This window comes from Bombina bombina, chromosome 8, assembly GCF_027579735.1.
Source record: "Bombina bombina isolate aBomBom1 chromosome 8, aBomBom1.pri, whole genome shotgun sequence".
Lineage (NCBI taxonomy): Eukaryota > Metazoa > Chordata > Amphibia > Anura > Bombinatoridae > Bombina > Bombina bombina.
Genome location: NC_069506.1, coordinates 265,559,382 through 265,703,560, shown reverse-complemented (window position 1 = coordinate 265,703,560; position 144,179 = coordinate 265,559,382). Strand labels below are relative to the sequence as shown.

The following is a 144,179-nucleotide window of genomic DNA, read 5'->3' as shown; positions in this document are numbered from 1 at the left end:
GTGTTATGGCGCGGTCGGGCCGAGCTGTGACTATACAGCTGGCCCGATGCGCTGTGTGAATAAAACAGACCCGCTCAGAAGAGCACAGAGAGTGGGTCTGTAAAACAGCCGGGTTTTTTTAAAATTCAACGGGAATATTACGTTTTATACAGATAAGGCTAATATAATGTTATATAATTCTGCACTATGTGCAGAATTATATAACATTATTTTTAAGGTTTACTGACACTTTAAACTATAATGTAAAACAGTGTTCATAGGGTTCTATCCTTAGGCCAGTTTAGGCTGCTGCAATTTTGCTGGTAGCTTAACTACAAGATTTCTATGTTATATGTCCACTTGTGATGCAGTCCCCATAGAGATATAGAATAATGCCCAAACAGCGAGCAGAATTCCAGGTTTATCGTCTAGATAAGAACTATTTGAGAGAGAGGCTTTAGTCTCTCACATGGGCCATACATTTAACCCATGCCGGCTTTCACCTTTCCTAGGGCAGATATCCAAGTCGCTATGAATCGCTGGTGAGGTGTGTTGTAATGCTGTCGCTTGTAGGAATGAAAGTGCCGGCTAAAGTACCCCCTCTTCCATTTCAATTGTTTGATTTTCTGCCGGTCGCCTCATGCTAGGATCGGGCTTACGTGTCTGGGGTGTTAGCAACTCATCATCACAATCCTTAGCTAATGAGCGGCTCTCCGCTGCCTTCAATGATCGTCTGTTCATTTCACGAAACTGGAGCCGTTTATCTGCCATTCCTGCTAGCGGTAAGTAAGGGGCCTCTGACGAATGTGGCTGAGTGTCAGGTTTTTTTCCCCTGTTTTGTTTGCCATGTGCTGCTGGCAGCCATTTTACTCACCTCTCTTGCTAACTCTGGTGCATACTGTGTGATGCTGCTCATTTCCTGCACTTCCTTTTATGGCCAGACTGGTGTACATCATCCGTGTGAGAGAGGATGCAGTCTCAGAATTGTGATGTTATCACTTATTATTTAAAAGGCCTCTGTTTAGCATGCTTTGCCCTTGCGTTGTCTCAGACCTGTTTGTGAGAGCTCTTGTGTATTACCTGGCTGTCTGACGTCCCTCCTGGTTCCTGATCCCTGGCTTGTTTCTGACTCTGCTGTTCTCCTTGTTCCTGATTCCGGCTTGTCTGACTACTCGCTTTGGCTCCTGACTCGGCTCGTCTGACTACCAGCTCTGGTTTTGATTCCTGGCTTGTTATTTGACTTGTGGACTTTTTATTATTTTTGCTATTAATAAAGGTGTGATTATTTTTGCACTTCTCGTCTCAGTCTGTTTCCTGGCACCCTGACATTACGCAAGGGTCATGAATCCTGATGGTGCTAATAATCCACCTTTACCTGCCATAATTTCCAGGATGGATGAACAGGATAACCTTTTGGATCAATTTGCACTAGCCCTGCAAAACCTGCTGACTCGCACTGCACATTTGGACCAAAGTGTCCCGCAAGTAATGGCTGCTACTGTTTCTGCTGCTGCACCTAGTCCTACCAGGAGCATGTCCGGTTCTGCACCTCTACCTCAGCGTTATGTAGGTGATCCTAATCAGTGCAGAGGGTTTTTGAACCAGGTGGGCATTTACTGAGATGTTACCTCAGGCGTTTTCCTCTGACAGAGAAAGGTGGGATTTCTCATCTCGTTACTCTCTGACACAGCTCTTGCCTGGGCTAATCCCTTGTGGGAGACTAATAAACCTGTGATTTCAAATTACCCTGAATTTGTGGCCTCCTTTCGAAGGGTATTTGATTTTCCTGCTTGCTCCTCCTCTGCTGCTAAAAGACTCATATCCATTCAGCAAGGTACAAGATCTGTTGCTCAGTATGCCAGAGTTTGCTCGTAATAGTGCTATTAATGCTTCCTCCAAGTTATCCCTGTTCATGGCAAATTAAGGGTTTCAACCATCCTTGTTGCCCGATCCATTCATGTCTCAGGGTATTCCGGCTTTGGAGGAGCATCTCCAGCAACTCCATTCCACGTGGGTGCAGATTCAGTATTGACTTCATCGTTCTATGCAGCGCCAAAAGTTCCAGGCTGATCGTAGGCGTCTGCTGGCACCTTCCTACCAGGTTGGTGAGAGAGTTTGACTGTCCTCCCGCAACTTGAATCTTCGTGTGCCTTCCAATAAACTGGCTCCCCGTTATGTTGGTCGTTTTTGAATACTCCGACGGGTCAATCCTGTGGCCTACGCTCTTGACCTTCCTCCTGCAATGTGCATCTCCAATGTTTTTCATGTCTCCCTCTTAAAACCATTGGTTTGTAATCGGTTTACCACTGTGTTGCCTCATCCCGTCCTATCTTTGTTGACAACCATGAGGAGTATGAGATGAGGAGTATGAGGTCAGCAGCATTATTGACTCTCATATGTCCAGGGGCCGAGTACAGTATTTGGTTCACTGGAGGGGCTACGGTCTGGAGGAGCGTTCATGAGTTCCCTCCTCTGATGTTCATGCTCCCGCCCTCCTCCGTGGCTTCCTTGCCCGTTTCCCCAATAAGCCTTTTGTCCTCCCGTGGGGGAGGGGTCGTTGAGGGGAGGGTACTGTCAGGGTTTTTTCCCTGTTTTGTTTGCCATGTGCTGCTGGCAGCCATTTTACTCCCCTCTCTTGCTGACTCTGGTGCATACTGTGTGATGTTGCTCATTTCCTGCACTTCCTTTTATGGCCAGACTGGTGTACATCATCCGTGTGAGGCAGGATGCAGTCTCAGAATTGTGATGTTATCAAGGGCCTCTGTTCAGTATGCTTTGCCCTTGCGTTGTCTCAGACCTGTTTGTGAGAGCTCTTGTGTATTACCTGGCTTTCTGACGTCCCTCCTGGTTCCTGATCCCTGGCTTGTTTCTGACTCTGCTGTTCTCCTTGTTCCTGATTCTGGCTCGTCTTACTACTCACTTTGGCTCCTGACTCAGATCGTCTGACTACCAGCTCTAATTTTTTATTTTTTTTTCCATATTATTATTTTATTGAGGTTCAATGCAGGTATACAATTTGCATACATCAGAAAACATACAAAATACATTTGTCTATAATCAGGGTGGAGGAACAAAACAAATAAGAGGAATATTACATAATCATATGCTAAATGTCAATATTATTACAATATATAGCTCCTACTGTCAAAACTTTATACCATCCAGATATCTTCTGAGGTCACTCTTGGACCACCTAACACTATTAGTAAATGTATGTAATGGGAGGTAGTTATGTACCGTAGGAGACCACTTATGGGACTCAATTAGGGAACCTCAGTGTATTTTTCTTGTGCATAACTCTATCTCCTAGAGACTGGAAGCGCTAGAAAATGTAGCTATGATATAAGAACATATAGGGTGGGAGGGGAATATTGTTAATATGTAGGTCTACTCTTGAAACAGATATATATATGGACTCAATATAGGCTAGGTTAATACTAAACCAGTACCATCAGGAGTAATAAAATAGTTATATACTTTGATTGAACTGATGCAAATAGCAGAGAGCATAGAACATTGTAACTACACAGTAGAGGGGAATTGTGTCTTAAATCCTAGTATATTATTTTAGAGTCTGACCATCTGTGTAGATTCTATTACAGGTTTACATTTTGAGTCAACTCCTAGAATACACTTGGGTTTTCTATACCGCAGTGATTATTCAATGTTACAAGACTCATGTACGACAATAGAACCTATAAAGCAAAATGGACATTTGATGTTCCTAAAAATAGATTGAGCTAGAGTGCATAAACTTATACTGAGGGGTTAGGGTAACCCATGTAAAATAATCCATGATGTAAAACGTTTAAAACTGTAAGCACTAACAAGTAGAGTACATAACTAACAGCTAGACAAGGGTGGTCCCCAAAAAACATTTTCAAAGTAAAACAGGAACAGTTCTAGTGAGATCTGAAACTTTGGGCGATCATGTTATTAATCAGGGGCACAGTATATGAAGTCCTTCAGAACAAATTTACATGATCTCTAAACATCAGGCTCGATAATCTCGGTAAGGGACCGTATACTAAAGGATAGTAGGGAACAGATACACATATAACAAACAGATCACTGTCAACTTAACGCTAACTGAACATTTCTAAGGAAAAGAAGACAAAGAAAAAACAGTTCTTATAGCTAATTAACTGTAGCCAATCGAATAGGTATTGCTTACACCAGGCTACTGTATAAGCGTAGAATGCATGTTTTGTCGCTCTTAGTAATATACTGTCCACCTAAAAAACAACGAATATTACACAGAGCTGGAAACAGGCAATCCCCCTCCAATCCGTCTCCTCCATTAAGCAGATCAGCCGATTCCGACTTTGAAAGCTCTTAGGCATGCTGCGATAGGGAGAAGGCCACTCCGTACATCCAAAGCAAGCAGTATGTCACTACATTGAGACCCGATGCAGCTTAAAGACTGAATACATGGTCCCACTACTTGTCGGCCATTCTGTGACCGTAGCATAACAGGCCGCAAATTCTGGGTTATGTCTGTTTCCTCCCGGCTTATTACAAAGCCAGCCATCTTACCCAGCAAGTTAAAGCGCAGTCTGTGGAGCCTGTCACCATTATTCAGCGAAGCTTCAGTATCAGGTCGGTCATCCTCGGTCACAAACTGTGTATCGCCTCTTGCATCGGTCTCACATACTATGTGTTCAGTTAGATCTGTGGACACTCCATGGCGCCTCTGCGTCAATGATGTGGTAAGTTGGGGAGCCTGGGATATCTCTAGCCCGGTACTCCCGGTCCAGCTGTCATCCAGTTTTGCCGATCCTCCCCTGCCATGTCCACAGAACTGCTACCTGCCGTCACTGACTGTAAATCCCCTCTCACATCTGCTTTATGTGCTAAGCGTAGCCTGTCACTCTGGGTGTCAGAATGCTGTGTAGGAGCCATTTCTTGACATGCTGCGATCAGTCGTTGTTCCAGTCTAAGGAACTGTGCTTCTAAGAGCTCAATGATTACCTTTTCACTTAGGGGTAACGCCATCTTAATCCCTAGAAAAGAAGGTTGATTCAATACTAAGATTGAAAAGTGTACACGTATTAGCACTCACATCTGAGAAAATGTGGCTATGAATTTAGAACATGTAGTTTCCGGGGGGGATGGTCTATGCCGTAAGAGTTAAAATATAACTTTTATTAGGATTGTTTAAAAAGGACTACCACAAGACAAACATTAACATATATAAATAAAAACACAAAATGTTGAAAAGGATACTGTATGTACAGTATATGTGCTAAGCCTGGCTGCATGCACTGAGAAGTATCTTTCGACCTTGTCTCTAGATTAAAATATCTCAAGATTACAGTGTTCTTGGTCACAAAGATATTTCCTTATTATAGCTGTTTGAGTATGTAATTTAATGCTTGTAAATACAATTATATATGCTTTTTCCTCACTGGGATACTACTATAGTTCGTGGTCATAGGAGCATACTTAAAGTAAGTTTATTCTGTGATGTAGTACCTAAAATATGAATATATGTGCTTCTTAGGCATGCACGTTATAGTTCATAATATTAGTGCTATTAATAAAATGATAGCTGTATTTCAAAGGCTGATGCTATCCTAGTTCTAATAATCCAGTTTTATAATCATTGGATTTCTCCTTTAGTCAATATAGCAGAGTTATAATTCAGATTGAGGGTGTACAATAATGGCCATTATTGACTTAGATCACACTCTATTATAGAGTACACACTCACTTTTTTATATTTTTTAAGTGAATTTATGCCATATAGTACTTATTTCAAGTTAGATGGTATAGGTATGTTATCATTAAATACCTGGTACTTGTTATTAGTAATATTTGTAAGTTATTGGTTTCTTGACACACAAAGATTATCCTGAGCTTGTGGTTACCTTCAGTTTTAACGATAAATTTAACTGTGTTCTACACAAAATAAGGTAATAAATTCAATTGCATAACAGAATGGTGTGCCCCAATGTTGTTGGATGTAAGAACTCCTATGTATTAACATATACGTATTGCTATTACAGGGCTATATGCAATGTTCGAGATTTAATACAAATGTTACCATTTAGACGTAACAGTTGTGTGAGTTCACTTGGTGTGGATTTATACACCGGTTATTGGATTATGTTTTGCTGAGGATATTTTGCACGAATCCCCAGGTACTTTGTGCCAATGGTATAGAGTAAATAAATAAATACTATTAATATATTGCGCTGTTGTTATCCAATGCGCTGTTAAATAACTTGTAATTCTAGGTAGCTAGCCTTTGATCTTATAATACAATCATTCACATTCCATTCATGCTCGAATGTCCAAGAGCTGCACTAAGACAGCATCAATTCATTAATTCCTTACTAGTATAGCTTACTATTGTTGTGCTGCAGACTGCAGTTAGCTTTTAGTTTGTATAGCTAGTTCTGTAACTTCAGTAGTGCGGTAGTATACCTTTCATTCATACGCTTGGCTCTTAGGCCGTTCTATATTGTATAGGTATTTTTTAGTCACTCCCGTAATTTTCTGATGAACTTTGCTATACAGATTTTCTATAGGTTATAATACACATTACTACCACCATTCATTCATTATAGCTTGGTTATTCACCATTCACAATTGTAACTTTATGGTTTCTAATAATGTGGATAGATTCTATATCCGAATTTCAACATTAGCAGTTTAAAAGTTTGGCTTAAAGCCTAACAACGGATCAATGCCCTGACATGTTTCGCCACTAGCGTGGCTTTCTCAAAGGGTACGGCGCGGCGTTTGGCGTGGTCTCTTATAGACTCTGGTCCAACCCTCATTGGTGACAAAACGTCCTATCAGATTCTTTGTTCTTTATGGACCAATTAGGATAATTTTAACATTGTGACCGAACTGAAACTTTTTACTGATTGGGTCACTGTCGATGTTATCTTATTATAAGGGGTTTCAAAATATTATTTTGACTTATATACAAGTTCTGTTCATTCGTCTCAAATTTAAAGACTACTTTGATATTAGAGAGAGTGTATCACGTTTATTAATTCAATTGTTTGTCTGATCTTGCTTAAGATGTTTATTTTAACCGCAAGTCGTGTCCTGTATATATGTGTTACTAGTGATTCAGTATATAATGAATAGTATCCATGTTCTTCCATCCTCACTATATAAATGTCATGCTTCTAAGCTCTAATTTAAAGCCGTGTAGTGGATGGATGAGGAATACTATGCAGGTTATTTTAACATTTGATTCCTAATAAACAATGGTTTTATTCACAAAGTAATGAAAAAATAAATGAGGAAAATAATATATTACAATTTCATCAAAATTTGACTCACGAATGATTTCGAGTTCTTGTTAATAAACATTTTGTTGCTGTAATTGTTATTTATATATAACATGCTGTTGATTTCACTTTATTGTCCATTTTGTAGAGATGCCCTGTTGAAAATGGTGAGAGTGTGAATGGGGTTTTACATTGTGAAAGTGAAGACGCATAAAACTAAAAAAGTGAACTAGTGAAAAAATAAATGACACTTAAGTTTAAGGTGCTTGTGTGTGTGCTCCAGATATAACACTGGGTTGACAAGTGAAGAGGTTGATAATGTGTTAATGCATCTACTTCATACTTGAGATGCTGAATATATTTAAATTATTGTACTTAAAATCTACCCAGAGGGGAATAAACGAAAAGGATTGTGAGACGCCATACCTTGGAGAGAATCGACTTCCTGTAGGTGGAGCTAGACGGAGCACGCGAATCTGGCGTGCTGCCCGAAGGAGCTCGTGAAAGAACAAGCCGCCGTCACGGTCCGTTGCTGGAGTACCTTGTATACTCCCTAGGACACTACCCCACTGCTGCAAGGGGTAAGACGGGGAAGTCGAGCAAAGCTGTTTGAGGCTCCCTAGCCAGAGCCACTACCGTAGTGTCTGTCAAACCACTACGCTCAAAGCAATTGTGAAGGGACTCGCTGCTTTCGGAAGCAGGTCGCTGGAGACTTGCTATCCTTTACTTGCAAGGTTGTCTCAAGACCGCCTTCCCAGACGATCACATCAGGAGCTCACCTTCAGCTGCTGAATCTGGACCGCGGCGCCGCCTCCTGGTTGAGGCATAAATCCCCGGTGTACGGGATCTTGTGGAACCGGTCCGGCTGATGACGAAGAGGTGAGAGCGCTACTCCAGGAGCTAAAATTCAACTGAGGGCAGCAAAGCTGCTCGGAGTCTAAAGCTGAACCAGCGCACAACATAGCCTATTGTCGGAACTCCTGGGCTCCTAGGACATAGGTGTTGGAATACCCCCAGCTGTTATCAGGAGACGCCAAGACGAGTCGGCGGGACTATCTTTTCTAACTCAAGTCACACCGATTTCCAGATAAATGCAGCTGATCCTTGTAATATCCAGCTGAGTGGAAGTTCCCCATCGCATACAGAGAGGCGGGAGCCGGTTTTTTTTTTCCTCTCAGCGGAGAAAGTGAAGTATTTCACTGCCCTTTGTTTGAAATCTGCTGCTATCACTGAGGGAACAAACACAAACATCCCCGGACTAGAGGGAGACTGACCGGAGCTGTAAGCTGACTAGATCTACATCGCCCTCAGTCTGTCTGAAAGCCTGTGTTCCACTAACGCATGCTGTTGGAGGCTTTTACCTGTGCAAATCTTAACCTAATACCCAAGTTGAATAATCCGCCTCTCTGTCAAGAGTCGTGTATAAAACACAGGTCTGCGACAGCTGGAGGTAAAGTAAGGCGGCCAGAGGAGCGGATCCAAAATCTCCCTGTTGTGAAAGATACGCTGACCTCTCAGAAAAGTCCAAAAAGCGCAAGTACTTTTAATATTTATTATGTCGCTATATATATCACTCCTTAGAGGCTGCGGTACCAATTTATAGTCTTTCTTTTGATGAATAAGACTTAACCGTACTGCAAGAGCCAAAAAGTATACGGGCTGAATCTGGGATATCAATCAAATTTGAAACATTGAGTGCATTTGCTCGAACTGTTATCCTCAAAGTGACATATTGAAACAATTTTGCAAGTTAATTTATTTTATCTTTTTCTTAGCTCCTGCTTAGATATTGCTTACCCTACTTACAACATGCAATATACAGTGATTTTGATTTATTGTGTGTTATGGGGCTTTATGAACAACTTGCAATAACCTGTTTATACACTAAGCAGTACTAGTATATATAGATAATAACAATTAAGAGTAAGCGGTAACTGATATCTTAATCTGAAATACTGTTGATATAAACTATAACTGTGGAAGGCCAAGAATTTGATTATTAGCATTCGTCAGTTTGAATAATATATATTATATATACTATTAGGTCGCTTCTGAATTCTAAGCAGTCAGGTTAATGGTTCCCGGACTCCCTCCTGATTTTTTTCAGGAATAAGGAGTATAGTTAAAGTTAGACTGCTACAATTTATTTCTGGTTATCTCTTATAAACCTAGTAGTGAAACTTTTTATTGCTGACTAGGAACAGTTTGGATGTCTATTTAGCCCTGTAATTTAAGCAGCAAAGTTTTTATTTCTTTTTTCCTTCTATGAATATCGGCAACGGTGAAGATAGTGAGTGTGTAATGTTAAGAGACTAAGAGGTCCGTACTTTGATACATTGTAACGCTGTACTGTAAGATCTGAATAGATTTTGACTATAGGGATATACAATAAGCTGCCAAAAGTATTGGTCTAAATATTATATAAGAATCCAAAGATTGGAGCTGTATTGTATATCTGTATAGCTTAAAATGTCTCTGTGTGAAAAGTGAATTTAAGTCGCCTAATGTTCATATTTTGAGGCTATGAAACTGTGCCTCTCTGAAAGATTGGAGCTGTATTGTATATAGTTTTTGGTAATAGTAATCCCGGTCAGTCTTGTGTCCTACTGTCTATGAATGTGTGAAAGGCTAAAGTGACACTCTAACCTAGATCCTGTTTCTTTCCTTTATAAAATTAATTTCGTCTGAGCAACTATAATATTAAAGAAATTGCTCGGATAAAAAGGCTAGGTTGCAGACCAGAGAGGGTCGATCATTAAACTCCAAAAGGGGTATAGTAGTATTGCACAGTAGCTACTCTTTTCCATTACAATCTGAGCATCATTGTACCAGCATATTCTCCCCATACACTTATCTAGTGGTTAAACAGGGAATTTGGCATTTACATAATAAATGGAGAAATACATCACAAATCCCAAAAATAAATCCCCAGCTATGCCTCCGAGGAGGGATAAAAAACAAAAACCCCTACAGGAAAATTTACAAGAAGTTTCTTTTAGAAGTCCAGATCCGAATTTGGAAAAACAACTTACTACGAATCAATTGGCAGATTTAATTCTGCCTCAATTTGAAATAATCAAGGGTGAGATCTCAGAGATCTCAAGTGAAATAAAGCAATTTTCAAGTAGGCTGTTAGAGGTAGAAAATCGAATTTCCAGTATTGAGGACAGACATTTTAATCAGGAATCTGCTATTGACACGCACTCAGACGAGATAAAAGCACTAAAAGCTAAGATTGAGGATTTAGAAGATAGGTCTAGGAGGAGTAACGTGCGTGTCATAGGACTACCAGAGTCCAGAGAGTTTGAAGATCTCCTACTATTCAGCTCCCAAACTTTACCCAATCTACTAGGCATACAAGTCGCAGAGGGAGGAATACAGGTAGAGAGAGCACATAGGGTAGGCATGATAAGACAGCCAAAAGATGGCAGCACGCGACCAAGAATGGTCATGATAAAATATTTAAACTTCCAAGACAAAGTTAAAATCATGCAGAAATACAGGCAGATCCAGACACTCACTATAGACACCAAACAGATTTTGTTATTTCAGGATTACTCAATAGAAACTTCGACAAAAAGACGTGCAATGGCGCCATTCTGCTCTGGCCTAATAAAGGCAAGGCTGAAGGCAACTATGAAGTACCCAGCAAAAATTACAGTACTGGGCATGGATGGCGTCATTGCATTAAACACAATTGAAGAGGCTAAGGAGTTCTGCAGAGACAATAACATAGACGTTTAAGCAGTTTTCAAAGAGCAGGGTAAGCGATGGCCCTGGAGATTAAACTGGTGATTTGGATAGGATTAAAGGGTAAGGGGGGGGAGGGATGGGCTTTTTATTCTTTTCTTTTTTCTTTCATTTTTTTTTTTTTTTTTCCCTTTGTTATTTAATTGCTTCACACAAATTGTTTAGAGTTATAATAAATGAGTAATTCATTAAATATAATTTCCTGGAATGTAGGGGGAATAACATCTCCAAGTAAACGCAAGAATGTTCTCAAGTTAGCAAAAAAACAACATCCAGACATTATTCTACTCCAGGAATTACATCTCAAGAAGGTAGAGATAGGAAAGTTAAAAACAAATTGGATAGCTGAAATAATCGCCACACCTTGCGAAAAACGCAAAAAAGGCGTAGCAATTATGTTGGGCAGGGAGTTAGCATACACGATAATCAAGCAGGAACTGGATCCAGGGGGGAGATATATAGTATTGCAACTGAAGATAGATCAAAGGATTTGGACACTGTGCAATATATATGCCCCGAATAGCTGGGACTTCCAGTTCTGGGAGAAATTGACAAAGGTTATATCCCCATATATTGGGCAGAACTTGATAGTAGCAGGAGACTTTAACAGCACTATGTGCCCTGAGCTAGACAGGCATAGAATCAGGAGTAGAACATCCAATAATAGGGAAGCCAAATATCTGCAGAGGTTTGCACGTATGCTAAAACTTCACGATCCCTGGCGAATCCAACATCCAGACACTCGGGAATTCACATGTGAATCAGGTGCTCACAAAAATTTCTCCCGAATCGATATGTTTCTGGTAGATGATTATATTATGAGAAACAACATTGAGTCACACATCTCAGAGATTATTTTGTCGGATCATGCGATAATTGGCTTAAGAATTGTGTGGAGTACCCTTTCCAAAAAAACTTCGAATACATTTCGTTTTCCTCAATATATGTACAGAAACATAAAATTTGTAAACTGGTTGCAGCAAAGATGGGGAGAATACTCCACACAAAACAGGGACTACATAAACAAAGTTGAGGTGTTCTGGGAAGCAGGGAAAGCGGTCATGCGGGGGGGAAATAAGAGCCTATATGATTAAAAGAAATAAAGAAAAGAAAGCAAGAGAGCTATAATTATCAAACCAGCTTAAAAATAAATATGCGAAATACCTCAGAACACCCAATAAAGAGAATTGGGACTCTTACAAAGCAGCAAGAACGGAAAGAGAACAATATCTAATTAAGGTCGGGGCGTATGAAGAGCTGAGGAATAGGGCGTCATTTCAGGGCAGTCAGGGTATATCGGCTAAACATCTGGCCAGGTTGGTTAAATTTAGGAAAAAATCAAATCAAATTTTCTCAATCAGGTCTGAGGGGAAACTCTTTAGTAACAAAGAGGAAATCAGCAAGATATTTTTTGAGTATTATAGTAAATTATATGCAAGGGAAGAGGTGAATGAGAAGCAAAAAGAGCAATTCTGGCTGGGTTTAGATGTCCCCCAAATATCGCAAGAAGCGTTACAGATAATTAATGCACCTATTACTGAAACAGAAATACTAGAAACCATAAAAAACTCTAAACTCGGCAAAGCTGCAGTGCCGGACGGTCTTACTGCAGAGTTTTATAAAATTACGGCGTCAGAAATAGCGGGCACCTTAAATAGACTTTTTAACCAGTATTACTTGCAGAAAGACATGAAATCAATCTATTTCTCTGACTCTGTAGTTACTTTGATTCACAAGAAAGCGAAGGACCCAACCAACGTTGCGTCATATCGTCCGATTTCGCTTCTCAACCAGGACTACAAAATATTAATGTCCCTTATTGCAGAAAGGTTAAAAAAAATTATTACAGATATTATCCATCCCGACCAGGCAGGATTTATTGCAGGAAGAAATGCAGTCAGAAACATGCGCAGAGTTCTTACCACAGTGGACTATCTCCATCGGATTGACCAGGACGCCGGAAAGAGAACTCAGGGGGAAGACATAGCCTTACTCACTGTGGACGCCGAGAAGGCTTTTGATTAAATTATCTGGGACCACCTAATAAATTCGTTGAAGAAGTTCGGTTTCTCCGGCGCTCTGGTCGATTTGATCGGGTTAGTGTATAAAAAACCCAGGTCTCAACTTCTCATCAACGGTGAATTATCACAAAGCATTACTCTAGGCAAAGGAACACGTCAGGGTTGTCCACTTTCGCCAATTCTATTCGACATTGCATTGGAACCCCTCGCTATATATCTTAGGAAAACTCTCCCACCAATCTTGGTGGGTAATCAGAAGGTGTCTGTGACACTCTATGCAGATGATCTATTAATATTCCTACAACACGCAAAGCAATCTATACCATGCTTTATGAAAATACTAAATATTTTCAGTTCCTTCTCTGGATATAAAATAAACATTAATAAATCAGAAATTCTCTGGATCAGGAAAAATAGATTTAGCTACTCTGATAATTTTAAAGAAGTACAGAGCATTAATTACCTAGGCATCAAGATCAGTAAGAACCCAGCATCCTGGTATCAGCTTAATTTCAAAGATCCTTTTCAGAATCTGCAACACGATCTCGCAAGATGGAATTTATACTATCTATCCATTTCAGCCCGTATCAATGTCATTAAGACTATTATCTTTCCAAAATTCCTATTCTTGCTACAAAATTTACCCCTTTTATTACACAAAAAAGACATTGATAATTATAACAAGGCCTGTGCTTTTTTTATTTGGGGGAAAAAGACCTTGCGTATCGCTCTCAATAAACTGACCCAGGATAAGCGGTTTGGAGGCTTTTCATGTCCAAATATAAAATACTACAATATGGTCTCCTTGGCTAAATTCGGGGTAGACTGGCTTAGCAAATCAGACCATGTTAATTATTTTGAATATGAAACAGAATTAATTAAAACCTTCAACCTACAGGCAGTATTGCACTGCCCATATAGAAAGCTACCAAGCAATATAACTAGATTAGTAACATTTGCAAACGTAGTGATCGCCTGGCAGAAATACTGTAAAATATTGGGGATAGAATTTCAGACTTCTAGACTACTGCCGATTACTGGTAACCCAGTTTTTCCACCAGGACACTGCAATAGTATATTTCAAATATGGGAAACCAAAGCCCTGACATATGTATCACAGCTGAAAGATCCACTCACTGGGCACATCAGGACATTTGAGCATCTTGCACGGGAATACAGTTTACCATCCCAGCACTTCTATGCATATTTACAGATCCGCCACTTCATAAACGACTATGATACAAGGTTTAGTAAACATTGGGCGCAATTAATGATCGAGGCAGGGATATCTCTGTACAAAGCAGGTGTTAGAGCCTTATCGTACTGGTATCAACAGATAATGAGTAAAGAAGGAGAACTGCACATCAACCAATGTAAACAGAGATATGTACTTTTCTTTCCCGAACTCCTAGATAAGGATATAATGGATAGCATCGTCAGAGCAAAAGAAGCCACAGGTAGAATCAATTTGAGAGAATCACAGGCTAAGGTAATAAATAACTTTTATTTAACCCCAGCCAGAATTGCTAAGTGGTCCCAATCACAGGTTATGTGCCCTAAATGCCATAAAGTAAACGCGGATTTGCTGCACTATTTCTGGTCTTGCCCGAAAATTTCGCAATACTGGAGCAAAATCCAATATTGGATTAACAGAAAAGTTAGAGACAAGCTAGAACTAGAGGCAGAACATATATTCTTTTTGTATCCATCACAAAATATAGGAGACAGACTTCTCATAAACTTAGTAATCTTGATTGCAAGGAACCAGTTATGTAAAGGGTGGAAGCATAGAGAGGCTCCCTCAATTACCGAACTCACAAACGCCTTGAGAAGCCAGATTTTGATAGAGATAATAGGATTAGACAAAGGAGCAGCTAAACAGGTCTTTCTATTTTTTAAGAAATGGAAAAAGTATATTCAGGGAGAATCGACAATAGTCCAACAGTATATTCTCTCGCCATTCCAAGATTCTATACCTTTCCTAGAATTAATCCTAGACGGCTCATTACCGTCAAGCTGGGCACATAGTCGCTAAGGCAGGATTAACACACATATATAAGCAAAATGGAATTCACCGGCAGTTCTCTAGTGAGGGTATCTCCTCGGTGGGCTTTTTTTTTTTTTTTTTTTTATTTTCCTCTCTCTCTCTGTCTTTCTTCCCCCCCCCCCTTTTTCCCTGAGTCGTAATAATATTTTATTGTCAGAACTGTTGTGAGAAATCTTGAGTACAGGTCAGAGTAGATAGGGAAGGATCTGCATAATAAGAATATAAGGTTAAGACGGACTCAAGAAACAGATAAGGTAGAGCAACACAAGATTTAGATTAAGGGACAGTTTAAAATGGGTCAAGGACTAGAGATCATATTCAACTGTTCCGGCAAAACAAAGATGTGATCAGACAATTAAGATAGGAGGTAACAGATAAGTAATCCTGATAAAAAGGAATTCTAATATTTCAGTTGACACAGAAAGTCCAAGCTGCTGAGAAATGTATCTTTTCAGTAAGGTTTGACTGGTTAAGCGTTTGATGTGTCAAATTTTATATGGCTAATGTGTATTGTACTGTTGAATTCTTGTTCAGAATTTTCCTCCTAAGAAAAATATATGTTAAAAAACTAGAGGTTAAGATAACGGGACCCATAAGTGGTCTCCTACATTTGATGCAACCTTCAGTTACTGCTATGTTTTACATTCTGATCTGTGGCCCAAGTGTGGTCTTGCAAAAAGACATGAAGGTTTTAATTTGCTCATTGGCATGCTGATGTACTGTTTCTTTTTTTTCTTTTCTTTTCTTTTTGCAGCAATTGTATGGATCATCCGTCTTCTCCCAAGTAGATTGCTATTAGTGTTAGCACAAAAATAACTACAATATGTAACCCATACGATGTATCTTTTTTTTTTGAGAATATTCAAAAGTTATGTTGTTTATTGTTGCAATCCCTTGTTTGTATGCCAAATCTTTACCTCAATAAAAAAAAAAAAAAATTTAAAAAAAAGAAAAAAAAGAAAAGGATTGTGAGACATGCACTCTCAATGCATATCATAAGTGATAGGTTAGTGATGTTATGTATGTTTAAGGTGCAGCTTTAGAATTCTCTACATTTTTAGATGTCATTTTAATACTTTGCGTTGTTATTCAATACAACTAAAGTTTATTCTTAGGTTTTCCATTAAGACTCTCTTGTTTGGATACTCTCATATTTTAATTTGCTTTTGGCTATGTTCTCAGTTGGAGTAATTTTCTGCTTCCTGGTCTCAATTAAACATCTTTATAAATATGAGACATAGTTGTTATGCTCGTTTAACCCATTGGGTGTGATTGAATTTAATAAGTAGATCCATCTACTTTCATACTGTAATAACGATTTTTCTTTATCTCCTCCACGTATGCCCAGGTTTATTTTCTGCACTCCATAACACTGTAGGCAATTTGTTTTGCCTTGATGGTATTTATAGAAGTGCTGGGCCACTGATGTAATGGTTTTTCTTTTTTGTAAATCTTTCGCTGCATTCCTTATATTCCGTACGTGTTCCTGTAATCGCGTATGTAGTTTGCGTGTAGTCATGCCAACGTAGTTTTTTGGACAGTTGCAGCTTAGGACATATACTACTCCAGTAGTATTGCAATGATGAAGGATCTAATATTGTGTACTTTATTGAACCTATCCTTTACTGTGGTGGTCTTTTTCAGGAACTTGCAGCTTGTACATGATCCACATGAATATGAACCATTAGGTATGTTGCCTCTTTTGGTTCTTTGATTTTGTGTGAAATGGCTCGGACTAATCAAGTCTTTTAAGTTCTTTGGTCTCCTGTAACTGACCTCAATTTTGGGTCCTATTATCGGTTCCAGTACCTTGTCAGCTTGTAAGATATGCCAGTGTTTTTTAATTATTTTAATTACTTCCTGGCTCTGTGCATTGTAAGTTAATACAAGCCTAGTCTTTCCGTCATTCTGTTTGGATTTTGGTTTTAGCAGATCTTGTCGGTTAGTTCTTTTGGCTCTATATTTGGCTTTCTTTATGGATGAACGGCTGTACCCCCTCTGGCTGAGACGTGTGGCTACTTCTGATGCTCTTTTTTGATGGTTCATATTCATGTGGATCATGTACAAGCTGCAAGTTCCTGAAAAAGACCACCACAGTAAAGGATAGGTTCAATAAAGTACACAATATTAGATCCTTCATCAATTGCAATACTACTGGAGTAGTATATGTCCTAAGCTGCAACTGTCCAAAAAACTACGTTGGCATGACTACACGCAAACTACATACGCGATTACAGGAACACGTACGGAATATAAGGAATGCAGCGAAAGATTTACAAAAAAGAAAAACCATTACATCAGTGGCCCAGCACTTCTATAAATACCATCAAGGCAAAACAAATTGCCTACAGTGTTATGGAGTGCAGAAAATAAACCTGGGCATACATGGAGGAGATAAAGAAAAATCGTTATTACAGTATGAAAGTAGATGGATCTACTTATTAAATTCAATCACACCCAATGGGTTAAACGAGCATAACAACTATGTCTCATATTTATAAAGATGTTTAATTGAGACCAGGAAGCAGAAAATTACTCCAACTGAGAACATAGCCAAAAGCAAATTAAAATATGAGAGTATCCAAACAATAGAGTCTTAATGGAAAACCTAAGAATAAACTTTAGTTGTATTGAATAACAACGCAAAGTATTAAAATGACATCTAAAAATGTAGAGAATTCTAAAGCTGCACCTTAAACATACATAACATCACTAACCTATCACTTATGATATGCATTGAGAGTGCATGTCTCACAATCCTTTTCGTTTATTCCCCTCTGGGTAGATTTTAAGTACAATAATTTAAATATATTCAGCATCTCAAGTATGAAGTAGATGCATTAACACATTATCAACCTCTTCACTTGTCAACCCAGTGTTATATCTGGAGCACACACACAAGCACCTTAAACTTAAATGTCATTTATTTTTTCACTAGTTCACTTTTTTAGTTTTATGCGTCTTCACTTTCACAATGTAAAACCCCATTCACACTCTCACCATTTTCAACAGGGCATCTCTACAAAATGGACAATAAAGTGAAATCAACAGCATGTTATATATAAATAACAATTACAGCAACAAAATGTTTATTAACAAGAACTCGAAATCATTCGTGAGTCAAATTTTGATGAAATTGTAATATATTATTTTCCTCATTTATTTTTTCATTACTTTGTGAATAAAACCATTGTTTATTAGGAATCAAATGTTAAAATAACCTGCATAGTATTCCTCATCCATCCACTACAACGGCTTTAAATTAGAGCTTAGAAGCATGACATTTATATAGTGAGGATGGAAGAACATGGATACTATTCATTATATACTGAATCACTAGTAACACATATATACAGGACACGACTTGTGGTTAAAATAAACATCTTAAGCAAGATCAGACAAACAATTGAATTAATAAACGTGATACACTCTCTCTAATATCAAAGTAGTCTTTAAATTTGAGACGAATGAACAGAACTTGTATATAAGTCAAAATAATATTTTGAAACCCCTTATAATAAGATAACATCGACAGTGACCCAATCAGTAAAAAGTTTCAGTTCGGTCACAATGTTAAAATTATCCTAATTGGTCCATAAAGAACAAAGAATCTGATAGGACGTTTTGTCACCAATGAGGGTTGGACCAGAGTCTATAAGAGACCACGCCAAACGCCCGCGCCGTACCCTTTGAGAAAGCCACGCTAGTGGCGAAACATGTCAGGGCATTGATCCGTTGTTAGGCTTTAAGCCAAACTTTTAAACTGCTAATGTTGAAATTCGGATATAGAATCTATCCACATTATTAGAAACCATAAAGTTACAATTGTGAATGGTGAATAACCAAGCTATAATGAATGAATGGTGGTAGTAATGTGTATTATAACCTATAGAAAATCTGTATAGCAAAGTTCATCAGAAAATTACGGGAGTGACTAAAAAATACCTATACAATATAGAACGGCCTAAGAGCCAAGCGTATGAATGAAAGGTATACTACCGCACTACTGAAGTTACAGAACTAGCTATACAAACTAAAAGCTAACTGCAGTCTGCAGCACAACAATAGTAAGCTGTACTAGTAAGGAATTAATGAATTGATGCTGTCTTAGTGCAGCTCTTGGACATTCGAGCATGAATGGAATGTGAATGATTGTATTATAAGATCAAAGGCTAGCTACCTAGAATTACAAGTTATTTAACAGCGCATTGGATAACAACAGCGCAATATATTAATAGTATTTATTTATTTACTCTATACCGTTGGCACAAAGTACCTGGGGATTCGTGCAAAATATCCTCAGCAAAACATAATCCAATAACCGGTGTATAAATCCACACCAAGTGAACTCACATAACTGTTACGTTTAAATGGTAACATTTGTATTAAATCTCGAACATTGCATATAGCCCTGTAATAGCAATACGTATATGTTAATACATAGGAGTTCTTACATCCAACAACATTGGGGCACACCATTCTGTTATGCAATTGAATTTATTACCTTATTTTGTGTAGAACACAGTTAAATTTATCGTTAAAACTGAAGGTAACCACAAACTCAGGATAATCTTTGTGTGTCAAGAAACCAATAACTTACAAATATTACTAATAACAAGTACCAGGTATTTAATGATAACATACCTATACCATCTAACTTGAAATAAGTACTATATGGCATAAATTCACTTAAAAAATATAAAAAAGTGAGTGTGTACTCTATAATAGAGTGTGATCTAAGTCAATAATGGCCATTATTGTACACCCTCAATCTGAATTATAACTCTGCTATATTGACTAAAGGAGAAATCCAATGATTATAAAACTGGATTATTAGAACTAGGATAGCATCAGCCTTTGAAATACAGCTATCATTTTATTAATAGCACTAATATTATGAACTATAACGTGCATGCCTAAGAAGCACATATATTCATATTTTAGGTACTACATCACAGAATAAACTTACTTTAAGTATACTCCTATGACCACAAACTATAGTAGTATCCCAGTGAGGAAAAAGCATATATAATTGTATTTACAAGCATTAAATTACATACTCCAACAGCTATAATAAGGAAATATCTTTGTGACCAAGAACACTGTAATCTTGAGATATTTTAATCTAGAGACAAGGTCGAAAGATACTTCTCAGTGCATGCAGCCAGGCTTAGCACATATACTGTACATACAGTATCCTTTTCAACATTTTGTGTTTTTATTTATATATGTTAATGTTTGTCTTGTGGTAGTCCTTTTTAAACAATCCTAATAAAAGTTATATTTTAACTCTTACGGCATAGACCATCCCCCCCGGAAACTACATGTTCTAAATTCATAGCCACATTTTCTCAGATGTGAGTGCTAATACGTGTACACTTTTCAATCTTAGTATTGAATCAACCTTCTTTTCTAGAAACAAACAGTACACAGCACCTAACTCGAATATTACAGTCAGGTAAATCACCTGCCCCACTATTATAGAGCATCTTAAGAATACCGGATAGTAGTGCCATTAGTCCCTCTCTGCCATCTTAATCCCGTGGGAGAGAACTTTATTTTCAAGAGTTAAATGCAATTGTATGTTATACTGTTGAGTTGTACAACCAATGGTGCTAGATATCACAATAAGGGAGTTCATGGGTCAGCACATTTGGCTGATTAAACTGACTAGTCAGAAAATTGGGGGGGTAGAGAGAGGCACAGGCCGCTACTAGGCCTCTGCTGCGCACCTTCTCATTTCCGGTCTGCTTATGTCTATTAATGTGTTAAAGTCACACGAATCTGTGCCGTAGGGAATGCTAGTCACAGTTCTTCTGAAGGGAACAGGATACGGAAGGTATGGGAGAGATAATCAGCAGAATATTCAGCTCCTATATTCAGACATATCTTAAACAGCAGCCATCTTGGTCGGTGGTTAGACACGCCCCCCCCCCCCCCCCCCACACCAGCTCTAATTTTGATTCCTGGCTTGTTATTTGACTTGTGGACTTTTTCATTATTTTTTGCTATTAATAAAGGTGTGATTATTTTTGCACTTCTAGTCTGTCTGTTTCCTGGCACCCTGACACTGAGTTGCTGCAAGTCTTGTACCTACAGCCCAGAATATGTGCACCTCAGCCTCGTGGGCAGCCGGCCACAGAGTTGATGAGGAGAGAAAGACTGGGGTCAAAGTTATTTGCAATATAACTGTATGTATTGGTAAGTCTTCCATAGGATTGCGTTCCTTATATTCAATTGTAGTATGATCCACAATGAAAGTGGTCCCCTGCCTCTCCATGCAACCAGCTCTTCCCAAAACCACTAGTAATCTTCACTCTAGTCTAGAGAAGTGGTTGCAGAGCATATAATCTAGACTGTCTAGTAACGTTAAACGGGATTGTTCCATTTTTAGGGTTTTAGGAAGAGGATAGGAGGGAGTGCATTTGTATCGGGAAACATTGGTAGAATAGATGACGGTCTCGGCTGATCTTAGGCCTCCATTGTGTTCCTTCCTTTACTCGGTCCGTTAAGCTGGGTTTCCATATAAAAAACAAAACCAAGCTGCTCTCCAATTGTCATTCACCATCTAGCTCCCTAGGCAAACATGTAATATAGGGTTCAGAAATGGTAAATATTACAACTGAAAGGCTACCATCTTAGTTGCTGGTCAGACACGCTCTCCCCCCCCCCCCCCCCATTTCTCCTTTTTATTTTTAAAACTGTTTGCTTGTGTATAATTCTATTTGTTAACATATTTTTATTAATAATGCACTGTGCACAATGTTTTGCATAATAAATCACAAATTGGTGGGTAGAGGTGCAGATATTTTTTTATTAGATTTTAGTGCTTTGTGGATTTGCTAGTGTGAAAATCCCAGTACTAAAATAAATTGTGACTCTCACAATTTCCAAAGGCTAAAACTCAGTGCATTATATAGTTACAAATTGCAAACCGTCCCCTTCCCTGTTCTCTGTTATTCTTTTCTATTTTATTTTTTACTATAAAGACATACCAGCAGCCGACCAAGGAAATGCTGGCACTGTTATGCCAGGAGAGACATATTCCATCCCATGGGAAAACCAAAGAGGGATTGATACAAGCTCTTATGGACTATGGCAGCAGCCAGGCCGCACAAGCTGTAGCCTTAGGAGAGGTGTCTGCAGCTGTGGGCAGTGATTCATCCAACTCTGGAGATCTTTAGGACTGTTGTTTGCAAACTGTTCTAAAGCATGTAGGCTCAGCAGAAACAAGTATGCGCATGGAGCTGATCCTAAAATTCCAAGAACAGCAAGCTGCTGCAGCTGAGACGCAGGCTGCTGAATTCCGGGCTGAGAGAGATGCTGCAGATAGACATGCTGAGAGAGAGAGGCTCTGGTTCCAGAGAGACCAGCTGCTGAATGACAGGCTGAGAGAGAGAGAGAAAGGCTGCTGAACGACAGGCTAAGAGAGTATCAGTTACAGCTTGCACGGTTGGAGAGAGCAACTGACTCCCATGTTGTTAGTGAACCTAGAGACTCCTCTGTACCCAGACTGCATGCAGAGAATTTCCCTACCCTGGAAAAAGAAGTAAATTTGCATGTATTACTGCGCAGCTTTGAAAAAGTTTGCAGAAAGTTTCAGCTGCCAAGGGAGCAGTGGGCCAAGTATGTTACCCCTGGTCTGAAAGGTCCTGCACTGGAGGTTTTTGAAGAACTTCCTCCAGAGTTTGATCAGGACAATGATGCAATTAAGGCTGCACTGCAGAGGAGGTATAATCTCACTCCTGAGGTGTACAGAAAAAAATCCTTACTCTGCAGAGGGGTATATCAGAGAGCTTTATTGCAGTTGTGGGAAGCCTGACAATAGCATTCAAGCAGTGAATCAGAGGGCTAAAGATTGCCACAATGGAGGACCTGGAAGATCTGAGGGTTAAGGAACAATTCATTCAGCTTTGCCCAGCAGAAGTGCAGGAGTGGGTGCTGGATCGCAAGCCCAAAACAGCATTGGAGGTGGGTGAGCTGGCAGATTTTTACACAGCCAACAGGTCACCAGTGAATGGGAGAAAAGTCTTTGTTAAGAGGGCATCCACCTGGAAAGGAGCTGCTTCACGACCCCCCTTTACATAGTCTGTTGTGCATTTTTTTTAATGTGTCTGTTCCATCTGGGAAAGGAGGGGCGAGTGTTGCACCTGGGCAGGGGGATACCCGCAGGTGTTTTGCTTGCAACAAAGTGGGTCACATCAGCTCCACTTGCCCAGAGAAGATGAAATTGGATAAATCAGCTGGAGGGAGTCATCCCTCAGAAGTACCAGCATCTGTGTTATTTGTTACACGGCCAGAGGAAAGTAACATTGAGAACCTGTGATTGTTGGAGATAATAAAACATTGGGGCTTATTATTCCTGGCAGGACTGTAGCAGTTAAAGGGATTGGGGGAGTGCAACTTGCAGTGCCTTTGGCACATGTATACCTTGATTGGGGAGCAGGGAGAGGTTTAAGAATGTGGGGGTATGTGACAATATTCCTAATGATGTATCACTGGGTACTGATCTGGGTAGATTGTTATCTCTGTATGTGCCTGACAATGATACATGTGACTTAGTGACATTAGCTATGGACCCTGATGTGCAAAGGGCTGTGTGTAAATAAACTCAGAGACATGCTGACCAGGAGGGAGGACAGAGTGCATATGTGCAAAGTGCTATGCCTGAACTGGGGGTGTCTGTGCTGAGATGTGAAAGTGGGAGAGAACTGTATGACAGGGAGGTAAGGCAGATGGAGGGTTTGTGTCTTTCTGTGCTTGAACCCGTGGGTTCAGCTGAACAGAATGAAAATGTAAGAGGAGACTCTGACTGGGGAGAAAGCCAAATAGATGGTGTGGGTTTGTCTGTGCTTGAACCAGTAGTATCTGGGGAACAGAGTTTAACTGTACAGGGAGAAACTGACTGTGAGAAGAGGCAGATGGATGGTGTGTGTATGTCTGCATTTGAAACAGTGGAGTCTATAGAAAAGAGTGCAAATATAAGGGAAGAGAATGACTGGATGATTGGGCAGCTGGATGATGTGTGCCAGAACAAATGCAGTCTCCTGTGGAAAGAAACAGACATGATAAATGGCAGAAGACGTTTGTCTGTACCAGAGTTAGAAGGATCCCAAACTCTGCATGAGGGTGTGAAGTGGCAGACTGACTGTTAGAGAGGGCAGAGGGAAATTGTAGACTAATCTGTGCCAGAAGCAGCAGTGCCTTAGATTCCAGAGTGTGTGGGGGAAGAGGGTACAGGATACTCCTTGATAGACCCCCAGAGTGAGTGTGAAAGATTGTTGGAGACAGAGACCCCAGTAACCTCAGCTGTGACCTATAAGCAGACTGCACAGACTAGGGTACAAAGACTGACACAGACTGCACAGACTAGGGTACAAAGACTGACACAGACTGCACAGACTAGGGTACAAAGACTGACACAGACTGCACAGACTAGGGTACAAAGACTGACACAGACTGCACAGACTAGGGTACAAAGACTGACACAGACTGCACAGACTAGGGTACAAAGGCTGACACAGACTGCACAGACTAGGGTACAAAGACTGACACAGACTGCAGACACAAGGGGGAGGAATACAGAGAAGTGTATTTGCACAGCACCTCAGTTTAATTAATTACATACACTGACAGGGATGCAGAGTCAGAGTTCCCAGCAGGCTCAGCAGATAGGCCCCACAGTGGAGAAAATGTGGGATGCAGTTAGGCAACCTCCTACCAATGATAACAAAGTGGAGTACAGGGATTCTACTCCAGTGGAAGGGAAATATCATTTGGTAGTTAATCAACAGCTGACAGCAATATGTTCAGAGGGTGTAGCAAGAAACTAGGCTTCACTGACACCCCTGTAACAGGGTATGATGTACATTTCAGGGACAAGATTCAAGCCTTATTGGGTGAGGTACCTGCAAAACACAGAGCTGCCAATGCCATAGTCATACAAGAACAGCTGCATGATTCTACTGCCAGAGACGGTGTGTATGAGATGGGGCAGAATGTTCTGGTACTAACACCCATGAGGTAGAACAAGCTACAGGCTGCCTGGGAGAGTCCCTTCAATATATTAAATCAGCTGGGTAGAGCAAATTGTGTGTCATTTTTAAATGGAGGGCTTCATGATGGCAAAACTGCTATGTGCAATTAGTCTGGGAATGGCATTATCACATCAAGGGGAAGCTCCCTTTGATACACAGCTGGAGTGGCTTGTGTGCCACCTCCCTTTGCGTCTCTTATTTGGGAGAGGTATCATGAATACCTCATGATTTAGATGCTAATGGGTTAATTTGCTTTAACTTGTGTGCTAAAAACATTTGTTTTTTCAGAAGAAATTTGTTGCTGTGTTTCCCTTACATAAGCCAGAGCCCTAAGAAATAGTTTGTAAGAGAGAACTTTATGGTTTAATTGGTCAGTTTTTTGGCCCCAGCCTTTCAGCACAGGGAATGATGGAACAATGTGCCTCTATCGAGGATTAAGCCTGAGTTCATTAACTGGACAACCAGCCTTGCAAATAACTATCATTTTTTGCCTCAGAAACATAAAGAACGCAAAATATATGAGGTTTGGTATCAAAATACTGACATCAAAAATGGATTGCCTATCTGTGTGTATGGGTTAGGTACATAACAGAAGTTATAAGGTGTTCCATAATTTCAGCCAAAGACTCTGAACTTTATGACATGTCGTAAAAAGATGGGAGTGGATATTTCTGGCAAAAGAGGGGAGTGGATATTTCTGGCCCCTCTGTAAGAAGGTTGGGTCAAGCAATTTGATATCAGAGAAACAGGTATCAAATTTTGTGTCTAACAATACAAGTTGTTCAATCTACATGGGAGGCTGTTACAGCGTGAGTGACCATCTTTTCTGGTCAATCTCCCTGGCACAGACACCTAAGCTAGGAAAGTTTAGGTCTGTTATTTCTTCTTTTTATTTTTAAAAATGTTTGTGTATAATTCTATTTGTTAACATCTTATTTTTAAATGTTTTTATCGAGGTACTTAAATCAGGCATACAAACATTATAAACATAAAGACGGAATTGCCATTATACAGTACAAAAGAAGAAATGTACATTTCAGCTGAGCTCTATAATGGTATTTTAGACTTGCAGCACAGCAACCAACAAAATAATGAACAGTTATAGATGACAAAATGATACATTCTGCCTTTTCGTAAGGAAACCTTCCAAGGCAAGCCCCAGAGGTCACTCTTGGACTTTAAATAATAAAACATGTCTGAAATTAAGGGAAGGTATAATGAAAAGAAGAGACCACTCTTGGGTCTCACTATGATAAATTCTGATTTCATAACGGATAGGGTCGCTCCTGGACCCTTAAAGCTATAATTGCAAATTAATTATATACTTTACATATAGGAACCTTGTGGGTCTGAACTATCATGGAGCACAAAAACAAATATTTGGCAGCTGAGGATCTCTTCAATAGCTGTACATCCTGATTATGCGACAGGGCTAAGCTGAAACAATGAAGTATGTCACAGGAGTTAGGTAATTTTATTTTAGGGATTCAGACTGGGAACAAATTGTGACATTATTAGGGGGGGGACAAAATACTTGTTAGCTTGTTATGGAACAAGTGCCATACCTAAAAAGAAAAGTCTCATCAGCCCTGTAGCCATAAACCTACTAGGCTACATTGTCTGCTATGTAAAGATATCAGCTACGGACAGCTCAGTAGAGGCAGTAAAATACATTAGGATACGGATTACAGATTATGGATAAGTGATTATGGATGCTGATGTCATAATAAGACTTATATGCAAAGAGTTTTCGACTAGCATCTGATGTTTTCCAGTAGTTATCGATAACACAGTGAGGTTGGATATATAAATGCATTGCCTGCCTTACAATTAACCTCTATAATAAACAATGGCAGGAATGAGTTAAGCATCAAGTGTCTATGCTAGCATGTTACACTGAATATAGGTCATATCGAACACACTAATTGCAGACATCTGATATAAAAAGTTATATATACATTTCCCCAATTAGGTTATAGTAAATACTGTAGCATCCCAAGAAATAATGACCCCCAAACTTCAGGCTTTAGTACCGCTATTAGGATTAATGCATTCTAGGATTGGGCAAATAAATCAAGCAGAGCAGCAAGGTGCAAAGTCCCCATAGCAAAGATACTTGTAAGAAGAAAACAGTCCCCTTGTTTATCCATAAATGATTTAAGAGGTATTAAGGTACCACTCTTTCGCTATCTCCTATGTCACTGAAGCTTGTGTGGGTTGTAGCAGCCATCCTATACATCTTGTGCCTAAACATTAACGTCTAGATTTAGAGTTTTGTGTTAGAAGGGATGCGTTAGCTACGCGTGGTTTTTTCCCCCCGCACCTTTAAAACACCGCTGGTATTTAGAGTTCTCAGAATGGCTGCGTTAGGCTCCAAAAAGGGAGCATAGAGCATAATTTAGCGCCACTGCAACTCTCGATACCAGAGTTCCTTACGGACGCGGCCAGCTTCAAAAACGTGCTCATGCACGATTCCCCCATAGGAAACAATGTGGCAGTTTGGCCTGAAAAAAAACCTAACACCTGCAAAAAAGCAGCGTTCAGCTCCTAACGCAGCCCCATTGTTTCCTATGGGGAAACACTTCCTAAGTCTGCACCTAACACCCTAACATGTACCCCGAGTCTAAACACCCCTAACCTTACACTTATTAACCCCTAATCTGCCGCCCCCGCTATCGCTGACCCCTGCATATTATTTTTAACCCCTAATCTGCCGCTCCGTACACCGCCGCAACCTACGTTATCCCTATTTACCCCTAATCTGCTGCCCCTAACACCGCTGACCCCTATATTTTATTTATTACCCCCTAATCTGCCCCCCCACAACGTCGCCGCTACCTACACGTCGCCGCTACCTACCTACACTTATTAACCCCTAATCTGCCGACTGGACCTCGCCACTACTATAATAAATGTATTAACCCCTAATCCGCCTCACTCCCAACTCAAAAACCCTATAATAAATAGTATTAACCCCTAATCTGCCCTCCCTAACATCGCCGACACCTAACTTCAAGTATTAACCCCTAATCTGCCGACCGGACCTCGCCGCTACTCTAATAAATGTATTAACCCCTAAAGCTAAGTCTAACCCTAACACCCCCCTAAGTTAAATATAATTTAAATCTAACGAAATAAAATAAATCTTATTAAATAAATTAATCCTATTTAAAGCTAAATACTTACCTGTAAAATAAACCCTAATATAGCTACAATATAAATAATAATTATATTGTAGCTATTTTAGGATTAATATTTATTTTACAGACAACTTTGTATTTATTTTAACTAGGTACAATAGCTATTAAATAGTTAATTACTATTTAATAGCTACCTAGTTAAAATAATTACAAAATTACCTGTCAAATAAATCCTAACCTAAGTTACAATTAAACCTAACACTACACTATCAATAAATTAATTAAATAAACTACCTACAATTACCTACAATTAAATCAACTAAAAAAAAAAAAACACTAAATTACAAAAAAAAAAAAAGATTACAAGAATTTTAAACTAATTACACCTACTCTAAGCCCCCTAAAAATAACAAAGCCACCGAAAATAAAAAAATGCCCTACCCTATTCTAAAATAAAAATTAAACAGCTCTTTTACCTTACCAGCCCTTAAAAGGGCCTTTTGCGGGGCATGCCCCAAAGAAAACAGATCTTTTGCCTGTAAAAAAACATACAATACCCCCCCCCACATTACAACCCACCACCCACATACCCCTAATCTAACCCAAACCCCCCTTAAAAAACCTAACACTAAGCCCCTGAAGATCAGCCTACCTAATCTTCACCACTCCGGGTATCACCGATCCGTCCAGAAGAGGGTCCGAAGTCATCCTATCCGGCAAGAAGAGGAGATCCGGACCGGCAAACATCTTCATCCAAGCGGCATCTTCTATCTTCATCCATCCGACGAGGAGCGGCTCCATCTTCAAGACCTCCGGCGCAGAACATCCTCTTGTCCCAACGAGAGTCAGAATTGGGCCAGACTATTGAGAAGCCACATACAGCAGGTACCCCTAGGTCATCGTTAACGATCCTCGACTCATCAACTGTGGAGGTTCCTTTGTCCAGTTGTGTATTTAGCACTAAGTCTAGGACTAGATATGTGCATGATCGAAAAATTTGTTTCGGTTCGGATCGATTCAGAGTTTTTCAAATTTCGTTTCGGATCGATTCGAATTCGGAAAACTTCGAATTAATTCGTTTTGGATTTGTTTTGGATTCATTCAGATTCGAAAAAATTCGGCTGGATTCGGTTCGATTCAGTTCGGTTCGGGTTCGGAAATTCGGAATTTCGGTATGTGTGCTGTGTATTAGACTAGTATTATGTACTGTATATTAGGTGTAACCCATAGCAGAGTGATATAACCTAATATATTGTACAATACTAGTGTAATCCATGGCCATCCAAATTTACCGAATAAATCTGAACTAATTCGGATTTATTCGGTAAATTCGGCAGTATTTTAATTCGGAAATTCGGATCGATCCGAATTTTTTGAATTTTCCGAATTTCCGAATCGATCCGAACCGAATTGCACATGTCTATCTAGGACAGACTAGAGAGTGTTGTTAACTCTTGCACCCACTGAACTAAGTCGCAGGCTTGCCTGGAGCAGCTAGACTGTGACAGATTGGTTGAAGTGGAAAGGGTCTGTTAACCCTTTCTGTGCCAAACAAGTGACTGGTGCAGGGTTGGTTAACCTTGGTCGTCACACAAGCCTTCTAATTTTATCCAAAATATGCTAACTCTGACAAAAGTATCCCCCTAACATTGTAACCCTCCAGTTAACATCCAGTTTCATACCTCTTCTTAAAGGGACACTAAACACCTTGAGATGTTTTTATAAAAAAATGTGTTATGCATAATGAAACAACTTTATATGTTATGTAATTCATGTAATTTAGCTCTGAGTGCTGAAGGCTAACTTTGCTACATTTTTTTTTTTGCTTTATCAGATAACTTCTAAAAAATTTACTTTATACTAAATTTATGACAGAGGCTAGCCTTGTTTTCTGTTGACTAAAGCCAAGATTGGCTCCTCTAAGTAAAGCAAAAAGTAGGTGGAGTTTGACTGTTGATAAATAAATGCAGTAAAAAGGATGTTAATTTGTTTTAAAAACAACTTGGCTGATAAATTACATTCTATAGCAAAACATAGGCCTAGATTTAGAGTTTGGCGTTAGCCGTGAAAACCAGCGTTAGAGGCTCCTAACGCTGGTTTTAGGCTACCACCGGTATTTGGAGTCACTCAAAATAGGGTCTAACGCTCACTTTTCAGCCGCGACTTTTCCATACCGCAGATCCCCTTACGTCAATTGCGTATCCTATCTTTTCAATGGGATTTTTATAACTCCGGTATTTAGAGTCGTTTCTGAAGTGAGCGTTAGACATCTAACGACAAAACTCCAGCCGCAGGAAAAAAGTCAGTAGTTAAGAGCTTTCTGGCTAACGCCGGTTTATAAAGCTCTTAACTACTGTGCTCTAAAGTACACTAACACCCATAAACTACCTATGTACCCCTAAACCGAGGTCCCCCCACATCGCCGACACTCGAATAATTTTTTTTAACCCCTAATCTGCCGACCGCCACCTACGTTATCCTTATGTACCCCTAATCTGCTGCCCCTAACACCGCCGACCCCTGTATTATATTTATTAACCCCTAACCTGCCCCCCACAACGTCGCCTCCACCTACCTACACTTATTAACCCCTAATCTGCCGACCGCAAAGCGCCGCCACCTACGTTATCCTTATGTACCCCTAATCTGCTGCCCCTAACACCGCCGACCCCTGTATTATATTTATTAACCCCTAATCTGCCCCCCTCAACTTTCGCCTCCACCTGCCTACACTTATTAACCCCTAATCTGCCGACCGGACCTGAGCGCTACTATAATAAAGTTATTAACCCCTAATCCGCCTCACTAACCCTATAATAAATAGTATTAACCCCTAATCTGCCCTCCCTAACATCGCCGACACCTAACTTCAATTATTATCCCCTAATCTGCCGACCGGAGCTCACCGCTATTCTAATAAATGTATTAACCCCTAAAGCTAAGTCTAACCCTAACACTAACACCCCCCTAAATTAAATATAATTTTAATCTAACGAAATTAATTAACTCTTATTAAATAAATTATTCCTAATTAAAGCTAAATACTTACCTGTAAAATAAATCCTAATATAGCTACAATATAAATTATAATTATATTATAGCTATTTTAGGATTAATATTTATTTTACAGGTAACTTTGTATTTATTTTAACCAGGTACAATAGCTAAATTAGTTAAAATAATTACAAAGTTACCTGTAAAAGAAATCCTAACCTAAGTTACAATTAACCTAACACTACACTATCAATAAATTAATTAAATACAATTCCTACAAATAAATACAATTAAATAAACTTGCTAAAGTACAAAAAAAAAAAAAGAACTAAGTTACAAAAAATAAAAAAATATTTACAAACATAAGAAAAATATTACAACAATTTTAAACTAATTACACCTACTCTAAGCCCCCTAATAAAATAACAAAGCCCCCCAAAATAAAAAAATGACCTACCCTATTCTAAATAACTAAAGTTCAAAGCTCTTTTACCTTACCAGCCCTGAACAGGGCCCTTTGCGGGGCATGCCCCAAGAAATACAGCTCTTTTGCCTGTAAAAAAAACATACAATATCCCCCCCAACATTACAACTCACCACCCACATACCCCTAATCTAACCCAAACCCCCCTTAAATAAACCTAACACTAAGCCCCTGAAGATCTTCCTACCTTATCTTCACCATACCAGGTTCACCGATCCGTCCTGAAGAGCTCCTCCGATGTCCTGATCCAAGCCCAAGCGGGGGGCTGAAGAGGTCCATGATCCGGATGAAGTCTTCATCCAAGCGGGAGCTGAAGAGGTCCATGATCCGGATGAAGTCTTCTATCAACGGCATCTTCAATCTTCTTTCTTCCGGATCCATCTTGCAGACCTCCGACGCGGAACATCCTGCTGGCCCGACGGACTAACGACGAATGACGGTTCCTTTAAGGGAAGTCATCCAAGATGGCGTCCCTCGAATTCCGATTGGCTGATAGGATTCTATCAGCCAATCGGAATTAAGGTAGGAATATTCTGATTGGCTGATGGAATCAGCCAATCAGAATCAAGTTCAATCCGATTGGCTGATCCAATCAGCCAATCAGATTGAGCTCGCATTCTATTGGCTGATCGGAACAGCCAATAGATTGCGAGCTCAATCTGATTGGCTGATTGAATCAGCCAATCGGATTGAACTTGAATCTGATTGGCTGATTCCATCAGCCAATCAGAATATTCCTACCTTAATTCCGATTGGCTGATAGAATCCTATCAGCCAATCGGAATTCGAGGGACGCCATCTTGGATGATGTCCCTTAAAGGAACCGTCATTCGTCGTTAGTCCGTCGGGCCAGCAGGATGTTCCGCGTCGGAGGTCTGCAAGATGGATCCGGAAGAAAGAAGATTGAAGATGCCGTTGATAGAAGACTTCATCCGGATCATGGACCTCTTCAGCTCCCGCTTGGATGAAGACTTCATCCGGATCATGGACCTCTTCAGCCCCCCGCTTGGGCTTGGATCAGGACATCGGAGGAGCTCTTCAGGACGGATCGGTGAACCTGGTATGGTGAAGATAAGGTAGGAAGATCTTCAGGGGCTTAGTGTTAGGTTTATTTAAGGGGGGTTTGGGTTAGATTAGCGGTATGTGGGTGGTGGGTTGTAATGTTGGGGGGGGTATTGTATGTTTTTTTTACAGGCAAAAGAGCTGTATTTCTTGGGGCATGCCCCGCAAAGGGCCCTGTTCAGGGCTGGTAAGGTAAAAGAGCTTTGAACTTTAGTTATTTAGAATAGGGTAGGGCATTTTTTTATTTTGGGGGGCTTTGTTATTTTATTAGGGGGCTTAGAGTAGGTGTAATTAGTTTAAAATTGTTGTAATATTTTTCTTATGTTTGTAAATATTTTTTTATTTTTTGTAACTTAGTTCTTTTTTATTTTTTGTACTTTAGCAAGTTTATTTAATTGTATTTATTTGTAGGAATTGTATTTAATTAATTTATTGATAGTGTAGTGTTAGGTTAATTGTAGGTAGTTTATTTAATTAATTTATTGATAGTATAGTGTTAGGTTTAATTGTAACTTAGGTTAGGATTTCTTTTACAGGTAAATTTGTAATTATTTTAACTAATTTAGCTATTGTACCTGGTTAAAATAAATACAAAGTTACCTGTAAAATAAATATTAATCCTAAAATAACTATAATATAATTATAATTTATATTGTAGCTATATTAGGATTTATTTTACAGGTAAGTATTTAGCTTTAATTAGGAATAATTTATTTAATAAGAGTTAATTAATTTCGTTAGATTAAAATTATATTTAACTTAGGGGGGTGTTAGTGTTAGGGTTAGACTTAGCTTTAGGGGTTAATACATTTATTAGAATAGCGGTGAGCTCCGGTCGGAAGATTAGGGGTTAATAATTGAAGTTAGGTGTCGGCGATGTTAGGGAGGGCAGATTAGGGGTTAATACTATTTATTATAGGGTTAGTGATGCGGATTAGGGGTTAATAACTTTATTATAGTAGCGCTCAGGTCCGGTCGGCAGATTAGGGGTTAATAAGTGTAGGCAGGTGGAGGCGACGTTGTGGGGGGCAGATTAGGGGTTAATAAATATAATATAGGGGTCGGCGATGTTAGGGCAGCAGATTAGGGGTACATAGGGATAATGTAAGTAGCGGCGGTTTACGGAGCGGCAGATTAGGGGTTAATAATAATATGCAGGGGTCGGCGATAGCGGGGGCGGCAGATTAGGGGTTAATAAGTGTAAGGTTAGGGGTGTTTAGACTCGGGGTACATGTTAGGGTGTTAGGTGCAGACGTAGGAAGTGTTACCGCATAGCAAACAATGGGGCTGCGTTAGGAGCTGAACGCGGCTTTTTTGCAGGTGTTAGGTTTTTTTTCAGCTCAAACAGCCCCATTGTTTCCTATGGGAGAATCGTGCACGAGCACGTTTTTGAGGCTGGCCGCGTCCGTAAGCAACTCTGGTATCGAGAGTTAAAGCTGCGTTAAAAATGCTCTACGCTCCTTTTTTGGAGCTTAACGCAGCCTTTATGTGGACTCTCAATACCAGAGTTATTTTTATGGTGCGGCCAGAAAAAAGCCGGCGTTAGTTTTTCGGGTCGTTACCGACAAAACTCCAAATCTAGCCGATAGTGTTGCCAACTATCCGGGAATAACCTGGACAGTTCAGGTTTTCACTTTTGTGTACGGGTTTGAAAAGGAGTCCGGCCCGGACATGCAAATCTCTGGGTTTGGTGGGAAACAGCCAAAAAGATGACATTGTGTATTTGAAACATACTGCACATGCCTACAGTTATTTCTCTCTTGCATTTGTGTGTCTGTGGCCCTGTTATTCAAAGGTTTTTCAGCTTGGAGAGAAATTGCAGTTCAGACTTCACAAAGGTTGAATTCACTGAAAAAGGGGATAACTCTCCAGCACTGCAAGATCTCTCTCATTTATAAATATGAAGCAGATACAAGCCCAGTAAAATATAGCACTGCATTATATGAGAGTTTTGTTACACTTACTTGGGTCCTTTCGGTATTTTAGCATTTAAGCTTTGCACTTTCTCATTTATGTTTTAATACATTTAGATTTAGCTCTAACAGTGATTTTATATATTCCTATTGTGTTTTGAAAGTTTCTGTGCTATAAATTAGTATTATACTTTGTATATTTCTGTTTATATATACAAATTACATTGCACATTGAATTTGCTGCATTGCAAACTAAAACTGACAGCTACAAAAAGTGGAAGGGACAGGTAGTTCCCTGGGCTGAACAGGGGAGTTCCCAGGGTATGTCTGAGGCTCTCTCACAAATCTTTGGAAATTTTCTAAGCATTTTAAACAAGCTGGTCTCACAAGATTTATCTTGCCAGCTGTATGCAGGTGACGTTTGCTCAAAATTCACAATACACCGACCTATTATAACTAACAGAAAAGATATATATACTAAAATATAGACACGTTGATTGGAGTAGCCATGTTAGTCCAGAGATTTAGATATCAAAATAACAAGAGTATTGCATTGAGCAATGATACTTTTTTTATTGGACTAACTATACATTTATAAGTTGACAAGCTTTCGGAAGAGTTCCTTCCTTTATCAAGTCTAAAGCAATACTGACCAATTGGTCAGTATTGCTTTAGACTTGATAAAGGAAGGAACTCTTCCGAAAGCTTGTCAACTTATAAATGTATAGTTAATCCAATAAAAAAAGTATCATTGCTCAATGCAATACTCTTGTTATTTTGATATCTAAAATATAGACAAAAGCAAGTTAAATTGATGTTAAAACATTTCAGTTTAATTTGGAATTGATGCAAACAGAGCCCTTATATCAGCCCCAGAGGTTCTCTAGTTACCCTCTCCAATGTGGAATTTTGTATCCCATAGAGCTTCATTACTTTCTATGGAAGGCATCTCTCATCTCGCTGGGATTTCCAGGTTCTCAGGGCATCTTATTTAGTGTAGGATTTTTTTACGATGGGTCTTTTTTTTTACTTAGGCTTTTTTTTAGAATTGTTTTTTTATGGGCAAAATAGCTATATTCTCTTTAGGGCACTGTCCTACCAAATGCCCTGCTAAGTGCAATGCCCAGCAAAATGCCCTTTTCAGCGCAAACTTTTTTTTAGGATAGGGTTGTTGTTTTTTAATTTAGGATTTTTTCAGAATAGAGCTATAATCACTTTAAGGCACTGCCCTTCCAAATTTCCTGCTAAGGGCAATGCCCAACCAAATGCCCTTTCCATGGCAACCTTTTTTTAAGATAGCTTTTTTTTTTAGGATAGGATTTTTCAAGAATATGGATTTTTTTTGTTATGGCCAAAAAAGCTATAAGGACTTTAGGGCAATGTCCTAACAAATGCCCTTATCATTTAAGGTAGGATTTTTATTTGAGGGGAGATTGTTGTTTTTTTGCCAAGTAAAAGAGCTAAATCACTTTAGGGCAAAGCCCTACAAAATGAACTTTTCAGGGCAATTGTTAGAGTAGGATTTAGTGTTAGTATAGGGTTTTTTATTTTGGGGTGGGCTATTTTTAAAGGACAGTAAACCTACAAACTAATGTTATATAATTTTGCACATAGTGCAGAATTATATAACACTAGCTTAGCACCAAGTTGATAAAACAAAAGATTGCAGAGATATTATATTTCAAAATGCAATTTTACTGATTCGCTGCGCCTGACTCTACTGAACGGGTCTTAATTTGCATAAGCGCATCGTGGGCACGATGTCTGGTCACAGCCAGGTCGATCGCGCCATTAAACTGAATGTAGCTTGCGCCGGCTACCAGACCAGAGCGGGAGCAAGCTACATTCAGTTTAATGGCGCAATCGGGCTGGCTGTGATTAGACAGCGTGCCTGCGATGCGCTTATGCAAATTCAGACCCGCTCAGTAAAGTCAGGAGCGGCGGTCAGTAAAATTTAAATTTAAAATATATCTTTTGTTTTATAAACTTGGCGCTAAGCTAATGTAATATAATGCTGCACTATGTGCAGCATTATATAACATTAATTCATAGGTTCACTGTCCCTTTAAGGGGACTTTAGTTTTAGGATCGGCATAATGTTGTTGTTTTTTTGTTTTTTGGTAGCGCTTTGTTTTTTTGTTAATGTGTTTTTTTATTTTTTGTATAAACTACATGTTTGTTATTTTGTGTAACTTAGGGGGTATTAGGTTACGGGTCTTGGGGGGGTTAGCTGTTAGGTAGTTAAGTAATGTAGGGCTAGTTTGCATTGGGGTGTTATGGCGCTTTAGGGATTATGGGTTTTATGATGGGGTATTGGTAGTTTAGGGGTTAAAAGGTTAGGGGGTGGCTAGCTCAATAGTTTATGGAAGATTAGGGGTTAATAGTGTAGCAGAGTTAGGTTGCACTGGGGGTGAGGGAATGTAAGGGGTTAATAGTTTAAATTTAGTATTATATAAATGTTAAACAACTTTTTTTTAACACAGAAAAAAACATGTTTCAAATCTATACAATAATTGAATTATTATGCATTATAAAGAAAAATGCATATAATTTAAACATTGTATATACAAGTATCGACATAGCTCCTATAGTTATAATAGGAAGGTATTTTTTGTCTTTATTAGATAGGTATAGCAAAGATATGACGTAGATGTAAGCGTTCCAGAGGAGTAACCTGCCTGCTGAAAGTGCCGACAAGGGTGATGTCAGCAGAGTTTTGCTAAAGCCGCAATCCCTATTATTTCCTATGAGAGACACATCACCACTTGTCGGCACATTGCGGGTATTTGAATATATTGACAGACTGCGAGCCTGTGTGAGAATGTGAAAATCTATGTGCGAGTTTGTGTTTATGTGCTATATTATACATAGTGTGCACTGTTCACGTTTTGCCTGAACTAAAGGTGGCAACCCTAGCAAAACAACAGAAATGTTATGTAATTACAAGGTGTTTACTGTCCCTTTAACAAAAGTAGAATTAAACTTCTATGGTTAGAGGACTATTATCCCCTACATATTGTTGCTCAGGGGCAGAGGACAGACAGGCAGGGCTCTACTTACATATTGTACATGTTTTTTGGACTGAATGAGCTCTGCAGATTTACAAAATGGAGTTCCATAAACATTTTTAACCCTTTCATGCCATTAGGATGTTCCATGCCGTCCTAACAGTGCTGAGCTTCAACACCGAAGGATGACATGGAACATCCTACCCTATGTGTCCTGCAGCCGTCCCCCTTGACGCAAGAAAGAATTGGACTGGGGGCCTGCCTAGCAGCCCAGGCTGTCCCCCTATGATCCGATCAGGCCTTGAAATCACAAGCTTGCATCGACGATCGTGTGATTTTATTTTTACAGCAAGTGTTTACATTGGAACATTGTTCTGATCTAAGCACTAGTAACTCGGCATGAAGGGGTTAAACAACTATATATTAGTATAATGCAGAGCACACACTAGCAAGGCGCCAGCACAACCAACATATACACGCTAATGCAGGGCTTCCGTTAATTAACAAATGCTCACGTGTACAGCTTTTAATTAACACACAATAAAATTAAAAAAAATAAACATACAGGATTAAATGCTCAGCCGGATTAACATTCCATGATTTACCAACCAAACTTTATTACCTCATGCCCAACTTAATAATAAAACACAGGCAAAGAAATTATGGAAGAAAGAGCATCATTGGTCAAATTTATTAAGGTCATAAAAAAAAAACAATTTGTATAAAACCCATTAAACTTCCTCTCTTATAACTTTGCTGCAATTGAGTCCCTAAAATTTAGAGATCAAGACCCAAATTTCAGGAACTGCAACAGACCCTTCAGCACTAAGCAGTGAACAGGGAAATTAAAGGGACAGTCTACCATAGAATTGTTATTGTTTTAAAAGATAGATAATCCCTTTATTACCTATTCCCCAGTTTTGCACAACCAACACTGGTTTATAAATACACTTTTTACCTCTTTGATTACCTTGTATCTAAGAACCTTCTTCCAGCCCCCTGATCACATGACTGTGACTGTTTATTGTCTATTGTCTTGCAGTTAGCATTGTGTTGGGCTAAATCTTAAATAACTCCCTGTGCCTGTACACAGTGTTATCTATATGGCCCACGTGTACTTTTAGTCTTTTTGTGTTGAAAAGGCATTTTAAAAACCTGTGATAAGAAGCAACCCTCAAGGGTTGAGAAATTAGCATATGAGTCTGCCTAGGTTTAGTTTCAATTAAGAATACTAAAAGAAAAAAGCAAATTTGATGATAAAAGTAAATTGGAAAGTTGATTAAAATTACATGTCCTATCTGAATAATGAAAGTTTAATTTTGACTAGACTGTCCCTTTAAGGAACTCTCCTGGCCTGCCTACACGTAGAGAGGAGAACCCTAGGCCCGCACCTAGGGTGTGTCGCTCCTCCCTTCAGCCTTACCACCACTACACCCAAAGGTTTTAACTATACAGGACTAGGGTTGCCACCTTTTGCCCAGAAAATTCCTGGATACTTTCTAAATGGGGGTGGAGGGAGCGTGGCTTGAGCGTGTTTGGGGTGTGGCTTCTCACGACCTCAAATTCAATATGAAATGAAATTTATATATATATATATATATATATATATATATATATGTTATATATATATATATATATATATATATATATATAATATTTATATTATATATATTATGTATATATACGCAAATCCCTAAATGGGTGACCATTTGCCACCAATAGATATGTATATATATGCAAATCCCTAAATGGGTGACCATTTGACACCAATGGACTGCCAAAGCTACAATATATAAAAAGTGTATCGATACCCAAAAATGGGACCAAAAAAATACTACTAAACCCCAAGGGGGATATAAAGCACTCCCGGAGAGAAGGTAATAGGTAATACGTGTAAAATGTGCAACACTAACAAAGAATATGATCAAAATAAAAATTAAAGATTAAAAACAGCACAATGAGGACAGACAGAGAACAAGTCTGAATCTAATGTATAATATATGTGCAGATCAACAATTCAATGTTAAATTTTGAATATAAAGAAAAGAATAGCCAGATACTACATATAGCATATAGAGCCCCCATACAAAACAAGGGGAATCCCCTGTGTCAATAACAAGTAACAATAACAATGTCTGAATGGATATGTGGACCCTCACAAAGAAAGAGAGCAGTCGACTTTTTATATATTATATTGTAGGGATGTAGTGACGTCCTTACTTCAATAGTCGATTGTTGTCTATGAGTCGCTGGGCAACGCATGCTATATACTCTATTGGTGAATTAGGCGACCAATCAACTAATGGGGGCGTACTGTTACAGCTGTTTACACACAAAAGTTATGGATGACAGTTGTATATTCAGGGACATAGATGAATGTCTAAAGTCTTTCTTGGTGTTATGAGTATTAGTTGAGCGCTGTATTTTTGTGTTACTATATTTGCATTATATATATAGATCTCGGGAGTGAGTTGATGTGAGCATCTGGGGCGCGATCCGATATCGATCGCAGTTTGCGGCGCAAGCGAGGGAACCGGCGTCGCCCGCAGTTTCAGCTCGCAACTCGAGCCATCCCATATAGGTCGCCGTCAGATGCTAACGTGCCGTAAGTCTCACAAACCATCGATGTCCAGAAATCTGCGTAAGTACAAATTTCTGGCGTCGCCAGTGACTTGCGCCACGTTAGAAACTGCCGGCGCCTATAAAACCTGACTAAAGTTTAAAACACCCGCACTGTCTAACACGCCTCCCTAACATAGCCCGCACTGTCTAACACGCCTCCCTAACATAGCCCGCACTGTCTAACACGCCTCCCTAACATAGCCCGCACTGTCTAACCCTCTATCCGCTATCCCCCCTCACTAGCCTAACAATAAAAAAGCTATTAACCCCTAAACCGCTGCTCCTTTACCCCGCCGCAACCTAATAAAGTTATTAACCCCTAAACCGCCGCTCCCGTACCCCGCCGCCAGCTATATTATATCTATAACCCCCTAAAGTGAGCCCCTAACACCGCCGCCATCTATATTAAAATTATTAACCCCTAATGTAAGCCCCTTACACCGCCGCCATCTCTATTAAAATGATTAACCCCTAATTTAATCTACCTACCCCGCCGCCAGCTATATTATCTATATTAACCCTAAGTATATTATAGTTAATATAGGTATTACATTATATATATTAACTATATTAACCCTAATTATATTAGGGTTAATATAGTTAATATAGTTACTATAGTATTTATATTAACTATATTAACTCTATCTAACCCTAACTAAATTTATATTAAATTAATCTAATTCATTTATAAACTAAAATATTCCTATTTAAATCTAAATACTTACCTATAAAATAAACCCTAAGATAGCTACAATATAATTAATAATTACATTGTAGCTATGTTAGGGTTAATATTTATTTTACAGGTAAATTGTTAATTATTTTAACTAGGTATAATAGATATTAAATAGTTATTAACTATTTAATATCTACCTAGTTAAAATAATTACCCAATTACCTGTAAAATAAATCCTAACCTAAGTTACAAATACACCTACACTATCAATAAATTTAATAAACTACAAACATCTATCTAAAAATACAATTAAATTAACTAAACTAAATTACAAAAAAAAACAAACACTAAATTACAAAAAATAAAAAAAAGATTACAAGATATTTAAGCTAATTACACCTATTCTAAGCCCCCTAATAAAATAATAAACCCCCAAAATAAAAAAAATTCCCTGCCCTATTCTAAATTCAACAAATTTCAAAGCTCTTTACCTTACCAGCCCTTAAAAGGGCCTTTTGTGGGGGCATGCCCCAAAGAATTCAGCTCTTTTGCATACAACAAATACAATACCCCCCCCCCCATTACAACCCACCACCCACATACCCCTATTCTAAACCCACCCAAACCCCCCTTAAAAAAGCCTAACACTACCCCCCTGAAGATCTCCCTACCTTATCTTCACCACACCGGGCCGAACTCCTGATCCGATCCGGGCGATGTCTTCCTCCAAGCGGCAAAGAAGAATTCTTCCTCCGGCGACGTCTTCCTCCAAGCGGCAGCAAAGTCTTCATTCTTCCGGCGGCATCTTCAATCTTCTTTCTTCGCTCCGCCGCCGCGGAGCATCCATCCCGGCCGACTGCTGAACTTGGAATGAGGTACCTTTAAATGACGTCATCCAAGATGGCGTCCGCCGAATTCCGATTGGCTGATAGGATTCTATCAGCCAATCGGAATTAAGTTAAAAAAATCTGATTGGCTGATTGAATCAGCCAATCAGATTCAAGTTCAATCCGATTGGCTGATCCAATCAAGGTAGGGAGATCTTCAGGGGGGTAGTGTTAGGCTTTTTTAAGGGGGGTTTGGGTGGGTTTAGAATAGGGGTATGTGGGTGGTGGGTTGTAATGGGGGGGGGGTATTGTATTTGTTGTATGCAAAAGAGCTGAATTCTTTGGGGCATGCCCCCACAAAAGGCCCTTTTAAGGGCTGGTAAGGTAAAGAGCTTTGAAATTTGTTGAATTTAGAATAGGGCAGGGAATTTTTTTTATTTTGGGGGTTTATTATTTTATTAGGGGGCTTAGAATAGGTGTAATTAGCTTAAATATCTTGTAATCTTTTTTTTATTTTTTGTTATTTAGTGTTTGTTTTTTTTTGTAATTTAGTTTAGTTAATTTAATTGTATTTTTAGATAGATGTTTGTAGTTTATTAAATTTATTGATAGTGTAGGTGTATTTGTAACTTAGGTTAGGATTTATTTTACAGGTAATTGGGTAATTATTTTAACTAGGTAGATATTAAATAGTTAATAACTATTTAATATCTATTATACCTAGTTAAAATAATTAACAATTTACCTGTAAAATAAATATTAACCCTAACATAGCTACAATGTAATTATTAATTATATTGTAGCTATCTTAGGGTTTATTTTATAGGTAAGTATTTAGATTTAAATAGGAATATTTTAGTTTATAAATGAATTAGATTAATTTAATATAAATTTAGTTAGGGTTAGATAGAGTTAATATAGTTAATATAAATACTATAGTAACTATATTAACTATATTAACCCTAATATAATTAGGGTTAATATAGTTAATATATATAATGTAATACCTATATTAACTATAATATACTTAGGGTTAATATAGATAATATAGCTGGCGGCGGGGTAGGTAGATTAAATTAGGGGTTAATCATTTTAATAGAGATGGCGGCGGTGTAAGGGGCTTACATTAGGGGTTAATAATATTAATATAGCTGGTGGCGGTATAGGGGGATTAGATTAGGGGTTAATAATTTTTATATAGGTGGCGGCGGTGTAAGGGGTCAGATTAGGGGATAGATAAGGTAGATGGCGGCGGTTTTAGAGGCTCACAGTAGGGGGTTAGTTTATGTAGATGGCGGCGGGGTCCGGGAGCGGCGGTTTAGGGGGTAATAACTTTATTAGGGATTTCGGGGGGGGGGGGGGGGGATCGCGGTTGACAGGGAGATAGACATTGCGCATGCGTTAGGTGTTAGGTTTATTTTAGCAGATCGCGGTTGACAGGGAGATAGACATTGCGCATGCGTTAGGTGTTAGGTTTATTTTCTAGTTAGTTTAGGGAGTTACGGGGCTCCAATAGTCAGCGTAAGGCTTCTTACGGCTGCTTTTTGTGGCGAGGTGAAAATGGAGTAAGTTTTCTCCATTTTCGCCACGTAAGTCCTTACGCTGCATATTGGATACCAAACTGCGCGGGTTTGGTATACCTGCCTATGGCCCAAAAAACTGCGGGCGACGGCAGAAATATACGGGCGTAACTTCTAGGTTACGCCGCATATGTGATACCAAACCCGCGCAAATATTGGCGTCGCCGGCTTTTGCGGGCGACGATTTATATCGGATCGACCCCCTGATTTCTCACGATCAGGGCGTCCTTAGCAATAGTGCTTGGTTACTATTTGGTTGCCAGGTATGACGCTCTATTAACATATATAAACTTGATGATGATTGGCTGAGAGGTTTTTGTTATTTTTTTTTTTTTTAAGGCTTTATTGAAGTAAACAAATACAATAGTGACAAAGCTGTTACAATGTACAACAAGTAAATGTAAAACTTATACATCACGGCATCAGTTGTACTTAACATAAGAAAAAAGATCATAAGAAAAACAGTAAGCTCTGCACTATACATTCACTTCATCTGTGATTCTGCCCAACCTTAGGGTGAGCCGCCCGGAAGGGAAACTACAAATCTGAACATTTTTAGTTAGTTTTTTAGTACTACGCCCAACCTGTTGGGCAAGATTCCACACTGCATAGTACCAGAAATAAGAAAGAAGGGGGAGGGGAAAAGATTAGAAAAGGGGAGTAAGGGGGAAAGAGAGAGAGGGGAGAAAAAAAAAAAAAAAAACCTGTTTTTCCCTCCCCCTCCCAAGGCAATCCGCATATCAAGGCCAAAGATGTTAAATAGTGCCTCGCCATATTGCCAGCACCATCTCGTATAATGTAAGGTTGTGAATTTTCAGATAATGGTATCTCTCTAATAACAGGATCTCCTCGACTTGGACAAGCCAATCAGCCAGCGAGGGAGGATCCTGAGACTTCCATCTTTTTGGAATTACTTTTTTTGCGCAGGTAATCATAATTAGGAGCAAGGCCAAATGTGCAGAGCTCTGCGTTTTTGGTAGATTCAGAAAAAGTAAAATCTCAGGTGTATCTGGTATGGTAATCTTTAAAACCTCCCCCATCTTTTTCAGAACTCCCCTCCAATAGAGCGACAGAAGCGGACAGTGCCACCATATGTGTAAGATTGATCCACTTTCTCCGCAGCCCCTCCAGCACAGCTGGCCTACCGACGGAAAAATTTTATGCAATTTTACAGGGGTTAAATACCATCTACTCAAATATTTAATGTGCATTTCTTGGATTGTGGAAGAGACCGAAGATTTTTTAAGTAGTCTAAAAGCCCTGCACCAGGATTCCAAATCTAAGTCTATTCCAAGGTCTTCAGTCCAGCGTGACGTGTAAGTCGGTAAAGAATCAGTCCCCTGTAATATAATCATTTTGTATAGGAGAGAAATCATGTGTCTATGGGCAGTGTCTGATGCACATAATTTCTCATATGCCGTAAGCGTTCTACCTAAGTCCTGTCTGTGTTTGTGTCTTGTAATAAAGTGTAGAAGTTGGTGATATTGAAGCCAAGAGGAAAAAATCGTGGGTTGAGAATTTTCTAATTCAGCCTGGGGGGCCAGCTTCCCATCTACCACTACCCCGAGGACGGAGCCCTCTTTAATTTTGTATGGAGCAAGTTTATATATGCTCCTGTTATAGTAGGGAATCTCAGGATTTTCAAGGATGGGCGTCAAAGGGGAGTGCCTGGATGAAATATGTGTGGAGGTAGCTATAATAGCGTCCCATATATTAAGTGTTTCTTCTATCAGGTGGTACCTAGATACAGAAACAGGGCGTTTCGAGGGTGGAAGCCATGCTAGAGAACCCATATTATTAATTTTAAAGATCTGTCTGTCCAAATCAATCCAGGCTTTGGTGGGTGAGTTCTGCGCCCACTCTTTTGTTATGTTTTATATCTTTTTTGGTGTGATGAGAGCAGGATGTGATGTCACTAGTTGGTGGGCGGGGCTTAGGTCCGGTGTCTGTGTCACAGTTAGTTTAGTACAATCAACCTGTCTAGATGTGTATTGCTATGCTCTGTAATAAAATAGAGTTGTACCATCATTGCTGTGTCCTGCATATGTCCTGCATCTCATGACATGGTGTCAGAAGTTCTGGACTGCGCTTCTGTTCCTGATCGATTGCAATGTCAAAGTTTACCCCACCTGAGCCTTTTGACTTTTCTCAGCCTGCAGCTTGGCCCACATGGCGTCAGCGGTTTCAGCGCTTCAGGATTGCATCCAAACTGAACAAGGAGAGTGGTGAAGTACAAGTTAATTCTCTTTTATACTCTATGGGGAAAGATGTGGAGCCAGTGTTCAATGCTTTTACTTTCCAAGAAGGGGAAGAAGTTAACTTTGATATAGTTATGGATAAACTCAGTGCCCACTTTGTGCCCAAAAGAAATGTGATTCATGAGAGAGCTTGTTTTCACAAACGTAATCAGCGTGTGGGAGAATCTGTGGAGTCATTTGTACGCAGCCTGTATGAACTAGCTGAATTCTGTGAGTTTGGTGTTGCTAAAGAAGAGCAAATCAGAGACAGAATAGTTATTGGAATTGCAGATGCTGAAGTCTCCCTGAACCTGCAGTTAGAGCCTGATTTAACGTTAGATGGGGCTATTAGGATGGCCCGCCAGAGTGAACTGGGGAAAAAGCAAAGTGCTGATCTGAGGTCTGAGAGTATTGTGGATGAAGTGCAACAGTCTAGGAAAACTACTAGTGAAAGGCACAGTGTGAGCAACTGGAAAGGCCTAGAAGTGGATGGGCGCAACATGGCCGATGCACACGGTGCTACCGGGCTCATGATCAGAGTGCTATATGCCCGGCCAGAGATAAAAGATGCAGAAAATGTAACAGAATAGGCCATTTTGAAGTGGTGTGTAAAACTGAATACATTAAGGAGATGCAGGTGGACAGTGACCAGGAGGGTCAGGAAGTGTCTTTTGTGGGGTCTGTTGTGGAACGGACAAGCTCAGAGGAAGATTGGAAAGTTACTTTTACTGTAATGGGAGCCAAAGTTGATTTTAAGATTGACACAGGAGAAGATATCACTGTAATGTCTTTTGCCGAATTTATGAAACTGCCTCGACAGCCCCAGCTGGCGAAGGTTACTACAAATGTCCATAGTCCTGGTGGCCGCATTGATTGTGTGGGGAAATTTCTTGCCAGTTGTGAGTACAAGCAGAGGAAGTTCACCATGTGGGTGCATGTGATCCGAGGCCAGTGTGTTAACAGTTTATTGAGCAGAAAAGCAGCCTGTGACTTGGGCCTCGTGGCCAGAGTGAATGAGATTTCCGAAGATATGTTTGGCGAGTTGGGCCTACTGAACTGCAAACCTGTCCGTATAGCACTTAAATGTGACGCAGTCCCATACAGTATTTCTACCCCTCGTAGAATTCCGTTCCCGCTCATGCCTCAAGTGGAGAATGAGCTTATGCACATGAAGTCTATGGGGGTTATTGAAGAGGTTGTTGAAGCGACTGATTGGTGTGCCCCCATTGTTCCAGTTGCGAAGAAAAACGGAAAGGTGCGCATCTGTGTGGACCTGAAAAGGTTGAATGAAGCAGTGAAGAGAGAGAGATTTGTGCTGCCGACATTGGAAGATATAGCTCCAAAGTTGGCTGGGGCGAAGTTCTTTTCCACATTAGACGCTTCTAGCGGCTTTTGGCAGATCCCCCTGGATCCAAAGTGCCGCAAACTGACTACCTTTATCACACCGGTAGGTCGGTTCTGCCTCTGCAGACTCCCCTTTGGGATATCCTCCGCTCCTGAAATTTTTCAAAGGGAAATGAGTTCTCTCCTGAGTGACCACGTGGGCACAGCGGTCGTCATGGACGACATTCTAGTGTATGGGTCTACAGCGGAGGAGCATGATGGCATCAAGTCAGACCCCGAGAAAATTTGTGCTATTGAACAGATGAAGAGCCCTTCTGATGTACATGAGCTGAGACAGATATTGGGCCTTGTAAATTATGTGGGCAAGTTTCTTCCAGATTTATCAACAGTTTTACACCCTGTCACAGAGTTGCTTAAGAAAGACGTTGCCTGGGTCTGGGGACCTTCACAAGAAAAAGCTTTTCTGCATGCCAAGTCCCTGCTGGGGTCTGCCCCAGTGCTGGGGTTCTACGACCCTTCAAAAAAAGACTGTGGTTAGTGCTGATGCAAGCAGTTATGGGTTGGGGCTGCACTCCTGCAGCTGAATGACAACAAACTACAGCCCGTCGCCTACTGTTCCCGCACACTGACGGCTGCGGAGTCAAAATACGCTCAAATTGAGAAAGAGTGCCTGGCTGCAGTTTGGGCTTGTGAGCGCTTTCAGCGTTATCTAGTGGGTTTGGAGAAATTTAGTCTGGAAACTGACCACAAACCGCTAGTCCCTCTAATCAATTCTTATGATATTGACAAAACACCCTTGAGATGCCAGAGACTTTTGATGAGACTGCTCAGGTTCAATGTTCAGGCAGTGCATGTGCCGGGGAAACAGCTGGTTGTGGCAGATACACTATCCAGGCTCCCGCTGGCTGCTGCTGAAGAATCCTCCACAGAATCGGATGTGAAAGTGTATGTTGATTCAGTTCTGGCCTCTAAGTCCATTTCTTCAAGGAAACTGGAAGAGATAAAGAAAGAGACATATTTGGACACAGATCTGCAAGAAGTTATAAAGTACATAAAAGAAGACTGGCCCGAGAGCCGGGCAGCCTGGATGTCTTTAAGTGCTTACCAGCCAGAGAGGTCGCAGCTCACAGAGCTGGAGGGGTTGGTGCTGTTCCAGGACCGCATTGTAATTCCTGTCAACATGAGGAAGGAGATGTTAAACAGGATTCACGATGGCCACTTAGGCATTACAATGTGCAGAGAAAGGGCAGCTACAGCTGTGTGGTGGCCTGGGATCAGCTCCGACATTGCAAATCATGTGTCTAATTGTGCCTTTTGCCGGGAACGCCAGCCTTCTCAGAGAAGGGAGCCCTTGATGTCTACTCCGCTGCCTGCGGGGCCGTGGCAGAAAATAGCTGCTGATTTGTGCGAACTGCACGGGAAAAAGTTTCTTGTTGTGATCGACTACTATTCCAGGTATTTGGAAATTGCACCCCTGAATGATATCACAAGTCAGGCCGTTATCATTCGCCTGAAGAGCTTGTTCGCCCGCTGGGGCATTCCAATGGAGCCGGTGAGTGATAATGGTATGCAGTTCGCTTCTACAGAGTTCAGTGCTTTCAGCAGGGAATATGATTTTGTACATTCCACGTCAAGTCCACATTATCCGCAGGCCAACGGAATGGCTAAAAGGGCAGTTCAAACAACAAAATTCATTCTAAAACAATCTGAGCCGTACCTAGCCCTCTTGTCATACAGGGCGACGCCCATTCAAGCCACCGGGTTTAGCCCGGCACAGCTGATGCTAGGACGCCAGATTCGCACCACTTTACCCTCAGTGGGTGTCTTCAAGCCGCCTGGCCCTGTTCCTTGGGACGAAGTCCTTAGGAGGGATGAAGAGGCCAAAAAGGGTTATCGTTTCTTCTACGACAGGAGACATTCTGTCAGGCCCTTACAGGAACTGAAAGTGGGCCAAAGTGTCAGAATTAAACTGGACGATGAGAAGAAATGGAAGATGCCTGCTACGGTAGTTGGCCGCTCTCCAGAACCAAGGTCTTATACAGTCCTTACGGAGGGAGGGACGGTTACACGCCGTAACCGAAGATATCTTCAGTCTGTACCTGAGAGTCTGGAACTGAATTCCTCAGTACCACCGCCGGTGGGATCCCCTGTTCTAAGAGAGGGGCCTTCCCCTCAGCAAGATCACAGCGGGGATATATCTTTGCCTCCAGCAGACTCTAATTCACCATCTTCTGTATCAGAGGACAGTTCTTGCAAAGTTAAATCAAGCGGAAGAGTGGTGAAACTTCCGGCCCGATATAGGGACTGACTTTAGCTAGAAAAGTGACTGTAAGTATGGGCAGAATAATCCCATGGTCACTGTGGACTAGGGTAGTCTACCCCGATGTCCAAGTCAGGATGTAATTTATTTGTACATGTTTTCTAACCTATTTGTTTTTATAATGTTCAAAAACATAAATGTTGTTGTATACTCTGTTGGTGTACCTTGTTATCCGTTATATGCAAATGTATGCTTCGCCTTTGAAAAAGGGGAAGATGTGATGAGAGCAGGATGTGATGTCACTAGTTGGTGGGCGGGGCTTAGGTCCGGTGTCTGTGTCGCAGTTAGTTTAGTACAATCAACCTGTCTAGATGTGTATTGCTATGCTCTGCAATAAAATAGAGTTGTACCATCATTGCTGTGTCCTGCATATGTCCTGCATCTCATGACATTTGGTATTGGGACTTTCGGTATTATTTTTTATTGACCCCAAGTGTGTGGGTGTAATCACTCCCTGGAGGGTTTGGTTTTTGGGCTTATTACTATTTTTTAACAATTATATTCATGCATTTGTTTTAATTTTGAGAATCTGTCACGTAATTCTATTGGTCACTGAAGGGGTGTGTTATGTGTACAGTCTTCATTGGCTGCTTCTGAGGGGAGTGTTGTTTGGGGCCTATTTAAAGGCTGATTTTGTACACTTTTACTTGTTAGAGGAAGGGACTTGTATTGTCTCGAAACGTCACATACATTAAAGTTTTTTTGCCACAGATGCTGTTGGACCAGTGAGGGCTTTATTCATGAACTTATATATATATATATATATATATATATATATATATATATATATATTTTAATTATATACATATATATACACATATATATATATTATAATATATTATAAATAGATATTATATATATACATATACACTGTGTGCAGAATTATTAGGCAAATGAGTATTTTGACCACATCATCCTCTTTATGCATGTTGTCTTACTCCAAGCTGTATAGGCTCGAAAGCCTGCTACCAATTAAGCATATTAGGTGATGTGCATCTCTGTAATGAGAAGGGGTGTGGTCTAATGACATCAACACCCTATATCAGGTGTGCATAATTATTAGGCAACTTCCTTTCCTTTGGCAAAATGGGTCAAAAGAAGGACTTGACAGGCTCAGAAAAGTCAAAAATAGTGAGATATCTTGCAGAGGGATGCAGCACTCTTAAAATTGCAAAGCTTCTGAAGCGTGATCATCGAACAATCAAGCGTTTCATTCAAAATAGTCAACAGGGTCGCAAGAAGCGTGTGGAAAAACCAAGGCGCAAAATAACTGCCCATGAACTGAGAAAAGTCAAGCGTGTAGCTGCCAAGATGCCACTTGCCACCAGTTTGGCCATATTTCAGAGCTGCAACATCACTGGAGTGCCCAAAAGCACAAGGTGTGCAATACTCACAGACATGGCCAAGGTAAGAAAGGCTGAAAGACGACCACCACTGAACAAGACACACAAGCTGAAACGTCAAGACTGGGCCAAGAAATATCTCAAGACTGATTTTTCTAAGGTTTTATGGACTGATGAAATGAGAGTGAGTCTTGATGGGCCAGATGGATGGGCCCGTGGCTGGATTGGTAAGGGCAGAGAGCTCCAGTCCGACTCAGACGCCAGCAAGGTGGAGGTGGAGTACTGGTTTGGGCTGGTATCATCAAAGATGAGCTTGTGGGGCCTTTTCGGGTTGAGGATAGAGTCAAGCTCAACTCCCAGTCCTACTGCCAGTTTCTGGAAGACACCTTCTTCAAGCAGTGGTACAGGAAGTCTGCATCCTTCAAGAAAAACATGATTTTCATGCAGGACAATGCTCCATCACACGCGTCCAAGTACTCCACAGCGTGGCTGGCAAGAAAGGGTATAAAAGAAGAAAATCTAATGACATGGCCTCCTTGTTCACCTGATCTGAACCCCATTGAGAACCTGTGGTCCATCATCAAATGTGAGATTTACAAGGAGGGAAAACAGTACACCTCTCTGAACAGTGTCTGGGAGGCTGTGGTTGCTGCTGCACGCAATGTTGATGGTGAACAGATCAAAACACTGACAGAATCCATGGATGGCAGGCTTTTGAGTGTCCTTGCAAAGAAAGGTGGCTATATTGTCACTGATTTGTTTTTGTTTTGTTTTTGAATGTCAGAAATGTATATTTGTGAATGTTGAGATGTTATATTGGTTTCACTGGTAAAAATAAATAATTGAAATGGGTATATATTTGTTTTTTGTTAAGTTGCCTAATAATTATGCACAGTAATAGTCACTTGCACACACAGATATCCCCCTAAAATAGCTATAACTAAAAACAAACTAAAAACTACTTCCAAAACTATTCAGCTTTGATATTAATGAGTTTTTTGGGTTCATTGAGAACATGGTTGCTGTTCAATAATAAAATTAATCCTCAAAAATACAACTTGCCTAATAATTCTGCACTCCCTGTATATATATATATATATATATATATATATATATATATATATACTGTACATATATATATATATTATATATATATATATATATATACATACATATATATACATATATATTATATATATATATGTATATATTATATATATATATATAATATATATATATTATATACATATACAGTATATATATATATACACACTATATATACATAATATATATATATTTTGCGTATATATACACATCTATATTGATGGTATGTTTGTGTGAGCACTACATCATATGATGGTTTTAGGTTGATTCTTCATTATTTGGTGTTATAAGTATACATTTTGGTTTATTAATTTTGGTCACTATATGCAATAGTTGCATCATATATATTATATATATATTTTTTATTTTTCAATTCTTAGAGTTGCTTGTTTTTTGAGGTGTTTCATTGTTCATCCAGTTTGATTTGTTTGAGCTAGATATCTATACAGACATTGATCTTTCATCAATACTAGTAAGGTGTGAGCTTCTGAGCACTAAATATACGTTGGTTTGATGATCTCTATGGTGATGGAGTGTTCATATTATGGTTTACAAGTAGTCGTTTTTTTAGAAATTGGAACATTAGGACTTGACGATGGCATAGACGTCTTTGTTCCTTCCAAGAGATTGCATTTGAGCACATAATAATGGCAGGCTTTAATAGTTATCAGTTGTCTATACGTCATTTGTTTATGTGTAACCGGGCAACGCATATAATACACATCTACCTGCTGACTATGTGACCAATCAGACATGGGGGCGTGCTGACATCGCTATGTGTATTCGAGAGTTGCGAATAATAACCTTATTAATATTTGTGGTTAACAAGCAGTCGACTTTTTTTTATATATTATATTGTAGGAATGTAGTGACATCCTTACTTCAATAGTCGATTGTTGTCTATGAGTCGCTGGGCAACGCATGCAATATACTCTATTGGTGAATTAGGCGACCAATCAACTAATGGGGGCGTACTGTTACAGCTGTTTACACACGAATGTTATGGATGACAGTTGTATATTCAGGGACATAGATGAATGTCTAAAGTCTTTCTTGGTGTTATGAGTATTAGTTGAGCGCTGTATTTTTGTGTTACTATATTTGCATTATATATATAGATCTCGGGAGTGAGTTGATGTCGGCATCTGATTTCTCACGATCAGGGCGTCCTTAGCAATAGTGCTTGGTTACCATTTGGTTGCCAGGTATGACACTCTATTACCATATATAAACTTGATGATGATTGGCTGAGAGGTTTTTGTTATGTTTTATATCTTTTTTGGTATTGGGACTTTCGGTATTATTTTTTATTGACCCCAAGTATGTGGGTGTAATCACTCCCTGGAGGGTTTGGTTTTTGGGCTTATTACTATTTTTTAACAATTATATTCATGCATTTGTTTTAATTTTGAGAATCTGTCACGTAATTCTATTGGTCACTGAAGGGGTGTGTTATTTGTACAGTCTTGATTGGCTGCTTCTGAGGGGAGTGTTGTTTGGGGCCTATTTAAAGGCCTATTTAAAGGCTGATTTTGTACACTTTTACTTGTCAGAGGAAGGGACTTGTATTGTCTCGAAACGTCACATACATTAAAGTTTTTTTGCCACAGATGCTGTTTTATTCATTAACTTTTATTAATACCCCTGGCAGCTGTTTAAAGTCGGTGGGAGTGCATACACACCTATTGCTGTGTATATATATATATATATATATAAAATATGTATATATTATATAATATAAATGTATAATATATATATAAAATATATATATATATATATATATATATAAGCCACAGTAGGAAGCTAGTCTCCAGGAAACGTGTTTGTATTAGTAGTACACCTCTAGACTTAGACGGCAATCAAACATGGTCAATTATCACAGAGGTCCTCTGTGCTGTTAGTTATGGGACCGGTCACCGGCTGCATGCACCTCTGAACCTCTGCTGTTTGACTGTCTCCTCTGCAGCTGTTGCTACCGGTTCCGAGCACTTCACAGTGCTAATGGCACTGATCTAAGCATCACAGCTGCGCAGCGCAGGCTCAGTGCATGCTCAGCACAGCAACGGATGGACGTGCACGTGACCCTACTCTTGCTCCCTCCCACATACTCCAGGCAGCAGGCAGGCTCCGTCTCTCCTCCCGCCGGGCTAAGAGCTCCCCTGGACAGCTAATTTTTTTTTTCATCTGCGCTCACTGCTGTGCCAGCCCCAGGGGAGCTCTTAGCCCGGGGCATTTGACGGTAGATCCGGGACACGGGACATACAGTCCCAGACCGGGACTGTCCCGGTGAAACCGGCGCAGGTGGCAACTCTATACAGGGCCGAGACCACCCACCACTAGAGAGTAGAAAGGTAATTCAACTCATAAGGGGCCTCAACACTGTTGGCCGCACATACAAACTGGCATCAAGGGGAAACCATAAACTTAAAATGCACAGTATAACCCTACCCCAGCTGTGACTTCTGCAGCAACCCGAAGGAAGCTGTCTTATTCAAGCCACCAGGAAACAAATAAAGATGGGAGGGTGGACAAACACAGGAAGCGAAAAGAGGTCCTTTTAACACAACAAGTAGGACACTCCCCTTCACCAGCAACAATGTTACCAGACCCTTCAACACACCACATCTCTATTCCCATTCCTGCCGAGCATTAACCCTTAAGAGCGCTACAAGCTCATAAAAGACTCTTCACTAACAGAGCAACACTTCGGAAGGTTGCCAGTTGAAAAGTACTGTTCTTTTGTGCATATGTTAGAGTGGACTGTTTTATAGAGGGTGTGTTTTTCAGTTTTTATTCACTTGTTTTGTAATGGTATTAAAATAATTTTGTGCTGCTGGTATCCTAGACAATGGTAGTGGTTCTATGCAGCAATAATTGATATCAGTTGAGCTGATTTCGCCACTTGCTGCTCTGTCAAGGGCCAGGTAACTTAACAAACACACATGCCCAATGCACCCATAATTCCCCTTTTTAAATTCTAGAGAGAGACAGACACACATATCTCTATGGTTTTGGAGAACAACAGGTTAATTGCACACATGTCATCTATTAGCATCACTACACACTATTAGAAGGGATCAATTAACTTACAGGCCCTTGAACTGGTTGATGTAATCGATAAATCCCCCCGCACCAATATCATCATTTTGTTTGTCTTTAATCACTTCCATTTTAATTGAAATCATTTTTATTGGTTTTCATTATCAACATTTCAAATCATGAAAAGATATACAATAAAGGCAAACATAAAAATTTTTGACAAGAGGGAACCACAAAGTATATGGACATGTCGATGAGACAAATATTAATAAATCTCTGTATCTCTATCAACCATGTAACCTCTTTCTAAAATAGGCATATTAAATCGCCAACTTCCTGTTCACGTATAACATATCCAGGTTGAGAATCTCCCTCCCCCTCCCTTGCTAATACTACAACTCAGGAGATTGAACGATGTTAAGTAGTAGAGTGAAGTTTTCTCCATGACTCTCTTAACCTAGATACAGATTTCAGTTCCCTCCTTCATGCTTCTTATCTTATATATAAACTATTAGTTAAACATCAGTAACTATGAACCATAAACCCCCCTCCCCCACCCGGTGTTTCCATAAGTGTTATCTAGCAACAGGTGTATTTAACGGCTTCTCATTCTGCAAGTTACTATTTAGGATATCTGTGCCTAGGTTCATAAATATTGAGTGTTTAATGGACCCCATCCCTCCTCCTCAGCTATCCTGTCTAAATAACCTATTCAACTTCCTCTCCAGCAAATCCTATTCATCTATCCTCTCTCAATATCCAGTGGAACCACACAATCACATCCATTTTAAAGGGACTCGAAACCTAACATTTTTCTTTTATGATTCAGATAGAGAATACAATTTTAAACAACATTCCAATTTACTTCTATTATCTAATTTGCTTCAGTCTTTAGATATCCTTTGTTGAAGAAATAGCAGTGCACATGGGTGACACAATCACACAAGGCCTTTATGTACAGCCACCAATCAACAGCTACAGGGTATATTTACATATGCTTTTCAACAAAGGATATCAAGAGAATGTAGCAAATTAGATAATAGAAGTAAATTGGAATGTTGTTTAAAATTGCATGCTCTTTCTAAATCATAAAAGAAAAAAATGGGGTTTTATGTCCCTTTAAATTAAGATACTGTAAGAATATCAAGGCAAAAAATAATTCTCTGTTGTTATCCAGCGATAACAATTTCATGCTTGAGGGATAATATTTGCAGAAGCTTTTAGAAACTGTGATTGCTGGAAAATCACCTGATGTTCAGAAATCGCTATCTGACGAAAAACCCAAGATACCAAGGGACACTAATGCAAAACTGCCATGTTTTTTAATTGTTTAAAAAGATATTGTTTTTTACTATCCATTCCCCAGCTTTGTATAACCAACATTGTTATATTATATATATTTTAAAACCTCTAAGTTTGCATGTTTCTATGTCCCTGCAAGCCACCTCTTATCTAAGTGCTTTTATTTTCATTTTACACAGCCAGACAGTGCCAGTTCATGTGTGCCATATAGAAAACATTGTGCTCACTTCCGGGGAGAATGTTAATGGTTATATAAGAAACCAGCACAAATTGGCTAAAATGCAAGATTGTAAAAAGCACTGAGATAAGGGGCAGTCTGCAGCATCTTAGAAATAGGTAACCATCAAGGTTAAAAGTAGATTGCTATAACAGGGTGGGTTATGCAAAACTGGGGAACGGGTAATAAAGGGATCATCTATATTTTTAAACAGTACACATTCTGGAGTAGATTTTTCAATAGACTGTCTCTTTAAACTTGTGCCCACTATTAGAACAGTTTGGTCTTGGGAGGGAGGAACTGACTGACGTGTCCCATCTTTGGAATTCCGGTCTCTGGGAATTCTGCAGCTGCCTCTGTTACTTGAAGCACGTTGAGATTCCTGAGACTGCAGATAACAAGGACACAAGAAGTGAATGAGAAGAGACTGAAGGGATACAGAGAAGGAAAAGTAAGTAAAACAAAGTGCAGGACAGACAGACAGCATGACAACTGGACCAAAAAAAGCACAATATAATAAAGGAATTATGAGGAAAGCATTCAGGAAAGGCAATTACTGGGGAAGATTATGGTGAGATAGGAGATAGAGAGAAAGTAAAGAGAGAATTCAATACATACAAAAAGTTAAAATAGAGAGTGTGATAATGAGAAAGACAGAGCAGGCAGACAGTTTTCTGCAGTTCAAGAGAGAGAGAGAACTGACTGACGGGTAAGGAAAATGCTAAGGGAGAGAGTTGTGTGTAGGGAGTGAGAGACATAGGGCATGTGTGAGAGAGAACAGAGAGTGTGTGTGAGAGAACAGAAAGTGTGTGTGAGAGAACGGAGAGTGTGTGTAAGAGAACAGAGTGTGTGTGTGAGAGAACAGAGTGTGTGTGTGAGAGAACAGAGAGTGTGTGTGAGAGAACAGAGAGTGTGTGTGAGAGAACAGAGTGTGTGTGAGAGAACAGAGAGTGTGTGTGTCAGAGAACAGAGTGTGTGTGAGAGAACGGAGAGTGTGTGTAAGAGAACAGAGTGTGTGTGTGAGAGAACAGAGTGTGTGTGTGAGAGAACAGAGAGTGTGTGTGAGAGAACAGAGTGTGTGTGTGAGAGAACAGAGTGTGTGTGTGAGAGAACAGAGAGTGTGTGTGTCAGAGAACAGAGTGTGTGTGAGAGAACAGAGAGTGTGTGTGAGAGAACAGAGAGTGTGTGTGAGAGAACAGAGTGTGTGTGTGTGAGAGAACAGAGAGTGTGTGTGAGAGAACAGAGTGTGTGTGTGTGAGAGAACAGAGAGTGTGTGTGTGAGAGAACAGAGAGTGTGTGTGAGAAAACAGTGTGTGTGAGAGAACAGAGTGTGTGTGTGAGAGAACAGAGTGTGTGTGTGAGAGAACAGAGTGTGTGTGTGAGAGAACAGAGAGTGTGTGTGAGAGAACAAGAGAGTGTGTGTGAGAGAACAGAGAGTGTGTGTGAGAGAACAGAGAGTGTGTGTGAGAGAACAGAGAGTGTGTGTGAGAGAACAGAGAGTGTGTGAGAGAACAGAGATTGTGTGTGAGAGAACAGAGATTGATGAAATTAGACTAGATAGCATATGAGTGACTGAAGAGACAACGTGAGAGAATGGAAAAAGTGAGAGAATAAAAAGTGCTTAGCAAAGTATGAGTCAGAGTGAGAATATTTAAAAATATTTGAGAAAGAAATGAGAGAGGAGAGTTGAGAAAGTTTGAAGTGAGTGAGAAGTGCCAGTCTCTAATCTCTGTAGTTTCACTGCACAACTGACTCTGTGCACAGGATGCTGATCAGAGCAACAATACACAGAGGTAACAAATTAGTGCACCAGCGCCCACGGATCTGCCCCAACCTCACTACACAGCCTACACATATTACTCACCTAACCCCACACATACTGCACAGACTGCTCCGCAAGCACACTGACTGCTTATCTAACCCCAAATATTCACACACTGCACAGCCTGCTCCGCAAGCAGTGACTGCTCACCTTACCCCCACATTCACATACACACTGCACAGCCTTCTCCGCAAGCACATTGACTGCTTATCTAACCCAAACATTCACACACTGCACAGCCTGCTCCGCAAGCACACTGACTGCTTATCTAACCCTAACATTCACACACTGCACAGCCTGCTCCGCAAGCACACTGACTGCTTATCTAACCCAAACATTCACACACTGCACAGCCTGCTCCGCAAGCACACTGACTGCTTATCTAACCCCACACATTCACACACACTGCACAGCCTGCTCCGCAAGCACACTGACTGCTTATCTAACCCCACACATTCACACACACTGCACAGCCTGCTCCGCAAGCACACTGACTGCTTATCTAACCCCACACATTCACACACACTGCACAGCCTGCTCCGCAAGCACACTGACTGCTTATCTAACCCCACACATTCACACACACTGCACAGCCTGCTCCGCAAGCACACTGACTGCTTATCTAACCCAAACATTCACACACTGCACAGCCTGCTCCGCAAGCACACTGAATGCTTATCTAACCCCACACATTCACACACACTGCACAGCCTGCTCCGCAAGCACACTGACTGCTTATCTAACCCCTACACATTCACACACACTGCACAGCCTGCTCCGCAAGCACACTGACTGCCACACTGACTGCTTATCTAACCCCACACATTCACACACACTGAACAGCCTGCTCCGCAAGCACACTGACTGCTCACCTAACCCCACACATTCACACACACTGCACAGCCTGCTCCGCAAGCACACTGACTGCTCACCGAACCCCACATTCACATACACACTGTGCAGCCTGCTCCACAAGCACACTGACTACTTATCGAACCCCTACACATTCACACACACTGCACAGCCCGCTCCGCAAGCAGACTGACTGCTTACCTTATACACACACTGCACAGCCTCCTTTGCGAGTACACTGACTGCTTACCTAACCGCATACACACTACACAGTCTGCTCCGTGAGTACAATAACTGCTTACCTAACCACACACACACACTTCACAGCATGCTCTGCGAGTACACTGACTGCTTACCTAACCACACGCACACTGCACAGCGTGCTCTGCGAGTACACTGACTGCTTACCTAACCATACACACACTGCACAGTCTGCTCTGTGAGTACAATAACTGCTTACCTAGCCACACTCACACTCTGCACAGCATGCTCTGCAAGTACATTGACTGCTTACCTAACCACACACACAATGCACAGCATGCTCTGTGAGTACACTGACTGCTTACCTAACCACACACACACTACACAGCATGCTCTGCGAGTACACTGACTGCTTACCTAACCACACACACACTGCACAGCATGCTCTGTGAGTACACTGACTGCTTACCTAACCACACACACACTGCACAGCTTGCTCTGCGAGTACACTGCTTACCTTATCCACACATACACAGACTGCAGAGCATGCTCTGCGAGTACACTGACTGGAGTGACTGCTTACCTAACCACACTGCACAGCCTGCTCCGTGAGTACATTGACTGCTTACCTAACCACACACTGCACAGCTTGCTCCATGAGTACACTGACTGCTTACCTAACCACACACACACTACACAGCCTGCTCCGTAAGTACACGGACTGCTTACATTACCACACACACACACACACACTACACAGCCTGCTCCGTGAGTACACTAACTGCTTAACTAGCCACACACACACTGCACAGACTGCTACGCAAGTACACTAACTGCTTAACTAACCACACACACTCCACAGCCTGCTCCGCAAGTACACTGACTGCTTACCTAACCACACACACACTGCACAGCCTGCTATGCAAGTACACTAACTGCTTAACTAACCACACACACTCCACAACCTGCTCCGCAAGTACACTGACTGCTTACCTAACCACACACACACTGCACAGTCCTCTCCGCAAGTACTACTGACTGCTTACCTAACCACACACACACTGCACAGTCTTCTCCACAAGTACATTGACTGCTTACCTAACCACACACACACTGCACACTGTTCTCTGCAAGTACACTGACTGCTTACCTAACGACACATACACTGCACAATCTTCTCCGCAAGTACACTGACTGCTTACCTAACCACACACACACTGCACAGCCTGCTCCGCAAGTACACTGCTTACCTTATCCACACATATTTCACAACCTGCTCCGCAAGTACACTGACTGCTTACCTAACCACACACACACTGCACAGATTGCTCCACAAGTACACTGACTTCTTACCTAACCACACACACACTTCACAGCCTGCTCCGCAAGTACACTGACTGCTTACCTAACCACACACACACTGCACAGCCTGCTCCACAAGTACACTGACTTCTTATCTAACCACACACACACTGCACAGTCTTCTCCGCAAGTACATTGACTGCTTACCTAACCACAGACACACTGCACAGTCTTCTCCGCAAGTACACTGACTTCTTACCTAACCACACACACTGCAGTCTTCTCCACAAGTACACTAACTGCTTACCTAACCACACACAAACTGCATAGTCTTCTCTGCAAGTACACTGACTGCTTACCTAACCACACACACACTGCACAGCCTGCTCCGCAAGTACACTGACTGCTTACCTAATCACACACACACTGCATAGTCTTCTCCACAAGTACACTGACTGCTTACCTAACCACACACACACTGCACAGTCTGCTCTGTGAGTACACTGACTGCTTACCTAACCACACACACACTGCACAGTCTTCTCCGCAAGTACACTGACTGCTTACCTAACCACACACACACACTGCACAGTCTTCTCCGCAAGTACACTGACTGCTTACCTAACCACACACACACTGAACAGTCTGCTCCGTGAGTACACTGTCTGCTACCCAACACATAATTTCATACTTTCTTTACAGCTTTGCATTCCCATACAAACTCACATTAATTTTTCTTACATCCTAAACAATGTTTATCTCTCCCTCTTCAGGAGTAATTACTCTTGCACCCTCCCATGTGCTCTCTCAGCCTCTCCCCCTTGTGTCTGTCCCTCTATTTATAGACAGCAGTAGAAAATTTGAGCTGACTTTTCCATGACAGACTGACATTGCTGGAAATGTCCAGAGACAATGCAATTCAGTCACTGTAAGCTGTTGATATCTGAGCAACAGTGAGCAAGACCTGTTGGGAACCTCAGAAGAACTGCTCTATATCCCTGTCTAAAATCAGTGTCTGTAAAGGTTGGGTGTTGGGCTGTGCATCTGGGTGATGCTATTTTATATTGTGAGTATTTGTTTATAGCTATTGCGGCTCATACATACCATGTATAACATGACCAGTAGGACCTTAAAGGAATATGAAACCCAACATTTTTTATTTCATGATTCAGATAGGGGCGAAACTACAGGGGGTGCAGAGGTCGCAGATGTGACTGGGCCCCTGAGGGTGGGGGCCCAGCTTAAAAAAAAAAAAAAATTATATATATATTTTTTTTTAATAAAAAACGTTAACCTACCACTGCCTGCACTGATATCATGTGAGTGTGACATGACTACAGGGGTTAGTGTTTCTGTTTTACCCATTCGTGTTTATGTGTGTGTGTATGGTGTGTGTATATATGTGACTGTGTGTGTATTTATGCATGTATGTGCATGTGTATGTATGTGACTGTGTGTATTTATGCATGTATGTGTGTTTGTGTATGTTTGTGGAACCAGCAAATTACAGACCTTGTTACTACAGCATGGGGGAGGGCAGGGGGTAAACAGTGTCACTATACACTACCACTATATACAGTATGGGGGGGTGGACCATGTCACTGACTACTTTGGTCACTTTATAAAGTACTGGGCGGGTAGGGTCAGGCCAGCCATCTCACCGGCAGATTACAGACTGTGTCACTAACTTCTCACAGACTGTGGGCACAGGGTACTTCCTTTTGCAGACATGTAATCTGATTCACATTTTGTTCTGTGTTAAATGTAAAAAAAAAATGTATTAAATTCCCCTTTTTTGGAGGGGGGAGGGGTGGTGGGGGGGCCTTCTTAGATTCTTGCATCTGGGCCCTGTGGTTTCTAGTTACGCCTCTGCCCTTAATGACAACAATACTTTTCCATTTTCTGTCCGTTTGTGACAAAGGCTATTTTTACATTGTTGCGATGTTTGTGTTTAGCTGTAATTTTCCTCTTACTCATTTACTGTACCCACATATATTATATACCGTTTTTCTCGCCATTAAATGGACTGTCTAAAGATAGCATTATTTTCATCATATATTATAATTTACTATAAAAAAATTATAAAATATGAGGAAAAAATGAAAAAAAAAACACTTTTAGCCCCAAAATCTGTTACACATCTGCAACCACCAAAAAACACCCATGCTAAATAGTTTCTAAATTTTGTCCTGAGTTTAGAAATACCCAATGTTTACATGTTCTTTGTTTTTTTTGCATTTATAGGGCCATAAATATAAGTAGCACTTTGCTATTTCCAAACCACTTCAAAATTAGCGCTAGTTACATTGGGACACTGATATCTTTCAGGAATCTCTGAATATCCCTTGACATGTATATATTTTTTTTTTTAGAAGACATCCCAAAGTATTGATCTAGGCCCATTTCACTGCCAAATGCGATCAAATACAAAAAATCGTTTTTCACAAATTTTTTCACAAACTTTCGGTTTCTCACTGAAATTGTTTACAAACAGCTTGTGCAATTATGGCATAAATGGTTGTAAATGCTTCTCTGGCATCCCCTTTGTTCAGAAATAGCAGACATATATGGCTTTGACGTTGCTTTTTGGTAATTAGAAGGCCGCTAAATGCCACTGCGCACATACGTGTATTATGCCCAGCAGTGAAGGGGTTAATTAGGGAGCATGTAGGGAGCTTTTTGGGGTAATTTTAGCTTTAGTGTAGTGTAGTAAACAACCCAAAGTATTGATCTAGGCACATTTTGGTATATTTCATGCCACCATTTCACCGCCAAATATGTTCAAATAAAAAAAAACATTTTTCACAATTTTTGGTTTCTTACTGAAATTATTTACAAACAGCTTGTGCAATTATGGCACAAATGTTTGTAAGTGCTTCTCTGAGATCACCTTTGTTCAGAAATTGCAGACATATATGGCTTTGGCGTTGCTTTTTGGTAATTAGAAGGCCGCTAAATTCCGCTGCGCATCACACGTGTATTATGGCTAGCAGTAAAGGGGTTAATTAGGTAGCTTGTAGGGAGCTTGCAGGGTTAATTTTAGCTTTAGTGTAGAGATCAGCCTCCCACCTGAAACATCAGACCCCCTGATCCCTCCCAAACAGCTCTCTTCCCTCCCCCACCCAACAATTGTTCCCGCTATCTTAAGTACTGGCAGAAAGTCTGCCAGTACTAAAATAAAAGGTATATTTGGTTTTTTTTTGTTTTTTTATAACATATTTACATATGCTGCTGTATAGAATCCCCCCTTAGCCCCCAACCTCACGGATCCCCCATCAAACAGTTCTCTAACCCTCCCCCTCTAGCTTAATGGGCGCCATCTTGGGTACTGGCAGCTGTCTGCCACTGCCAGTACCCAGTTTAGTAAAAAAAAATATGCTTTTATTATTTTTTTGCCATTTTCTGTAGTGTAGCTTCCCCCCCCCCCTCCCAGAACCCTTCAATTGTTTTTGAAATTAAAATCCCCCCTTTTCTCCCAATTTTCTATTAAATTTTTCTGTAGTGTAGCAGTTCCCACTCGCTCCCGCCCCGCGCGCATGTGCGCACGTCCGTGCGCACCCCCGGACACTGCCACCTCCGATCCCGCGATCCCGCCCCCCTCCACATCACAGGCCCTTGGCAGGCCGCCCACCCACCTCCCTGCCTTGCTCCCACCCACCAACGACGCTCCGGTGCAGAGAGGGCACAGAGTGGCTCTCTCTGCATCGGAGGCTTGTAAAGGGGTATTGCAGGATGCCTCCATATCGAGGCATCACTGCAATACCCTCAGAGCTGCTGGAAGCGATTGCGATCGCTTCCAGCACTCTGTTAGACAACTGACGTACCAGGTACGTCTATTGTCATTAACTGCTTGTTAATGCATGACGTACCTGGTACGTCAGTTGTCATTAAGGGGTTAAACAACTTTCTTATTTATTTCTATTATTAATTATCTTTGTTCCTTTGGTATCTTTTGTTGAAAAGCAGGGACATAAACTTAGGAGCCTGTCCATTTCTGGAGCACTATATGGCAGCAGTTTTGCAAGAAAGTTACCCATTTGCAAGTGCACTAGATGGTAGCACTGTTTTCTGCCATGTAGTGCCTACCTAGGTATCTCTTTAACACAGAATATAATGGGAACTAAAATATTTTCATATCCCTTTAAAACATGCAGAAAGGCAGATACGAGTATAAGTTGTATTATTTATCTGTTAATGGGACATTGAGTGCCACAAATAAAGAGAAGACTTGTTTTACTTTTGCAAAGTTGTCCATATCAGCCAGTGAGTCACTGATACTTGGGAATAAGTTATTATTATTTTTATTATTATTAATAGGGTAGTAGTATTTACTGGTAACTTCAATCTCAATTTAAAGGGGCATAAAAGTCAAAATTAAGCGTTCATGAATCAGATATAACATGTAATTTTAAGACACTTTAAAATAAACTTCTATGAACAATTTTACTTTGTTCTTTTGGTATCTTCAGCTGAAAAGCATATGTACACCTTAAATAACAGCAATGCACACTTATGCCTCTTCTCAAAATTCATAGTGCTATGTCATTGTCGTTGTATTATATATTAGCTTATTTCTCTCATTGAAAAGATTTTAATGCACTCTCTGCTCATTTCCCACCTTGACTATTGCAGCTCTATCCTCTGTGGTCTCCCTAGCTGCTATCTATCTCTATAATGAATGCCTCTGTGAGGCTGATCTTCCTTGCAAGTCGCTCTTTATCTGCTGCACCTCTCTGCCAGTCCCTTCACTGGCTTCCTCTAATCTCCAGCATCAAACAAAAAATCCTGGCTCTGACATTTAAGGTCCTCAATAACACTGCGTCCCCCCCTATATCTCAGACCTCATCTCCAGATACGCTCTCTCCTGTCCCTTTCACTCTGTTTATAACCTACTTCTGTCCTCCTCTCCTGTTACCTCCTCACATTCCCATCTATAGGACTCTAGAATGGCCCCTATGTGGAACTCTCTGCCTTACCCCACAAGACTCTCCCCTAGTTTTGAAAGTTGCAAGTGCCCCTTAAAGACTCTACTGTCAGGGATGCATACAGCATACACTAACATTTTCTTACCTCAGTTCCTTCCTCTCGTGCTTTGGTCACCCTCTTGAAACCCCTTAACATGTAAACCACCTACGAGCTCTGCTGTTTTGTAGTTCACCTTCTTGAGAGCTGATTTGCAACAGTGCAACTTTTGGCAGGGCCCTGTATGCATCTGTCTTCTATAACTTCTACCATGTTTATCATACTTATGTTTATAGTACTGCAGAATCTGTTGGTGCTCTACAAATAACTGATAATAATAATATTAATAACACCAGACAATGTTCTCAAGAATGACCATTCAAATGGGCTAAATTTAATAGTACGCAGCCGACATAACAAGTTATCTCTCTATTTCCAAGGCCTTTGTGTTTCTAGAAGACAATATAACAGATAAAGTAAAGTACGTGTTCTAAAACTGGTATAAAAAAAAAAACTACAGTAACAGTTATGATGAATTATTGTCTGTGCTTCAACTGGTTTCCCATATCCTTAGTTTTATGCAGACTATCCTGTTGTACTGTTTGGGAATAGAAATCTAGTTTTGCGTCCATAAACTGACACTAATATTTCTTCCAAATTGCTGGGGCTGGTGACAAAACACAAACAAACAAATCCCTTGTGCATATTTACAATTATTAAATGGAACAATTCCTTTCATGAAGCTCTAATTGCAAACATGTTTGTTTAAGACGTGTTTTAGTGAATGTCTTTCTGTCTAGCAACTAAGCAAATAATTGTTAAAAATGGCAAAATCAAAGCCACATAAATGCACTTACATTAACAGATTAGGCACAGTCTTTTTATACAAACACTTTATGAGGCACCAGCTCCTACTGAACATCTGCTAGAGTTCACAGTGTATACGTATATGAGTCTGTGATTGGTTGATGTCTGTCACATGATACAGGGGGCTGGCAAATTGAAGTAAATTTTGTATTTGTCAGAAAATATCTTCTAATCATGTAAAATTCAGTAAGTGCTAGTATGTACTTGTTGATTATGCAATTGCATTTTAGTTAATGGTCCTTAAATGTGCCGTAACACTGTTGCCTATATAATAAGTGTTATAGCAGTTTTCATCAGAAACTCATATAGACTAGGCACTGGAACCAATATTATTTAATGAGTTGCATATAGTATTCTGTCACTAGCTATGTGGACATCAGGTTGTTAAGATGAAGTCACTATGAGAAATCTGGTGTTGCTAAACTCATAGCCGTGCCATTCTAGTGGGTTGTGTAGGATCCAGCTCTATATATTTATCCCTTATCTCATCTAGAGGCAAGTTTCCGTCGGTTCTAGGAATAGGAATGGGCTAGATCTAGGACTGAGGTAGTGTTTAATCTAGTGAAGAATCATGGTTTGTTGTAGAGTATGTGGGTCCAAATAATGATTATTGAAGGGTTTTCGGGAACATTATTCCATATGGCACCACAATTAGCTGATCTTTTTCATAAATCACTGTTGACACCTGTTCTAGATGTGTATAAAATTACTAATACTGCACCTCTTTGAAAAAAAATGGAGGTTAATATTTAGAGGCTTAATGAGCCTTCTTGTTCTTATTTTATGAAAGAATAATATGTTCATAGGAGGTTGTGTCTAGAAGTATTGTATTTGGATTATGTATAATATTGGTTAGAATTAAGTTCAACCTTATTTAGATAATGATAGGTCTGAGCTACAGTTAACTTTTTTTTTTTTACCTCAAGGTGGGATGGGGGGGGCCTGAACTACTGATGAGAATTATTTTTATCTACAGTTGAGGTTGAGTTTGTTCAAGAAGTGCAGTTGATTCTCACCTATGGCCTGATTATTAAAAGTTCTCCTCTCTGGTTAGATTATCTAAGAAGTCTTGTCAGCACTGCAAGGTCCCTCAAACCATTTTATAAAGGCAAATTTTAGCTTGATATCTGTTTATCTCACTATTCAGGGTTCACGATGTGAAGGAAAGACACCTACTTTACAATAATGTTCAAAAAAGCCCCCACAAGTTTTTTTTAATTATTATTTATCTCCATGCTTGCAAGTTTTTTTATCATCAGGCCTCTAGAAAAGAGAGTGAGTGGAATTTGTCTCAATGTGGTGAGGTTGGGTCTTAGGTTGGGTAGCAGCAGGAAGGATCTGGGCGTGGGCTTTATCATGGGATAATCTTGAGTATGCTTATATGTGATGTAACTCTTTTCTATGCGGTTGCTGTGCTTAAGTATTATGCAGAACAGAGATTGGAACTGATTTAGGAATGAGGCAGGTTAGGTCTAATGTTGCATTTAGGTCTAACAAGGTGGGCATTGTTTTGATCAAAAGATGGGATGTGGTCTGAGTTTGGGTCAAATTTTTGAGTTTGGATCCAATTAACATTGCGGTTACATTTATTCTTAGGGGTGGTGATATTTCTGATCTTAGATTGTGGTTGGATATTATTTAATTTTGTGGTTGATATACAATATTTTCAGACAATGATGATTTTTTTTTTATTCTTACAGTGCCAACAATCAGATTTATCTGTTTACATGGAAGAATGATGGCATTATGCCAATGGGACTTATATCTAGATTACAACGTTGGGAAAAAAAGATAGCATTATACCAACAATGAGACTCAGATCTAGTTTATATTGTGGAAGAAAGATGTCATTTAAAAGACATACTTTGTGAAGCTGACAAACAATTAAAATACATTTTTTGATGGTACCTTCCTTTTTATCTGAACCTGACTACAGATATAACAAATTTAAATGTGAATTTAGAAAAAAAAACACAAAATGAATACACTTCTGCCTATCCATATTTAATACTTCTATAATTTGTTAAAGCATGTCATTTTAGCAAAGCTACTCTGCAGAGGTATAAGTCATAAGGCACTGCAGGTCCTAAGTGGATACAACTGGAAAGCAGCAGTCCCATGACCCAGCAGTTCTCTTCAGCTCCTGAGCAATACTTTAACTATGTGTTTGTGGGGGTTAGTCGTTAGTGCTAAAATGACATGCTCTAATGAATTATAGCATGTAATTTTTTGCTTTATAATGTCCTTTTAATATAAAGTAACAAAATATATGAATGCAAATATGACCCATAAAAAAAAAACCTTTAAAATATAGGGAAATCTGAACCAACATAATAAAATAGATTAACTATTTTAATAGGATTTTTTTTTTTTGGTTTAAGCTTTCCATTCTTAAACTGAACGTTTTAAACTAAGTGACTAAATGAACAACATTAAAATATTTATAGGGTTTGTGAAGGCTTTTTTCCTTTTCCCCTGATGTCTGTTATATTTTCAGAATGATTTATTTTCTACAATTTAAAAATACTCAATTATATATTTTCTATTAAAAATGTAAAAGTTACCTAAAACAAAAAACTAACAGAGACCACCCCTGCTCCCCCACTATCAGTTAACCTTAACTAACCCCTACATAAATTCTCCACCAGTAAATCCTCCCCCCTGAGGACTATGTATAATACAAATAAATTAGATTTAAAGCAAAAACAACATTTCAAATAATTTAAAAAAAAAAATTGTTGATGTCTTTTTTTTTCTTCTTCCATATGGAATATGCATCATTTCTTCAAAACCCGACAGTGCAGTCTAATCCATGTTTACTGAAAGATGCTTTAGAATGTCTGACATGGATTCTTATTAATTACTATCAGTAAACAATCAAGAGGATGGTGTATGTGCAGACTAAAGTTAAGCCCAGTCATTCTTTTGGCTGTTTTATATTATGTTTGTGATTTTATCTGGTTGATGCCGGTACAGTGTTGTAGTGGCTATTCTGTATAATTTAGGACTAGATTACGAGTGGAGTGATATTTATCGCTTGCACATTAACTCTGCTAGAAGTAAGCTTTTTTTCGGGTAGCATGTGAACTACAAGTTGAAAGTAAAAAATTTCCGTACAAGCACTAACCTGAAGTGCGCAAGAAGTCGAACTTGGAATAACGCAACGTGTTAACGTATATTCCCATAGACTTCAACGGAGCGTGGAAAGTCTGAGTGTAGGGGGGTACTAACACCCAACAAGTCTCACAAACCCGATCACATTTTCTCAAGTGCACTAACCTGACATGAAATATTAACATTTTACATTCCAATGTTTTTCACATAGCAGGATATGTCCTATTTATTCTTACATATATATATATATATATATATATATATATATATATATATATATATGATTTTTTTTTGTAAAATATCTATCTATATACAGTCATGGCCAAAAATATTGGCACCCCTGCATTTCTGTCATTTAATGCACCACTTCGCCCAGTAAATTGTTGCAATTACAAATGTTTATGCATTCTCATGTTTATTTCTTTTGTTTGTATTGGTATGACACAAAAAAATGGAACAAAAAAGCAACGTGTTAACGTATATTCCCATAGACTTCAACGGAGCATGGAAAGTCTGAGTGTAGGGGGGTACTAACACCCAACAAGTCTCACAAACCCGATCACATTTTCTCAAGTGCACTAACCTGACATGAAATATTAACATTTTACATTCCAATGTTTTTCACATAGCAGGATATGTCCTATTTATTCTTACATATATATATATATATATATATATATATATATATATATGATTTTTTTTTGTAAAATATCTATCTATATACAGTCATGGCCAAAAATATTGGCACCCCTGCATTTCTGTCATTTAATGCACCACTTCGCCCAGTAAATTGTTGCAATTACAAATGTTTATGCATTCTCATGTTTATTTCTTTTGTTTGTATTGGTATGACACAAAAAAATGGAACAAAAAAGCCAAATCTGATACATTCCACGCAAAACTCCAAAAATGGGCTGGACAAAATTATTGTCACCCTCAATGTAATATTTGGTAGCACACCCATTTGAAAAAATAACTGAAATCAATCGCTTCCTGTAACCATCAATGGATTTCTTAAACCTCTCTACTGGAATTTTGGACCACTCTTCTTTCGCCAAACTGCTCCAGGTCTCTCAGATTGGAAGGGTTCCATTTCCCAACTGCTTTTTTGAGATCTCTCCACAGGTGCTCTATGGGATTGAGATCTGTACTCATTGCTGGCCAGTTCAGTACTCTCCAGCACTTGAATCATTGTCTTGAATCATTTCTGGGTGCTTTTTGACGTGTGCTTTGGGTCAATGTCCTGCTGTAAGACCCATGACCTCTGACAGAGATACAACTTTCTGACACTGGGGCCTACATTGCACCACAGAATTCTTTGGTAGTCTTCAGATTTCATAATGCCATGCACACAGTCAAAACATCCAGTGCCTGAAGCAGCAAAGCAACCTCAAAATATCAGTGAACCTCCACCATGTTTGACTGTAGGGACTGTATTCTTTTCTTTAAAAGCCTAATTTCTTTTTCTAAAAACAATAGAATGATGGGCTTTACCAAAAAAGCTGTAATTTTGTTTTGTCTGTGTGACAGACACAGGCTACCCCGACTGGGTAGCTCCGCCAAGAGGGTCCTTCCTGTCCCTGGAACTTGTAGCTATAGAGCGGAGGAAAGTAATTATAACTGGAACCCACCCAATTAACCAGACAAAACCAGTATTCAGGTGGAACATGAACATACTTTATTGTGAAAACACTCACACTTATATACACCCAGCACATCTTGATAAGGGTCTTATCTGACCCCCAGATCTCCCGCCATTCCCACCCCTCCAGACAGGCTGACACCCCACCATAGTGTCCATAGTCTCATAGAGTCCCTGTGATATAGAAGTGATGGTTTTGGGGTGATCCCAGTAGAGAAGCGGCACTTCCAGGGTGTCGTTAGAAAGCCCCCGGTCCCAAGATGCCACAGTTTAAAAAGTGACTGGGCCGGAGCGGCAGCTGATCAAACATACATTGTGTAAGCCAGGGGGAGTAGGGTTGTAGAGGGGGGGTCCAAAACCCCAAGTTCCCAAGGGAGCTCCCTTCTTGTAATCACCCCACCTCTTGTCCTCCCTAGGGGGTACCAATCCCCAAAAGAGGGGAGCTCTGGGGAAAAGAGCCCCTGGAGCAACCTGGGGTAAAGGTTAGCGGGTATCCGGGTTGGTGTGGCCGGCCAGTAGTTCCAGGAGCCGGCCAGGTGGAAAGGGGTTAGGCGGTCATCGATCAGCTCTTCCGTGAGGAGGTACAAACAGTAAAACAAGAAACAGGAAGAGTTTGGTAGATCCTGTAAGCCCTGAAAAGGCCAAAACTGGTGTAAAGAGGAGTGAGCCAGGTAGTAGGGGGTAGCCTTGGCAGCCTGGTATCTGTGACAGTGCTCCCTCCTGAAAAGTCCGACAGACCCGGCTAGATCCACACACGGGTTGGCCTGGGGCTGTCTGGGGAGCAATTCCAACTCAGTTTGCTGGGAAAGTCCATCAGCATTCCCATTGCTCTTTTCCAGCCGGTATTGGATAGTGAAGTTGAAGGGCTGCAAGGCTAAACTCCACTGCAACAGGCGTCCATTGTCCCCAGAGACTCTATTGAGCCAGACCAAGGGGTTGTAGTCTGTCAGGAGAAAGCCCTTCTTTCTCCACCGCCACGTAGCCTAATTTTCTGGGCAATAGTTTCCTACTGATATAGGCTACGGGGTGCTCATGGCCCTCCTCATTCACCTGGCTCAGTACTGCTCCCAACCCGAACATGGAGGCATCTGTATAGACGCAAAAACATTTGGATGGGTTAGGAGCGGTCAGAATAGGGGCAGACGTTAGAGCTGTTTTAAGGCATTGGAAGATGGCCAACTGTCGTGGCAACTATTTTCGGGTCAGGTTGGTCTGGGGTTTGGCCAGGGCACTATAGTTGGGGACAAATTTGCGGTAGTACCCTGCGGTCCCTATAAAAGCTAAGACCTGGGTCTTGGTTTTGGGGGTTAGCCAGTTCGCAGCTGCCTCAATTTTGGCCAGCTCCGGCGCTGCTTCCCACAGCCTACTCAGTGCCCAAGGTACTGGACCTCTGAGCGCCCTACCATACGTTTGTCTGGCTTAAGCGTCAAACCTGCAGCCTTGATGCAGTCCAGAACAATGCCTAGATGGACCAAATGGTCTTCCCAGGTAACGCTGTAGACTGCAATGTCGTCCAGGTATGTGCAGGCATAATCCTGGAGGCCATCCAGGAGGCGATCAACCATCCTCTGTAAGGTCGCAGGAGCATTCTTCATCTCAAACGGCATGACCTTAAACTAGTACAGACCGAATGGGGTGATGAATGCCAACTTTGGAATGGATTCTGGGTCCATGGAGATCTGCCAGTACCCCTTGCAGAGGTCTAGGGTGGTCAGAAAGTTGCCACTGGTGATGCGGTCTAGGAGGTCATCTACCCAGGGCATAGGGTAGGCATCGGTCGTGGTTCTGTCATTGAGCCTAAGGTAGTCTATGCAGAACCGAGTAGTCCCGTCTTGTTTGGGTACTAACACCATCGGGGATGCTCAGGGACTGTTGGACGTCTCAATAACCCCTGTGTCCGGCATCTCCCTAAGCTCGCTGCGCATATTTTCTTTAACTGAATCAGGGACCCAGTACACCGGCTGCCTCAGGGATGCCCGTCCTGGGGTCTCCACTCGGTGCACCGCTACTGTGGTATACCCAGGGTCAGTGGAGAACATGTCTCGTCAGCTCTCTAGCACCTGTCTGACTTGCTCCCTCTGCCTAGTCCCTAGCCTCTCATCTATCTTCATGTCACCTATGCTTGGGGACGCCATATTCCACCCGGGTAGCTCCAGCATGTGGAGACTTTCTGAGTCCTCCATAGCCAGAGCACATATGGCGGCTACTTCCTCTGGTCTCTCCTGGTATGCCTTCAGCATGTTCACATGAACGGTCCGGTGGACCCGGTTATCTGAGCATTTGGCTACCAGATAGGTCAAGTCACACAGCTGCTCTACCACTTGATAGGGTTCCTGCCAGGAAGCCTGTAGCTTGTCCATTTTAACAGGCTTCAGGGCCAGGACTTTCTGCCCTACGTCAAGGGGCCGGTTATGAGCATTCCTGTCGTACCACTGCTGCTGCCTACCTTGGGCGACCTGAAGGTTCTCTCGCACCCTATCGGCGAGGTCCTTCAGTCGGTCACTGAACTCCAGGACGTACCCCACAATGGAGCACCCTTCCTCCCCCACTGTTCCTTCCCAGTGGACTCTAAGAAGGTCTAGGGGCCCCCTCACCTTCGGGCCATACACTAATTCAAAGGGGGAGAACCCAGTAGATTCCTGGGGCACCTCTCGGTATGCAAACAGGAGGTGGGGCAGGTATCTCTCTCAGTCTTTGTGAAAGGCTGAGAATATCCTAAGCAGCTGCTTCAGGGTCCCGTTGAACCTATCGCACAACCCATTAGTCTGGGGGTGGTATGGAGAGCTCGGCAGTGATCTAATCCCGCAAGGCCTCCATAGAAGCTGGGTGAGTTAAGCAGTGAACTGGGTTCCTTGGTCTGAGATCAACTCCCGGGGGAAACACACCCTGGCAAATATCCGGAGCAGTGCATCGGCCACTGTCTCTGCCTGGATATTGGACAGGGGGATTACATCCGGGTATCGGGTGGCATAATCTACGACTGTCAGTATATACTTTATCCAGAGGGGCTGGGATGGGGCAAGGGGCCAACAATGTCTACAGCTACTCTGCTGAAGGGTTCGTCAATGATGAGGAGGGGGTGCAGGAAGGCTTTGGAGTGGTCCCTTGTCTTGCCTACTCTCTGGCAAACGTCACAGGTCTGGCAGTACTGCCTAACATCCCCTGTAACCCACGGCCAAAAGAAGGTCTGCGTCAGTCGGTGAAGGGTTCTAGTGATTCCTAGATGTCCTGCCAGGGGAATGTCATGCCCTATATGCAGCAGGTCATACCAATACTTTTGTGGTACCACCAGCTGGTGCTTGGGCCTCTGCCTGCCTCCCCCCTCTTCGTAACCATGTATAGGAGTCCTCCCTCCCATTCAAAATGGTCTCCTCCTAGGCCCCCTGGGTCAGTTCCTGCCCGGGCATGGTAGGGAGTTAAGATGGGATCTCCTAATGTTTCCTGGGTGAATTCGGTGGGGGACGCCCAGGAGATCTGGTCAGTGGTCGGGGAGGGAGTCGGGGTGTAGTGGCTTACCTGGGTCCCCAGATCGTGTGCGGTGGCCTGCCGTCTGGCTTGCTGGCGGGTGGTAACTGGGCAAGCATCCAAAGGGATGTCCCATACAAAGGAGGAAGCAAGGTGCCCCAGTTCATTTTCCAGCAAGACCTTGGCGGTTAAATGGTCTATGACCCCTACTTCCACAGTATGGGAGCCGGCACCCCAATCCAGGTGCACCTATGCTGTAGGGATCCGGAGCATCTTACCCCCAGCCATACGAACTGTAAGGGAATTCTGTGTCCGGACTGAATTAGTGACCATGTGTAGCTGAACAAGGGTAACAGTTGCCCCACTGTCTCGTAGTCCCTGTGCTTGCCGGCCATTGATCCAGACTGCCTGGCAGTGGTGCAGGCAGTTGTCATCTATCGCGGCTTGTACGGGGTCCACCTCATGCAGGACCCCGACCTCTTCTTCTGCCCAATCGGCATAATCAGCTGGGCCTTTCAATTCTAAACAGTAGGCGGCGTCCCTGTAGCCCCCAGCAGGTGCTTTGTTCTATTGAGCCGGGGAATTCCTTGCTTTTTCTACCGCTGGACAGTGGGCTCTGATTACATCCATAGCACCTCCGGGGTGAACTGGGCCTGGAGGGGCGGAGGAGTGCCTGCTGAGTCTGGGGGTACCGGGGAGGCACCAGTGGGCGAGCTGAGGCTGTGGTGGAGCAACCACCGGGCGAGGCTCAGGTCGTACCTGACACCGAGCATCCGGAAACTGATCGGCCAGGATGGCAGCTTGCTCGTCAGTCTTGGGCCTCCGATCCCTGATCCACTCTTGTACCTCCGACGTGGAGTGCTCATAGAAGTGCTCAAGAAGAATAAGCTGGATGGCTTCGGCCAGGGTGGTTACTTGACAGCCTGTGAACCAATAGTCCAAGGAGCGGGTGAACCGGTGTGTCCCCTCCGTGAAAGGCTGCCCATCTTGTCTCCTTAGTCCTCGAAACTTCAACCGGTGAGCCTCCGGCGTGATAGCATACCGGGCTTGGATGCGCTCCTTCACCCGGTCATAGTTCCTTCTGTCCTCCAAAGGAACAGTGTGGAAGGCCTCTAGGGCTCGCCCTGATAGCTTTCTGAAACAGGAGGGTGACTCGGTCGACACTGGCAATGCCCTGCAATTTACACTGCGTCTCGAACACTTGGAGGTATCTGTCTATCTCCTCATCTGCATCTTTAAAGGCATGGAAAGCCTCATCTGGTAGCTTCTTTGGTGGGGGAGGAGGCTCTAGAGTGACTTGCACGGCTCCTCCCCATGGACTTCTAAGCCTCCAACATATCAGAGTAACAACTTCTTCTGGTGGGTTGGTCTCATAGAGGTCCAGTCACCACTGGATCTCCCTCTGGATGTCAGACATGACTGGCCCCCCGGATGATATCTCATTGGGCCGATCACTGCTCCGACTGCTGCCGGGCTCACTAGCCAGCTCGCTGGCTTGATCGTCTTCCATCAGCTCAGCGATGATCGCTGCCTTGGACTTGTTGCCGGTGACTTGCCCACGAGCTTCCAATAGGTCTTTGAGCGTACTTTTCCTGAGCTCAGAGTACTGCTGCTCCATCTGAAGAGAGCTTCAGTTGGTGGTTTGGATGTTCCAGGTAGACGGAAGCATCCCACCGCTGCCAATCAGTTGTGACACACACCGGCTACCCCGACTGGGTACCTCTGCTAAGAGGGTCCTTCCTTTCCCTGGAACTTGTAGCTATAGAATGCAGGAAAGTGATTATAACCGGAACCCACCCAAATAACCAGACAGAACCAGTATTCAGTGGAACATGAACATACTTTATTGTGAAAACACACACACTTATATACACCCAGCACATCTTGATAAAGGACTTATCTGACCCCCAGATCTCCTGCCATTCCCGTCCTGTGATAAAGAGGTGGTGGTTTCGGAGTGATCCCGGGAGCAACAGCACTTCCAGGGTGTCGTTGGAAAGTGCTCGGTCCCCAGATGCAACAGTCTAAAAAGCAACTTGATCTGTCACTGGGGGCCGGAGCGGCAGCTGATCAAATGTACACTGGGTAAGCCAGGGAGAGTAGGGTTGTAGAAGGGAGTCAGAAACCCCAAGTACCCAAGGGAGCTCCCTTCCGGTAATCACCCCACCTCTTGCCCTCCCTAGGGGGTACCAATCCCCAAAAGAGCAGAGCTCTGGGGCAAAGGGCTGCTGGAGCGACCTGGGGTAAAGGTTAGCGGGTATCCGGGGAGGTGCTGCCGGCCAGTAGTTCTAGGAGCCTGGCCAGCTGGAAAGATGTTAGGCGGCCATCGATCAGCTCTTCCGTGAGGAGGTACAAACAGTAAAACAAGAAACAGGAAGCTTTGGGAGATCCCGTAAGCCCTGAAAAGGTCAAAACTGGTGTAAAAAGGAGTGAGCCAGGTAGTAGGGTGGAGGGGGTAGCCTTGGCATCCTGGTATCCGTGACAGTCTGCCCACAGCACATTCCCCCAAAATTGATTTTGGCTTCCTCAGGTAAGTTTTGGCAAACTCCAAGCTTTTTTATGTTTCTGTGTCAGCAGCAGTGTCCTCCTGGATCTCCTACCGTAGCATTACTTTTCATTCAGATGGTGATGTATAGTGTGAGCGGACACATATGCACTCTGAGCCTGAAGGTCAGCTTAAATTTGTCTGGAAGTTGATCGAGGTTCTTTATCCACCATTAGAACAATCCTTTGCTGCAATATTTAATACATTTTTCTCTTTTGTCTACATCCAGGGAGATTAGCTACAGTGCCATGGGCTGTAAACTTCTTGACAATGTTGCGCACAGTGGACACAGGAACTTAAGATCTCTGGAGATGGACTTGTAACCTTGAGATTATCCATGTTTTTTCACAATTTTTGTTCTCAAATCCTCAGACAATTCTTTAGTACTCTTTCTCTTCTCCATGCTCAGTGTAGCACACAGAGACACTGTCAGGGTTTTTTCCTGACTTGTTTGCCATCTGCTGCTGGCAGCCATTTTACTCACCTCTCTTGCTGACATTCTGGGAGATGCTGCTCACTTCCTGTACTTTCTTTTATGGCCAGACTGGTTTACATCATCCATGTGAGACAGGATGCAGTCTCAGAATTGTGATGTCATCACTTATTATTTAAAGGGCCTTTATTCAGTATGCTTTGCCCTTGCGTTGTCTCAGACCTGTTTGTGAGAGCTCCTGTGTATTACCTGGCTGTCTGACATCCCTCCTGGTTCCTGATCCCTGGCTTGTTCCTGACTCTGCTGTTCTCCTTGTTCCTGATTCCGGCTCGTCTGACGACTCGCTTTGGCTCCTGACTCGGCTTGTTTGACTACCAGCTCTAGTTTTGACTCCTGGCTTGTTATTTGACTTTTGGACTTTTTTTTTTTAATTTTTTTTTTTATTTAATTTTTTATTGAAGGTAGAGAAGTTTACAAGCATAAGTTGCACGGTACATTACTCAATACAAATATTTATGGCATATCTGAAAGTATACATTGCACCAAAAACAAAAAATGATTAAAAATAAAATAACCTTCCCCTTCATTTTTCTCCCCTCTTCATGTCACATTAGATCACTCTTGGATCCTATATTTGTAGATAACTTCGTTTAGGGGTTTAATAATCAACAAGAACATAAAATACATAGAAAACTTGCATCTTTATAGATAACAAAGTTGAATAAGTTTTACGTTTTAAGGATAGAAGATGCAAGGATCCTAACCGGGTACTCACTCATTAAGTTTGAACATTAACACAAAAAACAATTAAGCATGAACCATAACATATAAAGAAGAGACAAGTCAACCTCTATTGGGTAATAGAACTTAAGCTGCTTAATTTGGGAAGTTTAGGCAGTAAATCGACACCACCAGGAATATTCAGATTTGCTTTTATAACACCTAGAAGGTGGTATGCAATCGTTTAAGGCTAAAAGAGCAGTCTGGGAAGCAATGCACCATCACTGATACGTTCTATAATTTATTCCTTGGATGGGTGTTATAAGCAACTTTGTGCTTGGGGACTTTCAGCTGTCAGGGAAAGGAGATTTATTGCTTTAGTGTTCTTAAGGAAAATATAACTTTCGTATATATGGAGACAACGATGTTTCATTCTTAAAGACCCTTTTTTTATCTTTGTTATGTAGTATGTCTCCCACGGGGGTCCCGCCCTTAAACCCCCCGGAGACCAAGTGGTTATATTTAAGGGCAATATGAAAGTAGCAGTGTCTACCAAGCAAGATAAAGAAGAAATTAAAACTTCAAAACGTTATATAGAATGCAGAGGTGTAATGGAGCAGGGATATAAGTTTGAACAGCATAAATTTCACCAGACTGAACATATTCAGACAAATACAGATCCAATAATTTTGCAGCGGCATAATTAACCCCCTCCCCGGTTTCGGCCGCAAACCGCGGGAAGTAGGCCATTTTAGTGATAAAAAATAAAGGAACCTCTGTATAATATCAAAAGCAGGATCAGCTAGCAGTATGTATTTGTGTCTCACCCCAATATTATAACATCCTGAGACAAAAATAAAAAATAAAAAATAAATAAATAAATAAAAGAATTTTGTAATTAGAAGTAAAGTATAACCAAGCAGCCCAGGATGTCTTTATGACTCTCCCTTAGTAACTAATAAGCTCTATGTGCTAGTGAAAGACCCACGCCATACTTCTGAATCCAGGCATATCTTGCAAATGTGTAAATATTGTCCCAGTGTCCCATATGTGGTCACCAAAGCCTTGAGAGTGGTGTCTAGGTAGAAGGTTTAAAGATCTTAGACGACTTTCCCCAACTAACTTTTCATATTGGTTCCCAGCAGCATCTGACTCTGACCGCTGCTTGGGCTTTATGACAGCTGCTTCCCCACTACCGAAGCCGCTCCTCTTCTTGGCTCCTACCTTGTAGCTAGACGGCTGCTGAGTAAATGTCAGGGGCGAGCATGGCGGCTCCACCGCGAGATCAACAACCTTCGGTAGGTCCGGTATTGTGTTTTCTTCGTTGGCTTCAGCCGACTGATGTAATCCCTGCCGCTTTTGGTAAATATGTATAAGAAAGTCCCATGGTGCTCTAGCTAAGTTCTGATAGCAGCGTTCCAGTTTTTCCATTCTGCTATCGTAGCAAGCGAGTATTCCTATCTCCTGTTCAGTCTCCATTTTGCAATATATCAGAGATTGAGTAATATCCTCTGTGGTTCAGGCTTTGTGAGGTTGATGTGTGTCGGCAAATGAGTGTATATATCGGGCTATAGTAGTGAGCACCCAGTTAGGACGAATACCCTCAAATGTTTGAGGGGGGTGGCGTTGCCTATATGTGAGCCGCTGCTCTAGGCCTTCTACGTCCGATGTCTGACTCAAACTTCACAAATACAGCTCAAATGTCTCAAAATTTCAGGTGCTGTTAAGTAGTCTGTCCTCATAGACAGTTATGTATACTTTTGTGCTGTAAAATCTCTCCTGTCGCCGGCGGGTTACAAGTGATCAATGAGAGCTCAGAGAAGTTGCAACCATATAAGATCGCGGTTCGGACACGCCCCCTCTGACTTGTGGACTTTTTATTATTTTTTGCTATTAATAAAGGTGTGATTATTTTTGCACTTCTTGTCTCAGTCTAATTCCTGGCACCCTGACATTACGCAAGGGCCATGAATCCTGATGGTGCTAATAATCCACCTTTACCTGCCATAATTTCCAGGATGGATGAACAGGATCACCGCTTGGATCAATTTGCACTAGCCCTGCAAACCCTGCTGACTCGCACTGCACATTTGGACCAAAGTGTCCCGCAAGTTATGGCTGCTCCTGTTTCCACTGATGCACCTAGTCCTACCAGGAGCTTGTCCGGTTCTGCCTCAGCGATATGGAGGCGATCCTAATCAGTGCAGAGGGTTTTTGAACCAGGTGGGCATTTCCTTTGAGATGTTACCTCAGGCGTTTCCCTCTGACAGAGCTAAGGTGGGATTTCTCATCTCGTTACTCTCTGACACAGCTCTTGCCTGGGCTAATCCCTTGTGGGAGACTAATAAACCTGTGATTTCAAATTACCCTGAATTTGTGGCCTCCTTTCGAAGGGTATTTGATGTTCCAGCTCGCTCCTCCTCTGCTGCTAAACGGCTCATGTCCATTTAGCAAGGTACAAGATCTGTTGCTCAGTATGCCATTGAGTTCCATACGCTTGCAGCAGAGGTAGGTTGGAACAATGAAGCCCTTGTTGCCGCCTTCTTTCATGGGCTCTCTGATGCGATTAAAGACGAAGTTGCTGCCAGAGATTTACCAGAAGATCTCGAGGCATTGGTGTCTTTTTTGATCCTAATTGACATCAGACTAAGTGAGAGGCCTTCTTTCAAGGAGCGCATGCGGAAGCCTCCTGTACCGTTGTCTCCTACGTGTTCATTCCCACCCATGTCTCCCTCTCCTCCCATGCCTCCTGGTCCCAAGTCACCAGGTACTGCTGAGCTGATGCAGTTGGGATTCACACATCTCTCCGCGGCGGAGAGGGCCTTTAGGAGGAGGGAGGGGCTCTGCCTCTATTGTGGGTTACAGGGCCACCTTTTCAAGTCTTGTCCTACACGGCCGTCAAACACTCACACCTAAGGTCCTGTCGGGGGCAGACCTTAGGTGGTTTATCCTTGTCCCCGGAATCACTAAAGGAGAAACCTTTGGTCACGGTTGTCCTTTCCTGGGTGGACACCTCCATAGTCACCCAGGCTCTTGATGACTTCAGTGCTGCGGGCTATTTCATTGATAGTGCTTTTGTATCGAAGCACTCCATTCCTGTTTTGCCTCGGTCCATGCCGCTTGCTATTGAGGCCATTGATGGCAGGCCCCTTCAGCCCGCACTCATTACTCCCGAAACTGCTCCGTTGTCCATGGCTGTTGGGGCTCTCCATTTTGAAACCCTCCAGTTCCAGGTGATAAACTCTCCACATTTTCTGGTTGTTCTGGGTTATCCCTGGCTCCAAAAGCACAATCCCAGTCTGGACTGGCACAGGTCCGAAATTTTGTCGTGGTCTCCGCAATGTATTTCCACTTGTCTTCAGAAACCAGTTAAAGTCTTGTGCACTTCTTCAGTATCTCAATTGCCAGAGGAGTACCAAGAGTTCCTAGACATTTTTGACAAGGTGCGTGCCGGTACGTTGCCTCCTCACTGGTCTTACGATTGTGCCATAGACCTGCAACCCGGAGCCATTCCTTCTCGGGGCCGGGTTTACCCTTTGTCTGTTGCAGAGAATTGTGCTATGGAGGAGTTTGTTTCCGATGCTCTGTCGTGGGGGATAATCCACAAATCCTGCTCTCCTGCAGGGGCTGGCTTCTTCTTTGTGAAGAAAAAGGGTGGCAAGTTAAGACCATGCATCGATTATAGGGGTCTTAATCGTCTTACCATTAAGAATGCTTACCCTATTCCGCTCATTACGGAACTCTTTGACCGCCTCAAGGGAGTTACGGTCTTTACTAAGCTTGATTTGAGAGGAGCGTACAATCTCATTAGGATCAAGGAGGGCCATGAATGGAAAACAGCATTTAACACCAGGAGCGGGCATTATGAGTATCTTGTAATGCCCTTTGGCCTATGTAATGCTCCTGCTGTTTTCCAGGAATTTATTAATGATGTCCTACGAGATATGTTGCAACAGTGTGTTGTGGTGTACTTAGACGACATCCTCATACACTCACCCACACTTGAGGCTCATCGTTCTGATGTTACACAGGTTCTTCAGAGACTACGTGAGAATGGCCTGTTTTGTAAACTTGAGAAATGTGAGTTCCATCAGACTCAAGTAACCTTCCTAGGTTATGTTATCTCCGTCTCAGGGTTCTCCATGGATCCTGACAAGTTATCTGCAGTTCTGCAGTGGCCTCGCCCAGTTGGTCTTCGGTCTATTGAACGTTTTTTGGGGTTCGCCAATTACTATACAAAGTTTATTGAAAACTTTTCTTCCTTGGTCAAACCTATCACAGACATGACCCGTAAAGAGAATGATCCACTCCATTGGTCACCTACTGCCATTAAGGCCTTTGATAGTCTTAAGACTGCCTTTGCTGCTGCTCCAGTTCTGGCATCCTAACCCTGTCCTGCCTTTTGTTCTTGAGGTTGATGCATCTGAGACTGGAGTAGGTGCTCTCTTGTCTCAACGTCCTACACCTGACGGTTCCTTGCATCCGTGTGGTTTCTTCTCTAAGAAATTGTCTCCAGCGGAGTGCAATTATGAAATTGGCGACAGGGAATTACTGGCCATAATTTTGGCACTCAAGGAATGGAGGCATCTTCTTGAGGGTACTAGTGTGCCAGTGCTCATTCTTACTGACCACAAGAATTTAACTTATCTATCTGAAGCAAAACATTTGTCGCCCCAACAGGCCAGATGGGCGCTATTTTTGTCTCGGTTTAATTATGTGGTGTCCTCCCTGCCTGGTAGTAAGAATGTTAGGGCTGATGCCCTCTCTCGACAGTTTTCACCTCTGTCCAAGGAGGAGTCTGTACTTACTCCAGTTATACCTCCTGACCATATTTTGGCTACCATACGTACTAATTTGACTTCTCCCTTGGGGGAGGAGATCCTGGCTGCACAAACCAATGCACCTCCTGAGAAACCTAGTGGTAAGTGTTTTGTTCCTGAGAATCTTCAAACTAAGCTTTTGCACACTTACCACTATCCTAAAGCTGCAGGTAACCCAGGCAAGAACCAAATGATTTGGTCTGTCACTCGACAATTCTGGTGGCCACTTCTTTGTTCTGATGTTGCTGCGTATGTTGCCTCCTGCTCAGTTTGTGCACAGAATACGACTCCTCGACATCTTCCTGTGGGTCTTCTTCAACCTATTGCTAATGGTGAGCGTCCTTGGACACATCTTTCCATGGCCTTCATTGTCAAGCTCCCCGTTTCCAATGGCAATACTGTTATCCTTATGGTGGTTGACCGTTTTTCTAAAATGTAACATTGCATTCCCTTGAAGAAGTTGCCTACCGCTCAGGAGCTTGCTTCAATTTTTGCCTGTGAGTTCTTCTGTTTACATGGGTTACCCAAGGAGATAGCGTCGGACCGGGGTAGCCAGTTTGTCTCCAGATTTTGGCGTTCCTTTTGTGCTCAAATGGGGATCCAGCTCTCCTTCTCCTCGGCATATCACCCTCAATCCAATGGGGCTGTGGAACGGTCTAATCAAGCTCTGGAACAGTTCCTCCGTTGCTATGTCTCAGATCACCACAATAATTGGTCTGAACTGTTACCTTGGGCAGAGTTTGCTCATAATAGTGCTATTAATGCTTCCTCCAAGTTATCCCCGTTCATGGCGAATTATGGGTTTCAACCATCCTTGTTGCTCGATTCATTCATGTTTCAGGGTATTCCGGCTTTGGAGGAGCATCTCCAGCAACTCCGTTCCATGTGGGTGCAGATTCAGGATTGCCTTCATCATTCTATGCAGCGCCAAAAGTTCCAGGCTGATCGTAGGCGTCTGCCTGCACCTTCCTACCAGGTTGGTGAGAGAGTTTGGCTGTCCTCCCGCAACTTGAACCTTTGTGTGCCTTCCAATAAACTGGCTCCCCGTTATGTTGGTCCTTTTCGAATACTCCGACGGGTCAATCCTGTGGCCTATGCTCTTGACCTTCCTCCTGCAATGCACATCTCCAATGTTTTTCATGTCTCCCTCTTGAAACCATTGGTTTGAAATCGGTTTACCACTGTGTTGCCTCGTCCCCGTCCTATCATTGTTGACAACCATGAGGAGTATGAGGTCAGCAGCATTATTGACTCTCGTATGTCCAGGGGCCGCGTACAGTATTTGGTTCATTGGAGGGGCTACGGTCCAGAGGAGCGTTCACGAGTTCCCTCCTCTGATGTTCATGCTACCGCCCTCCTCCGTGCCTTCCATGCCCGTTTCCCCAATAAGCCTTTTGTCCTGCCGCGGGGGAGGGGTCGTTGAGGGGAGGGTACTGTCAGGGTTTTTTCCTGACTTGTTTGCCATGTTCTGCTGGCAGCCATTTTACTCACCTCTCTTGCTGACTTTGGTGCATTCTGGGAGATGCTGCTCACTTCCTGTACTTCCTTTTATGGCCAGACTGGTTTACATCATCCATGTGAGACAGGATGCAGTCTCAGAATTGTGATGTCATCACTTATTATTTAAAGGGCCTTTGTTCAGTATGCTTTGCCCTTGCATTGTCTCAGACCTGTTTGTGAGAGCTCCTGTATATTACCTGGCTGTCTGACGTCCCTCCTGTTTCCTGATCCCGGGCTTGTTCCTGACTCTGCTGTTCTCCTTGTTCCTGATTCTGGCTCGTCTGACTACTCGCTTTGGCTCCTGACTTTGCTTGTTTGACTACCAGCTCTGGTTTTGACTCATGACTTGTTATTTGACTTGTGGACTTTTTATTATTTTTTGCTATTAAAAAAGGTGTGATTATTTTTGCACTTCTTGTCTCAGTCTGATTCCTGGCACCCTGACAGACACACAACAGAAAGGTTGAGTCAATTTTTCACCATTTTAACTGGTTGCCGGTGTGATTTCTATTTTTTCAGCACCTGTTAATTGATACAGGTGAGTTTAAAATTACGATAGCATCACAAACTTGGAATGCAATTATTTCTTACAATTTTGAGAAGGTGCCAATAATTTTGTCCAGTCCATTTTTTGAGTTTTGCGTGGAATGTGTCAGATTTGGCTTTTTTTTCTCCACTTTTTTGTGTCATACCTATACAAACAAAAGAAATAAACATGAGAATGCCTAAACATTTGTAATTGCAACAATTTTCTGGGTGAAGTGGTGCATTATCTGACAGAAATGCAGGGGTGGCAATATTTTTGGCTGTGTATATATATATATATATATATGTATAATTTTAGCTTTAGTGTAGAGATTAGCCTCCCACCTGACACTTCCCTTCCCCTGATCGCTACCTGATCCCTCCAAAACAACTCTTTTCCCTCCCCTACCCCCACTGGTAACCCCCATCTTAGGTAATGGCAGTATGAAAATAAGGCTTTTTTTAAAATTAATACTTTGCTAACCCGCACAAATTAAAAGTGTTCTCATGGGGGTATTTGCGTGCAAGCGAAAGTGCTAAAGAACGCAGCACTTGTGATCTGGCCCTGTGTATAAGCAGAGCTGTTAAAATATCTGCAGATGATAGTCTTTTTCATTGGTGGCCCTATTTTATAAGCCCATACAGGATGATAAATTTGTACATGCAGATTGTTTGTAATACAATCAGATTATCAGACAGACAAAACCCTAAACAGATAGCGATATAAGATAGAGATATAAAAATTGTTTTATTATCACTCTGAGCTTTCTTAGTTATGTTGTCTAGTTAACACTTTATGTTTTGGAGTTTTCTGTTGTATCCTGACAGATTTTGTTTACTTATTATGTACTGAAAGCACAAACTCCTGTGCCCTGTTTTATGTGTGGGTGCATTAAATGCATGTGATCCAGTCTGAGAGGACTCAGATTGTGAGATAGCCAGGAAATGTATTCAGTAAAAGGCAGAGTTACAATTTTAATATGAGTAATTAAAATGATGACAGCTGAGAGAACAGCTTTTAATAATTAATATCATAACAATCATATGTCAGCTTCTGGTGCAGACACGCTCAGGGGCAAAAAAATGCAAACACAGACAGAAAGGTACATATAAATAGGCTCATTAACACACCCAGAGGCACACAAACACAACCAGAGGCACACAAACACACCCATATACACATCCAGAGGCACATAAACACACCCATATACACACCCAGAGGCAGACAAATACACCCATATACACTCCCAAATCACATAAACACACCCATATACACACAGAGAAGCGCACAAACACACCCAGAGGCACACAAACACACCCATATACACACCCAGAGGCACATAAAAACACCCAGAGGCACACAAACACACCCATATACACTCCCAAAGGCACACAAACACATCCATATACACTACTAGAGGCACACAAACACACCCATATACACACCTAGAGGCACACAAACACACCCATATACACACCTAGAGGCACACAAACACACCCATATACACACCCAGAGGCACACAAACACACCCATATACACTCCCAAAGGCACATAAACACACCCATATACACACCCAGAAGCGCACAAACACACCCAGAGGCACACAAACACACCCATATACACACCCAGAGGCACATAAAAACACCCAGAGGCACACAAACACACCCATATACACTCCCAAAGGCACACAAACACATCCATATACACTACTAGAGGCACACAAACACACCCATATACACACCTAGAGGCACACAAACATACCCATACACACCCAGAGGTACACAAATATACCCATATACACACCCAGAGGCACACAAACACACCCATATACACTCCCAAAGGCACACAAACACATCCATATACACTACTAGAGGCACACAAACACACCCATATACACACCCAGAGGCACATAAACACATACAGGAACACACTCATTCACTCACAGAAAGTGAGATACAGCCACACACAAACTCACAGAAAGTGTTACACAATAATAAGCACACACACAGAAACAGGTAGAGAAACACACACAGGAGCACACACATTAAGAGGCACACACACAGCACACAGGAATACACATACAGAAAGAGACACACAGGAACACACACATAAAGAGGCACACAAACACAGAGGAATACACACAGAAAGAGGCACACAGACAAACACAGGAACACACAGAAAGAGGCCCACAAAAACACAGGAATACACACAGAAAGAGGCACACAAACAGAAAGAGACACACAAACACACACAGGAACATGCAGGAAGAGGTACACAAACAGGAATACACACTCAGAAAGAGGCATGCAAACACATAGGAACACAGTCAGAAAGAGGCACACAAACACACAGGAATAGACACAGAAAGAGACACACAAACACACACACACACACACAGAAAGAGGCACACAAACAGGGACATACACTCAGAAAGAGGAATGCAAACACACAGGAACACAAAAATAGAAAGAGGCATACAATTACACACGGGAATACACACATACAGAAAGAGGTGCACAAACACACAAAGGAAAACACAGAAAGAGGGTGCAAGCACACACACAGCACACAGGAGTAAACACATAAAACAGACACATAAAAACACACACATACAGAAGGAGGTACAAAAACCCACATACAGGAGCACACACAAATAGAGACATACAGACACACTCAGGCACACATGCAGAGACAAACACACACAATAAACAATGGACAGCACTTGTTTATTGGTGGGTGAGTTTATCCACCAATCAGCAAGAACAACCCAGGTTGTTCCCAAAAATGGGCCAACATCTAATCTTACTTTTCAAATAAAGATACCAAGAGAATGAAGAAAATTTCATAATAGGAGTAAATTAGAAAGTTGCTTAAAAATGCACGCTCTATCTGAATCACGAAAGAAAAAATGTTGGTTCAGTGTCCCTTTAATATATTTAACATTCCAATGTTCTTCACATAGTATATGTTCTATTTATTCTTAAATACATATGTTTATATATATCTGATGGTTTTTAAAAAAAATAATTTTCATTAGTGTTATTATGAGTGTAACTGTACTTTTAACCCCTTAACAGTCGTTATGCTCTTAAGGACCAGCTACATACCCTGTACTTCGCTGCAGTAATGGGCTTCTCTCTGCTGCGATCTCGCTATTTTTAGCGAGATCGCACTATTTCTGCATGCCCCATGAGTGGGGCACTGCAGAAATAGATTTGCAGAGTTACCGATGCAGAATAGCCCTCTCTGCATCGGACAGCGGTGGTGCCGATCGATGGTGGGTGGGAGTCATAACAGGGAGGTGGGTGGGCGGCCCATCGCTGCAGGGACTTCCGGATCTTGTGTGCACGAGGGGGGCGGGCCGCATGTTTTTCTACAAAATATATATATATATATATACATGTCAAGGGATATTCATGGATTCCTGACAGATATCAGTGTTACAATGATCGCTAATTTTGAAAAAAGATTTGTTTGGAAATAGCAAAGTGCTACTTGTACTTATTGCCCTATAACTTGCACAGAACATGTAAACATTTGGTATTTCTAAACTCAGGACAACATTTTGAAACTATTTAGCATGGGTGTTTTTTGGTGGTTTTAGATGTGTAACAGATTTTGAGGGTCAAAGTTAGAATTTTTTTTTATTTTTTTCATCATATTTTTATAATATTTTTTATAGTAAATTATAAGATATGATGAAAATAATGATATCTTTAGAAAGTCCATTTCATGGCAAGAAAAATGGTATATAATATGTGTGGGTACAGTAAATGAGTAAGAGGAAAATTACAGCTAAACACAAACACAGCAGAAATGTAAAAATAGCCCAGAAATTGAAAAATGGTCTGGTTCTTAAAGGAACATGAAGCCCCAAAATTTTCTTTTATGATTCAGATAGAGAATACAATTTTAAACAACTTTCCAGTTTACTTCTATTATTTAATTTGCTTCCTTCTCTTGTTATCTTTTGCTGAAAGGTTTATCTAAGCAAGCTCAGGAGCAGCAGAGAACCTAGGTTCTAGCTGTTGATTGGTGGCTGCATATATATATATATATATATATATATATATATATATATATATATCGATTGTGATTGGCTCACCCATGTGTTCAATTAGAAAACATTAGTGAGATTCTGCTCCTTCAACAAATGATACCAAGAGAATGAAACAGATTAGATAATAGAAGTAAATTAGAAAGTTGTTTAAAAATGTAATCTCTATTTGAATCATGAAATAATTTTTTGGGGTTTCATGCCCCTTTAAGGGGTTAAATGTATTTTTGATGTGTTTTGTGCAACTTTTTTGACTAGCGTAACAGCTCTAAAGTTGCCTGATCCCAACGCATGTTAAATCAAATGGCGCACAAAACTCATTTACTTTCAACTTGTTATAAACGCGCTACTTCTGAACCGCGCAAAGAGCTACAATAAACCCCTTATCGCTCATATCGACAGTTACGCACCACTCGTAATCTACCCAAAGACACACTGATATACACGTATATAGGCACATGCCCAGGAATACACACAGACATACACAAAACATAAATATACTGTACATGAACATGGTGAGCAAAAATAAACACACCAGCAAGTTTTTGATTTAAGTTAGTACTGTATATATATATATATATATATATATATATACACACACATCCAGATATTACCAGGGCATTGAATGGGTTAAGAAGTCAAATGGTGGTACATGCCATAGACCCAGGAGGGGGTTGGAATCTGACAATTAAACCTTGCATTTATTTTGCTAATTAAACTTCTGCATCCTTTGCCATGACGATTAAACCTGTTTGGGTTTTACAACATTCCCCTGCTGAAAAGGTAAAGCTTCAGGGGGGTTTTGTTTTGTTTTTTTGCTAGAGAGTCATCTGGAGCTTTTTATACCTTATAGCTCTCCTCTTCTTCACATATCAAGCAAAACTAAAGAACAGGGGTGTCCTCTGACATATGCAAATCTCTTTAAACTTCACACGTACAGAGCTTTAGTAACCTCTCGGGTCTCTTCACATTCACAGATCTGTGTGAAAAATACCTCTCAGGTTTAAAAATACACCCGTCTCTCAGTCACATATACAGTTTATTAAACCAGATACAGCTCTCTTCCTCACATAGCTAGAAATATAAACTCATACACACACATCACTGTTCAAAAAGGGATCATTCTTTTTCAATCCGATTCACAATGTGCACTTAGGAAGCGGAGCTGTCTGTATCTATCATTATCAGCAGCACGGTGACACACACACACGCACACACGGACAGACGCTCTCCCAGAATAATCCAGCCATTGATAAACACATCAGTGCACAGCAGCACAGCAAGGTAATAAATGGGGCGAGGGGGGAACGCTCAGTTTATGTGTGTGCGGGTGTGTTGAGGGGGTGCATCTGTTTACTGTACATAGACAAAGAAAAGGGTTCATGAAAAGTGTACAAAATATTTACTGTAGTGTAATCTGTGAATGAGTGTGGGGCAGGGAGCGTGGAACCTAAGCTTTGCTGTAAAGATTTGTGTAATATATTTATTGTATGTGATATTTTGTTGTTTTTTTTGTGCTTTTGTGTGAACACTCACACAGGTGTTTCCTGCGCGCCATTATTTGTTCCTGGTGCTGGAGTGGGACTGGGGGTCTGCATGAGGAGGGAAAGCTCCAGAAGGGGTTGATAAAAATCTAAATGTTTTATTTAACCCCATCCACACCGAGCAACATGTTGTTGCCCTAAATAATAAAAAACAACAACAGCACAGACAGAAATAGAGGAACAAGGAGTGGCAGCAGCATTAACCCTCTGATATGCTGAACAATGCAAGATGACTCATGTGTAACCCTCTCACTGCCACAGGGAAGGATGAATGTTGCACTAAAATTCTGTCTATAAGGGATTGTATTTTATACTCATTGCTCTTCATATCACGCATTGTGCCTCATTACACTTATACACTTTTCTCAATGTTATGCAAATTGCTCTAAATCTGGGCTGTCCAAACTAAAGTCTAAGGGCCACATGTTTTTTTTTTTCTGTCACGGCACCAATTTAAAAAACATGAATATTTTTTGTTTTTGAAAAAACAGTTGTTTAAGGGCCAGAGTCTCAAAAAGTTGCTGGTATTAAGAGAAATCATCTGCTTATTTTACTGAGCATTATATTGTAAAGTAAGTGTATTCCTTAACGGGACATGAAACCCAAAAATTGTCTTTCATGATTTAGGTAGAACATACAATTTTATACAACTTTCCAGTTTACTTCTATTATCAAATTTGTTTCATTCTCTTGGTATCATTTGTTGAAGGAGCAGCAATGCACTACTGCATTCTAACTGAACACATGGGTGAGCCAATGACAATCGGTAAATACAGTATATGCAGCTACCAATCAGCAGCTAGAGCCTAGGTTATTTGCTGCTCCTGAGCATACCTAGTTAATCCTTTGAGGAAAGGATAACACGAGAAGGAAGCAAATTAAATAATAGAAGTAAATTGTAAAGTTGTTTAAAATTGTATGTTATGTCTAAATCATGAATGTCTCATTATGACTTTACTGTCCCTTTAATATAAAGCATATTAGTGAACTCCCCTTAACCCCTTAAGGGCCGGGCATTTCAGACTAAAACTTCCCCAAAAGACCAGAGCATTTTTAGCATTTTTGCCATCACTACATTTAAACAGAAATAGAGCCTTTTTTATATTTACCTATCAAAAAAAAAAAAAATATATATATATATATATATATATTTGTAGACAACCCAAAGTATTGATCTAGGCCCATTTTGGTATATTTCATGCCACCATTTCACCGCCAAAAGCAGTCAAATAAAAAAAATTGTTAACTTTTTCACAAACTTTAGGTTTCTCACTGAAATTATTCACTTACTGCTTGTGCAGTCATGGCACAAATGGTTGTAAATGCTTCTCTGAGATCCCCTTTGTTCAGAAATAGCAGACATATATGGCTTTGACATTGCTTTTTGGTAATTAAAAGGCCGCTAATTGCAGCTGCGCATCACACTTGTATTAGGCCCAGCATTGAAGAAGTTAATTAGGTAGCTTGTAGGGTTAATTTTAGCTTTAGTGTATAGATTACCCTCCCATCTGACACATCCCACCCCCTGATCCCTCTCAAACGGCTCTCTTCCCTCCCCCACCCCACAATGGTCACCCCCATCTTAAAGTGATGGTAAATTGAGTGCAATTTGAAGTTAAAAACTTATTCCTCAAGTCTCTATCACCTAAATCCCTACGTTTTTTTATTTTAAAACTCAAACGTTTGTTTTAAAAATAATATTTTACTTACTGAGCATTATCGCTCCTTGTTCCGCCCCCGGGATTACTTCCTGAACTGTGTATGGGCCGTAGTAGAGACAAGAACTACCCGCTCTCTACGTCATTATATGGGAATATCATTCTTCACATTTCGCTTTGCGCATGCACTAAATTCCCAATACAATACATAGTATACCTGTAGCACATGCGCTTAAGGTAACAAGGGGTGTGTTAGTGTCTTTTTGAGTCGCCGACTGGCCGTGATTTTGATTGCTCGTTCAAAGAAACGTGACTTTCAAAATCAGTGGCGGCTTTTGTACGTGCGGAGGAACGGGGCTCAAATCGAAGGATATAAACATTAAATATTTTCTATTACTGATCGTTTTTGGCAGTTTCATGAATGAAAGTGCATTTATTTTTTTATTATCTATACAATCGCATGTTGGAGTTTGTCATAGATTACCATCACTTTAAGTACTGGCAGAAAGTGTGCCAGTATAAAAATAAAAGGCTGTCCTATATTTTCTGCAGTGTGGGATCCCCCCCACAACAGCTCTCTAACCCTCCTCCTCTACCCATTAGCCGCCATCTTAGGTTTTGGCAGCCAGTATACAGTTTTCCCAAATTTGACAACTTTAGTAAGTAAAACATTTTTTTTTTTAAACACAGAAATAGCGCAATCTCGCTAGTTTTAGCAAGATAGCGACAGAGAGAGGCCCAGGACAGCAGACGCTGGTCCTTAAGGGGTTAATAAGATACACAATTTCCAAGGTGAAGATTCCATTTAAAAAGTTTTAATCATTATCTCATTTTATTTTGAAATGTTCACAAGTGTGAGTGTAATGTAATGTGGTCCTTGGCTATTTGTCACCGACCCTCTTTACAAAAAAAGTTTGGATGCTACTGATGTACATGTGACATACAGGGGCGGAACTACCATTGGTGCCGCAGGTGCAACCTATACATAGGATTGTACACATTCTGCACACGCCTAACGCATGGTAACATTTTTATCTATCTAAAATCATTATACAGCTCAGCATGTATATTATTACTATTGCTTACTACTGAGTTGTTGAGTAGGTCAGCTGCTGTGTACAGACTGTATACACGCAGGAACTTTGATTGATGTATAACATACATGACTCTGCACACACACTCAGGGCTGTGTATACACACTCACTGCTCTGCACACACACTCAGGGCTGTGTATACACACTCATTGCTCTGCACACACACACTCAGGGCTGTGTATACACACTCATTGCTCTGCACACACACACTCAGGGCTGTGTATACACACTCATTGCTCTGCACACACACACTCAGGGCTGTGTATACACACTCATTGCTCTGCACACACACACTCAGGGCTGTGTATACACACTCATTGCTCTGCACACACACACTCAGGGCTGTGTATACACACTCATTGCTCTGCACACACACACTCAGGGCTGTGTATACACACTCACTGCTCTGCACACACACTCAAGGCTGTGTATACACACTCAATGCTCTGCACACACACTCAGGGCTGTGTATACACACTCACTGCTCTGCACACACACTCAGGGCTGTGTATACACACTCACTGCTCTGCACACACACTCAGGGCTGTGTATACACACTCAATGCTCTGCACACACACTCAGGGCTGTGTATACACACTCACTGCTCTGCACACACACTCAGGGCTGTGTATACACACTCAATGCTCTGCACACACACTCAGGGCTGTGTATACACACTCACTGCTCTACACACACACTCAGGGCTGTGTATACACACTCACTGCTCTGCACACACACTCAGGGCTGTGTATACACACTCAATGCTCTGCACACACACTCAGGGCTGTGTATACACACTCACTGCTCTGCACACACACTCAGGGCTGTGTATACACACTCACTGCTCTGCACACACACTCAGGGCTGTGTATACACACTCACTGCTCTGCACACACACTCAGGGCTGTGTATACACACTCACTGCTCTGCACACACACTCAGGGCTGTGTATACACACTCACTGCTCTGCACACACACTCAGGGCTGTGTATACACACTCACTGCTCTGCACACACACTCAGGGCTGTGTATACACACTCACTGCTCTGCACACACACTCAGGGCTGTGTATACACACTCACTGCTCTGCACACACACACACTCAGGGCTGTGTATACACACTCACTGCTCTGCACACACACACACTCAGGGCTGTGTATACACACTCACTGCTCTACACACACACTCAGGGCTGTGTATACACACTCACTGCTCTGCACACACACTCAGGGCTGTGTATACACACTCACTGCTCTACACACACATTCAGGGCTGTGTATACACACTCACTGCTCTGCACACACACTCAGGGCTGTATACACACTCACTGTTCTGCACACACACACACACTCAGGGCTGTGTACACACACTCACTGCTCTACACACACACTCAGGGCTGTGTATACACACTCATTGCTCTGCACACACACACTCAGGGCTGTGTATACACACTCACTGCTCTGCACACACACTCAGGGCTGTGTATACACACTCACTGCTCTGCACACACACTCAGGGCTGTGTATACACACTCATTGCTCTGCACACACACACACTCAGGGCTGTGTATACACACTCACTGCTCTGCACACACACTCAGGGCTGTGTATACACACTCAATGCTCTGCACACACAGTCAGGGCTGTGTATACACACTCACCAGTCTGAATATCAGCACATATTGATCAGTAACATACAAGTTCTGCATAAACATAAATACTGCTCATCATATTACACGCAGCTCAACACACACAACTCTGCATGATACACAGCACTGCACACAAACACACCCAGCTCTGTATGTTACACACAGCACTACACACAAACACACACAACTCTGCATGATACACACAGCACTGCACACGAACACACACAGCTCTGTATGTTACACACAACACTACACACAAACACACACAGCTCTGTATGTTACACACAGCATTACACACAAACACACACATCTGCATGTTACATACAGCTCTGTATGTTACACACAAACACACACAGCTCTGTATGTTACACACAAACACACACAGCTCTGTATGTTACACACAAACACACACAGCTCTGTATGTTACACACAAACACACACAGCTCTGTATGTTACACACAGCACTACACACAACTCTGCATGATACACACAGCACTGCACACGAACACACACAGCTCTGTATGTTACACACAACACTACACACAAACACACACAGCTCTGTATGTTACACACAGCATTACACACAAACACACACATCTGCATGTTACATACAGCTCTGTATGTTACACACAAACACACACAGCTCTGTATGTTACACACAAACACACACAGCTCTGTATGTTACACACAAACACACACAGCTCTGTATGTTACACACAAACACACACAGCTCTGTATGTTACACACAAACACACACAGCTCTGCATGTTACACACAGCACTACACACACACACAGCTCTGCATGTAACACACAGCACTACACACAGCTCTGCTTGTTACACACCGCACTACACACAAACACACACAGCTCTGCATGTTACACACACAGCTCTGCATGTTACACACAGCACTACACACAAACACACACAGCTCTGTATGTTACACACAGCACTACACACACACAAACAGCTCTGTATGTTACACACAGCACTACACACAAACACAGCTCTGTATGTTACACACAGCACTACACACACACACACACACAGTTTTATATATATATATATATATATATATATATATATATATATATGATAGAAGACAGCACTCACTGATCTTGAAAATAGCAATAACTGCTTTTTATTTAAAGGGCCATTAAACCTGGCAAATAATGGTATATATACATAGTGCAGAATTATATAACATTAGCTTAGCGCCAGGTTTCTAAAGCAAATTGTTAGATAGATATTTAGCAAAGGAAATAGAACATCGCTCCTGGCTCTACTGAGCGGGTCTGTTCGGCCGGTCGCACTATTAAAATCAATTGAGTTTAATAGCGAGATCGGGCCGGCTGTGATTAGACAGCGTTCCCAGATGCGCGTAGAAGAAGAAAACAGACCCGCTCAGTAGAGTCAGGAGTGGCGTTCTGTTTTCTTTGCTAAATATCTAACAATTTGCTTTAGAAACCTGGCGCTAAGCTAATGTTATATAATTCTGCACTATGTGCAGAATTATATAACATTATTTGCTAGGTTTACTGGCCCTTTAAGTTTATATACAGTACATATACAGTATATATGTATGTAGGGCATATCATTATCAGTTTTATTATTTATAGGCATGTGTTTGAGTAAAATGGACATTTTTATTTTATTCTATAAACTGCTGACATTTTCCCCAAATTCCAAATAAAAACATTGTCATTTAGAGCATTTATTTGCAGAAAATGACAACTTGTCAAAATAACAAAAAAGATGAAGACCACAAATAATGCAAAACAAACAAGTTCATATTGATTTTTAAACAACACAATACTAATGTTTTATATTAGTAAGAATTCAGACATCAGTATTTGGTGGGATAACCCTGATTTTCAATCACAGCGTTTATGCTTCTTGGCATGCTCTCCGCCAGTTGTTTACATTGCTTTCGGGTGACTTAAAGCCACTCCTGGCGCCAAAATGTAAGCAGTTTGACTTTGTTTTATGACTTGTGACCATCCTTCCACCTCTTGATCACATTCCAGAGGGTTTCCATTGGGGTTGAGTTCTGGAGATTGGGCTGGCCATGACAGGGTCTTCATCTGGTGGTCCTCCATTCACACCTTAATTGACCTGCCTGTGCGGCACGGAGCATTGTCCTGCTGGAAAAAAAAAACAATCCTCAGAGTTGGGGAACATTGTCAGAACAGAAGGAAGCAACACACACACACACACACACTAATCTGCAAGTTACACACTAATAAAATATGTCACATATGCTGCCCTGTGCATACAGTGCTACAGCTCTGTGCACGCAATTCTACATTTTACAATTGGCAGGTTTAAAGAGTTAATCTTAGGCAGAGAGGATGCTGGGATAGATGTATCTGTTTGTTTTATCTGGGTGGCCCTCCTCCTGCTGTTTCTATGGGAACCTCCCCTCCTCATGTTGTCATGGAGACAGGATGTGCAGGGACCAGTGTCTGAAGCAGACACCGACGCCCAGTGTCCTCCCTGAGGGTGTGTCTGGGAAGGTTGCTCCAATTCACAAAAACAATGTTATAACCATCACTAAAGGGTTAACAATTAGCCTGATACTGTTAGTGATACTGAGTTAGTTATGCGAAGACAGCTTTGTAATGTTCATGTCAGCACATGGAGCGGAGATCTCAACAGATATCAGTCTAAGGGCTCCCAAAAGTAAAGCAGAATAAAAATACATATTTTAATATCAAAGGTTGCTTGTTTCCTCTTTTTTTACCTCAAGGTAATTTGATTACATCAATTGTTTCATTATAATCAAATAAATATAGCTGTGTATAATTTGGTACTTAAAAATCTCCAATGGTTAACCCACAATATATGTTTAAATGGGAACAAATTCCAAACCTTTTATTTTATTGGTTTTTTTTTGTTGTTTTTTTTTCTTAACCAATACTTTTAACCTTGTTTTTGTGTACAAATTCCTAGAGACCAAAAAGAAAAATCTGTAACCAAGATTTTTTATTAAAGAGATGCTACAAAATTATAAAAAGTACCAGCTATTTGATGTGCATGTTGACATTTTAGCCCGTCTAGGGAGCGTGAGACAAGCAAAGTTTTTACACAAAAGCAAGAGATGTTTAATGCCACTCCAATTCATGATATGTGTAATAAATAATTTCATATCATTTTGATTAATTTTATAATTAACATTTTTAAATCATCGAATGCATTTACAACTGAACAATTAAGATGATCATATTTATTTTGTGTAAATGTTTTATAGTTGAAAAAGTGTCATTTTACCTCTTTTTTTTGTTTACGTTTTTATTAAACAAATTTGATTTATTAACACCTGAAACAATATGTGCAGAAGGTTTAATGTGCCATGCAAACTGAAAATTGTGTTTTTAGTAAGTCTAAAGTGTAAAAATTTTAAAAATTAAATAACTTTATAAAACATCCATAAACATGTTTTCCTATTGAACCAAATAGCTGTGTTAAATTGGCCCTATGAGAGGTACAGAGGGTTTTTTTCATGACTCGAATACATTTGATAATTGTTAGCTAAGTGGGTTATCTCAGATTTTTCAATTAGATTGAAATGGGTTTAAATTCATAAACTCAATGGTATTTGTCTTGAGCTTGGATTGATTGGTACAACCTATGTGTTTAACCTGTGTGAAAGGGTTAAATGTATAGCCAAGGTCCCACTTAGAGCTGCAACACAGGCAGTAGTCAATTAGTAATGGCATATGCATGAGCTTCTATGGGGTACGGGTATGGTTCATTAGCATAATCTATACCAAATTAGAACATATTGTGTTAGAATATTCCTTTAATGGGCTAAAATAGTCGAAATTGAAATGTGTATGAGTAGATTTTAGTTTTGAATAGAATCATTTTTGCAATATATTTATATTAGTAAAACATACTTCTAGTGAAAGATTTGTTTACACGGCACATATACTGCAGGTGCTGCTCAGAGAGTTAACAGTGACTTACAACTTGAGTCATCACTTACATGATATGGGCCACCATTGGCTCTCAAAGCAGCGGCAGCATTTGAATGAGGAGGCAAGTGCATGTGCAGCCTATGTGCACCTCCCAACATTTACTGCATGATTTCCGGAATGATGGGGTTAAGCCCGTATGTTCAATGGCCCACCAGTATTTTGTGGGTGGGGTCACCTCATGGAAGGGGCGGGTTGAGTACATTCCTTGCAGACTGTGAGAGAACATGAGCATGTCTGGACAGGGTGTGGGCGTGGCTCAGTCAGTCCCTTAAGACCAGGACACTGGGGTTGCGGATGGGACAATCCCGCAAGATGAGGGATGGTTGAGGGCCGTGGCATATGCACGTATGCCACTGAAACAGTACAAACTTTAAGAAGCAGCATTTTTGCTATCAAGAATATTGCATAAATGCTTCTATACAAAATTGGAGTGCAGTCATACTTTTTCAGTTTTGACTATTAAGTCCTTTCCTGTGACAGGGATATACCACCCAGCTGTTGCTGCATGCTGTAGCTAGTAATTGAGACCCCTATATTTGCCTGGAACTGTGGAGGTTTATTCTTGGGACTTTTATTTTTAAATGAAGCTCTTTAATTGTGGTTGAAAATTCTCGAAAAATTTGAATATTGTGCAAAAGTTCATTTATTTCACTAATACAACTTAAAAGGTGAAACTAATATATGAGATAGACTCATTACATGCAAAGCAAGATAGTTCAAGCTGTGATTTGTCATAATTGTGATGATTATGGCTTACAGTTCATGAAAACCCCAAATCCACATTCTCAGAAAATTAGAATATTGTGAAAAGGTGCAATATTCTAGGCTCAAAGTGTCCCACTCTAATCAGCTAATTAAGCCATAACACCGGCAAAGGGTTCCTGAGCCTTTAAATGGTCTCTCAGTCTGGTTCAGTAGGAATCACAATCATGGGAAAGACTGCTGACCTGACAGTTGTGCAGAAAACCATCATTGACACCCTCCATAAGGAGGGAAAGCCTCAAAAGGTAATTGCAAAAGAAGTTGGATGTTCCCAAAGTGCTGTATCAAAGCACATTAATAGAAAGTTATGTGGAAGGGAAAAGTGTGGAAGAAAAAGGTGCACAAGCAGCAGGGATGACCGCAGCCTGGAGAGAATTGTCAGGAAAAGGCCATTCAAAAGTGTTGGGGACTTTCACAAGGAGTGGACTGAGGCTGGAGTCAATCAGGCCCATTTATCAAAGGGCTTGCGGACCTGATCCGACACTGCGGATCAGGTCCGCAAGACCTCGCTAAATGCGGAGAGCAATACGCTCTCCGCATTTAACATTGCACCAGCAGCTCACAAGAGTTAAAATTAGGTTAAAATTAGGTTAAAATTTCACTTGCAGTTAAAATTAGGTTAAAAATACAACATCTAAAATAGCGAAAATCACAATAAAAGATAATAATAGGATAATAAGTAAAACCAACCTAAAAACTAAAGGGTTTAGGTCGATTAAAACCTGTTACACACAACAGCTCAAACAGATTATCTCCTCTAATATGGCTAATGTAACAAAAGTGGGAGGTGACTTCACCATCCGGTGTAGGTTATAACAACAGCAAAGGTCCTAATAGATAAATATCAATGTGGTTATGTGTCATAGAAAACGGATACCACAATTTGAAAGATGGATACCACAATAGAAAAAATAACATAAGATGTATATATAACCAAATTAAAAATTCAATCCTATCCGGAACAGATTGGAAAAGACAAAAAACAAAAACTTAGTGAGTATAATGGATAGCTCTAAAGTGACAGATTCAAAACTCACAATGTGGAAAAATGCAATGTGTAAAAGTGTATATAACACACAATGTGTGAAAATAAAAATGTGTAAAAATGTGTAAAAATCCAGAGCAAATTCTGCATCTCATTTGGAAACCAAGGACCCAGAGTATGGAGGAAGAATGGAGAGGCACACACTGCAAGATGCATGAAGTCCAGTGTGAAGTTTCCACAGTCTGTGTTGATTTGGGGAGCCATGTCATCTGCTGGTGGTGGTCCACTGTGCTTCATTAAAGTCCAGGGTCAACGCAGCCGTCTACCAGGAGATTTTGGAGCACTTCATGCTTCCTTCCGCAGACGAGCTCTATGGTTATGCTGACTTCATTTTCTAGCAGGACTTGGCACCTGCCCACACTGCCAAAAGCACCAAAACCTGGTTCAATGACCGTGGGATTACTGTGCTTGATTGGCCAGCAAACTCGCCTGACCTGAACCCCATAGAGAATCTATGGGGCATTGCCAAGAGAAAGATGAGACATGAGACCGAACAATGCAGAAGAGCTGAAGGCCGCTGTTGAAGCATCCTGGTCTTCCATAACACCACAGCAGTGCCACAGGCTGATAGCTTCCATGCCACGTTGCATTGAGGCAGTAATTGCTACAAAAGGGGCCCAAACCAAGTGCTGAGTACATACAGTATGCATGCTTATACTTTTCAGAGGTCCGATATTGTTCTATGTACAATCCTTGTTTTATTGATTGCATGTAATATATTCTAATTTTCTGAGATTGTGGATTTGGGGTTTTCATGAGTTGTAAGCCATAATCAACGCAATTATGACAAATCACGGCTTGAACTATCTTGCTTTGCATGTAATGAGTCTATCTCATATATTAGTTCCACCTTTTAAGTTGCATTAGTGAAATAAATGAACTTTTGCACAATATTCTAATTTTTCGAGTTTCACCTGTATGTATGATTTGTCCCCAGTGCCTGATCTATAAAATTCCTACATACTAGAATATGTCTGCAGACCTGACAACTTTGAAAGTATTTCACAGTGAGCATTAAAAGGACTGTAACGTCAACCTTAAACACTCAGGTTTTGAGCAGCTTTGCAGTTTACTTCTATTACAAACTTTGCTTAGATCTCTTGGTATCCTTTGTTAAACAGTAACCTTAGGTGAGCTCAGGAGAGTGCACATGTCTTTAGCCACCTGGCAGCAGTGAGTGCAGCAAGGTTTATCGCAGTGTTATACATAGTTGAAAACTCTGCTACTGCGGAGTGTCTGTAGCATTCCATGGTAGCAGAGTTTATAACTATGTATAACATTGCTATAAACATTGTTATAAACACTGCTGCCAGATTGCTAAGGAGACATGCAAGCTACTAAGTTCACCTGGGGTTAACAAAGAATAACTTTACTGTCCCTTTAAAACCACAAAAAGTGTCTTCACAGAACAGAATCTGTTATATACAATGTGTTTTTTTTTCTTTTGAATGTTGAGTATTAGTAAAGATTATTTTTATTTAACATTTCATTTATTTTTAGTAGTTTTAAATAATTAATATTTAACATTTTTCTTTTGCCCTATATTTTGAATTGGGTTGCTTTAGGTAAGTAAATTGTACTCTTCATGTAGCAGATCAGGCTATAATGAATCAGTAGTAGATGGGCAATATGTGTCACTGCTGACACCTGCTGGTCATATTTAGAAAATGAAGATGATGTGAAAATTGTGCACTAATATGCATAATTTATGTTTGCTCATAAAAAATGATTACTTACCTTCTGAAAATGGCTTATTTAAAGACATCACTGACTAATGCTTTTCATAGTTTTCCTATTTATAATGTTTCCCCTTTTCAAACTACATTATTGATAATCTCGTCCTCATAAACAATTTAAGCAAACTATTATAGAATAGCTTTCTGTTTGTCAATAGATTTGTATGTATAAAAGTACCTACTATGAGGTATATTTATTAACCCCTTAGTGACCACAGCACTTTTCCATTTGTTGACCGTTTGGGACCAAGGCTATTTTTACATTTCTGCGGATTTTGTGTTTAGCTGTAATTTTCCTCTTACTCATTTACTGTACCCACACATATTTTATACCATTTTCTTGCCATTAAATGGACTTTCTAAAAATACCATTATTTTCATCATATCTTATAATTTACTATAGTTGTTTTTATAAAATATGATGAAAAAATAGAAAAAAACACACTTTTTCTAACTTTGACACCCAAAATCTTTTTGCACATCTACAACCACCAAAAAACACCAATGCTAAATAGTTTCTAAATGTTTTCCTGAGTTTAGAAATACCCAAGGTTTATGTGTCCTTTGCTTTTTTTTGCAAGTTATAGGGCAATAAGTACAAGTAGCACTTTGCTATTTCCAAACTATTTTGTTTTTGTTTTCCAAAAGTAGCGATAGTTACATTGTAACACTGATATCTGCCAGGAATCCCTAAATAACCCTTCACATGCATATATTTTTTAAAGGAAGACAACCTAAGGTATTAAACTTGGGGTATTTTGACTCTGTTTATGCAACTATTTTACCACCAATCTATGCCAAAGTTTGAAAAAGTGGTGATTTTTTGACAAAATAGCAATTTAAGAATACATTTACTGAGAACGTTAAGGGTTACTGCCAAATAACACCCCAATATGTGTTCAGCAACATCTCCTGTATAGGTGTGTCGGGTTCTCTGGGGGCTAAAAGGCCTTATGTTTAGGGGGCGCATTCCAGTTTTCCAACTTGGAATTTTCACATCTGTCATCATGCACCCATGTCCTATTTGGGACATTTCTGAAGCCGGCCAATATAAATTACCCCCATCAAAGCAAATATTTTTGAAAAGTAGTCACCCTAGGGTATTTAAAGTGCTGGTATTTTAACACTTTCCATGCACTAATTCAACCACCAGTCTTTGTCAAACTTTTGGGTAGTCATTTTTTTGTTTTATTTTTCACACACATTGTACTTTAGGCATGGATTCTCAGTTCCTGTTATGTGTTACTGACAAAAAACACCTCAATATGTGTTCAACAACATCTCCTGCGTACGGTGATACCACCCATGTATAGGTGTGTTGGGTTCTCTGGGGGCTAAAAGGCCTTATTTTTAGGGGACGCATTCCAGTTTTCCAACTTGGAATTTTCACATCTGTCATCATGCACCCATGTCCTATTTGGGACATTTCTGAAGCCGGCCAATGTAATTTACCCCCATCAAATCCTATATTTTTTAAAAGTAGACACCCCAGGGTATTTGAAATGCTGGTATTTTAACACTCTTTTTCTTTCTTTTTTTTAAATATTTTTTTTTTATTGAGGTCAAAGTTTTGGCATACATATAAAGTATTATATCATTGCATGGTTGCGTTCCAAAAAAGACTTATGACAAGGTACAGGGCCGCCATCAGGGGGTGACAGGGGTGACTACTGTCAGGGGCCCAATGGGCATGAGGCAAGAACTAAAAAAAAAAAATCTTTTTTTTTTTTTTTTTTTTAATTTTGGCAGCCACCAGTGGGTACTACAGCAGAGTGCTAATTGAGCATGGGAAATGTTATTGCAAGGAGTAAAGTATTAGCATTTGAGAGGATTTCTCAATGTGCACTAAACCACTATGCACAGTGTGAGACAGACTTGGCACCTTGTTTGTACAGTGTGTGCCTGAGTCAGACGGCAAATCACTTTCATTTGCAGAGGAGGTAGGACTTACTTAGCAAATGTTTTTTATTTCTTTGTGCAATTTCGGATTGTAACTTCAGTATGGTAGTAGTTGTATCTTGGGACCGGGGGCCAAAAAAAGACATTTTTTTTTAGCAGCAGTGTATTTATGATTATTTGACAATGCTGTAGAAATTCTATATTTAAAACCATGTAGAAATGTTTCCTCCTCAATACACAAATGGTAGGTACCCTTTTGGCAGATATGCATTTTATTTATTTTTATATATATATATATATATATATATATATTTTTTTTTTTTTTTAATTACATTCAAGTTTAGTCCCCCTTTATGCAAGGACTTTCCAGATGCAAGTAGGCCTTTTATCTAAGATTTTTAAATCTGCATAACATGTTATACTCTCAGACTAAGATTGCTCAGTGTTTGAAATGAGACAGGTTAACTTAAAACTGTTCAGTTTACACTACAGCTGACTTAATTTTGAAATACATAACAAGCCTAAATCCTGTTTTTAACCAGATCTAATGGTATGAGTACCACAGCTTATGGTTCCACCAAGACCATATAGAGTACAGCATTTTCAGAATCCATAAGTACAGCTGACAGATTGGAACATTTTTACACTATATTTGAAGTGGTGCTCTTGGTTGGGGAAAAATCAAACAAACATATGTCAACCTTTTAAAAGTACTTTTCTTCATCTAGCCATCTACCCAGATCATTAATGTACAATTTTGAATTCACAGAATTATTTTTGTTTGCACATTTACAAATATGATTCTTTAAAAAGTGATCTCTTAATTTCTGCAATTTTTTTTATCATGCATGTCACACACTGTTGATTTAGGGGATGGAAGGTGCATAAATGTTTCCTCCTGTGAGTGTTTCTGTGGGTGTCTGTGTTTATGTCTTTGTGCTTTGGTTTGTGTCTCTATGAGTGTGTATGTATTTTTTTCTGTGAGGGTGGGTGTGTATGTCTTTGTGCATTTTCTGTGGAAGTCTGTGAGGGTGTGTGCATATGTCTTTGAGCTTTTTCTATGGGTGTCTCTGTGAGGGTGTGTGTATGTTTGTCTTTGTGTATTTTATCTGGATGCCTCTGTGAGGGTGGGTGTGTATGTCTGTTTTCTGTGGATATCTCTGTGAGGGTGTGTGTGTATGTATGTATATATGTCTGTGTTTTCTGTGGATGTCTCTGTGAGGGTGTGTGTGTGTGTGTGTATGTATGTCTGTTTTCTGTGGATGTCTCTGTGAGGGTGTGTGTTTTCTGTGGGTGCCTCTGTGAGGGTGTGTGTATGTCTTTGTGTGTTTTCTGTGGGTGTCTCTGTTTGTGTGTATGTCTTTGTGTGTTTTCTGAAGCTCTCTGTCTGTGTTTCCTTGGGTGTATGTGAAAGTTTGAGTTTGTTATGTGTGTGTGTGTCCATTGTCTGTTCCTTTTTAGGACATTTTGACCTTACTACTGATTATTCACATCGTTCTACAGACTTTGAGACTGAGACCTTTCCGAAAGTCACCGATCTACCATTTAACCTTTAAATTATTGTTTAGGCAGTTCAGGGCCCTTCCTTTCAGCCACTGCATGCTGTTGTTATCATTTAGTTGGCATCTTCCTTTGCAAAAAGATAATCAGAACTCCATTTTTTTTTTACAAAACTGTAGTTTACCTCATTACTTGTCAGGTCAATTTAAACAAGTGCTGAGTTTCTGTTTGGGTGTCTGTGTCTGAGTGTGTTTCTTTGCGTGTCTGCTAGAGTGTCTATATGTCAATCCTTATGTGTGTGTGTGTATGTTTCAGTGTATGCGTGTGTCTGTGTGTTTGTATGTTACTACCTTTACAACATTTCCAAGTTTAAATAGACACTTAAGAATAATGTGTATATATTTTTTAGTCACTTGGTCAAAAATTGCACATGTCAAAGGAGGCGGGGGGGAGGGCCCTGATCAATTGTTAAGTCAGGGGCCCCAAAATTTCTAATGGCGGCCCTGACAAGGTACATCATATAAATTACATATTGAAAAGGCATATGCAATTAACAATGTCTGCTATATCAAAGAGCATAATACAGATTACAAAGTAAAAGTTTACATTCAGTAAATGATGTCTGCTTTCTATATGATATAAAGCTCTGAAAAGCAACAGTTGCTGTAGAGAGAAAAGAAAAACAATTTAAAAAGAAAACACGTGCCAATATCAATCTAAGCCTTCTATACTGATCAGGAGGCCACTCTTGGACCTCATACTTCATAGGGTAATGGCATTAACAGAAGGCTATTTAAAAAAGAGGAGGCCACTTGTGGATCTCATTATTTGGACCTCAGATTTTATTTTATTATTTTCCTATAAGGTTAATATAGAAGGGGGGGCAAGGCAGTTGTCTATCACGCAGTAGTGGTCTACCGGAGGATTCCAGCTGTTAGCAGCATAGCTTTAAATCACGCTAAAGGTAACAGTCCAACTCCACAATAATTAGTTGGATTATTTGGTATATACATATATTCAGAAGTAAACATAGGCTTAGCACCTGTAGAAATCTGTATATGTGATTTGCATATTCTATAGTGGCAGGCTATAGTTTCTTAAGGAGTATACTTAGCTAAGATAAAAAGGGAGAAACACCCAACACGGTCTTCAAATCCTATACTGAGAGTAAATTGGAACTTCTGTATTGTAAATATTAGTAAGCCAGCTATCACATTCATGGATTCAGTAATAAAGACCCCCTCCCATTGATCAATAGTATTAAAGGCCCGCCACCTCGGCCGCAGACAGCGAAACCCAAAACACCATAAGGAAGAGCAGGGAATATCTGAGGATAGCTGGAGGGATTGGGATAAAATATTACTGGGGTAAAGTTGTTACATGTAAATTAGTGAAAATTAAAAATCTGGCACAGTAAAAGTAAAAAAAAACCCCAACAACTTAGTAACAGTAAGCGTAACCAAAAAAAACCCCATGTAATTTTTTTTTTTTACAAATTTACCAGTGTGTGATATCGCTTAAAGCAGTCTCCAATGCAGAGTCCAGGCTGTCCAGGGCAATCAGGACAGTAAAAAGTGGTGTCCTTTCTCTGCTCCCTCTTGGTACAGACTCTGCATCTTTTCTGAGGATTCTGCTTCGCCGCAGTAGGGGGGATTTTGAAAATAAAATGGGTAGCCCCAACTCTGCTCTCTCCCATCACCGCCTGGGGAGCAGGTGCATCGTGGTACAAAATCCCAAAATGATCTGGAGCTGAAACTATAAAAAAGTCTGTTTCATTTTGAGGTTTGCTTTTTTGAACAACAAAAAAGCGTTGTGGGTTACAATCTGCTTTAAGTAAATTACAACCTTTTTGTACTAGGCTGTTGTCTTCCGCATAAATAGGTAGGGCTGCAGCAGCTGATCTGCTAGATCAACCCCACCCATATGCCGTTTATAAGCCTTGATGCACACTGGCTTCATTGTGCTCTCAGCTCTGCCACGTACAGAGACCTCCACAGTCCTCTCTGTGTGGATGGTGGTAAGAAGGTATACATTGTTCTTGTCTCTGTACTTAACTGCCAACAGCTCCTCTTGTCGCGGAGCTGAGGTCTCCCCCCCTTCGTAGCCGGGTGCGTGCAAGTTTTCCTGGGAAACCTGCGCGGTTCTTTTTCGAATTGTACCGCAAGCTACTGTAGAAAAACAATACAGTAGCTTAAACAAAAGGACACTTGTGTAAAATTTGTCTACATACAAGTGGTACCCTTTGTTCATCAGGGGTAAAATCAGGTCCCAGACAATCTTGCTAGTGGTTCCCATATGTTCTGGGCAGCCTGGAAGGTCAAGGTGGATATCCTTTCCCTCGTACACCCGGAAGGCCTGAGTTCCCGGTCTCGCTCTCACAGAGCTTATACACCTTTACTCCAAACATGGAGCGCTTGGAAGAAATATACTGCTTGAATCCCAGCCTTCCCCTATACTTCATCAGGGATTCATCCATGCATATATTCCTTCCAAGTGTATAAGCCTCTGCAAACCTGGCAGTAAAGTGGGTAATCAGGGGGCGGATTTTCTACAGCCTGTCAAACCGGGATGCTCCCTAGGGGTGGCACAGGCTGTTGTCGCTGAAGTGCATGAAATGTAGAATCATTTCATACCTCTTCCTCAACATACTCTGGGAGAAAATGGGGCTACTGCTCCAGTAGGAGCAGATGGAGGGTTTCTTTAGGATGCCCAACAGCATAGTCAATGCCCAGAATTTTTTAAATTCTGGCACATCGATGGAGGACCATTGCTGCTTTGCCAAAAAAGTGTCAGGCTTTGCAGCACGGAACTGATGGGCATATAAATTAGTTTGGGCGACAATGTTCCCCAATACATCATCGCCCAGAAACGCCTCCATAAACTGTTCGGGGGTAAATCCTGCCACATCCACATTGATGCCAGGATTTGCAAAGAGAGAGGCCTTCTTAAACTGTGTAAAGGACCTATCTTCCTTGGGAGTGATTGTTCCAGTTTCAGTAGAGGAACAGGGTCAAGGATTCTATTTAAACCTTTTTGTGGTTCCCAAAAAAGAGGGAACTTTCCATCCCATTTTAGACTTTGTCTCAACAAATTCTTTAAGGTTCCGTCCTTCAAAATGGAGACTATTCGTTCCATTCTTCCCTTGGTTCAGAAGGGTCAGTTCATGACCACCATAGACCTGAAGGAGGCGTATCTTCATGTTCCTATTTACAGGGAACATCACCAATTCCTGCGGTTTGCCTTTCTAGACAAACACTTCCAGTTTGTTGCCCTTCCCTTTGGCCTGGCTATGGCTCCTCAAGTCTTTACAAAGATTCTATTAGCCCTTTTGGCAGTGGTCAGATCTCAGGGAATAGCGGTGGCGCCATCTTTTCAGTTAGCAAGATCTCATACAGAGATGTTGTTGTCTATCCTACGTTCCCACGGATGGAAAGTGAATCCGGGAGAAGAGTTCTCTGGTGCCAGGAACTATTATAGATTCTCTGTCTATGAAGATTTTTCTGACGGATATCAGAAAATCCAAACTTTTGCCTTTCTCTTCAGTCCTCTATCTGTCTATCAGTGGTTCAGTGTATGGAAGTAATTGGTCTGATGTTTGCTTCTATGGACATCATTCCTTTTGCTCGGTTCCATCTGAGACCCCTACAGTTATGCATGCTCAGACAATGGAACAGAGACAACTAGGATCTCTCGCAGAGGATATCTCTGGATCCCCTAACAAGAGATTCTCTTGCTTGTTGGATTTTGCAGGACCATCTGTCTCAGGGTACATGATTCCTGAGACCATCCTGTCAGGCTGCGGAGCAGTTTGGGGTTCTTTAAAGGCTCAGGGTCTTTGGACTCCAGAGGAGTCTTCTCTCCCCATAAACATCCTAGAGTTGAGAGCAATCTTCAATGCCTTAACAGCCTGGCCTCAACTAGCCTTGGTCCGGTTTATCAGATTCCATATCGGACAACATCACCTCGGTGGCATATATCAACCACCAGGGAGGAACTCGGAGTTTGTTAGCCATGAAGGAGGTGACTCGCATTCTCCAGTGGGTGGAGTCTCACAATTGTCTCCTCTCTGTCATCCACATCCCAGGGGTGGACAACTGGGAAGCGGATTTTCTGAGCAGGCAGACCTTTCATCCCGGGGAGTGTGCTCTCCATCTGAAGGTATTCACAATGATAACCCTCAGGTGGGGAGTTTCAGAGTTGGATCGGATGGAGTCGTGTCTAAACGCCAAGCTTCCAAGGTACGGTTCAAAATCAAGAGATCCACAAAGCCGCTCTGATCGACGCTCTGGTGGTGCCTTGGAGCTACAGTCTTGCTTACCTGTTCCCTCTGTTTGCTCTCCTTCCTCGAGTCATAGCTCGTATCAAGCAGGAAAGAGCGTCTGTGATTCTAATAGCTTATGCCTGGCCTAGCAGGGTCTGGTTCGCTGATCTGGTAAAGATGTCATCTCTTCCCCCGTTGAGGTTGCCTTTAAGGAAGGACCTTCTACTTCAGGATCCCTTTCTCCATCCAAATCTATTTTCTCTGAAGCTGACTGCATGGCGATTGAACGCCTAGTTTTGGCTAGGCGTGGTTTTTCTGAGAAGGTCATTGATACCATGCTTTAGCAGGTATGGTGTAAGTACCTTTATTGGTGTGAATCGAAGGGTTTCTCTTTGAGTAGGGTGAGGGTTCCTCAAATTTTGTCTTTTCTTCAGGAGGGCCTGGAGAAAGGCTTATCAGTCAGCACTCTGAAGGGTCAGATTTCTGCACTGTCTATTCTTTTGCACAAGCGTCTGGCAGATCTGCCAGATGTTCAATCCGTTGTGCAGGCCTTGGTCAGAATCAGGCCTGGGTTTAAACCTGTTGCTCCCCCTTGGAGCCTTAATCTTGTTAAAGTTCTGCAGTAGGCTCCATTTGAGCCTATGCATTCGGTTGATATTAAGTTATCTTGGAAAGTTTTGTTTCTCCTTGCTATTTCTTCTGCTCGCAGAGTTTCTAAGCTTTCGGCTCTGCAGTGTGATTCCCCTTACCTTATCTTTCATGCGGATAAGCCGGTTCTTTGTACTAAGTTGGGGATTTTTTCACAAAGTAGTATCGGATCGCAATATCAATCAGGAACGCCTGTTCAAAAGTTTTACCTTCAAGCAACTAAAGATTTTAGGCAATCATCTGCCCTGTTCATTGTTTTCTCTGCTAAGCATAAGGGTCAGAAGGCCACTTCTACTACCCTTTCTCTCTGGTTGAGAAGTGTTATCAGGTTGGCTTATGAGACAGCTGGACAGCAGCCTCCTGAGAGAATTACGGCTCATTCCACCAGATCTGTCTCTTCCTGTGCTTTCAAAAATGAAGCTTCTGTAGAACAAATCTGCAAGGCAGCCACTTGGTCCTCATTGCATACCTTTTCCAAATTCTACAAATTTGATACTTTTGCCTCGGCTGAGGCTTTCTTTGGGAGAAAAGTTCTTCAAGCGGTGGTGCCTTCTGTTTAGGTCCGCCTGTCTTGTTCTCCCTCCCTTCCATTCTGTGTCTTCTAGCTTTGGTATTGCTTTCCACTAGTAATTGGAATTAAATTGTGGACTCTCCATGCCATTGGAAAGAAATATATATTTGATATCATATTAAACAAAAGTCTTTAAAGGTTATTCCCCCACCCCCTGATGCACTCATTCAAAGGCCATATGACATGCCTTCCAAGCATCTCACATCCTTTAGGATTGTCACAGATCAGGAGATATAAAATATATATATATATATATATATATATATATATATATATATATATATATATATATATATATATATATATATATATATATATATATATATATATAAAATTCAACAGCTTTATAAAAAACAAAATGTATGCTTACCTGATAAATGTCTTACTTTCCTGGCATGGAGAATCCACGACCCGGCCTCAGTTTAATTTAAGACGGCATTTTTTTGTGTATAAATCTCAGGCACCTCTATAATCTTGTGTCATCTTCTATTTCCTTTGGCCGAATAACTGGGGATTATGGGTAATGGGAGTGACACTTAAAGGGCCATAATACCCAAATGTTTAAATACTTGAAAGTGATGCAGCATAGCTGTAAAAAGCTGACTAGAAAATATCACCTGAACATCTCTATGTAAAAAAGAAAGATATTTTACCTCAAAAGTTCCTCAGTATCCACATCCCATTGTAAAGGATTTCTAAACAGCATATCAGTATGTCTGTCCCGGGACAGCTGAAGGGATGAGCCTCGTGCACCCTCATGTTATTTCCCTATTCAGTGTAAGTAAGTTTACAATGAAATCTCATGAGCGTTAAGTCAAATCTCATGAGATCACAGTAAAAGAGTTCATGACCTCAGCACTGCTGATGCTGATTGGCTGCTGTTCATTTCTTCATTTTTTTATTTTTTTTTACCTGTAGCTGAGCAGCAGTTGAGTATAACTTTTTACACAGAACTTACTCTGCTGAGCTGAGGAAATTGTGAGTTAAAATATCTTCCTTTTTTACATAGAGATGCTCAGGTGATATTTTCCTGACGGCTTTTTACAGTTATACTGCATCAGTTTCAAGTGATTTAGCATATGAGTATTATGTCCCTTTAACAGCTCTGCTGGGGTGTTCTTTGCCTCCTCCTGCTGGCCAGGAGTTGAATTACCACTAGTAAAGAATGGAATTGTGGACATTCCAGGAAAAAGAGACATTTATAAGGTAGGCATACATTTTGTTTTTTATAAAGCGGTTTAATTTTGGATCAAAATGTTTAAAGGGACATTAAAATGCTGGGTACAACAGTAGTATGGGTACTACTCACTGCTAGGCATCAAAATGGCCTAGCACAGTCGGTATCAAAACATTATGATACAGTGTACAGAATACTCACAAAAAGAGCAGGCTACACAGGTACTCCAATATTCATTCATCAGATGTCAACAATAAAATGGATCTTTGTGGCAAGGTGTAATTGCATTAAACTCTTTAGTAAAAGCTTATAAGTGCATTATTTAATTAAAAAAACAATATACCAAATACTTTTGAATATACTAAAACAAATTTTGTTTCCAACATTGCCCCATTCATTCATTATTAATGATATATCTATTTATTATTAGGGCTAATGGAGACTGCACTGATCTTCCTGTGTTCTGCACTTGTTCCTGTGCTGGGTAGGTGAACAGCTCCAGCTATGTGTCTTCTGGTGATGTATAGTCAAGTGGTCACTTTACATTTGATACCTAATATTTTATGCAAGGCCAACTTTCCTGGTCAGCAGTGCACACCTGATATCCTCAATGAACTCTGCCCTAACGTTAACTCACCCTTCACACAAATGTCTGATCCTTTGACTTCATCAACTACCATTTATATCATGTTAATTAGGTGTTGCCTCAGTTTTTATACCAATGCACTTTATTAATTTATTGTACTTCCTGTATAGCACTGAAGCATAGGCAGGTACATTACAAATAATTGCAGTGAAGTTACCCTACATATATTGAAGAGCCTATTAATGTGTAATTAGTAGGTCCCATACATCAGATAGATGTTGCATAAATTCATTGTCTACTTGTACCTTTTAATAAAACATATGTCTATCTTCCCAATCTCCTCTCATTTCAGAAATATATTGTAATTTCAAACCTTGCACTTTAATAAACCGAGTATTGATAGATAAACTATCTTACTATGTAAAATGTACATGCCACACTATCTGAGCCTGAGCTAATAATATAACATGCTTTTTTTGCAGGAGCCAGTGAGGAAGAGAAGTCACAAAATCCTTTCTTTTATGGTGAGTTCCCATTACAGGACATGGTTCTAAAGCCAATATTAAGACATTTCATTTGAACTTTATGACCACAATATATATCCAAAGATCCAGAAACTATGATAACAGTGAAATATAGTAGCTTAGTTAAACCATTACTGAACTAAAGATTAACATTTAGTTGCTAGTATGTATACTGTATTATTATTAAGAATTATCACGGCAACAGTGTTTTGGAACCTAATATTCCTGTCTTTGCCATGTCATTCTTTCTTTCCCTGTATCTAATTCTCTTTATCCCTTTGCCATCTCCAGATTCTCCATCTTCTTGTATTCCCTGCAGCTAATACTTTATTATAAATTAAGGAGTGAGCTTTAGTGAATAGGTGGCTTAGAATAAAATGGGGAATGCAGAGACTTTTCTTTCCTTCTGTTCTCTTTTCTACCTAACGTTTCCATCCTTAGTCCAGAGTAGGGATGCACGATTAATCTCATATGCGATTTAAAACCGCGATTAATTGCCGTGATTTGAAAACCCGCAAGAGTACGCAATTCTAAAAAAAAAATAATTCTCTGTTCGTCATGAAAACAGAGAGGGAGGATGAGAGGCGGACCAGTGCCAGCGAAACGGCTATTATTGCAGAGATTGCAAGTGTGGGAGTGTGTGTGTGGAGCAACAGGCCTTCATCGGTGTGGCAGAGTTCACTTGTTTGTATTATGTACTCTAATTATAACTGTTCTTAGTGTTCTGTTATGTACTACAGTATAGCTGTGTGATGTAATATGACAGGCTGCAGGATGTCAGGATTGACCTTGTCAATGCCACATCCCTCATGTTTGCCTGGACAATCACTCATCTAAATGAATAACAAATCCAGCAGTGTGTGCATTGTACTACCTTTACTGCACTTATACACAAATCATACTGCTGTAAAGTCAACACTTTTCAGGTTTCTCCATGCTTACACTGCTTCATATGTTAATCGTACCACAGCTAGACTGACTGTCCAATAAAACATGACAATGTTGTGTGAGAAGACCTAAGAACTGGCTAGTGTCTACTATGTAACCACAGCACAGGCAGCTAATTTTATTTGAACTATTTTGTGGTTTGTATTTTTATGCTCCCAGAGTGTATTGGACATTGAGAAACATGTACATTAAGATTTTGTAGTGTTAAATACATTTTTTATTAAAAAATTAAGGTGTTATAGTCATTTATAAGAAAATTGCGATTAAAATTGCAATCGCGATCGCGATTTATTGGGTCCAAAATCACGATTTTCATTTTTGTTCATAACTAGCACAGCTATAAGTTAAAGGGATACTAAACCCATTTTTCCTTCCATAAGGCAGGGAGAGTCCACAACTTAATTCCTTACTGTTGGGAAATACAACACCTGGCCACCAGGAGTAGGCAAAGACACCACCGCCAAAGGCTTAAATATCCCTCCCACTACCCCTATCCCCCAGTCATTCTTTGCCTTTCATCACTATTGGAGGTGGCAGAGAAGTGTTAGAAGATTTGGATAGTCCTGTATGGGTATGTTCCCTTCGAGAAAGGATTGGAGTTTTAAGTAATTAAGTCAACCTCTCAGTGAGAGTGTTGATGAAAGTTAGAGTCTGGAGATGCAGGAAAAGTTTTTCTGCGAACCCATCCAGACTGTCGCTAGCAGCTCCTGAGCAATCAGTGTTGACGAGTTTCACTGCTTGCTGCTACACACTCAAGTCCATGTCAGAAGCTCTGCTGCAAGACTGTCACACTTGAGAGGCTGTTCCTGTTCCACAGCATGGATCCTGGAGGGAAGACCGTTTTTTATATATACACATTTTAAAACCCTATACAGGGTCACAGTATGGCTCCTTTATACCTCGATAGGATCAAGGGTTAATATCTCCTTCAGGGAGATTATTTGAACAGTTTGGGGATTTATATCTGCTCAATGTGAGAGTTTTTTTAGGCTCAGACTGTGTGTTTTTGGCTTGGAACAAACAGGTTTCACTTTCGTTGAAGTGTTGTGCAGCTCATAATAGCTTGGCGCCCTTTTTCATAACAGGGAAAGTCCTATCTTACGTACCACGTGACCGGATGCGGTCTCTTTAATTTCCTAAGATCCTGCTGTAGACATCACTCCTGAGGAGAGTGTTTTCAGTGTTAGCTGTCTGGGTCTAGCAGGTGGTGAGTGATCCAGCCATTAGGAGTATTAAGGTGCCATTTTTTTAAATAAAAGCGTTTCTTTTTGATTGTTCTTCTGTGAGTATATACAAAACTGCGGAGGACTCTGATACTACATTAGAAGGTTCCACTCCTTCTGTACTGATTAATAATAAGTCTAAGAAGGGAGACAAGCCTGCTAATACTTATAGCGCTATTAGCCCTTCTGAGCTGTCTACTTCTCAGGAATCTGGGTCCCGAGAAATTACTACCCTCTCTACATTACCCACTCCACATGCAGTTCCCCACGGCTCAACTAATCCTCCATCTGGAGGGGGCTTTTTTCCAGCGGACTGTACCGTGCAGTTGCAATAGGCGGTGTCTGCAGCCCTGAGTGCCTTACCTCGCTCTAACAAACACAAGAGAAAGGTTAAACATAGTTCTCCTGACCTAGAGTCATCTAAATATATGTCGGATTTAGCTACTATATCCCAGCTATCCGAGGATAAGTTAACCTCTGTAGCTTCAGAGGGTGAATTTTCTGAGTTGGAGACTTCAGTTACTAAACCTCCTTCAGCGGAGAAACCCTCCTTTAGATTTAAAATTGAGTGTCATGACACAATCATGTGGAGTAGTTGATACCTGGATTGGCTACCCCGAAGAGGTGGTATTGTGTTCTCAGCTTGGAAAAGGTTAATGTGAATTGCTTTTTCCTGTGTGTGTGAAAACTGCTTTCAGAAAAGCTGTAAGCTGAACCCCCCCTCCTTAGTAGTGTAACTGTGTGTAGGAATGCAGTACTCTCCTCCCCTTGGAGGCTGATAGTGGGAGCTAAGACTTCCTTTGCATTGGTTGCCCTCATTGTAAATTATAACCCAGGCGTTGTCTTTGACAAGACAAAGAAAAATTGGTTCAAGTATGCAGAGAGAGACTTTTTAGGCAGAACTGCCTTTGGGACCAAACCGCTAAACATCTGGAATGGCAGGTCTCCACATATCTAAAAGAACTTGGTAATAAGTAAGATATTGTGTTTCTATTTTTTATGTCCCCTATTCTTTTTAAAGAACTGTAGCTTTGCATTTGTATGTTATTTTGAATGTATTTATAATTTTGCACTGGGTAACCTGTATTGATATTTTTGTTATTAAACGCATAGAAAATCTCATTCTGTCTTTTGGGCTCTAATATCCAAATTCACACTCCTGTTGAGACAAAGTTAAAGGCACATTACCTAATTGTTAAATAGTGTGAGTTTTTAGGGGTTCCCCAAAACTCCCCTTTAATTTAAAATGTTTTGGTGGTGGCAGCAGGGAAATTGTTAATTAGAGCAGTGTGGACAAGATCTGGGGGCTAATGTGGTATCCCTTTTAAGGTCCTTTTGCAGAGTTGCAAGGATAAGGGAACCAGAGCTGTGTGCCATTAACCCCTTCATGCCCACACCCCTCTATTGTGACGCTGAGAAGGTTTGATTTGTCACAAACTGGCTGGCAGCGGTGGGGATATTTAGAGTTTTTTAGTGCTATTTGGATAGTACTAAAAGAAATTGCATGTTTTTGTGTAATTTCCCAAAGACAGAACTCAGTGCCTAATTAGAGAGACATACAGTGCAAAGAAAAAAAAATTTTTTCCCTTCCTCTTGTTTGTTTGTTGCTACTCTCATTATGGAAGCATATAGAAAGATGCCGAAAGAATCCCTGGAGCTAATTTGTCAGGAGAGAGCCATTGCAACTTTTGGCAAAACAAAGGAGCAGTTGGTCCAGGAACTGCAGCAGGCAGATGACATTCCAGCAGAGCAGGAAACAGGCACAGAGAGGGTTACTGTGGAACTGGTAACCCAGGAGATGATATCTACTGCTGTTACCCCTGTGAGTGAAAAGGAGTCTGAGCTACAAACAGCACTCAGGTACTTGGGGGATGCTGATCCTAAACTGAGAATGGAATTGATCCTCAAGTTTCAAGAAGCAGCTGAGAGAAAGAGGGAGGCTGCAGAGAGGGAGGCTGCAGCGAGAGAAATAAAAGGAGAGAGGATGCAGAAAGAGAGAGAGAGAAAAAGATAGGAAAAGGATGCTCAACGGAGACATGAGCTGGAGGTTATGCAGAGGAACAGAACCAGCCTGTCTCCCCAAACCAGTGAACGCGGGGAAACAGCAACAGAAAGGCCCTGCCTGGAGTATTTTCCAATGTTGGGAAGAGATACTGACTTGGATGTTTTTCTGTGGGGCTTTGAGAAGGTATGCAAGCAGTATCAGCTGCCCCCAGAGCAATGGGATCGCTATTTAGCTCCTCGCCTGAAGGGTAAAGCACTGGATGTATTTGCTTCACTTCCAGTGGAGGATGACCAGGACTATGAGGCCATAAAAACAGCCTTATTAAAAAGTTTTAATCTCACTCCGGAATTCTACAGGAAAAAATTTCGGAGTCTTCACTAAAGTGCAGATGACAGCTGCACAGAATATGTTGCACAGCTAAGGTCTGCTTTTAAGCAATGGACTGGGGGCCTAAAAGTCCTCACTCATGAGGATTTGATTATCCTGGAGCAGTTCTTGCAAATGCAAAGTCCTGATGCCAGAGTATGGATTCTGGACAGGAAGTCCAAAACAGTGGCAGAGGCTGCAGATCTGGCTAATGATTACGCCAACAACAGAGCACCTGAAACAAGCCAGGCAGCTATCCAAGCTGTGTCTCCTAAGTGGAAAAGAGCAAACAAGGTAGCAGAGAGACCATCTCATCTACACCCTACAGTCAGAGGGGCAGGGGCCACACCGGGACAGGGGGATACCCACCGGTGTTTCACTTGTAACCAGATGGGGCATCTGAGTTTCACCTGCCCAGAAAAGAAGAAACCTGAGGGTGGGAATGTGGCTGTGGAACCAGCATCTGTTTTGTTTGTGGGTGGGTTCCCAAGGCAAAAGCGGAGAGATAACCTACAGAGGTGACCAGGTGGCAACAGGACTCAGGGATAGTGGAGCTTCGGGTTACCTTGGTGCATCCTGAAATGGTAAAGCCGGAGAACATTATACCAGGGAGGACTGTGTCCATTCAAGGTATTGGGGGAGTTTGCCCCGCAGTGCCTGTGGCACGAGTGTACCTTGATTGGGTGTGGGAAAGGGTTTGCGGGAGGTTGGGATTTCTGCGGATATCCCTGTTGATGTTTTGCTGGGCGATGATTTGGGCCGGATGCTTTGTCAGTACGCCCCAGAAGACAACACCTGCAATCTGGAAGGGCCAGTAGAGGGCCCTGCACCAACTGAGGTAGTGTGTGAAACTTTGGGGGACCCAGAGGGGAGGCTGGGGATGGACACATTGCTAGCTGCACCAGAGCTGGAGGTATCCCACCAAAGAATGAAGAATGATTCCCTTGAACATGATTGCTGCGAGGGGGGGCTGAGGGTTAATGCAGCTCTGCCTTTGTGTACACCAGTAATGTCTTGTTCTGATGAAGAGGGATGTATTGAAAATGTTTGTGACAATGTTACTTCTATTGAACCTGGGCGCTGGGAGGGTGAGCCTAGGGAGGGATGTATTGAAAATATTTGTAACAATGTTGCTTCTATTGAACCTGGGCGCTGGGAGGGAGAGCCTAGGGTTAATGATGATTTACCTGAACCTGTACCAGTACTGTATTGTGCCAGTGAAAAGGGTTATACTGCCATTGATTGTGACAATGGGATGCCTGATGCAGTGTGTGGGAATGTGAGAGAGCAGCAGGGCTGGGCAGAAGGGCAGACTGAGAGTGTATACCCTTCTGTGCTAGAACTGGCATTGCATGTGCAAGGAGGAGTGAATGGCATGGCTGGTGTAGGGGTCAGAGTACATCCTGCCCTTTTACAGAGAGTAAAACAGGATGGGACCCTGGGTGTGGATGTGGACCTCCCCTACAGGAATGGCAGATTTAAAAAGTTTTGGTGGTGGCAGCAGGGAAGTTGTTAATTAGAGCAGTGTGGACAAGATCTGGGGGCTAATGTGGTATCCCTTTTAAGGTCCTTTTGCAGAGTTGCAAGGATAAGGGAACCAGAGCTGTGTGCCATTAACCCCTTCATGCCCACACCCCTCTATTGTGACGCTGAGAAGGTTTCATTCGTCACATTGAGCATCTGCGTTTTATATTAAAGGAGGTTCTGTCTACTCTAGAGGTTCCAGAGGCTACACTCCCTGAGGAGCTTAAGATCCCTAAATTAGACAGGGTTTACGTAGATAGGAAGGCCCATCTGACTTTTCCTGTGCCAGTTAAGATGGCGAACATTATTAGTAACGAATCGGAAAGAGTAGGAACTTCTTTTTACCCCTCGTCTACTTTTAAAAAATTATTCCGGATCTGCTATTTCCACGCTGGCTAAGCATGCTACTATCCCTCTGGAGGATAGTTCTTCTTTTAGAGAGCCTATGGATAGAAAATAAATTTAAACTTTTCTGAGGAAGATGTTTCAACATACAGGGTTTTTATTTCAACCGGCGGCAGCTGTAGCCGCGGTTGCTGGAGCAGCTCATTGAGGTTTTGGCTTTGCGGTTCTAGCCCGCCGGGCTCTCTGGTTGAAGTCTTGGTCTGCGGATATGACTTTTTAATCCATGCTCCTTTCTCTTCCCTTCAAGGGGAAGATTTTATTCGGTCCAGGGCTGGACTCCATTATCTAGTTACCAGAGGGAAAGGTGCCTACCTACCGCAAGATAAGAAGAATAGGTCTAAGGGATGGCAACTGTTTAATTTTCGTTCCTTTTGTGCTGACAAGTCGCAACAACAGAAGTCCTCTTCCAAGTCCGAGCAGCCCAAGAGTACTTGGAAGCCCGCTCACTCCTGGAATAAGTCCAAACAGACTAAGAAGCTCACCGAGAACAAATCAGCATGAAGGGGCAGCCCCCGATCCGGGATCGAATCGAGTAGGGGGCAGACTGTGTCTTTTTTCAGACGCTTGGTTCCAGAAGGATTCAAGTCTCATCCACCCAGGGGCAGATTCCTACTCTCCAGTCTTTCAACAAGACCAGAAAAGAGGGCTGCCTTCTTAGGTTGCGTAAGGGATCTCTCCTCTCTATTAGTAATTGTTCCGGTACCTACAGCAGAAAGAGGTTTGGTGTTTTATTCAAACCTTTTTGTGGTTCCAAAGAAGGAGGAAACTTTTTGTCCATTTCTGGACCTAAAGTGCCTAAACAAGTTTCTGAGCGGTTCCCTCTTTCAAGATCGAGACAATACGGTCAATCCTTCCTCTGGTTCAGGAAGGACAGTTTATAACCACAATAGACCTGAAGGATGCATACCTTCATGTTCCGATTCACAGTGAACATTTTCAGTTCCTGAGGCTTACTTTTCTGGACCAGCACTTCCAGTTCATCCTAGCTACTGCTCCATGGATATTTACAAAGGTTCTGGGGGCTCTTCTAACCGTTGCCAGAACATGGGGTATTGCAGTAGCACCTTACCTGGACGATATCTTGGTACAGGCACCATCTTTTCGTCTAGTGGAAGAACATTCTGAGTCAGTCTTCTTTGATCACATGGATGGAAGATAAACTTGGAAAAGAGTTCTCTTACTCCAAGTACATGGGTGAATTTCCTGGGAACAATAATAGACTCCATATCCATGAGAATATTCCTCACAAATCAGAGACCGTTGCAAGCTAACTTCTGCATGTCTTGTCCTCCAGGCCTCCTCGAGACCCTCAGTGGCTCAGTGTATGGAGGTAATCGTACTCATGGTGTCCTGCATGGACATCATTCCTTTTGCCAGATTCCATCTCAGACCCTTACAACTATGCATGCTGAGACAATGGAACAGCGACCATTTAGATCTGTCTCAACAGATTGTGCGGGACAGCCTGTCGAGAGACTCGCTCTCCTGGTGGCTCTGTCCAGATCATCTGTCCCAAGGCACGTGCTTTTTGAGACTGTCCTGGGAAATTGTTACTAGAGACGCAAGCCTTTCCGGCTGGGGAGCCATTTGGGGTGCCAAGAAGGCACAAGGTCTTTGGACTCAGGATGAGTCCTCCCTTCTGATAAATATTTTGGAACTCCGGGCAATCTTCAATGCCTTGAAGGCTTGGCCCCTTCTGGGTTCATCCCAGTTTATCAGATTCCAATCAGACAATATAACCTTGGTTGCCTATATCAACCATCAAGGGGGAACGAGCAGTTCCTTGGCGATGAGAGAAGTATCTCAGATACTAGAGTTGACGGAGACTCACAAATGTACACTGTCAGCGATCCACATTCCGGGTGTGGACAACTGGGAAGCAGACTTCCTCAACAGACAATCCTTTCACCCAGGGGAGTGGTCTCTTCACCCGAGGTGTTTGCAGAGATATGCAGCGAGTGGGGGAAGCCGGAGATAGATCTTATCACATCCCGCCTCAATACCAAGCTACCCAGTTATGGGTCAAGGGATCCGCCTTGGACCCTCAATCTTGTTCTTAGTGTTTTAAGCTTTTGGCTGGGGTGTCTTTGCCTCATCCTGGTGGCCAGGTGTTGTATTTCCCAACAGTAAGGAATGAAGCCTTGGACTTATCTTTTATCTTTCATGATTCAGATAGAGCATGTAATTTTAAGGAACTTTCTAATTTACTCCCATTTCTTCGTTCTCTTGCTATCTTTATTTAAAAACAGGAAAGTAATGTTTATAAGCCAGCCCATTTTAGGTTCAGCACCCTGAATAGCACTTGCTTATTGGTGACTACATTTAGCAAACCAATAAGCAAGCATAACCCAGGTTCTGGGGGGAAAATGGTCCGGCTCCTAAGTTTTACATTTCTGCTTTTTAAATAAAGATAGCAAGAAAGAAGAAAAAATGATAAAAGGAGTAAATTAGAAAGTTGCTTAAAATTGCATGCTCTATCTGAATCATTTTAAAATAAAACTGGGTTTAGTGTCCCTTTTAATAGTTACTTGATGACCACAGGACACCTCTTAAACCCCCCTGTATGTATGTCTGTAACCTATTGGTCTGTACCACTGTCATACACCCCTGCTTTTAATTCCTCTTCACCCACACAAATCTGCATTCTAATAGTTTGTCTTCTATTTCCTACACCTCTTCATCCCATGGGTTTGTTCCAGTCTCATAACCCTGATTTTTCTTGACCTTTCCCTCTCTGCTCAAGTCTGCATTACTTTGAAATAAGTATGTATCCTATTGGTTGTGCAATGGATTTGGAAGAGGAAGAATGGGTATTGGGGTCTGTAGAGGAGGCACAGTACACTAAGCTCTGGGAGAGGGGATGGATACTGAGCGGTGGATGGGTGACAAGGTCACTAGATTCTGAGTTTACTGGAACTTGGAAGCCAGTTGGATAGGACAAAAAGGACACAGGGTTCTGTCCAAACAGAATAATGAAAGTTTCTGCTATATTGGGTGCTGACTTGGACCAACAATTGTCTTTCTTTGTGGCAGATTATGAGAGCCTGCGGATTGGAGGACTTGTGTTTGCAGTTGTACTCTTCACCATGGGAATTCTTCTGATCTTAAGTGAGTGTCCCCTGGTTTGATTTCTCTAATTTTAGATTTAAAAGAGCTTTTCCTAATATAAAAAACACACCTGAAAGCCTTAATGCTACACCATGAGGCTTTGTGGATTAGAAACTGTGGGTTAGTGGGTTTAAAGCTCTGGGAAGAATGGTTTTGGGGGTATTGTAGCATATTCATTTGCATCGTTGGTGACCAGATATCAGGTTTTAAAGTAATGGCTAAACACTTTCAGGTTTTAGAGATGTGGCTGGATACGTATAAGAGCAATAGCTATAAAGGGTAACGGGGTTGGGTACAACTGTGACTCTATATGACCAGACTTTGTCTCTCAACAGGCAGGAGGTGCAGATGCAACATGAACCAGAAGCCAAGGTAAGAGAAAGTTACCCACTGCAGCCACCCCACACAATGAGATGAAGTAAACCATGTCACTGTTTAACAGTGAAAGATGGCACACAGTGAAAACGTTAACATAGAAATTCTGCTCTAGGGAGAATGCCCACATTAAGAAAATAGTCAAAATCAGATACTGTATACCAGTTTGAGATTACCCCACGTGAAAGAATGCCACTAATGCAAAATGTAATGCCTTTTCTAGTGAGACAGCAACTGACTACTATTGAAAAAAAACTACCCACAGTATGAAATACTAAACTAGTTACTGAGCCAGTGTCCCAGTTATAGAAAACACAGAGACTACCTACTTTAACAGAACTAACCTCTAGTGAGGAAGGCTGCCACCAAGAGACAGCATGAGCAACAAATGAGTGGAAGATACTAAGTGCCAGACACTGTCCCTTTTGATAAAGACTACTCAAATTAAGAGACTTATCACGAGAGAGTAATCCCCTATTAGAGAACCTACTCCCCTTTATTTGAATTACTGACTTAGACTCTGTATCTCCTGCAGAGCACCAGGGGATGAAGAAGCTCAGGCAGAGAATCTCATCTCATCAAAAGGTAAGTAAAGATGGTGACAAAGGGGGAGTTATCTTTACTGGTAGGACCATGATATTACCGATATTTGCACAAATCCACACAATGCACACAGGCAATCACCTCCCTTTAAACAGCATTTGAGGAACACCCCCATTGGTGCTTATACACATATGGATCAGCTCAATCATCAGTTTGTATGCAAACCCTCAAAAGAAGCCACTCTCTTCCTGTCCTTCAGTATGAAATACAGGAAACCCCTCCCTTACATTCCTCCTGCATTCAGGGATACTCCCTGACATTCTTCCTGCTCTCAGGGATCCTCCCTGACTTTCTTCCTGCACTCAGGGATCCTCCCTGACATTCTTCCTGCACTCAGGGATCCTCCCTGACATTCTTCCTGCACTCAGGGATCCTCCCTGACATTTCTCCTGGACACAGGGGTTCCCCCCTCACATTCCTTCTGCACACAGGTACCCCCTCCCTCACATTTCTCCTGCACACAGGGATCCCCTCCCTCACATTTCTCCTGCACACAGGGATCCCCTCCCTCACATTCCTCCTGCACTCAGGGATACTTCCTCATATTCTTCCTGCACACAGGAACCCTCCCTCACATTCCTCCTGCGCAAAGGGATCTGTCCCTCACATTCCTCCTGCGCAAAGGGATCTGTCCCTCACATTCCTCCTGCACATAGGGATCCCCTCCCTCACATTCCTACTCCTGCGCACAGGCATCCCCTCCCTCACATTCCTCCTCCTGCGCACAGGCATCCCCTCCCTCACATTCCTCCTCCTGCGCACAGGGATCCCCTCCCTCACATTCCTACTCCTGCGCACAGGTTATCCCCTCCCTCACATTCCTACTCCTGCGCACAGGGATCCCCTCCCTCACATTCCTACTACTGCGCACAGGCATCCCCTCCCTCACATTCCTCCTCCTGCGCACAGGGATCCCTCCCTCACATTCCTACTCCTGCGCACAGGCATCCCCTCCCTCACATTCCTCCTCCTGCGCACAGGGATCCCCTCCCTCACATTCCTACTCCTGCGCACAGGGATCCCCTCCCTCACATTCCTACTCCTGCGCACAGGGATCCCCTCCCTCACATTCCTCCTCCTGCGCACAGGCATCCCCTCCCTCACATTCCTCCTCCTGCGCACAGGCATCCCCTCCCTTACATTCCTCCTCCTGCGCACAGGCATCCCCTCCCTCACATTCCTCCTCCTGCGCACAGGCATCCCCTCCCTCACATTCCTCCTCCTGCGCACAGGCATCCCCTCCCTCACATTCCTCCTCCTGCGCACAGGCATCCCCTCCCTCACATTCCTCCTCCTGCGCACAGGGATCCCCTCCCTCACATTCCTCCTCCTGCGCACAGGCATCCCCTCCCTCACATTCCTCCTCCTGCGCACAGGCATCCCCTCCCTCACATTCTTCCTGCGCACAGGGATCCCCTCCCTCACATTCCTCCTCCTGCGCACAGGGATCCCCTCCCTCACATTCCTCATCCTGCGCACAGGCATCCCCTCCCTCACATTCTTCCTGCGCACAGGGATCCCCTCCCTCACATTCCTACTCCTGCGCACAGGGATCCCCTCCCTCACATTCCTACTCCTGCGCACAGGCATCCCCTCCCTCACATTCCTCCTCCTGCGCACAGGGATCCCCTCCCTCACATTCCTCCTCCTGCGCACAGGGATCCCCTCCCTCACATTCCTACTCCTGCGCACAGGGATCCCCTCCCTCACATTCCTACTCCTGCGCACAGGCATCCCCTCCCTCACATTCCTCCTCCTGCGCACAGGGATCCCCTCCCTCACATTCCTCCTCCTGCGCACAGGGATCCCCTCCCTCACATTCCTACTCCTGCGCATAGGGATCCCCTCCCTCACATTCCTCCTCCTGCGCACAGGCATCCCCTCCCTCACATTCTTCCTGCACACAGGGATCCCCTCCCTCACATTCCTACTCCTGCGCACAGGGATCCCCTCCCTCACATTCCTCCTCCTGCGCACAGGAATCCCCTCCCTCACATTTCTCCTCCTGCGCACAGGGATCCCCTCCCTCACATTCCTACTCCTGCGCACAGGGATCCCCTCTCTCACATTTCTCCTCCTGCGCACAGGGATCCCCTCCCTCACATTCCTCCTGCGCACAGGGATCCCCTCTCTCACATTCCTACTCCTGGGCATAGGGATCCCCTCCCTCACATTCCTACTCCTGCGCACAGGCATCCCCTCCCTCACATTCCTCTTCCTGCGTACAGGGATCCCCTCCCACACATTCCTCCTGCTGCGCACAGGGATCCCCTCCCTCACATTCCTACTCCTGCGCACAGGCATCCCCTCCCTCACATTCTTCCTGCGCACAGGGATCCCCTCCCTCACATTCCTACTCCTGCGTACAGGCATCCCCTCCCTCACATTCCTCCTCCTGCGCACAGGGATCCCCTCCCTCACATTCCTCCTACTGTGCACAGGGATCCCCTCCCTCACATTCCTACTCCTTCGCACAGGGATCCCCTCCCTCACATTCCTCCTCCTACGCACAGGCATCCCCTCCCTCACATTCCTCCTCCTGCGCACAGGCATCCCCTCCCTCACATTCTTCCTGCGCACAGGGATCCCCTCCCTCACATTCCTCCTCCTGCGCACAGGCATCCCCTCCCTCACATTCTTCCTGCGCACAGGGATCACCTCCCTCACATTCCTACTCCTGCGCACAGGGATCCCCTCCCTCACATTCCTACTCCTGCGCAAGAGGGATCCCCTCCCTCACATTCCTCCTCCTGCGCACAGGGATCCCCTCCCTCACATTTCTCCTCCTGTGCACAGGGATCCCCTCCCTCACATTCCTCCTGCGCACAGGGATCCCCTCTCTCACATTCTTACTCCTGGGCATAGGGATCCCCTCCCTCACATTCCTACTCCTGCGCACAGGCATCCCCTCCCTCACATTCCTCTTCCTGCGTACAGGGATCCCCTCCCACACATTCCTCCTCCTGCGCACAGGGATCCCCTCCCTCACATTCCTCCTCCTGCGCACAGGCATCCCCTCCCTCACATTCTTCCTGTGCACAGGGATCCCCTCCCTCACATTCCTACTCCTGCTTACAGGCATCCCCTCCCTCACATTCCTCCTCCTGCGCACAGGGATCCCCTCCCTCACATTCCTCCTCCTGCGCACAGGGATCCCCTCCCTCACATTCCTACTCCTGCGCACAGGGATCCCCTCCCTCACATTCCTACTCCTTCGCACAGGGATCCCCTCCCTCACATTCCTCCTCCTACGCACAGGAATCCCCTCCCTCACATTCCTCCTCCTGCGCACAGGCATCCCCTCCCTCACATTCTTCCTGCGCACAGGGATCCCCTCCCTCACATTCCTACTCCTGCGCACAGGCATCCCCTCCCTCACATTCCTCCTCCTGCGCACAGGGATCCCCTCCCTCACATTCCTCCTCCTGCGCACAGGCATCCCCTCCCTCACATTCTTCCTGCGCACAGGGATCACCTCCCTCACATTCCTGCGCACAGGGATCCCCTCCCTCACATTCCTCCTCCTGCGCAAGAGGGATCCCCTCCCTCACATTCCTCCTCCTGCGCACAGGCATCCCCTCCCTCACATTCCTCCTCCTGCGCACAGGGATCCCCTCCCTCACATTCCTACTCCTGCGCACAGGGATCCCCTCCCTCACATTTCTCCTCCTGCGCACAGGCATCCCCTCCCTCACATTCCTCCTCCTGCGCACAGGGATCCCCTCCCTCACATTCTTACTCCTGGGCATAGGGATCCCCTCCCTCACATTCCTACTCCTGCGCACAGGCATCCCCTCCCTCACATTCCTCTTCCTGCGTACAGGGATCCCCTCCCACACATTCCTCCTCCTCCTGCGCACAGGGATCCCCTCCCTCACATTCCTCCTCCTGCGCACAGGCATCTCCTCCCTCACATTCTTCCTGTGCACAGGGATCCCCTCCCTCACATTCCTACTCCTGCGTACAGGCATCCCCTCCCTCACATTCCTCCTCCTGCGCACAGGGATCCCCTCCCTCACATTCCTCCTCCTGCGCACAGGGATCCCCTCCCTCACATTCCTACTCCTGCGCACAGGGATCCCCTCCATCACATTCCTACTCCTTCGCACAGGGATCCCCTCCATCACATTCCTCCTCCTACGCACAGGCATCCCCTCCCTCACATTCCTCCTCCTACGCACAGGCATCCCCTCCCTCACATTCCTCCTCCTGCGCACAGGCATCCCCTCCCTCACATTCTTCCTGCGCACAGGGATCCCCTCCCTCACATTCCTACTCCTGCGCACAGGCATCCCCTCCCTCACATTCCTCCTCCTGCGCACAGGGATCCCCTCCCTCACATTCCTCCTCCTGCGCACAGGCATCCCCTCCCTCACATTCTTCCTGCGCACAGGGATCACCTCCCTCACATTCCTACTCCTGCGCACAGGGATCCCCTCCCTCACATTCCTCCTCCTGCGCAAGAGGGATCCCCTCCCTCACATTCCTCCTCCTGCGCACAGGCATCCCCTCCCTCACATTCTTCCTGCGCACAGGGATCCCCTCCCTCACATTCCTACTCCTGCGCACAGGGATCTCCTCCCTCACATTCCTCCTCCTGCGCACAGGCATCCCCTCCCTCACATTCCTCCTCCTGCGCACAGGGATCCCCTCCCTCACATTCCTCCTCCTGCGCACAGGGATCCCCTCCCTCACATTTCTCCTCCTGCGCACAGGGATCCCCTCCCTCACATTTCTCCTCCTGCGCACAGGGATCCCCTCCCTCACATTCCCCCTGCGCACAGGGATCCCCTCTCTCACATTCCTACTCCTGGGCATAGGGATCCCCTCTCTCACATTCCTACTCCTGCGCACAGGGATCCCCTCCCTCACATTCCTCCTCCTGCGCACAGGGATCCCCTCCCTCACATTCCTACTCCTGCACACAGGGATCCCCTCCCTCACATTCCTCCTCCTGCGCACAGGGATCCCCTCCCTCACATTCCTACTCCTGCACACAGGGATCCCCTCCCTCACATTCCTACTCCTGCACACAGGGATCCCCTCCCTCACATTCCTACTCCTGCACACAGGGATCCCCTCCCTCACATTCCTACTCCTGCACACAGGGATCCCCTCCCTCACATTCCTCCTCATGCGCACAGGGATCCCCTCCCTCACATTCCTCTTCCTGCGCACAGGGATCCCCTCCCTCACATTCCTACTCCTGCACACAGGGATCCCCTCCCTCACATTCCTACTCCTGCACACAGGGATCCCCTCCCTCACATTCCTCCTCATGCACACAGGGATCCCCTCCCTCACATTCCTACTCCTGCACACAGGGATCCCCTCCCTCACATTCCTCCTCCTGCGCACAGGGATCCCCTCCCTCACATTCCTACTCCTGCACACAGGGATCCCCTCCCTCACATTCCTACTCCTGCACACAGGGATCCCCTCCCTCACATTCCTACTCCTGCACACAGGGATCCCCTCCCTCACATTCCTCCTCATGCACACAGGGATCCCCTCCCTCACATTCCTCCTCCTGCACACAGGGATCCCCTCCCTCACATTCCTCCTCCTGCGCACAGGGATCCCCTCCCTCACATTCCTCCTCCTGCGCACAGGGATCCCCTCCCTCACATTCCTACTCCTGCACACAGGGATCCCCTCCCTCACATTCCTACTCCTGCACACAGGGATCCCCTCCCTCACATTCCTACTCCTGCACACAGGGATCCCCTCCCTCACATTCCTCCTCATGCACACAGGGATCCCCTCCCTCACATTCCTCCTCCTGCGCACAGGGATCCCCTCCCTCACATTCCTACTCCTGCACACAGGGATCCCCTCCCTCACATTCCTACTCCTGCACACAGGGATCCCCTCCCTCACATTCCTACTCCTGCACACAGGGATCCCCTCCCTCACATTCCTCCTCATGCACACAGGGATCCCCTCCCTCACATTCCTCCTCCTGCACACAGGGATCCCCTCCCTCACATTCCTCCTCCTGCGCACAGGCATCCCCTCCCTCACATTCCTCCTCATGCACACAGGGATCCCCTCCCTCACATTCCTCCTCCTGCGCACAGGGATCCCCTCCCTCACATTTCTCCTGCACAAATTAATCCTGCATCCAAGGAACCTCACTATAATCTTATTGTTGCACACACATGAGAACCTTTTATGATTTAGGTGTGAACATGGATGCTTTTAACCTTGGCTACTTTACACATCTCGCTACTTCTCATTACTAATGCACAAAGACAACCCCCCCTGGCCCCACATACAAGTAAAACTATAAAGATGCAGAGACTGAAATGGGGGAAATATTTGACCAGTTCTAACATTAACCTTTTACTTTATATTTCCAGCCCGGAGTGCACCAAAAGCAGAAAACTGATGAGAAACTGGTAAGAAGATTAAAGGAGTTAAACACTACTAGAAAGGAGATTGTTATATGGAGAAATACTGTGAGATATTGGTGTTATATAGATTATATGGAGAAGATATAGTAAAGGACTATATTGAACAGGAAAAATTTAAAGGGCATTGTACTCAGGCAAGCAGGTGATAACAGTTAACTGTATTCAAAGCACCTGCATAGTTACCCTTTCAAATGGGCTGGCTTCTCTCCCACTCCAATAGGGGGTTGATTTTTGTTGCTGCCTCTCGTTTACATAACAGAACTGCAACTTTGAAAACATCTGTATAATTGATAGTTTCTACCGTTAAAAAAAACTCTATTTGAAATTACATAATAACTTAGTAAACTCTTGCAGGAAAAAAGTGAATCACTGGGAACACATCAAAGGGTAAAAAAAACTTACAGTTCAATATCTCTTAAAAGGAGTGGGCCAAAGTTTGCAACAGATGGAGTTACACAAAGACAATAAAAAAAAAAAAAATGGGTAGAGTTATAGGGTGTTATATGCAGCAATAAATATGTTGTATTAGAAGCCTATATGACATAACAGGGATGTGTTATAAAATGCAATAAGAAGAGTCGTTGTGAATGGATTATGAGGAGCATAATTATTTAACGTGCATGGACATCATATATAGGGTATATTAGCAGATATGCAGATATTTTACAGAAAATCAGTAAGAAACTGACAAAAGGGTACAAATATAGCACTCTAAGAACGTTCTTGTGTAATACAGAAAAGTGAGAAATTAAAATATAACTTTTACTAGATCATATTAAAAACAGGGGATTTACAAACATTTTAAAAGAAATTGAAATTTGGATCCACCACCTGTTAGCCAGATACTGTCACTGCTGGTTAATAGAGACAAACACCCTCGTTAGGTATATGTATAGTCTCTTTATAAATCAAATGACAAAGTTATCTCTTGGCATATTACTCGTATAAAGGTAATAATGGTCCTTAATTGGGATAGGTTTAAATATTAGATATGTTTGAGGATAATGAAGGAAGAAGCGTGTAAGATGTACAATAACCACTAATGATGGAAGATATTGGGTGAGCGCTTACCAAATATCGTGTGTGTAAATTAAATAAGTTTCTCCAACATAGGTGTGTCCGGTCCACGGCGTCATCCTTACTTGTGGGATATTCTCTTCCCCAACAGGAAATGGCAAAGAGCCCAGCAAAGCTGGTCACATGATCCCTCCTAGGCTCCGCCTACCCCAGTCATTCTCTTTGCCGTTGTACAGGCAACATCTCCACGGAGATGGCTTAGAGTTTTTTAGTGTTTAACTGTAGTTTTTATTATTCAATCAAGAGTTTGTTATTTTGAAATAGTGCTGGTATGTACTATTTACTCAGAAACAGAAAAGAGATGAAGATTTCTGTTTGTATGAGGAAAATGATTTTAGCAACTGTCACTAAAATCCATGGCTGTTCCACACAGGACTGTTGAGAGCAATTAACTTCAGTTGGGGGAACAGTGAGCAGTCTCTTGCTGCTTGAGGTATGACACATTCTAACAAGACGATGTAATGCTGGAAGCTGTCATTTTCCCTCTGGGATCCGGTAAGCCATGTTTATTACGATTGTAAATAAGGGCTTCAAAAAGGGCTTATTAAGACTGTAGACTTTTTTTTGGGCTAAATCGATTGATTATTAACACATATTTAGCCTTGAGGAATCATTTTATCTGGGTATTTTGATATAATAATATCGGCAGGCACTGTTTTAGACACCTTATTCTTTAGGGGCTTTCCCAAAGCATAGGCAGAGCCTCATTTTCGCGCCGGTGTGGCGCACTTGTTTTTGAGAGGCATGGCATGCAGTCGCATGTGAGAGGAGCTCTGATACTTAGAAAAGACTTTCTGAAGGCGTCATTTGGTATCGTATTCCCCTTGGGGCTTGGTTGGGTCTCAGCAAAGCTGATACCAGGGACTGTAAAGGGGTTAAAGTTCAAAACGGCTCCGGTTCCGTTATTTTAAGGGTTAAAGCTTCCAAATTTGGTGTGCAATACTTTTAAGGCTTTAAGACACTGTGGTGAAAATTTGGTGAATTTTGAACAATTCCTTCATGTTTTTTCGCATTTGCAGTAATAAAGTGTGTTCAGTTTAAAATTTAAAGTGACAGTAACGGTTTTATTTTAAAACGTTTTTTGTACTTGTTATCAAGTTTATGCCTGTTTAACATGTCTGAACTACCAGATAGACTGTGTTCTGAATGTGGGGAAGCCAGAATTCCTATTCATTTAAATAAATGTGATTTATGTGACAATGACAATGATGCCCAAGATGATTCCTCAAGTGAGGGGAGTAAGCATGGTACTGCATCATTCCCTCCTTCGTCTACACGAGTCTTGCCCACTCAGGAGGCCCCTAGTACATCTAGCGCGCCAATACTCCTTACTATGCAACAATTAACGGCTGTAATGGATAATTCTGTCAAAAACATTTTAGCCAAAATGAACACTTATCAGCGTAAGCGCGACTGCTCTGTTTTAGATACTGAAGAGCATGACGACGCTGATATTAATATTTCTGAAGGGCCCCTAACTCAGTCTGATGGGGCCAGGGAGGTTTTGTCTGAGGGAGAAATTACTGATTCAGGGAACATTTCTCAACAAGCTGAACCTGATGTGATTGCATTTAAATTTAAGTTGGAACATCTCCGCATTCTGCTTAAGGAGGTATTATCCACTCTGGATGATTGTGACAAGTTGGTCATCCCAGAGAAACTATGTAAAATGGACAAGTTCCTAGAGGTGCCGGGGCTCCCAGAAGCTTTTCCTATACCCAAGCGGGTGGCGGACATTGTTAATAAAGAATGGGAAAGGCCCGGTATTCCTTTCGTCCCTCCCCCCATATTTAAAAAATTGTTTCCTATGGTCGACCCCAGAAAGGACTTATGGCAGACAGTCCCCAAGGTCGAGGGAGCGGTTTCCACTTTAAACAAACGCACCACTATACCCATAGAGGATAGTTGTGCTTTCAAAGATCCTATGGATAAAAAATTAGAAGGTTTGCTTAAAAAGATGTTTGTTCAACAGGGTTACCTTCTACAACCAATTTCATGCATTGTCCCTGTCGCTACAGCCGCATGTTTCTGGGTCGATGAGCTGATAAAGGCGGTCGACAGTGATTCTCCTCCTTATGAGGAGATTATGGACAGAATCAATGCTCTCAAATTGGCTAATTCTTTCACCCTAGACGCCACTTTGCAATTGGCTAGGTTAGCGGCTAAGAATTCTGGGTTTGCTATTGTGGCGCGCAGAGCGCTTTGGTTGAAATCTTGGTCGGCTGATGCGTCTTCCAAGAACAAGCTACTTAACATTCCTTTCAAGGGGAAAACGCTGTTTGGCCCTGACTTGAAAGAGATTATCTCGGATATCACTGGGGGTAAGGGCCACGCCCTTCCTCAGGATCGGCCTTTCAAGGCAAAAAAATAAACCTAATTTTCGTCCCTTTCGTAGAAACGGACCAGCCCAAAGTGCTACATCCTCTAAGCAAGAGGGTAATACTTCTCAAGCCAAGCCAGCTTGGAGACCAATGCAAGGCTGGAACAAGGGAAAGCAGGCCAAGAAGCCTGCCACTGCTACCAAGACAGCATGAAATGTTGGCCCCCGATCCGGGACCGGATCTGGTGGGGGGCAGACTCTCTCTCTTCGCTCAGGCTTGGGCAAGAGATGTTCTGGATCCTTGGGCGCTAGAAATAGTCTCCCAAGGTTATCTTCTGGAATTCAAGGGACTTCCCCCAAGGGGGAGGTTCCACAGGTCTCAGTTGTCTTCAGACCACATAAAAAGACAGGCATTCTTACATTGTGTAGAAGACCTGTTAAAAATGGGAGTGATTCATCCCGTTCCATTAAGAGAACAAGGGATGGGGTTCTACTCCAATCTGTTTATAGTTCCCAAAAAGGAGGGAACGTTCAGACCAATCTTAGATCTCAAGATCTTAAACAAGTTTCTCAAGGTTCCATCGTTCAAGATGGAAACCATTCGAACTATTCTTCCTTCCATCCAGGAAGGTCAATTCATGACCACGGTGGATTTAAAGGATGCGTATCTACATATTCCTATCCACAAGGAACATCATCGGTTCCTGAGGTTCGCATTCCTGGACAAACATTACCAGTTCGTGGCGCTTCCTTTCGGATTAGCCACTGCTCCAAGGATTTTCACAAAGGTACTAGGGTCCCTTCTAGCTGTGCTAAGACCAAGGGGCATTGCTGTAGTACCTTACTTGGACGACATTCTGATTCAAGCGTCGTCCCTTCCTCAAGCAAAGGCTCACACGGACATTGTCCTGGCCTTTCTCAGATCTCACGGATGGAAAGTGAACGTGGAAAAGAGTTCTCTATCTCCGTCAACAAGGGTTCCCTTCTTGGGAACAATAATAGACTCCTTAGAAATGAGGATTTTTCTGACAGAGGCCAGAAAAACAAAACTTCTAGACTCTTGTCGGATACTTCATTCCGTTCCTCTTCCTTCCATAGCTCAGTGCATGGAAGTGATCGGGTTGATGGTAGCGGCAATGGACATAGTTCCTTTTGCACGCATTCATCTAAGACCATTACAACTGTGCATGCTCAGTCAGTGGAATGGGGACTATACAGACTTGTCTCCGAAGATACAAGTAAATCAGAGGACCAGAGACTCACTCCGTTGGTGGCTGTCCCTGGACAACCTGTCACGAGGGATGACATTCCGCAGACCAGAGTGGGTCATTGTCACGACCGACGCCAGTCTGATGGGCTGGGGCGCGGTCTGGGGATCCCTGAAAGCTCAGGGTCTTTGGTCTCGGGAAGAATCTCTTCTACCGATAAATATTCTGGAACTGAGAGCGATATTCAATGCTCTCAAGGCTTGGCCTCAGCTAGCGAGGGCCAAGTTCATACGGTTTCAATCAGACAACATGACAACTGTTGCGTACATCAACCATCAGGGGGGAACAAGGAGTTCCCTGGCGATGGAAGAAGTGACCAAAATCATTCTATGGGCGGAGTCTCACTCCTGCCACCTGTCTGCTATCCACATCCCAGGAGTGGAAAATTGGGAAGCGGATTTTCTGAGTCGTCAGACATTGCATCCGGGGGAGTGGGAACTCCATCCGGAAATCTTTGCCCAAGTCACTCAGCTGTGGGGCATTCCAGACATGGATCTGATGGCCTCTCGGCAGAACTTCAAAGTTCCTTGCTACGGGTCCAGATCCAGGGATCCCAAGGCGGCTCTAGTGGATGCACTAGTAGCACCTTGGACCTTCAAACTAGCTTATGTGTTCCCGCCGTTTCCTCTCATCCCCAGGCTGGTAGCCAGGATCAATCAGGAGAGGGCGTCGGTGATCTTGATAGCTCCTGCGTGGCCACGCAGGACTTGGTATGCAGATCTGGTGAATATGTCATCGGCTCCTCCTTGGAAGCTACCTTTGAGACGAGACCTTCTTGTTCAGGGTCCGTTCGAACATCCGAATCTGGTTTCACTCCAGCTGACTGCTTGGAGATTGAACGCTTGATCTTATCGAAGCGAGGATTCTCAGATTCTGTTATCGATACTCTTGTTCAGGCCAGAAAGCCTGTAACTAGAAAGATTTACCACAAAATTTGGAAAAAATATATCTGTTGGTGTGAATCTAAAGGATTCCCTTGGGACAAGGTTAAGATTCCTAGGATTCTATCCTTCCTTCAAGAAGGATTGGAAAAAGGATTATCTGCAAGTTCCCTGAAGGGACAGATTTCTGCCTTGTCTGTGTTACTTCACAAAAAGCTGGCCGCTGTGCCAGATGTTCAAGCCTTTGTTCAGGCTCTGGTTAGAATTAAGCCTGTTTACAAACCTTTGACTCCTCCTTGGAGTCTCAATTTAGTTCTTTCAGTTCTTCAGGGGGTTCCGTTTGAACCCTTGCATTCCGTTGATATTAAGTTATTATCTTGGAAAGTTTTGTTTCTAGTTGCAATTTCTTCTGCTAGAAGAGTTTCAGAATTATCTGCTCTGCAGTGTTCTCCTCCTTATCCGGTGTTCCATGCAGATAAGGTGGTTTTACGTACTAAACCTGGTTTTCTTCCAAAAGTTGTTTCTAACAAAAACATTAACCAGGAGATTATCGTACCTTCTCTGTGTCCGAAACCAGTTTCAAAGAAGGAACGTTTGTTGCACAATTTGGATGTTGTTCGCGCTCTAAAATTCTATTTAGATGCTACAAAGGATTTTAGACAAACATCTTCCTTGTTTGTTGTTTATTCCGGTAAAAGGAGAGGTCAAAAAGCAACTTCTACCTCTCTCTCTTTTTGGATTAAAAGCATCATCAGATTGGCTTACGAGACTGCCGGACGGCAGCCTCCCGAAAGAATCACAGCTCATTCCACTAGGGCTGTGGCTTCCACATGGGCCTTCAAGAACGAGGCTTCTGTTGATCAGATATGTAGGGCAGCGACTTGTTCTTCACTGCACACTTTTACCAAATTTTACAAGTTTGATACTTTTGCTTCTTCTGAGGCTATTTTTGGGAGAAAGGTTTTGCAAGCCGTGGTGCCTTCCATTTAGGTGACCTGATTTGCTCCCTCCCTTCATCCGTGTCCTAAAGCTTTGGTATTGGTTCCCACAAGTAAGGATGACGCCGTGGACCGGACACACCTATGTTGGAGAAAACAGAATTTATGTTTACCTGATAAATTACTTTCTCCAACGGTGTGTCCGGTCCACGGCCCGCCCTGGTTTTTTTAATCAGGTCTGATAATTTATTTTCTTTAACTACAGTCACCACGGTACCATATGGTTTCTCCTATGCAAATATTCCTCCTTAACGTCGGTCGAATGACTGGGGTAGGCGGAGCCTAGGAGGGATCATGTGACCAGCTTTGCTGGGCTCTTTGCCATTTCCTGTTGGGGAAGAGAATATCCCACAAGTAAGGATGACGCCGTGGACCGGACACACCGTTGGAGAAAGTAATTTATCAGGTAAACATAAATTCTGTTTTTACACCCAAAATTGTGTGTGGTTCTCTTCAAAGGTGGATTGGCTATTATACAAAACTCTGGCCTTATAATACTAAGGTGGTAAACTGTGGGTTGGTGAGTACTGTACTGCCCACACTACTTATAGAGAGTGAAAAGTCTAATACACTCCTTGTTATTACCTGGTACTACCGCAATGAAAAGTACTTGGGTTTCTTAAAATGTTAATATAGAGAGTCAGTTAATAAACTTAAATATTGGGTAACCTTTTAATACCAATTATTGAATATCTCTAATAAGAATCTGGGTTAATAAGTACTGTACTACCCACATAACTGTGAAGAGTGAGAGGTCTGATACATTCCTTATTTTTACTTATTAATACCGTATTAAATTGTGCTTGGATTTCCTAAAGTATTATTGTAAAGAGTCAGTTAGTAAACTCTAATATTAAGTTATCTTTAGAAATCATTTATCACTGGTAAGTTTCTGGATTCGTGGAGACCAGATCTTTATGTAAGTGTTACCTTGTGGGTGCCACTGATGAATTAAAGTAAACCCAACTTGGTAACTTAATATTAGAGTTTACTAACTGACCCAATATCTTCCATCATTAGTGGTTATTGTACATCTTACACGCTTCTTCCTTCATTATCCTCAAACATATCTAATATTTAAACCTATCCCAATTAAGGACCATTATTACCTTTATACGAGTAATATGCCAAGAGATAACTTTGTCATTTGATTTATAAAGAGACTATACATATACCTAACGAGGGTGTTTGTCTCTATTAACCAGCAGTGACAGTATCTGGCTAACAGGTGGTGGATCCAAATTTCAATTTCTTTTAAAATGTTTGTAAATCCCCTGTTTTTAATATGATCTAGTAAAAGTTATATTTTAATTTCTCACTTTTCTGTATTACACAAAAACGTTCTTAGAGTGCTATATTTGTACCCTTTTGTCAGTTTCTTACTGATTTTCTGTAAAGTTTGCTCATAGGTACAAGCACCTACCCCTATCAGATAAATTACATTGAAGTATATTTATAACAAATATACTCATCACTCTATGAATCAGTAGGGGAACGTTAAAATACACTAATAAATTGAGTAGTGCCATTGTCTCCTTTCTGTGTGTACAGATATGCAGATACTAAGTCAAGGTAATCTAAACTAACAAAACATCATAGGTTTTACTGACCTGACGTTTTAGCAGTTTTCTCAGATTAACTGCAATATGCTTCTCTGCAAATGAACAATTCTGGTGGCTCTTTCTCTCTTACCACTGTGAGTCACCACATCATCCAGGTAGGCAACTGCATCTACTTTATGGGGCCTAAGTATTTTATCCATCTTACGCTGAAAGGTGACTGGGGCACCAGCAATACTTTATATTAAAATAGGCCTTTTTACGTTCAGCTGTAGAGACCAGAACAAGAACTCCAGGCTGAAAATCCCCATAGCCTTGCATTCTTTTTATACTGACTTCCTGAGCTGTTTGTGCTTTCTCTATATTTTCCCTCACTATTGGTATTATGGCTTTCATTTGCTCTTACATTTGTTGTACATGTTCAATAACACTACGATTAGTAGTATGTTCCTGTTCCCATGGTAATATCAATTATACCCATACCATATAACAATTTTAAAGAGTAAAAAACCTGTGAAAGCTTGAGGTACTTCCCTAATGGAAATATGAGGTATTACAGATAATCCAAGTTATTTCCACCCTTGTCTACCACTTTACGTAACATGCTTTTTAGAGTTTTATTAAACCTCTCAACCAGCCTGTCAGTTTGGTGGTGATACACAGATGTTTTAGTTGTTTAATTCTAAGATGTTTACATAACTCTTTCATAATTTGGACATACAAGGGGTTCCCTGATTTGTAAGGAGTTCCTTTGGTATGCCCACTCTGCTGAACATCATCATTAATTCCTTAGGTAATGGTACTGCCTCAGGATAACGAGCCGCATAGTCCACCACGACTAGAATGTATTCTTGCACGCTAGCAGACAAAATCCATTGCTCTTCGTTCAAAAGGAACCTCTGTGACAGCGAGGGGCACTAAGGGATTGCAGAAACCCTTAAATGGAGCCTTCATCAGACATTCTGGGCAGGATTTACAAAATTGTAAATTGCCTCTTTCTATTGCAGAGAAAATACTAGGCCAATAAAATTGTGTAAGAACTATTTCTCTGGCCTTTTCAATGCCAAGGTGCTCCCCTAGCACATGACTATGGGCTAGTTTCAAGACTAGAAAGGCTGTGACACCTTGCAAGCGGAGCGGCGTGTAGATGCGGCTGAGCACGCTCAGTGTGTCCTGCGTTTTCATCTCTGAGCACTCTGCTGCGTCAGAAATGAAATATTTGAACTTCAGAAGCGATGCAACGCGGTGCGAAGCAGCTGCTTCGCCTCGCGCAGCATTGCTTGCAGTGTGTCACAGCCTTTAGTCTATAAGAAATCAGAGTGTAAACTCACGCAATTACCTAGATCGTCAGGTAGTGTGGGAATATCCAGCTTAAAACGGCTGTTCCTATGTCTCCAGTCAGATGGACGTACTACAATAAAACAAACGCCACAAACCGAACTAGCCACTCCAATGTAAGGTACAGCTGTTCAGTGTGGCGTGAATACGGTGGTGTAAACAACACCGTGATCTCGCAATCGTGTTTATGCTCCTCGCCCTAACGACAGTGCTGCACACGTAATCTAGACCAATATGTTTAATTTATATATTTTTTTTTTACTTTTTATTTATTTTGTCTGCTTTTCCTGTAATCTAATCTTGAACATTGTTCCTGCTTCCTACAGAGAGGGTGGAGTGCATTCCATGGAATGCAGAACTCCTACATTATGCACAGTGATTAGTTGATATATGCAGGAGCATATAACAAAGGAATTACAATAAACAACATTATAGAAGCTGTTAAATGGGGTGTGTCATGGGCAAATTACCATTTTAAAAAGTTTAACAAACAATTCACAGCATTAAAAAAGATCTGCTTGCACAATAAATGTTATGATGCATCAATAGAAAACTGAATTTAATGTCATTTTTAAATGAATATAGAGATCAGTGTATAAAGTGAGCTATATAATGCTGTGCTATGTTTTTCTCCTATTTCTCAGGTGCTGCTAGTATTCTTCAAGAACAAGCTACGCAAAAATAAGAATCAACTTCTTTTCCTGCAACAATCAATCCTCCTTTTCAGACCTCCCACCACTCTCTGTTGTGTGTCTGCTCCATGTGTTATGATACCATAGCTGTAGTTTTGGATTGTGCCTCAGTGTTGCTGTTCTCCTTTTCGCCGTTTATATTTTAGCATGTATTTTGGAGGGGGGGTCTCCCGGGGGTTGAGAAGGAAAAAGACATCAGTAAACAGTATCATGCTGCATTAGAGGGTAGCATTGGCCATCACAAAGCACAATACATATTTTAGTTGTTTTTTTTTATTTGGGTTTTTTATGCTTTCTGCAGTCAGTCATTCCTTTTCATTTATGCTCTATGTCTCCCAGTCTAACAGGTTTTTAATGACGACATACAATGTTATTTATGACTCAAATTCACAAACTTGTGTTAGTGCCTTTAACTGATCTCATTAAATACACTGAGATAAATGCACAGTCTATTACACGCAAAGTCTTTTAACAATCGGGATTCTCTATATCACACACAGTGCTATATGTCATACAAACAGAAGTGGTTTTCATGAAAGACTGTTTAAATGTCACATTCAAAGCCATGTCTGTTACACTTAGAAGGGTCACATACAGAGTACTAGTTATCATACTAATTTCTTACACACCACTATACATTGGGGTACACACAAACATATGGAAATACTGGTTAATTACTCAACCGATTACTTTCTTTCCTGTTTTCAGTCACCCCCTTATGCATATGTAGCTGTAGTGCTACACTTGGTCTAGAAAGGTGATAACACCCAGAACAAGACAGGCAGCAGTTACCACAACAGGTAAAAAACAACAGAAGGAGGATATATATATATATATACACTGTATATATACACACACAACACAAGGCACTCTCCACTCTTATGAGAAGTGTGATTTAATTTATTGAATCACACTTGTCACAAGACTGGATAGTGCCTTCCTTTGTGTTGGATGTATATTTTTAAATATATATGCACACAGTATTATATATATATATATATATATATATATATATATATATATATATATACATATATATACAGTCGTTCTCATAAGTTTACATACCCTGGCAGAATTTATGATTTCTTGGCCATTTTTCAAATATGAATGATAACACAAAAACTTTTCTTTCACTCATGGTTAGTGTTTGCCTGAAGCTATTTATTATCTATCAACTATGTTTACTCTTTTTAAATCATAATGACAACAGAAACAACCCAAATGACCCTAATCAAAAGTTTACATACCCTGGTGATTTTGGACTGATAACATCCACACAAGTTGACACAAAGGGGGTTGAATGTCTATTAAAGGTAACCATCCTCACCTGTTTGCTTGTAATTAGTGTGTGTGTATAAAAGGTCAATGAGTTTCTGGACTCCTGACAGACGCTTGCATCTTTCATCCAGTGCTGCACTAACGTTTCTGGATTTGGAGTCATGGAAAAGCAAAAGAATTGTCAAAGGATCTGCGGGAAAAGGTAGTTGAACTGTATAAAACAGGAAAGGGATATAAAAAGATATCCAAGGAATTGAGAATACCAATCAGCAGTGTTCAAACTCTAATCAAGAAGTGAAAAATGAGGGGTTTGGTTTCAACAGAACCCCTCATTTTTCACTTCTTGATTAGAGTTTGAACACTGCTGATTGGCATTCTCAATTCCTTGGATATCTTTTTATATCCCTTTCCTGTTTTATACAGTTCAACTACCTTTTCCCGCAGATCCTTTGACAATTCTTTTGCTTTTCCATGACTCCAAATCCAGAAACATTAGTGCAGCACTGGATGAAAGATGCAAGGGTCTGTCAGGAGTCAAGAAACTCATTGACCTTTTATACACACACACTAATTACAAGCAAACAGGTGAGGATGGTTACCTTTAATAGCCATTCAACCCCCTTTGTGTCAACTTGTGTGGATGTTATCAGTCCAAAATCACCAGGGTATGTAAACTTTTGATCAGGGTCATTTGGGCTGTTTCTGTTGTCATTATGATTTAAAAAGGTAGACCCACTAAAATTTCAGCCACAACTGCCAGGAAAATTATTCGGGATACAAAGAAAAACCCACAAATAACTTCAGGTGAAATACAGAACTCTCTGAAAACATGTGGTGTGGCTGTTTCAAGATGCACAATAAGGAGGCACTTGAAGAAAGATGGGCTGCATGGTTAAGTCGCCAGAAGAAAGCCATTACTACGCAAATGCCACAAAGTATCCCGCTTACAATACGCCAAACAGCACAGAGACAAGCCCCAAACCTTCTGGCACAAAGTCATTTGGAGTGATGAGACCAAAACTGAGCTTTTTGGCCACAACCATAAACGCTACATTTGGAGAGGAGTCAACAAGGCCTATGATGAAAGGTACACCAATCCTACTGTGAAACACGGAGGTGGATCGCTGATGTTTTGGGGATGTGTGAGCTACAAAGGCACAGGAAATATGGTCAGCATTGATGGCAAGATTAATGCAGTATGTTATAAAAAAAATACTGGAGAAAAATTTGCATTCATCGGCCCGGAAGCTGAGCATGGGACGTACTTGGACATTTAAACATGACAATGATCCTAAACACAAGGCCAAGTCGACCTGTCATTGGCTACAGCAGAAAAAAGAGAAGGTTCTGGAGTGGCCATCTCAGTCTCCTAACCTCAATATCATTGAGCCACTCTGGGGAGATCTCAAATGTGCAGTTCATGCAAGACAGCCCAAGAATTTACAGGAACTGGAGGCTTTTTGCCAAGAAAGAATGGGCAGCTTTACCATCTGAGAAGATAAAGAGCCTCATCCACAAATACCACAAAAGACTTCAAGCTGTCATTGATGTTAAAGGGGACAATACACAGTTTTAAAAACTGCGGTATGTAAACTTTTGATCAGTGTCATTTGGGTAGTTTCTGTTTTCATTATGATTTAAAAAGAGTAAACACAGTTGATTGATAATAAATGGCTTCAGCAAACACTAACCATGAGTGAAAGAAAAGTTTTTGTGTTATCATTCATATTCTCTGAAAAATGGCCAAGAAATCATAAATTCTGCCAGGGTATGTAAACTTATGAGCACAACTGTATATACACATTATTAATAATCATTTTTGAAATCTATTTTGTGTATAATAAAATGTCATTGACAAATATCAATGCCAGTTTAATTTGGTCTGCTCTAATTGACAATTTTAATTCTCATATAAAATGTATGGCACATAATAACATATAATGACCACATCAAAATATAAACTCTTGAAGCTCTATAGACAAATACTCATTCTGGAACCTAAAATATGTCATCAACGTACCCAACCAGAATAAGGTTTC

At 41.8% G+C, this 144,179-nt stretch overlaps 1 protein-coding gene across 3 annotated transcripts; it reads left to right on the top strand.

The window, feature by feature from the left end:
* The first annotated feature begins 44,174 nt into the window (after positions 1-44,174).
* Positions 44,175-141,307, top strand: FXYD6 (FXYD domain containing ion transport regulator 6). 3 transcript variants are annotated; one of them, XM_053691285.1, is made up of 9 exons: positions 44,175-44,317; positions 44,440-44,706; positions 113,077-113,130; positions 113,715-113,756; positions 123,261-123,335; positions 123,671-123,707; positions 124,246-124,295; positions 130,676-130,714; positions 140,815-141,307. In XM_053691285.1, the coding sequence occupies exons 3-8, from the start codon at positions 113,082-113,084 to the stop codon at positions 130,702-130,704; spliced, it is 282 nt and encodes a 93-aa protein (XP_053547260.1). In that variant the 5' UTR covers positions 44,175-44,317; positions 44,440-44,706; positions 113,077-113,081; the 3' UTR covers positions 130,705-130,714; positions 140,815-141,307. The 3 variants fall into 3 exon arrangements, with proteins under 3 accessions (XP_053547260.1, XP_053547258.1, XP_053547259.1); XM_053691283.1 differs by lacking the exons at positions 44,175-44,317; positions 44,440-44,706 and adding an exon at positions 56,645-56,747; XM_053691284.1 differs by lacking the exons at positions 44,175-44,317; positions 44,440-44,706 and adding an exon at positions 89,976-90,408.
* The last annotated feature ends 2,872 nt before the right edge of the window (positions 141,308-144,179 follow it).

Excerpts from the sequence above, each read along its gene's own strand:
- FXYD6 (XM_053691285.1), top strand. The coding sequence starts at position 113,082 with ATGGAGACTGCACTGATCTTCCTGTGTTCTGCACTTGTTCCTGTGCTG. Across the intron at positions 123,336-123,670 it reads GGGAATTCTTCTGATCTTAA|GCAGGAGGTGCAGATGCAAC; the intron begins GTGAGTGTCCCC and ends GTCTCTCAACAG. Across the intron at positions 124,296-130,675 it reads GAATCTCATCTCATCAAAAG|CCCGGAGTGCACCAAAAGCA; the intron begins GTAAGTAAAGAT and ends TTATATTTCCAG.